The 144,179-nt window shown below is 38.5% G+C and overlaps 1 protein-coding gene across 3 annotated transcripts; it reads left to right on the forward strand.

Annotated features, from left to right (window-relative positions):
• The first annotated feature begins 36,311 nt into the window (after positions 1-36,311).
• On the forward strand, positions 36,312-40,181 carry LOC145034165 (MADS-box protein SOC1-like). 3 transcript variants are annotated; one of them, XM_078982532.1, is made up of 8 exons: positions 36,312-36,446; positions 37,563-37,752; positions 38,545-38,626; positions 38,867-38,928; positions 39,150-39,249; positions 39,416-39,457; positions 39,595-39,636; positions 39,732-40,180. In XM_078982532.1, exons 2-8 carry the CDS (start codon positions 37,571-37,573, stop codon positions 39,876-39,878), a joined length of 657 nt encoding a protein of 218 aa, XP_078838658.1. In that variant the 5' UTR covers positions 36,312-36,446; positions 37,563-37,570; the 3' UTR covers positions 39,879-40,180. The 3 variants fall into 3 exon arrangements, with proteins under 3 accessions (XP_078838658.1, XP_078838659.1, XP_078838660.1); XM_078982533.1 differs by lacking the exon at positions 39,595-39,636 and having other exon boundaries at positions 39,685-39,785; XM_078982534.1 differs by lacking the exon at positions 36,312-36,446 and having other exon boundaries at positions 37,569-37,752; positions 39,732-40,181.
• The last annotated feature ends 103,998 nt before the right edge of the window (positions 40,182-144,179 follow it).

A 144,179-nucleotide genomic window follows, 5' to 3' on the forward strand; every position in this document is an offset into this window, starting at 1 on the left:
CCCTCAGATGCTCCGGACATGAACAAGTATAGAAGCATCCCTCAATATCGGCAATCCACCTCATTGCAGCAATCGGATCCTGAGTCCCGTCAAACTCTGGTGGCTTCGTGTTGCTAAACTCCCGGAACAGCAACGAGTCACCCCCCTGTGGCCTGGCAGCAGCCACAGCTGCGGTAGCTGCAGCAGCGGCAGCCTCAGACAACGCGGCATACCGCTCATCAAACGTCTCCATCAGCGTGGTCTTGATAGACCCAAACATTTCCGGAATCTCGGCCCGGATCGCTGCAGCTACCTCCTCATGGATCATCTGACGGAGCTCCTCGTCAGTCACCCCACTCATGCCAGGTCTGTGTCGTGGTCCAACCATGATGTCTCTGAAATACAACAAAAGAATATCAGAGACCCTATCGGGCAAAAATCGCACTCGATAACGCAGCCCTGCTCAGTTTTCGATACTCAGGGGTTTCCACTTGGCTGCCTACTGACCCGGTGTCCTTGGCAGTACGGGCCCAATACTGCCAGTTACACCGCGTCGGTATTCACCCAAGTCATCCTCCCCAACCTCGAATCCTGAGCACTCTATTCTTTTCATACTCTTGTTACTCACTCGCTCTCGAGCACCCCAAAGAAGCAAGTTTTTCCCTAGACTAAGGCATCACAAAATCAGGCCACTTTAGCCCTAATATGTATACCTAGTCTACTAGCATGCGTATCATATCATATCATATATCGTAACACATATAATAAGAGTATTTTGGGGATTTTACCGTTCGGGCGCTAGCTGACCGTACACACTTTTTCTTCTTCGGTTGTCTCACATTTCAAAATTTAAATTTTGATTATTTAAATTAAATTTTTTTGTAAAAACAATTTTCTCCAATCCCCGGTTTGAGTCCAGTTACACCCGAAGGTGTACCCGAATCCCTCAAACCAAGGCTCTGATACCAACTTGTAACGTCATGAAATTTCCAACCAAAAATTTTCATTTTTACAACCATTAAGACATGAGCAATTAATTTAGATTTCCAAAATAACGTTGTAGTCTCCAACGATTACATAACAAAAGATAAAATAGTTTTCCCCGAGTGTGTGTACGATCACGCTGGCGCCTTCCCACGGTCCTCACTTGCACCTGAAACACATAAGCAACAACTGTAAGCATAAAGCTTAGTGAGTTCCCAAAATACAACATACGCACATACGCCTTTCCAGGCCTTGACCTTCCGGTCCATGTATTTCAGGGGACTTCCGTCCCGACTGGGTAAACCTTCCGGTCCTACCCACATCAACCTTCACAGTCCATATGACCACGCCTTCCGGCCCATATCAAACATATCATACATGTCACATATAGCAAATAACTTAACACACATAAAGCATATATTCCGTATCATAATCGACCTTCCGGTCACATAGTCAAAACCCTTCCGGGTACAGTATAGTGAGAAGACTCACCTCGTATGCCTTGCTAAGCTGCTACCCGTAAATCCTGGAATCACTCGGGCTCGAACCCTCGAGCTGAAATCCTCCTACGATATATATATAAATCTATAAATATTACTTGTACCACTAAGGTGGACCATTCAACTCAAGTCAACACCGGTTGACCCGGTCAGCAGTCTTTAGCCAATTTGGACTAGACTCGGCGAGTGCACAATAGTGACTCGGCGAGTCTACGCGTTTTTACCAACTCTCAAGAATTTTCCCTTTGACTCGTCGAGTACTCCCCTGACTCGACGAGTTCCACCTGGGCCTGAATCGCAGGGTCACCGCGACTCAACTCGCCGAGTCTAAGGCCAACTCGGCGAGTCCCATCCTGACTCGGTCCACCTGTCAAAACCTTTCCAACTCTCTGCGACTCACTGAGTCGCTCACAACTTGGTCCAGTCTACACACAAGATGGTCTCAAGGACAATCTTCAAGTGACTCGTCGAGTCTGTTCTTCAGACTCGGCGAGTCCATGCCATGCACCAGCTAAAACTGGATCTTGCGGTCAGATCCGTTCCATAAATACATAGATCTGGCCTTCCCAAACTTATTTGTCACGTAAAGTCTCAGTCTTGGTTGCCATGCAATGCATACAAGGCTTATTTTGAAGAAACAACCTTCCATATGGCAAGTATAGCTTCTAACTCAAATGGATGGGCATAAAGCTTGTCATAAGGGGTCTCCTGGACCTGCTAAAGTCCAGATCTAGGTTCCATGTCTCCATGGGACCTCTCATACTTCTTATTCAAGCCAAGAAAGGCAAGAAGAAACCCTAGATTTGGCCCATCAACACAAAACACGAAGATTGGCTCAGAAAGTTACCTCAAGAAGACCCCCCTTGATGAAATGGCAACAGATCTAAGCTCCCCAACACTTCAAGCTTGCTCCTCTCCCTCCTTTCCTTGCACTAACACACAAAATGAAGAACAAGAGTCCTTCAAACACACACACAAGGGCTTACAGACGTATGGAGGCTCTTAGGGTTCAAGGTGGCCGCATATGAGGGCCATAAGGTCCTTTAAATAGAGCTTAGGGCCGGGGAATTAGGGTTTCATTAAACAGCACGGACTCGTCGAGTCCATCCCTTGGACTCGCCGAGTCCGGACGCAAACCCCCGCTAAAAACCGCGACCCGACTCGACGAGTTCAACCACCAACTCGCCGAGTCCCCTCACAGAATGCCAAGAATATAAGGAAATGGAGATACCTGGGGATCCGGGCTGTTACACTAAATCATAAAGGATTATCTTAAATTAAACAATTAATTTTATCCTAATCCCTTAAATCCCTCTAGATTTCGAAAATTGTGGGATGGGATAATTCAAAATCTTTAATTACCATATTTAAACATTAAAGGATAATTACAAGATATGGGATTATCCAAATCCCTAAAATTTAGGATCTTATCTTAGAGAGGAGGCTAATGTCGAAAATCCTAGGGTTTGCAAACCCTAGATTTCGAAATCTTGGGCAAAAAGGAAAGGGTTTGAAAACCCTTATCAAAAATTCGAAAACTAGGGTTCAAGAATCCTAATTTTGAAACCCTTACCTCATAGGGTTTATTGGCCATAAACCCTAAAGTGTCGAATTCATACAATTGTATAATTCTAATTGAAAACAATTTAACCATAAGCTCTGATAGACTGATACCACTGATGGTTTTATACCAACAATCCTATGTGTGCATGCAATCCTATATTTGGATCTATGTTTTCTCTATTAGATACACAACTTTATGAACACAAAAAGAACCCTACCATGCATCTAGGTATTTTGAAATTTATATATACTAGAAGGGATTACATACCTCTTGTTGTTATATTGTAATAACAACACAAATCTTTAGTCTCTTGTCTTGGAAAGCAAGTACCACAAGTGTAGTACCTCTAATGGCTCACAAACACCACAAGAAAATGGAGAGCCAAGAGACAAAGAGAGGGGAGTGGCAGAAAATCGGCTCTAAGCCTTCTTATGATCAAGTGGCCGATTTCCGTTAGCCAAGGGGTCTTTATATAGGGTAGAGAACTAGAGATTAGGGTTTCAGTCCTTATCCTTATCTAGTTGCTTGCCCACCAAGCAATCCATAAGATAAGTCTAGAACACTTATCCTTGGACGAATTCTAGGGCCTTATCCCCTTGAATTTGTCCATCCCTTCCATGGGGCATCCATTTCCCTAATTTGCAACTATCACATAATTACAATTCAGCCCCTGTAGTTTAATTAATCACATTTGATCACAAAATTAATTCGTAATTAATTATTGACAAATGTTAATTAAACAAATATGATTTCTCATTTAATATATTATTCCTATAATATATTAATAAATCATAATAACCTCTTTCTCTATTATTTCTCCAATCAAGTTGCTTTGGTGAAGGCAACCCAAAAGGACCATGCACAACCGGGTCAAGTACTTACCAAATATGGTTGACGGCTTAGACACTAATCCAACATTAACCCCCCCCCCTCCCCAACCATGTTTGAACTCTTGATTGGTCACCAAAAATGGTTCCCAAAGCCCTAATTCAAAGAAAAAAGGGATCTGGAACATGAATGAACAACGTATAAGCTTTATACCTCTAAGGAACTGTAGATGCTACTGAAACTCGAAATCTCCTGGTTTCCTCTTGGCTTCTCAAGCTTTTCCTTCTTTCTTGTGATCAAAAACTACCAAAATCACCAAAAAGGGCCTTAAATCTCACAAAATGATTAGGGTTTCAGTATAAGGTGATATGGGAGCATAAGGGATAATGGAGGTTGCATTAAGACATTGAAATTGGGTGCAATTCCTCAGATTTAGGGTTTTGTCCAAATAGTGCCTACTCGTCGATTCGGTTTGCCGACTCATCGAGTAGGTCACTAAACTCCCGTGTCCAAAGTCGATTCTACTCGACAAGGTTGACAATCAACTCGCCGAGTCCCAAGACAAAATGTTATAATTACTTGAATGAAAATGCGTACCAGGAACCAGGTGTTACACTGAGGGTTTGAGAAAAAATTACAACAAAACGCTTTTTCTAAAACGAGTAAGAGTTTTAAAGAGAAAACGAGACGAAGCAGTATGTAAAATTAGCCAAAGCCCGAACGGTTATTTCCCAAAATACCATTGCTTGTCTATATTATGAGATACTTACGAGATATTAGAGCTGCATACTAGAGGACAAGGTAGGTATTTAAGAAATTAGGGCTAGAATTGCCTGATTCTTGATCCCTTAGCCTAGGGGATGCTATTGATTAATATTATCTGCTATTTGCTTTGTATATGTGTTTAGTAGGAGTGCCTAGTAAGAATCTTAGACTGCTAAGGAGCATGTAGGGGTGGGTAATCGAGTGTGTATGTGTGTGTGTGTGTTTGAGCTAGTCTATGATGATTTTGTGTTTGCATATCAGAGGCACTATGGTGGTTACCCGCAACAACACTGGGGGTAGTGGTACCGATGACGAGGAAATCTGTAGGATCATTGCGGAGAAGGTAGCCACAACTATCAGGGAGGCCATACCATAGGTGTTTGGGTCTATTAAGACTATGCTTATTGAGACATTTGATGAGTGATATGCTACTATTACAGAGGCTACTACTGCCACAGCCACCGCGACCGTAGCTGCTGCGAGGCCACAGGGGGAGACTCGTTGTTTTTCTGAGAGTTTAGCAACACGAAACAACAAGAGTTTGATGGAACACAGGACCCGGTTTCTTCCATGAAATGGATCTCCGACATTGACAGGTGTTTCTATACGTGTTCATGCCCGAAGAATTTAAGAGTTGGGTTTGCGTTGAACCAGCTTCACTTGGGAGCGAAGGACTGGTGGAAGTTTGTGAGGACTGACTTTACTCCTACAGATCATGATTCAATGACTTGGGAAAGGTTCACCCAACTGTTTAGAGATGAGTATGTAACCCCAATGGAAAGGGAGCTTTTGGCCCCTGAATTTCTGTCTCTCAAGAAGAAGACAGAAACCGTGACAAAGGTTAAGAGAATGTTTCCTGAGAGGGTGTTGTTCTGCCATGAGCACATGTCTACTGAGTAGGAACATATGAGCCGATATTTGAGCATCTTAAGGAGAGATATTCAGGAGCTCGTGGCGAACTCGTCTTATCGAACATTGGCTGAGTTGTTTAACAATGCCAGGATGAGAGAGATTGAGTTGGAGATTCGGACCATAGAGGAGGGAGAGAAGCAGGGGAGGGATAGGACCAGTACAGTCACAGCCAGCGACGAAGCAGTCTACGCCCATTGATTTGAGAGTTGGAGGCCAGAAGGAACGTACTTATGGCAAGTGCGGCAAGAGTCATGAGGGGTCTTTCTGAGCGGGGATTTGTTATAAATGCAGCAAGGAGGGGCATATGGCGAGGGACTGTCCCAAGGGATTGTCAGTTTCCTTACACTGCAACCAGACAGGTCACCAGAAGGAAGAGTATCCTCAAATCACTCAGGGATCAACCCATGCTTCTGCTCCTACTGCTTTACGTGTTACTAATTGTCGGGTGAGGAAGGTTGAGCCTCCAAGAGCTCATGGGAGAGAATGCCAATAGAATATGGATTAGGTCCGTGCAGTGCCTGATGTTGTTGTTGTTACGTATCTCCATATCTCTATTATTTTGAGATTTTTTTTCTTATATTGTGTTGTATATAGGTACATTCGTTGTGAGTTTTGTGCCTGCTTTGGTGGTACTTGAATCGGATGCGAGTCGATATTTCGTGTCTTTATCCTTTAGTCGTCACATTATTATCAAATGTGAGCCGTTCACTCGACCACTAAGGGTTTTTATAGCCATCGAGCATGCAGTTTTTTTCACTGATGTATTCTTGTATTAGAGATTTTCGGAGTTGATTTTTTGATATATCTGGCGCTGATAGCGATGGGTGATGTTTGTGTCATAGTGGGCATGATCGATTGAGTCGGTTAGGAGATGTGATTAACTGTGAGCATCAGATGGTGACCATACGAGACCCTAGTAGGGGAGTACTTACTGTGTATTGCGATGGGACCAGATCAGAATCAACTTTCTACTCTGCTGCCAGGGTGTGGCAAAGCCTACAACAGGGGTGCATGGGCTTTTTATCATATGTGATGGATAAGAGAGTTTCCACTAAGAGGCCAAGTTCTACCTCTGATCTTCGGATAGTATGTGAGTTCCTGGACGTTTTCCCTGAGGAATTGTTGGGTGTGCCTCCTGAGAGGCAGGTGGAGTTCCAGATCGATTTGATTTTGGGTGTAGCACCTGTTGTCAAGGCACCTTATCTACTTACGCCACCCAAGATGCAGGAGTTATCCTTGAAGCTCCAGGAGCTGTTGGGGAAGGTTTTTATTAGACCAAGTAGCTCACCGTAGGAAGCACCGATACTTTTTTTCAAGAAAAAGGATGGTTCACACCGGATGTGCACTGACTACCGGGAGTTGAACAAGCTGACGGTCAAGAACCGTTATCCACTACCGAGGATCGACAATTTGTTCGATCAGTTACAGGTTGTGTCTTGGTTTTCCAAGATTGATTTAAGATATGGGTATCATCAGATGAGAGTTAGTGATGAGGATATCCAGAAGACGACCTTTAGGAATGGTTTTGGGAACTACGAGTTTGTGATGATTCCTTTCGAACTCACTAATGCACCAACATCATTCATGGACCTCATGAACCGGGTGTGCAGGCCCACACTGGATAGGTCAGTGATCGTGTTCATAAACGATATTTTGGTGTAGTCGAGGTCAAGGGAATGACACAAGGAGCATCTTTGGGAGATTTTTAGAGTATTAAGGATGGAGAGGCTTTATGCCAAATTCTCTAAATGTGATTTTTGGTTACGAGAGATCCAGTTCTTGGGACACCTCGTTAACCAGAATGGGATTTTGGTTTACCCGAAAAAGATTAGGGCAATCATGCGATGGGAGGTGACGAGATCCCCATCCGAGATCAGGAGTTTTTTGGGCCTGGCAGGCTACTATCGGAGGTTTATCTGAGATTTCTACAAAATTGACTTTCCACTCACCAGATTGACCAGGAAGGGTGTTACCTTTGTTTGGGGGTTATGAGCAGCAGGCTTCATTCGAGACTCTTTGCTAGAGATTGTGCGAAGCTCTATTTTTATCCCTTCCTGAGGGAGTGGAGGACTTCATAGTCTAGTGTGATGCAAATATATCAGGCATGGGTTCCATGTTGATACAGAGGGGATACATGATTTCATATGTGTCGAGGCAGATATTGTATGAAATATTGTATCACCATTGCAAGGATAATGTGGTAGTTGATGCCCTAAGTCGTAGAGTAGTGAGTGCTCCGATCCGAGATGTGTGCATGAGGATGATGGTGTTGACTCTAGTTTTATATACAATTCAAGAGACCCAGGTGGTGGTACTGAGACCAAAGAACCGTAAGAGAGAGTGGATGATCGGGCAGATTTCTAAGTTTAAGACAGATAGTCGGAGGCTTACGACCTTCCGCAGGTGGATATTGGTGTCATATACTGGTGGAGCTCGACGTATTTTGATTGAGAAGGCCCATAGGTCAAGATTCTCGATCCATCTGGGGGCCACCAAGATGTATTTGGACTTCAAAAGGGATTATTGGTGTCCCTGTATGAAGAGAGATGTGGAATGGGTAGTTGAGAGATACTTGACCTGTTGTCAAGTTAAAGCGGAGCACCAGTGTCCTCATGTCCTGTTCCAACCTCTAGATATTCCCATGTAGAAGTGGGAATAGATTCCATGGATTATATTTGTAACATCCCAAAAATACAGGCCAAAAATTTCATTTTTTTAATACGTCATTATAAAACCAACAGTGTAATAAAACATTGTAATACCATGTCATGTCAAAACCAAAGTAGAAATAATCAAACATGTTATCATAAAACAATATCAGAGTGTAATCCCAAAGATCTCATGTGCGGAAAACCATAGTGTGATGCGCTGCGATCAAGCCGGCTCCTTTCCTTTAAACACGAAGTACCTGAAACCAAAACTGAAAACCGTAAGCACGAAGCTTAGTGAGTTCCCCCATCATACCACATACCATACAATCATATAACATACATATACTGTCAGGCATATCTGGTTTCCCGACCTACCCCTTCGGTCCTCTCGACCGGATACTGCCTAGCATATCTGGGTGCTAGCCTCCCCTTCGGTCCTCTCGACCGGATACTGCCTAGCATGCCTGGGTGCTGGGCTCCCCTTCGGTCCTCTCGACCGGTAACCGGGGACTATTTCACCCCTAAGACTACCACATAAAAGCACAGCATAAACACATAAGTCATATATTGCCTAGCATATCTGGGTGCTGGCCTACCGCTTCGGTCATATCGACCGGTAAGTGGGGACTATTTCACCCCCTAGTACTACCACATAATATCATATCACATTTATCATAATCTGTCTAGCATAGTTGGGGTATTAATCTACCCCTTCGGCCCTATCGACCGGTAACCGGGGACTATTTCACCCCCTACTACCACTATCACATAAGATCATATCATGCTAGCACATAAACATAACAGGTAGTAGCAAACATAGACAATTATCACAAAGACAATCATCTAACAACAACTCTTACTGGTGGGTCGGCATTGTGGCCTTAGACCTACCGCTACTAGAAGGTAATTCACCTCACACTGCTGAAGTACCGTAGACACAATCCCACACTGCTGAAGTCCCGCAGGCTGAACCCCAACTATTGGTTGAAAGATTCCCGAACTGTCAACACCAAAATAACACCCAATTAATCATTGGGTCCCAACACATAACCATAATACATACTTGGATAATTATTACACTACCCCAGGCTTGGCTTATTTAAACCCAACAAGGCCCAATCCATAATCCCAAAGCCAACTAGGAAACAAAGCCCAACATATGGCCCAATTTTCTAAATTGGTCCCAAACCCTTACACGGTCTTACCATAAGGCCCAACCATTTAGTCCAGTCAAACATTCAACATTCTAATGGCCCAATATCACATAATCATAAAGGCCCAAACTATGGCCCATATATGGCCTAATTTTCCAAATTGGGCCCAACTCCTCATATGAGCCTTACCACAAAGCCCATTAATTATTCTAGTCCATTTGCTTGATCTTGGATGGCCCATTATAATCCAAGTGAAATTAGGGTTTCACATAAAATGATAATTAGGGTTAAGTTTCCTACTTAACCCATTAAGGACTTAATCCATTAAGGACTTAATCCATTAAGTCCAATATCGCTTAGATTAATCTTTACCAATGATTATTATTTAATATCTCAAGTTATTAAATAATTTCCGTGTGTCCCAATTAATTCCCCCAAATTAGGGTTTCATGGCATTAGGGTTTTCCAATCCAAATATTAGCCCATTATCAATTTGTTGGGCTTTTAGATCAATTAGAGCTTTATTGGGCCTAATAAGCCCACTAGAATATCATTAAGCCCATTAGGGTTTTATTAAGGTCCATTAAGGTTTTATTAAGCCCATTAAGTCTTATTGAGCCCATTAGGGCTTCCTTGGGCCCATTAGGGTTTCAAGCCCTCCAAACGAATCGAGACAATCGAGACAAGGCACAACGCCACCCAACATGGCGGCCGGTGGCGGCGGGAGACGGCAGCCACCACCCTAAGGTGGTGGTTTTCAATTTCTTTTCATTATACCATTCATGTTACAATTTACAATTCAAGATCCAAAATCACACACACACACACACTAAAGAAAATACACCCACCCATGGTGGTGGTGGTGGTGAGCTTTCCATGAATTTCCGATTACATAACCCACACATAACATGCCATAATAATGGAGACACACTCAAACATCCCCGTTTGCGAGATAAATCCAACCACACCTGGTGGCTCATGGTGGTGATAGCACGGATCTAGGATGGCGGCAGCAACCAAGCGGCGACACGACGGCTGACGGTTAACGGCGGTAGGCGGCAGCATAGAAAGAAAGGTGGCCATCAGGAGCTTGTTTCCGGTGACAACAAGCTAGTAGCCACACGAGTCCTGAAGCGGCATCACACTCCTACACGAGCTCACAGCCACCACCCATGGTAGCTGGTGGTGACGAGATAAAGCAATGACGACAGCCAGAGCAAGAAGAAGAAGAAGTCATGGAGGGATGATGACACTTCAACGAACCGAGGGAGAAAAAAGGGTGGAGTGAAGTACCAGTACAGTTTCAACACGCAACTCCCATGATCCCGCTCTCCCGCTCCTCCAGAATAACATGACAACGTATGGCTCTTTGTCTTCGCCGGTAACACAAGGGTTGGCGGTTTCCGGTTTCAACAATGGCGGCAAAAGGAGCATCCATGAACGGTGGTGGCTGCAGATGATATGAAAAGGAGACGTGACGGCTGGAGGGTTTTGTCTTAGGTTTAGGGTTTCATAACCCTTTATACCCGATACCTCTTAAACATTTTGCCATAATGACAGAATCGGCCCCTCCCCATAGAATCTTCTTTAAAATTGAGCCCCTATATCTTAATCATGACATTCAACCCCTCCACCTTATTTCCTTTAAATTAAATATAAATAATTACCATGGAGCCCCTGACTTCATAATTATTTATAAAATGAGTCCCAAACACACACTATTAACCCCCGACTTCTAGAAATGTGTCAATTAACTCCTCGAACCCACCACCATGCATATATAATTATTTATTTTAGGCCACCATTCGTTCATTAACTTATTTATTTAACTAATAAATAAACGGGTGCTACAACTCTCCCCCACTTAAATTAGATTTCGTCCTCGAAATCACTCCTTACTATTTCTTAGATGCCAAACCACTTCTAGTAACATGATTACCGTCTTGGGCTCACCCTAGCCTTCCTAGGGTAGCTGTGACCAATCTTCGTAAAGCCATAATATCCTCATATGTAATTGCACGCAACAGGATCACATCTACTTCATCTGAATCTACTCTCTCGAGATGGTCTGATTCCCCTAAAGACCACTCATACTGAATCATTATCATTGAATCCAGTCTGTTCATCCATCAACATGCTACTCAACTTATGACAGCTTTAGGTTCTCACTATAAAATAGGTTCACATACCCAATTATCCCTGCAGATCACTTATACTTGGCCAAGGCTCAGCTGATCCCGCTATGAGTGATAAATACTAACATTGCCCAAACGCAGAAACTGCTCGAACACTAAACTGTCTGAAGCAGTATGTTGCCACATGACTGCCTTCCAAAATCTACCGAGACCTCCCTGGTCTCAATTTGTTCACCAATCATCTGAAATACCGGATTCTGACCCGGCTGCGGATCGAAAGGACTCCTACTTAGTCGCCTCACACGACTTCTGAATGAAATCCTTCTCTGGAACTAGTTGCAACTAGTTATCATGCCACTGCGACTAACAACTTTCTGATCTAACTGATTGGATCCATACATCGAATCCTATCATCATCAAATCCAAGACTAAAAGTGATTGCTACCTGACCAATGGTAGCCTTATCTCACACATCCTGAAGCAGTCCATTGCTTCTCTGATCTCATAACTGTAGTGACGTCCCTACAGTCTCATTACTAGCTTAACCAAATCTAATCCGTTTGGGTAAATCTGAATTCTAATCAGTGGATTTCCATATCCTCACTGCTACACACGAACTGGTGAGTACTACTATTCCTTCGGCGTACTAAGAACGCACTCAAGCTATCTACTAACCTAGTGAATGCTACGGCTACACCCGTAGTCTTACAACACTTTCCAAACTATCTGATTGCTAGTGAATGCTACAGCTACCTCCGTAGTCTTACAACACTTTCCAAACTATCTGACTGCTAGTGAATGCTACGGTTACCCCCGTAGTCTTACAGCACTTTCCAAACTATATGACTGCTAGTGAATGCTACGGTTACCCCTGTAGTCTTACAACACTTTCCAAACTATCTGACTGCTAGTGAATGCTACGGCTACCCCCGTAGTCTTACAACACTTTCCATACTAGGTTGAACACGCACTCGACCTAACACACAACTGAACTTGAGTCCTAACCGGAACTCAAATCTGATTCCCGAAACCTGCTATCAAGTGACCCCATTGTATCAGTACCATACCCATGCCCGTGATCAAGGCTTCACAGTAAACCATGAAATGATCTACACCCTCCTGCAGGGTGAGAATCAGTGCCTCACACAACTGCTGTCTGAGAGTATTGAAGGCTACCTGCTATTTAGGCCCTCAACGAAAGGCCATCGATTTCTTGGTCAGTCGGGCCAAAAGAACCACAATCTCGGAGAAGTCACATGTAAATCTCCGGTAGTAACCTGCTAGACCCAGGAAACTCTGAATCTCAAATGGAGACCTCGGAATCTCCCACTGCATCACGGCCTCTATCTTGGCCAGATCAACTAAAATACCCTTCTGGTTGACAAGGTACCCAAGAGATTGCACCCCGCGCAACCATAACTCACATTTGGAGGACATTATAAAAAGTCCCTCCCCCACTTAGGTTCGACTAAGTCTTTACATCACATGAGAATTGAAGGATTCCCGATCCTTCTCGCTTTCTAATATCCCAATGATGAGAACCGGTGCCTGCGAATGCTTACGTTTAAGCGCCAATTAAACCTTGAGATCGCCCATCCTCAGAAGTCTCGATGAGTACCCTTGAAATCTGATCCAGTCTGACACCTCAATCCATTTAACATGCTATCAATTGAAGACCTTAATATTCACTCTAGCTGACGAATCCTCGTTCCCACTGCCAATCTTGCAGTACTACTGAACTCTAACCGAACACATCCCATGCGAAAATACAATTATCCTGAACATGCGATGACCAACCACTTATGCATCTAACACCCGCGACTGACACTACCCTTTTCATGTCACCAGCTCTGTCCTAGCAACGGTAGTGCCTTGAACTCCAAAGTTCATCCATAGACAGTTACTGACCATACCTAAACAATGATAGAACCCCTTAATGTTGACTTGACTGTAGAACTATTACTCTAACCCTGAGCGAGTATCCCCTAAATATCACTCCTGCATAGATCCCGACAAAGATCCAGAATGATAACGGTATGCGCAGAAGCCACTCCGCAAGATGCGCCCCTCTTTGGGTTCATCAAGGACTTTTGGGCATGCAGGATGGCATATATGATCCTTGGTAACCCAAACACTAGCAGAAAAACTGACCCGAGGTCTGACATATCCAAACTCACTCGCAATTCCAACGCGATACGCATTCCAAACATCCACCTAATATCATAGAAGATGACATACCCGCAACATCTGGAGGAATACTGACCCCCTTTCTGCTGACATGACCAATCCTGCTACCCTGTAGCAGCCTAAACCGTTGGAGTGACAAACTCCCTCATGTACTTTCTCGTACGCGCTGCACTGACTCAGGCCCTGCTAGCCTTTCACCCGATGATCAAAAGTCATGGGTCTCTTCCTGATACCCTCTACTATACGCACCTGGCATGCACCTCTCTTTCCAGGGTGCTCGCAGATCGATCCCGCATCTGCAACTCTTGGAAATCGTATCCTTCAGGGTCTGACACCCTGTCACGCTCACTAGCTCGCTTGCCAATGGCTAAGCTGTAACAACTGGAACATCCTTTGTGCCCAAACTGGGTCACAAACTCTTCCCTGAAGCTTCTTAGATTCTCCAAGACTCTCACTGATTCGAGTATGGATCCTGTGCTTTCAGTAGTACGGGCCCAATACTACCTTCCACACCTATCCATACTTTCCTCAGCAATCGTCCCGGATCCTCCAAATCACTTCCTCAACTGATACACCCAAGTCTAACTGAGCCTCACTACTAACTCACTGAAGTATATCCTAGGCTTCCCTAGGTTCCCGAACATACCCAGTCCTCAGCTGCCGAAAGATTTCCAGTAATGTCAACTAGCTACCTCATGAATATAGCCACATGCAGCTGAGATCAGATAATCCTTCAAGTAATAGACTCATCCCTATAACGGCTAGACTCAAATGAGAGCTGCGCAATAGGGTCAAATCTATCACTCTGAGATTATCCACTCTGTGCCACATGTGACTTAGCATATTCATTTAATAGCTGACTCACATTACTAAGAGTCCCACAAAACACAAAGCAAACAACATTCAGACAATGGAAAATCTAACCATCATATTCCAATCAAATCATTTTATCCTCTAATCAGGAATTTGTACATGCAATTAAAAGGCTCATACAATCAGGCATAACCTAAACAGGCTATCCTATCACTGACTGATCAGTACTAGCATGCATGTCTACAAGCACATATAATAGGCATATAAGGCATCCTCCTAGATCCTTATCCTTAATCTAGCATTCAATTCTCATAATCATATCGTAACATAACATATCATAGCATGTATGGGTATCTTGGGGAAAACTTACTTGAGCTGGCTGATTGCACGCATCACACACTTTGTTCTTCTCAAAGTTCCTTTCTCTTTTCAGATTCCTTTCACACTCCTTTTTATAATGTGGTTTGACTTTTGAAAATTTTCATACCAAGCCCTTAGTTTGTTTTCAGACACACCCGAAAGTACATCCGAATCCCTCAAACCAAGGCTCTGATACCAACTTGTAACATCCCAAAAATACAGGCCAAAAATTTCATTTTTTTTTTTAATACGTCATTATGAAACAAACAGTGTAATAAAACGTTGTAATATCATGTCATGTCAAAACCAAAGTAGAAATAATCAAACATGTTATCATAAAACAATATCAGAGTGTAATCCCAAAGATCTCATGTGCGGAAAACCATAGTTTGATGCGTTGCGATCAAGCCGGCTCCCTTCCTTTAAACACGAAGTACCTGAAACCAAAACTGAAAACCGTAAGCACGAAGCTTAGTGAGTTCCCCCATCATACCACATACCATACAATCATATAACATACATATACTGTCAGGCATATCTGGGTGGCCGACCTACCCCTTCGGTCCTCTCGACCGGATACTGCCTAGCATATCTGGGTGCTAGCCTCCCCTTCGGTCCTCTCGACCGGATACTGCCTAGCATGCCTGGGTGTTGGGCTCCCCTTCGGTCCTCTCGACCGGTAACCGGGGACTATTTCACCCCCTAACACTACCACATAAAAGCATAGCATAAACACATAAGTCATATATTGCCTAGCTTATCTAGGTGCTGGCCTACCTGTTCAATCATATCGACCGATAAGTGGGGACTATTTCACCCACTAGTACTACCACATAATATCATATCACATATATCATAATCTGTCTAGCATAGTTGGGGTACTAATCTACCCCTTCGGCCCTATATACAGGTAACCGGGGACTATTTCACCCCCTACTACCACTATCACATAAAATCATATCATGCTAGCACATAAACATAACAGGTAGTAGCAAACATAGACACTTATCACAAAGACAATCATCTATCAACAACTCCTACTGGTGGGCCGACATTGTGGCCTTAAACCCACCGCTACTAGAAGGTAACTCACCTCACACTGCTGAAGTCCCGTAGACACAATCTCACACTGCTGAAGTCACGCAGGCTGAACCCCAGCTATTGGTTGACAGATTCCCGAACTGTCAACACCAAAATAACACCCAATTAATAATTGGGTCCCAACACATAACCATAATACATACTTGGATAATTATTACATTACCCCAGGCTTGGCTTATTTAAACCCAAAAAGGCCCAATCCATAAGCCTAAAGCCAACTAGGAAACAAAGCCCAACATATGGCCCAATTTTCTAAATTGGGCCCAAACCCTTACAAGGTCTTACCATAAGGCCCAACCATTTAGTCCAGTCCAACATTCAACATTCTAATGGCCCAATATCATATAGTCATAAAGGCCCAAAATATGGCCCATATATGGCCCAATTTTCCAAGTTGCGCCCAACTCCTCATATGGGCCTTACCACAAAGCCCATTAATTATTCTAGTCCATTTGCTTGATCTTGGATGGCCCATTATAATCCAAGTGAAATTAGGGTTTCACATAAAATGATAATTAGGGTTAAGTTTCCTACTTAACCCATTAAGGACTTAATCCATTAAGGACTTAATCCATTAAGTCCAATATCGCTTAGATTAATCTTTACCAATGATTATTATTTAATATCCCAAGTTATTAAAAAAATTTCGTGTGTCCCGATTAATTCTCCCAAATTAGGGTTTCATGGCATTAGGGTTTTCCAATCCAAATATTAGCCCATCCATGAACGGTGGTGGCTGCAGATGATATGAAAAGGAAAGGTGACGGCTGGAGGGTTTTTGTCTTAGGCTTAGGGTTTCATAACCCTTTATACCCGATACCTCTTAAACATTTTGCCATAATGACATAATCGGCCCCTCCCCATAGAATCTTCTTTAAAAATCAGCCCCTATATCTTAATCATGACATATTCAACCCCTCCACCTCATTTCCTTTAAATTAAATCTAAATAATTACCTTGGAGCCCCTGACTTCATAATTATTTATAAAATGAGTCCCAAACACACACTATTAACCCCCGACTTCTAGAAATGTGGCAATTAACTCCTTGAACCCAACACCATGCATATATAATTATTTATTTTAGGCCACTGTTCGTTCATTAACTTATTTATTTAACTAATAAATAAACGGGTGTTACAATATTACCAAATTACCGAGTACCACAAGACCAAATTACCGAGTACCGCAAGAGGTGTCGATGCGATATGGGTGATTGTAGATCGACTGACGAAGAGTGCTCACTTTCTAGCTATAAGTTAAAGCTCTTTGCGGAGAAAATAGTCGGGATCTACATTCAAGAGGTGGTGGCACGACATGGGTTACTAACACCGATAGTTTCAGATCGCGATGTTCATTTTACTTCCAGGTTCTGGAAGAAATTTCATGAGGAGATGGCTACCCAATTGCATTTCGGTACCGTTTACCACCCACAGACACACGGGCAGAGCGAGCAGACGATTCTAACACTCAAGGACATGTTACGCACATGTGTTATGGAATTCAGTGGAAGTTGGGACACTTACTTGCCCTTCGCTGAGTTTTCATACAACAATAGCCATCACTCTAGTATCAGTATGCCTCCCTTTGAGCTTTTATATGGGAGGAGGTGTCGGAATCCCATCTGTTGGGGAGAGGTAGTGCAAACAGTGATGGGGGGCACTGATATAGTGCTCAAGAAGACAGAGCAGATCCAACAGATCAGACAGAGGTTACTGGTGGCCTAGAGTCTTCAGAAGAGTTACATAGACCGGCGGAGTTTAGAGCTAGAGTTTCAAGTCATATATTTTTTCCTCCTAAAGGTATTCCCGTGCAAAGGGGTGATCCGATTTACGAAGGAGAACAAACTAGGCCCTAGATACATCGGTCCTTTCAGAGTGATCGCTCGAGTGGGTAAGGTAGCTTATCGGTTAGAGTTGCCTGAAGAGTTGAGCCAGATTCATAACACCTTCCATGTGTCCCAACTGAGGAATTGTGTAGCCGATGAGACAATAATGGTCCCTTTAGAGTACATTCAGGTTGATGATCGCCTGAACTGCATTGAGAAGCCGATGGCTATCTTGGATAGAAAAGTGAAGGTCTTCAGGAATAAATAGATACCCTTGGTTTAGGTTCGGTAACCACATCGGAAAGGGTCCAAGTGGACTAGGGACTCGGAGTCTGAAATGCGGGAGCAGTACCCAAAGTTGTTTCCGGAGGATGATTTCGAGGGAAAATTCTGATTCTAGTGGGGTGAATGATAATGTGACAACCCGAAATTTCCATTCTGAATAAACCATATCAAGTCAATAGAAGTTAGAACAGTTACAGTGAACTTCCAGACTTTTGGGTATAAGTTGGACAGTCTTTAGGATTTACACTTAAAGAGATATCAGGAAAGTGGATGCACTAGGGTTTTGTGCAACACTATTATTCCAAAACTCTATGATATTAGAGTTCATTTCCGGAATAAAATATTTCCTGCCAAAAACCCCAGGACTATATATAGGATTCTGAACCATATTTATTCATTAGTTACATTTCCAACTAGAGAAAAGCCGAATTCTCTCTCACGGATCTTCGGTTTTTCATCCCAAATCGTGAGTACTTCCATCTAGTTGTATTATATAGCTTAGATTGTGCTTAATAACATCAAAATCGGATCAAAACCCTAACATTTGAGAGTTTACCGCCTTAGAACACTTGGAGAGTAAACTCTTTTATAAGGACGAAAGTGTGCCCAATGTGCCTCCAAACCTTGGAAATGAACCTTGAGACTACCAATAGCTTGTTTAGGCATCCAAAACATTAAGAATAAAAGGTTGAAAGTGAGTTCACGGCCAAGGATGTTCTTGGGCCGTGAACTCCATTTTAGGTTGCCAAAATGCCCTAAATACTTTCATTAAGCCAAGAGACAAACATAACACTTTACCTTGATGTGTCTAGGACCCAAAACAATCAAAATACCAACACCCATGAGTTTTTATGGCCACAAACACATGACCAAAGGGTCCATGGGTCGTAAACTTAAGTTAGGGGTGTTTTGACACCACAAACACTTCCAAAGGCTTAGGCTTGAATTTGGAATACTTACATATGACCTTTAGGGCCCTCATAAACATAAAAGGCCATGAGTTTATGGTAGTAAACTCATAAGGGCCGTGAACTCCTCAAAACTCCAAGGAAGCTGGTCTTTTTCATACTAGGTTAGAGTTAATGTCCCTAAATCATTCCCTAGCCTTCAAACTTGCATTCCCACATGAGTAGCCATGAGTTTACGACTGTAAACTCCCTTGTGCTGTGAACTAATGGCAGTAAACTCATGTGAGTGCCATTATACCTTCCTATGTTGAATCACATGTGATTCCAACACTTGGTCAAGGTGTTTCCTAGTCTCGGAAGGTGTTTCCTTTCATATAGATGTTATAAACACTATATTCATGTCAATATGTGTCCTTGTATGTTATTTAGGACTTATTGTGTCTCGGGACTTCATTCGTGGAACTTATCACCCCTACACGCATACCCGTTAGAACCACTCACAACAGGTGATTTCATACCCCTTAATCAATGTTTTAAATGATTTTAAATGCTTTATTGGGGGGAGGGGGGAATACAGGTAGAAAAACGCATGTTATTAAATTAATCATATGTATTTGTAACTGTGTTTCATTCAGCATATCTCACATACTACAATATGTGATGCATGAAATGGTTTTATATCCTAAATTACCTTGATAGCAAAAGTATTACCTTTGAAATGTTTATTAAAATGACATCAAGTCATTGTTAATTATTGTTCAAAACTCTTAGATGTCTTAAAAAAAACCATTTTTACCTTCTTGAACAAAACTATATCTATACACTTATGTTCTTATATATGTAATGATGTTATAGTTTTCATCCTTCATTCAGTTTCCCACACTCTTGTGTAGCAGAGGGTGTATAAACCTGTTTGGATAATCAATTACCTTCCAGTTAACTATTATAGGAATAGTTAGGAGATATATAACATTATTCCTATTACAGGGAATTACATCTGAGTCAGTTCATTCATAAGTCTATAATATAGTTTACATGTTACACGAATACACTTACATGAATACACTTACATAGATACGCTTACATGAATACGCTTACATGAATACGCTTACATGAGTATCATTACATATATACATTTTCCTGTATACATTTACATGGATACTTGCACCTCGATTCACTAGGATGATTTATTAGTACCTTTTGTGTAAATTCTCCTGCCTATCCCAGTTCAACGGGATATCTAGACGGGACTAACCATTCCGAAACCCACCTGTTAGCACCAGTGGTCGATGAACATCTATGGATGCCTACGGTTATTACTTATATTAGGGGTACCTTTACGGGACTAACCATTCCTTGGGCCTACTGTTCGCTACAAAGGTTGATGAACATCTATGGATGCCTACAGTTAATACTTATATTAGGAGTACCTTTACGAGACTAACCCTTTCTCCCACCTGTTGTAGCTACAGAGGAAAATTGAATAATCTACGGATGTTCAAGGGTTATACATTTCGCTTTTTGCGATGTCGTGTTGATCCTAATACACAAGGATAACAATTACATTAGTACATTTTCCTATTACTTTATTTTGTGATACATTCGCATAAACAATGAGTTACACTAAGTACTTTTAGTAATAGTCAAAAGAAAGGAAAAACTATCATTTTCATAGCAAAACATTTGGGTCTTGGTAGAAGACTACATTTCATACTAGTAGGAAATAAGGGATTTTCTAGGGTTTTCATACTTATATCAACTGTTTCATTCAAAGATTTACATACCATACATAATAGCTTTCCAAAACAAGACAATGAAATTTAAATACTTATGAATTCACCAGCTTTAGGCTGATACTTTCTTTCAAAATAACTTGTATTCTCAGGTCACCGGTTAGACAGGTACGATGGCCAGGTTTTGAGAAGACGGAGCACAGACAAGACTCGTCTTATTTTGATTATTCATTTTATTGTTGTACATTATAAAAGAACACACATGTATTAAAACTTTACTTTTAATGCAATGGATGATGTTGTTGCTTGTTTACTACTTTAACCAATTATGATACTTCACATGACGTCCTCCACCCCGGAACATTTCTGCCGTTCTTGATTTTGGGGTGTAACAGATTGGTATCAGAGCACTGTTTATAGTGAATTAAGTATATCAACCCATAAAAGATATACTAACTATAAATATTAAAACACTCTGTCTAAGAGTTATACTTCTAAATAATAAAATATTTAAGTAAGTATACGTACCTGCATTCATACTAAAATCAGTGTCACAATGACAAGAAAAAAACTATTACGATTGTTGAATATCACAAGTAAGCCTGGGGATATATGGTCAGTCTTGGGAATGGCATAGCCTGATCAACTATGCTAGTCCGAGGAGTGATTAGCATATGCCCAAGAATGGTTGTGATATGGCAACAAGTCAAAATACTTACCTACATTACCACAATGAGAACATTATAACAAAACCTAAGTTTAAAATACCATAGGGATGTTTTGTGTTATCATAATTACTTAGTTGAGAACTAAAAAGGTTCTTCATTACTAAGTTGATAGTTGCTAAGTGGATATACTAAGGCTATATGTAACTAGGATGTTATAGACTTAGAATCGGTGAAAATTTTTCTTTACCCGTATTCCTTGTGAATTTGGAGTTAAGGTTACTTATTCGAAGGCCTACCCTGTGTTAATTACATATAACTGCTATGCACTTTACAAATAGCGATATAACTAATGAATATTTTCTAATAATTATCTAGATAGTTCATCTAATAATTATTTTCTTACCCCAATTCTCGCGTAAATAACATGGTTGGACTCCATCCACACGATAACTCGTACTTTCCGAACGAGGTCATTGCTGGATGGTGTGGAGAAGAACCGGAGAATGATCATCCTATCCTTCTGAATAATCACCATGACGAAGACCTCTCGGACGGTGCTAACTCCGAACCCAAGGTTGAGAACCTGCCCCATGCAGCTCCCTTTCCGATTCCTAACCCTTGTCCGGCTTTTCATGGCCCAACACCTCCATGGGTCGAATGTTTGGAAGCATGGAGTGAAGCTCAATATCAACCTATGTCGTTTAATGGAGACCGAAGCTTCTACAATGTAAATGAAGGGATCACAGCAGATAGAGTTTTAACAATCTTGATCCGTAGAGTTGCCCAAAATGAAATTCAGGGCAGGACAGCTCTACGTCGTATCGCAGAAGTTGACACCAATGGAGGGATGCATATCCTTCGCACCAACAGCCTTGAACATGCTCGCGTGAGATCTAAGAGAGACCACGAAACCCTGCTGCAAGCACTAGCTGAATCACGAGCCGAAGTCATAGAACTTTGAGTACGCCAGAAGGTGTACGAAAGACACCTACTTGATGTGGAACGCCAACTGGCTGAACTGAGAGTTCACCAGAGCGATGACCGTCGCTAGTAGTAGATGCCTTACTTTATACTCATTGTTAGAAAGGAATCGTTTTTTTGTCTATGCCTGATGTGGCATTTTCTATGAAACTATCTTGTACTGTAAGTATTTTTGGTTAAGTCTTTATGCTGTCAAGAACTATCTTCTCTAGATATGATGTAAGACCTTTTTACAAGGTCATTTTCCGGAACTTGTACGTCATGAATATCAAAGATATTGACAGTCGGCTAACTTCTGTGTCATTCTTCGTTCAAATACTCTTATAATACTTTCATTAGAGTGTATTTGAAACATGCTCTAGTCAAGTCATTAGACTATAGCAATTTGACTCCGGAGACATCTCCAAGTCTCTTTTAATGTTTGGATCATGTTATTCACCAACCAACGATACCTCGGCTAGAACGACAAACATCTTGAGACCATTGTACGAACTTACTTCCAATCTTTGCTAGGACTGCATCATAGGGATGTAGGTCAAACCTTCGTGAACATACTTCCATTCTGTACTAGGACTGCATCATAGGGATGTAGGTCAAACCTTAGAGAACGTACTTATATACTTTACATGAACGATCGAACTACAGCTAGGTTCAACCATTCTCGCTCACAAATTCATTTTCTTTCTGTGTAACAGAATCATGTCGCCAAAGAAAAAAGATCCTCCCATCAACCAACCACCAACTCTTCATATTGATGTAGCTACCTTTCAAGCTACAGTCTCGGCTGCTGTGTCAGCTATTCTGACCCACCTTAACGCTAACAACGCAAATGTTGGCGGGATTGTTAACACAAATTCCAATCCGAGTAACAATCAAGCACCTCAACGAGCAGCAAACTACCACGACGCCCCGATTCCCAAGACCAAGTGTAACAAATGGAAGTCTTGGGTTAAATCTAAGGACAAATCGCTCCAAAGGGTGAACAGGAAACAACCACCACTAACAACTTTCACAGCCACGACATCAGTACCTCCTACTACCATCCCTTCGGGCATCCTAATTGTCCCTAACCCAGCCAGACAATATGCTGGAAATCTTCCAAAATGCATCAAATGCAGTTATCACCACCATGGACCTTGTCGGGAGATGCAATGCTCAAACTGTAACAGAAAGGGGCACACCATACGTTACTGCAAAAGCCTAACAAGGCCGATCAACCAAGTGCCCAGAACCGGTGTGAACCAAGCTTGCTATGGTTGTGGCAAGGTGGGCTACTACAAAAAGGAACTACCCTGAGGCAGAAAATGCTGGTACAGATGGAAGTATACTACCAACCACCGCTGCAGGAGAGGGTACTCCGAACCCACGTTAATGTAATTTAGGCGTTTTGTTGTAACAGACTTATGAACCATCCAAAACAAGTGCAACCAGAGCCTTATCTTTTGGCGAGATCCTGTCCATTAAGGGATGCTTGTGCTACGTATACTTGTCTTTTATAGTATACCTTTTCACAACAATAGTCTTGTAGTAAATCTTAAGTACAATAACTCTATTAATGGTTGCAGTGTGGTGTTTTGTCTGTAACGCCTTATGTTCAAATCTTATGTCTTTAGTTTCTATATGATTCCAACTTTATCATATGACTCAAATAAATTTGATCCTCGCATTACCAGCTTCATACGTACATCTCTTTCTTCGATATCGCTTTTCCAGCAAATCCGTCATATCAAAACACCGAAGTACTCATGCATAGAGTACCACATAGTTCTTTTCCTTTCCGAAGGAATCCCTGCAGTATCACTCGTGTAGTACGTCAAGTTCAATCCAAAGATTCATACGGTTGACCTATCACTAAAGAATGTATACATAAGGGTGATATATAATCAGTGTTCTAAATGTTTAGAATTGATGATTCCACTTTAACTTCTTTTCCCTCGATGGGATGTGAGCTTAAGGAAGAATCAGTTATTCGACTACCTTTTCAATCTTAAATGAATACGACTCTTATACACGAGGTTGTGATCGTTAAACCATGTATGAAATTTAATATGAACTTCAGGATGGAGACTGCCCAAGACCCCGAGTAATTACATTGGCATGTGAACAAACTTAGAACCCAGTATGACTCTTATAACCAGATCGCTTCACATTCTAAACACCTACGGAGATACAAGAACAGCCCGAACAACACAGCGAACTACTCAACAGTAAGATTGGAAGAACAGGCTTCTCACCCTTGAGAGCTCCGGTCTTATTCTTCCAGAAATCGAAGGATTTCATCATATGTACCTCAATGATCGGGGACTCCGTTATGATTTCCTTTAGAAATTGTTATCTCTACCTTGCATAGATGAGTTGATTTAGCAAACGCAGGGAAAGAATTACTTTCAGAAATGGACTTGAGATCTGAATGTCACCAGTTCGAGTGTTAGGGAAGGATGTACTGAAGACTACCCTCCGAACTCGATGCGGAAACTTCGAGTCCGTAGTGATACCCCTCGGATAGGACCAATATGCCCATAGTATTCATGAGCTAAATGAGTAGGGTACATCTTTCTTATTGGGATTGGTTCGTCATTCTCCTTGTAATGACTTACTTATCTACCCTCGTAGTAAGAAAGAACCCATAGAAACATTTCCTTTAGAGGAACTTTCGCGAAGTTCTCTAAACATGAGTTTTGAAATTGAAGAGTCAGATTTCTAAGACACACTGTTAGTGATTTGGGAAATTTTGAGTACTCTTTCAATTTGTCAAAACCATTGAGAATTTTTCAACACCAGAGATGCCGGGAGAAATTCGCCAAATTCTAGGTCGTGTAGACCTACTATCGTAGTCCATTCAGAACTCCTCACAAATTACAGAAAACCTTTTCAACTTTGACCCAACAAGGGGTGGCCCTTGATTGGGAAGTTAAGCGAGAGAAAGAACCTTTGGAATTCCAAGTGAGAGACCAAATTCTTTAGGAAGTCTCACTCTGGGAATGGCTTAACATGCTTCGTAAAGCGTGGAAAGCTAAATCCAATATAGTTAGCACCTCCGATATTCTCACCATAATCGGTCCTGTATCTCACAGACTAGACCTACTCCGCGAACTCAGTAACGTACATTTTACTCTTTGCATCTCGATTTTTAAATCGTATCTTTCCGTTAGGAATCTCGTAAGCAGCTCGACGAGATCGAGATTAACGATATCCTCGCCTTTGTAGCAGAACTGTAATGACCCTCAACCGAGAGGTCAAGCGATTGAAGCAACGCCATCGCCCGTTAGTGAAGGTTCGTTGGAATACCAACCGAGGACCCGGATTCACTTATGAGCACGAGAACCAATCGATTAGGAAGTTTCCACCTCATGACTCGATCACCTCTACCTACTTCATATCATAGATTCTAATTTCGGGATGAAATTCCCTCTAACGGGGGGATGATGTGACAACCTGAAATTTCCATTCTGAACAAACCATATCAAGTCAATAGAAGTTAGAACAGTTACAGTGAACTTCCAGACTTTTGGGTATAAGTTGGACAGTTTTCCGGATTTACACTTAAAGAGATATTAGGAGAGTGGATGCACTAGGGTTTTGTGCAACACTGTTATACCAAAACTCTATGATATTACAGTTCATTTCGGAAATAAAATATTTTTCTGCCAAAAATCCCAGGACTATATATAGGATTCTGAACCATATTTATTCATTAGTTACATTTCCAACTAAAGAAAAGTTGAATTCTCTCTCATGGATCTTCGGGTTTTCATCCCAAATCGTGAGTACTTCCATCTAGTTGTATTATATAGCTTAGATTATGCTTAATAACATTAAAATCGGATCAAAACCCCAAGATTTAAGAGTTTACAGCCCAAGACCACTTGGAGAGTAAACTCTTTTATAAGGGCCAAAGTGTGCCCAATGTACCTCCAAACCTTGGAAATGAACCTTGAGACTACCCATAGCTTGTTTAGACATCCAAAACATTAAGAATCAAAGGTTGAAAGTGAGTTCATGGCCAAGGATGTTCTTGGGCCGTGAATTCCATTTTAGGTTGCCAAAATGCCCTAAATGCCTTCATTAAGCCAAGAGACAAACATAACACTTTACCTTGACGTGTCTAGGTCCCAAAACAATCAAAATACCAACACCCATGAGTGTTTACGGCCGCAAACACATGACCAAAGGGTCCATGGGCCGTAAACTCAAGTTAGGGGTGTTTTGACGCCACAAACACTTCCTAAGGCTTAGTCTTGAATTTGGAATACTTCCTTATGACCTTTAGGACCCTCATAAACATAAAAGGCCATGAGTTTATGGTAGTAAACTCATAACGGCCGTGAACTCCTCAAAAACTCCAAGGAAGGTGGTCTTTTTCATACTAGGTTAGAATTAATGTCCCTAAATCATTCCCTAGCCTTCAAACTTGCATTCCCACATGAGTAGCCATGAGTTTACGGCCGTAAACTCCCTTGGGCCGTGAACTAATGGTAGTAAACTCATGTGAGTGCCTTTATACCTTCCTATGTTGAATCACATGTGATTCCAACACTTGGTCAAGGTGTTTCCTAGTCCCGGATGGTGTTTCCTTTCATATAGATGTTATAAACACTATATTTATGTCAATATGTGTCGTTATATGTCATTTAGGACTTATTGTGTCTCAGGACTTCATTCGTGGAACTTCTCATCCCTACACGCATACCTGTTAGAACCAATCACAACAGGTGAGTTCATACCCCTTAATCAATGTTTTAAATGATTTTAAATGTTTTAATGGGGGGGGGGGGGGGAATACAAGTAGAAAAACGCATGTTATTAAATCAATCATATGTATTTGTAACTGTGTTTTCATTCAGCATATCTCACATACTACAAAATGTGATGCATGAAATGGTTTTATATCCTAAAAATACCTTGATAGCAAAAATTATTACGTTTGAAATGTTTATTAAAATGACATCAAGTCATTGTTAATTATTGTTCAAAACTCTTAGATGTCTTACAAAACCATTTTTACCTTCTTGAACATAACTATATCTATACACTTATGTTCTTATATATGTATTGATGTTATATTTTTCATCCTTCATTCAGTTTCCCACACTCTTGTGTAGCAAGGGTGTATAAACCTGTTTGGACAATCAATTACCTTCCAGTTAACTATTATAGGGATACTTAGGAGATATATAACATTATTCCTATTACAAGGAATTACATCAGAGTTAGTTCATTCATGTATCTATCATATACTTTACATGTTACATGAATACGCTTAGATGAATATGGTTACATGAATACGCTTACATGAATACGATACATGAGTACCTTTACGTAGATACATTTTCCTGTATACATTTACATGGATACTTGTACCTCGATTCACTAGGATGATTTATTAGTACCATCTGTGTAAATTGTCCTGCCTATCCCAGTTCAACGGGATATCTAGACGGAACTAACCATTCCGAAACCCACCTGTTAGCACCAGTGGTCGATGAACATATATGGATGCCTACGGTTATTACTTATATTAGGGGTACCTTTACGGGACTAACCATTCCTTGGGTCTACTGTTCGCTATAGAGGCTGATGAGCATCTACGGATGCCTATGGTTAACACTTATATTAGGAGTACCTTTATGGGACTAACCCTTCCTCCCCCTACTGTAGCTACAGAGGAAAATTGAATAATCTACGGATGTTCAACGGTTATACATTTCGCTTTTCGCGATGTCGTGTTAATCATAATACATAAAGATAACAATTACATTAGTATATTTTCCTATTACTTTATTTTGTGGTACATTCGCATAAACAATGAGTTAGACTAAGTACTTTTAGTAATAGTCAAAAGAAAGGAAAAACTATCATTTTCATAGCAAAACATTTGGGTCTTGGTAGAAGACTACATTTCATACTAGTAGGAAATAAGGGATTTTCTAGGGTTTTCATACTTATATCAACTGTTTCATTCAAAGATTTACATAGCATACATAATAGCTTTCCAAAACAAGACAATGACATTTAAATACTTATGAATTCACCAGCTTTAGGCTGATACTCTCTTTCAAAATAACTTGTATTCTCAGGTCACCAGTTAGACAGGTACGATGGCCAGGTTTTGAGAAGACGGAGCACATACAAGACTCGTCTTATTTTGATTATTCATTTTATTGTTGTACATTATGAAATAACACACATGTATTAAAACTTTACTTTTAATGTAATGGATGATGCTGTTGCTTGTTTACTACTTTACACTGTTATGATACTTCATATGACGTCCTCCACCCCGGAACGTTTCCTCCGTTCTTGGTTTTGGGGTGTAAGAGATAACATCATGATTCCCAGTTATGATATTTAATTAATTTATATTCATGTTGTCAGATCAACTCGACGATTTGGAGGCCCCAACTTGCTGAGTAGATAGTTAAAATGGCCGCGTGACTTTCAAAGTCTACTCGACGCGTTGGAAGACCCTAACTCGACGATTAGGAGTTGAGTGTGAGAACCCTAATTTTTAGGGTCTTTACCCTATTTAAAGGATCTTAAGACTTCATTTCCGCCTCCTTTATCACCTTGACACCGCGAGAGAAACCCTAATCGAGCTATACACTACAAGAAAGTACAGCATTACCGACGACAGGCGTCGTCGCTAAAAGTGCAGTTTGTCGCCGCTAATACTATTAGCGGCGACGTGTCGTCGCTAAAACGTCGACGCTGATACTTTGTCGCTATTAATTAAGCTGTCGCCGCTAATGCGTGGGTGTCGTCGCTAAAGACTTGTCGCCGCTAATAAGGTCACGTCGCTGCTAAAGACTTGTCGCCGGTAATAACCTATTGTCGCCACTAAAGGCGTCGCCGGTATTGGTGTTTTTCTTTTATATATATATATATATATATATATATATATATATATATATATATATATATATATATATATATATATATATATATATATATATATATATATATATATATTTCACATTAAAATTAAAAAAAAAAAAAAAAAACTGGTATGATATTAATTAATCTAATCCTATATCATTCCATTCCAAAATATTAATACAATATCCGTTTAAAATTACTCGTCTGATTTAACATATAACAAAATATCGAAAATCCTAGTTTAAAATACTTGCACAAATAAAACATAAAAAAAATCCTACAACTATCTACTCGTCATCATCGCTCTCCTCGTTTCCTCCGGTTTCATTTCGTTGTGGCAATGAACGAAACCAATCTTCAAGTGCAGCACTACATGCCGGATCTTTTAACATTGTTTGAAGCATTTCCAACTACAAATAAAACAACATAGTCTTATAAGTTAAAATAGCATTATAACATTCTATATACAAAATATACATTCCACATATTGCGTATAAAACATTATAACATTGTACTATAACTAACAATTACTAAATTTTGAAACTATTACTAAACTAACAATTACCAAAACATGTTAAACAACTACCAAAATTAAATAGTCTTGTCACCTGTGATTGTGGTGGTGGCTGTGTCAGTGGTTGTTCTTGATTTTACATCGACACAACCGTAGAAGGTTTACGCCCGATGCCTCTGATATGGCCACGTCGAACACCTAATATTTTTTCAAAACAATTTTGTGTATCCTTTGGTGTTAGACCGCTGGCTTCAGAAGATGCTTGAGTTTGTTGACTGATCTCAAAGAGTAAAGCATTCTGTATTTTCAAAAAAGAAATAAATATAATAAAAATTAGATTACTAACTACCCTTTGACGATATAATCACTTATATGATAATAAAAATTAACCACTTACGTATTGTTGCTCGACTGCAGGACTACTAAACACCCCTTGGCGATCAGTATTGGCCTTACGAAATGCTTTGATTCGAGCGATGTCCTATTTAACATTAAAAATTAGATTAATTATAATTTAAATAAACAGTTAAATATATCATAGCTTACTTCTTTGAAACATGCATTGCTATACGAGCACGATCCCCCTCGGTTTACAACTTGTTGTTGTGCACGAACTCCTTTGTTTGACGCCGAACGCTTTAGAAATTCAGGAGTTTGAAAATGCTCGACTGCTTGTGCCCAATTTTCACGTGACATACCATCGGGGGGGTTGGCTAATGCCCTTGGGATATCTGTAAGCCCCCCGACATTCTCAAAATAAGTATGCGCTTTATTTTTTCGGCCTCTATAAATTCTTTGCAAGGTCGCGTCAATGCTCTGCAACAATTGAGCACGCTCGGGATCCAAGTTAACCTTGTCTAAATCAAACTTATTCTACAAATACAAAAAAGTCAGTTAGTTAAATACCAATTAGAACTAAACTTAAAATATTGTCCAAGTTACCTTTAAATGAACCACTGTGGCATTCCTTAAAGCGTGGGAAACATTATCCCAACCAGATACGTTCAAAGGGATGTTCATCCATATATACTTCCCAATCTCACGGGTAAACCAATTACCATGGTTCCCGACAGGGGAATATGTCAGCTCCCTATCGAAATCCAAATCTACAGGCTTTCCCTTGTTTGCCCTTATTATCTTTGATAGTTGAATGTTTTTTGCTAGGCCTCTTCTTTTTTTACGGAGCTCAGCTGAAAAATATAATTAAAAATATTAGTCACGGTAGCTTATAATAAATGGATAAAAACATCTAACAAATATATCATAATAAGACTTACCATCCTGTTCGTGTTGACCACGACCAAAGCCTACGGGAGGTGGTGGATCCTCGGCTCCATCACCTCCATGTCCTAAACCCATAACATCTGCCATCACGTACAAGAGTATCGCCCAACTAAACCCCATATACAGCCTGCAAAATTACAATATGAATAGAATTATAGCAACATATTTTTTTTTCATTTTTTTCAACATATCACATACATAAATACATTTTTTTTTTCATTTATTCCACATATTACAAACATAAATACACACGTTATATATACAAATACACATAATCTTGTTTTCTACACATACTCATTATAACATCATACTTTTTTTTTCTATTATAGCAACCTAACTTTTTTTGATTTTTTTCATACATACAAATTGCATATATAATTTCAAAACTCATACATTACATATATAAATACATTTTTTTTTCGATTTTTTCTACATATATACATACATAAATACGTACATTATATATACAAATACACATAAACATGTTTTCTACACATACTCATTACAACATCATACTTTTTTTTTCTATTATAGCAACATATTTTTTTCATTTTTTTCAACACATCACATACATAAATACATTTTTTTTTCATTTATTCCACATATTACAAACATAAATAAACACGTTATATATACAAATACACATAATCTTGTTTTCTACACATACTCATTATAACATCATACTTTGTTTTTTCTATTATAGTAACCTAATTTTTTTGATTTTTTTCATACATACAAATTGCATATATAATTTCAAAACTCATACATTACATATATAAATATATTTTTTTTCGATTTTTTCTACATATATACATACATAAATACATACATTATATATACATATACACATAAACATGTTGTCTACACATACTCATTATAACATCATACTTTTTTTTTCTATTATAGCAACCTAATTTTTTTTTTGATTTTTTGCATACATACTAATTACATATATAATTTCAAAACTCATACATTACATATATAAATACATTTTTTTTCGATTTTTTCTACATATATGCATACATAAATACATACATTATATATACAAATACACATAAAACATTTTCTACACATACTCATTATAGCATCATACTTTTTTTCTATTATAGCAACTTAATTTTTTTCATTTTTTTCATACATACAAATTACACATTCACATTCACAAATAAAACACATACAAATAACATACACATACAAAAAAAATACTAATGTAAAAACACACAAATGCATAATACACATATAAACACATTCTATTTATAAAATGAAAGATGAAAAGGAACCTGTGGTAGTCTAATTTCAAAATTTTCCGGCAGAAATTCCACAGTTCCGGCAACAACTCCGGTAACAACTCCAACAACAACACAACCTTAAATTAAAAGGTTAAACTAAGTAAATAAACATCAAAACATAAGAAGAATCGGAAATAGGGAAGAATTTTGACCTTAAATGGGTAAAAATTCCGGAATTGAGGTAGGATCGTCTCCTCTTGGTCGTCGGTAATGGAAGTCTAGGTCGCCGGTATTGGTAGCAACCGAGGTTTGGATGGCGGTGGTTTGTGCAATGGATGTTTGGACGGCGGCGATTGTGGTGTAAGAAAGACCGGCGAAGTCGATGGAGAGAATGAGAGAAAAGGCAGAAAGAATACGCAGGAAAGAGCGAACTGGAGGGGTTATCTGCGCGGACTTTTAGCGGCGACGCCTATTAGCGGCGACGTGTGTGTATTAGCGGCGACAAGTCTGGAGGGAAAAGTCAGCGCCTTTTTTCACGCCGTTACAACCGTTCGATTGAATACAGATCGAACGGATAGGGTTCATTTGACACGGATCGCTACTATTGACTATTAGCGGCGACAACTTTAGCGGCGACATTGGGCATCAGCGGCGACATGTAACGCGTCATTTACATGTCGCCGCTAATGCCTGATGTCGCTGCTAAAGCCGTCGCCGCTAATACTCACATTTCTTGTAGTGATATTCATTTGTGAGAGAGAGAAAGGCTAAGATTGTATGCTCTAGTGCATTTTTGGAAGGAGACTAAAGAGCCAAAGGCTTGGAACAAGAAAAGCACCTTGGATTCGGTGTTCTTTTAGTGCTAGCTACTATTTACAGGTAAAAAGTTATCACCTTGGTCACTGTTTGGTTAGATCTCTTCACTAGGAATTTTATGACCATTTCCATCTTTTCTTGGGTCCTTAAGTTGTTTGAGCTTGCCATAGAATTAAGATTTCAGATCTATATAATATGAGGTCCCTTGGGCCTAAAGATTCAAGCTTTATCAAGCTATTGGCCAACTTTCATGCATTAAACCCTCTTTAGAGCTTGTTTTGGCATTTTAAGCCCTAGATGCCATGCATGGATGTAAAGCTTGCAGATTTACATGATACTTCAGCCTTAGAAGGCTAGATCTAGAGTATGAGGCCTTAGTTCTACTTAAAAACATCTAAATAAGATAATAGACTAAAGGGAATCGACAAGTAGATGAGCCAACTCGATGAGTTGGCTAGGGTTTTCCCTAATAGCCTGGATGTGTTACAACTCAACGAGTTGATGAGACAACTCGATGAGTTGGGTTGGATTTTCCCGATAGTTCATAGAAAACAAAGGAACTTGATGAGTCGTATAGTGCACTCGACGAGTTGGGTCAACATGGAATGTTGACTAGAGTGTTGACTTATGTTAACTTTAAGGGTTTGGTCAAGACATGAATTATGAAGACCATGGAGGGGTAAAATGGTCTTTCACCCTTTCCATGAGATTAGAGAAGGGGTTGGCTTAACTTTTTAGGGTTGTGGTTATAAAGTGATAATTAGAGATGATTATGATTTGTAGGCGGAATCTAGACCGTTCGTAGAGTACGAGACCTACTTGCTTACTTATGAGGTGAGTCTTCTCACTATACTTACCTGAGTGGTAATATTATGTGATCGGAGGGTCTTACTTGAGTTATCGACCGGAGGGTATTATGTGTTTATACTGAGTTCTGTGATATTAAGCATTTTGTCTTTGTGATCTATGTTATATTTTATTTTGTGCCTTATTGAGTTAGAACTGGAGGATCCAAACCGAGTTATGAGACCGAAGGGTCTTCACTGAGATACAGGACCGAAAGATCCAACCCGAGTTGTGAGACCAGAGGGTCTTCACTCAGATACATGACCGAAGGGTCCATACTGAGCCGTGAGATCGGGGTCCTCACCAAGACGCATAACCGGAGGGTTAATGCCGAGCTATAGCCATTAGAGGCTCATTATTTATGTATATGGTATTTTTGATGAACTCACTAAGTTTTGTGCTTACGGTGTTGTATAAAATGTGTTTTAGGTACATTTTAGGATCGTGGGAAGGCGCTGGCTTGATTGTACACACCAGTTACATATTATGTTTTGAGGATTTTGGGATATTATCAAACATTTGTTGCATTGTGTTTTGACAACTTATACATTTTGTGGCTTTTGAGAAATATGACATTGGGTTTTATGTGATTTTAAAAATAAAAATCTTATTTGAAAATTTATAGTGTTACACTTATAGCCCAACGATTTTAAATTTTTAGGATAGTATTTTTAGGATAGTATTTTTGTGATTATTCATATTTTAAATTTTTTTACTTAGTTATTATTTTTTTATTGCATTGTGAATCTTTTGTTTAGTCTATTTTAAGGTTGTAAAACTCATTATTCAGTATCAGTTCGACTGACTGTCAAGTAACGAATACTCAGGAGTACTCAGATTCGGTAATTCGTATAGAAATATTTTAAGGATATTATACATGAAAAATCATAAGTTGATTAAAATATATAACAAAAGTAGATATATGTGAATATATAAAAGTTTAAAAGCACACAATGGTCTTAGTTTGTGAATAATCACAAAATTTAATCTATACGTACTAATAATCGCAAATGTATGTTTAATAATAAATCATTAAGTATATTATACATATTAATCATCGAGTTGACCGAATTTTACAATATTGATGTATTCAGTAATGACCGGTCGAGGAATACTCGGATTCTGCAAATCGCTTCGGTAAACGACTGAGTAAGGAGTACTTGAACGAATAATCGACCAACTTGACGAGTTTTATAACACTGGTCTAGTTCCAATGCCGTATCCTGGTGTTGGTTATTCAACTTACTTCTTAATGAAAACCATGTCACTTTTGAGTTGTTGCAGTTTTCATAGGAGTTTACGAATTTCAGTCTTTATTGTGAGTAATTTTGCTTCTCAAAAAAAACAAATTTTGCTAAGTTAACATGTGTGAAGCAATATATTAAAACCATAAAACCTAAACAATAAATTCGAACAATAAAAGCTAAATAAGCTAAATGTCAAATTTGAAGGCTACCTAAAACAACATAGTTTAGTTTGTATGGTACTAGGAAAAAGAACAGTGTTATTAGACGGGTGGGTTTAGGTTGCAGTTTTTTCCTTTTTTTTTTTTACAGAGTAAATTACAGAAATGGTCCCTGTACTTATTAAATACAATTTTTTCAACTGTAACTCACATCACGTCCTCCCTATTATTATTATTTTTTTATCACGTTTTCGTCCCTTCTAGTAATGGGTCTAATCCCATCTAAAATGACAAATCTTATCCAATACCAATTGCTGATTTTTATTTTATAAATCCCTTAATTCCCCATCCTCCATCGCCGATCTAAACGGTTCAATATATTGGCTATTCTCCATGGTAAGGTTAAATTTGTAGCACTGTAATTTTTTTCCCCCTCATGCATGTATTTGAACTTTGAACAATGTGTTAGCCAAATCTTTGTTTTCTCTGGAAAATGAAGAAAAAAAATATTGAATTTGTAGTTTATATAGCTCTAATGTTTTATACTAGATTAGTTGTTTCTTCTTAAAGAAACATGGAGATTTGAACTTGTATATGTTTGCTGCTTCGATCTATTGCCACCAGGGGAGGGGGGAAGTTGTCATAAATGTAGATGACGATTTCACAAAGTTTTGTTTATTGGACACGTGGTTTTTTGATGGGATCTTAATTTGACATGTGGTTTTTCGATGGGATCTTTCACTGTAAGAGGAAGATAAACAGTGGGCCCTTTTATAAAAAATAGGTAAGCAAGGCAGTTTGTTGTCAGTTTATATTTATTTAAAACCAGCGTAACGTTAATTTTATAGGATGACGGTTATTATTAAAAAATATGGATTTGATTTAAAAAAACATGATAGTCATACTTTTTACTATAGTACACCCATAATAGGGTACCGGCAGGCCAATCAATCGACTCAACCTACCTAAGTTATTAGCTATTCTTGGGGCTATATTGTGTTGTTTTTGACTATTTTTCACCCCCCTATCCCTTAGACTCTCCTACTTTTTATTATTTTATACACTTGATTCTTTCCTTTTATTCTCTCATTCATCATCCTACTTCCCAAAGAAAGAAAGAAAGTGTTTTATAGTCTCTCTTGTAAGTTTCCTTTTCCTTCATCATCATATATAAATGCGTCTATTTGGCTCTGTACCTTTTTGGATCTCTTTCTTCTTTCGTACTCAGAAATCCTATGGTTTGGTTAAAGAATCTATAAGGGTTTCAAGTTTGTGTTTGGTTGATGGATCTTAAATCATAATTTGCTTGAATGGGCAAATTAAGGAACAAAGATTCAAAAGATTCATTAGCTTTTGTGGTTTTCGTATGAAAAGGTCTTTTTTAGTTCAAGATTTAATCAGGGCTTGAGGTTTTTGCTTCTTTGATGTATATTTATAAGATAAAAATCTCACTTTTGAGATGGGTTTGAATACCATTTAAGCTACAAGCACGATGAATTGAAGAATTTTTTTTTTTTTTTAACGACAAGAAATTTTGATGAATTGAAGAATTGATTGGGTTTTCTGGTTCTTGGTAACTAGTCTGATAATAACATCAAGATTTCATTTTCTTCGATTTTAACAATGCTCTTGAAGATGCTCTCACTTCCGTACACTCTTCAAGCTCCAAATATGATATACGGTTTTGTCAACTTAACCGAGTAATTCATTAGGGGTTTGAGTTTATTGTTTGTTTGGTGGATCTTGATTGCTTACACTTTGTTGTCCATTTGAACTCTTCGAACTGGAAAAGGATAAAGATTCATAACATACGATTTACCATATAAAAATTACCTTTTTTCTTTATAAAAACGCTTATTTTAAACATCTTAGATCTTATACATCAAAGAGTTTATGCAAATTAATGCGCCCTTCACATAAAACATACAATTTCCTTTCTTCCGTATAATCAACCATGGAACGGAACCTGTCTCTAATTAAGAAAGTTTATGTATACCAACCAAATTACAAAGTTGATAACGGAATAAATTGACCTAAAAAATTTTGGTTGTTTGTTGAATCATGATCACATCAAGATTCCATTTTTATTGGATTTAGAGTGGAAAACACAACCTAATTATACCATAATTACCATCATGAGACATTTTAGCATCAACTGTTACACGACTTATAGCTTCTCTTCTTCTTTAACTTAAGATATACACAAAACTATGTTCATGTTTCTAGGGTTTGGTCACAAATTTCCTTTTTCTATTAGGTTTAAAGATGGTGAGAGGAAAGACTCAGATGAAGCGGATAGAGAATGCCACAAGCAGACAAGTCACTTTCTCCAAGAGAAGAAATGGTTTGTTGAAGAAAGCCTTTGAGCTTTCTGTACTTTGTGATGCTGAAGTTGCTCTCATCATCTTCTCCCCAAAAAGCAAACTCTATGAATTTGCAAGCTCAAGGTTTCATATATGTAGTTTTGTTCATTTTAATCCACTGGTTCTTTCATTAATTAACTTGATTTATTGCATGAATACAACAGTTAAACACACATATACCCAAAAAGTAAACTCTATGAATTTGCAAGCTCAATCAAGCTAGGTTTCATTTATATAGTTTTTATTGATTTTAAGTTATGGATTCTTTCTTTAATTAACTTTTTTTATTGCATCAATACAACAGTTACACACACATCTATCAATTTGCAAGCTCAATATGAGACTAATGAGATTTTGTGAGACAAATGGTATGTTTGTGGGCATATATTTTGAACTCAATATTAAAACTTTTATGACTTTATGTAAAATAATCAATATTAGCAATTGACAAGATACCGTGCATGCGACCGTATACAAAATGATGTGGGTGTGAATCCATTGCCTTATTTTTTTTGTAAGTCGTACAGATAAAATATTGATAAATAATCACAATAATGATTATAAAAAAAAAACAAATTAAATATTAACAAACCGTTTTATTGTTATTATTCATATCTTGTGGTTTAAAATACGTGTCCTTTGTATCTATTGACATAGCACAAACTTATATATATATATATATATATATATATATATATATATATATATATATATATATATATATATATATATATATATATATATATATATATATATATATATATATATATATACATATATTACATAAGATTAAAAAATGTATCCATCTAGTCTTCAAATGAAGAAAAGAGAATCGCTCTTAATTGCGTCCTTTTTTCCCATTTTAAATGTCATTAGCATGAAGGAGACTATTGAACGCTATAGAGATCATGTAAAAGATATGCCAACTCAGGATTCTATACGTGCAGAAGATGCCCAGGTTTGATATGTTATTCTATATTAAACGCTCTTGATTCTTCATTGAAGATCATGATATTTTGCTGTCAATCTTCTAAACCATCTTTATATATATGATCTTTGTAATTTGTCGAAGATCTTGATATTATATATCTTCCGTTTTTGTAAGAGAATTTGGATTTGTTCTTTGATCTTCACTGAAGACCGTGATGTGCTATTAATCTATTAACTTATATTTTGGGTGCATATAATTCCATGACAGCGTATGCGACAGTTAGCAGCAGGTATGGCAAAACAAATAGAGCTCTTAGAAGTTGCAAAAAGGTGAGTTTTTGTTTTATATCAGCTAATTCTGTAATTATCGAAGTCATATACAGTGAATATATTCGATCAAAAAACCGTATTTGAGAAGGCAAAGAGATGCATAAACGACATTAATACGTGGTTTATAATGGATTAACAATTTGAAGCTCTAGTTAAGGAGAAAAATTAACGGTTATGACGTCAAAATTAATTTGTTTTTTAATTGGATTTATATAATACAGGAAAATATTGGGAGAAGGTATAGGATCTATTACCATGGAAGAACTACTACAGATTGAACAACAGTTAGAAAGGAGTGCACGCATTATCAGAGCAAGAAAGGTTAACTTTTAATATAGAAAATCCATTCTTTTCCTTCGAAGTTTTTGACTGGTAACTTGGACATTTTCTTTTATATCTTCGGTTTTCATACTTTGATTATTTCTTCAAGATGTTCTTTTGTGGGGGGTTTTGGACTCGTTTAAACTATTTATTTGTGTACTTATAGATGCAAGTTTACAACGAACAAGTTGAGCAATTACAAGCAAAGGTAATACTAACACAAGTAAACTTTCAACCTTTCGCTTTCATTGTTAAGCTGGTTTGATAGGATTCTAACCTAGTATTTTTAGTGACAAATAATAAATTTTAATAACTATTGACAAATTTATTTATTTATTAATTTAGGAGAAACAATTGGCAACTGAAAATGCAATATTAAACGAGAAGGTAAATTTGTTTATCGTTCTAATTTCCAATTTTTTTTTTTACCATTAGATCCTGTGGTGGAGAGTGTAATATAACTCATTGCTATCGTGTTTTAGTGTCGACTTCAATCAATAGAGACAAAAGAAAGGGAGTCAATTTTTCTATTGTTGGAAGATGATCACGAAGGTCAAACATCAGATGTGGAAACAGAATTGTTTATTGGACAACCAAAAAAGAGAACCAAGAAAGATCGATCAAAGTAGTGTATGCCATGTCTAAGTTATGCTTGAATGTGAGGTAACTCTCGATAAATAAAATTTAAAAAGAATCATTCCATGATATGACACACATACCCCATTACATGGACTCAAAAGATTTGTATATAGGGATGGCACTTTCATAAGCATTATTCATCGGTAACATCTCATATACTATATATTCATTTTCATATATTTGAAGTGATAATATGCCAGAATTAAGGTAATGGAAAATCCGTTTATAATAATTCTTGTAAATATTGGACATTTTGGTGTTGTATAAATTTGCTACGAGTCAATTTAAGTTAATAAATTTGGGTTACAACTTGCATGGTTTGTTTGCAATCATGTGGGAGTGCATGATCCTTCAATCTACTCTATTGGATTGAAAGGGGTGTATTCGTGACCACATGATAGCATCATATGTTTAAGGGAAATTGAGTAAACTAACCCGTTTAAACGACTTTTTTTGATAAAAATATCCAATTACTTTTGTTTTGGTAAAGTAACCACATTATGTAGTTCCGACTGAATTGAGTAATCAAACAAAATCAAAGTATGAAAGAATTTAGAACAAGAGATCTAAATATAATATTTTTGACACGTTATATTGGTTGATCAGTTGAATACAAGAGGAAAGAGAATTGATTACAATCACGGAAATGTTCTTAATTTCTAAAGGTATCATTCCCATATTTATAGGGAAAACTAAAAGCACAAAAAGTATAAGAACATTCGACATCTAAACTTTGTTACAAAGTAGTCCTTAAAATAAAATACAAGCAAACATTCGACATTACAAACAACAAAGACGATTTCGACATCTCACAACCTTCGAATCCCCAAAATTCTTCCTTTTTTAGAAGTGTCGAATCTAAGTCATTAACATCTGGAATGCTTGATGCATCGAACTTCTAATCATTGGATATAAATTCATCATTATCTTCAAATCAGCCTTATCTTTGTCAATGTTTTGCTTACAGTTATTCGTACGAACCATCAATTTCATATAACGAGCTGTAGTATATCTTTCGACATCACAGGCTTGAAACAAATACTTCGTCTTTCATCCGCTCTTGCTTCTTCTAATAAATACTATTCCGAGTGCCTTTAGACAATTCTCTCCATCATCATAAGTTTGCAAATCAGCTTTACACTTCAAGATTGATTAATGTATAATTATCTCTTTGCCCATTGTCAAAGCTAATTCAACATGATCTATCAACGCTAAACAATCGAAATAATTGTCAATGAAAATCTTGATATGAGCAAGACCCAACAAATAATCTTCTTTGCTTGTCCCCTGGAGTTTTGTTTCATTGTTGACCTTAAGAATCTTTACGACTGTGATTAAGTCATTCAGATTCATGATAGGGAAGTCAGCAATAGTGAAGTTAAAAAATGAATTGTTTGCTCTCACCACTTGATATTGAAGATTTTGAAGTACACCCTCAAATAGAACATCGTTGGATATATTCAAAATTCGAACAATCTTCATAAGTAACCAAACTTCTTCTTCTTCTTTCCCAAGAACTGCATGAAAACGAACTTTTAACTTCTTGAACTCTTCCTTATCATCGAACTTATCAACAATCTGATATTGCGAAGTAACAAACATCATCTTATTGATGGAAAAGTCCAACTAGTTCATATATATGTTCTCAATAACATAACTCTTCTTTGGCTTCTTCTCAAAGTCATGCATCTCCCCATTTACTACCATAGCTTCAGTATTCTCATAGCTATGTAGTTTCCTTGGGTCACCTTTGTTCAGAGTTGGGCGATCATTTTGACCAAGTCTGAGATTACTTTGAATATGGCATTGCTTTTCCAAGTCATCTTCAATAGTTGCTTTTCTCTCTTCTTTCGATTGTTCAATGACAGCAAATTTTCCTTCGCTGTTATCTGCTTCAGTGGGAATTGGCTTCGAAGACGAACTTGATCCACCAATAAGAATCCCCTTTGTCAGAGGTTTTGTTGTTGTAGTTGTCGAAATGATTGGATCAGTCTTCTTTGGCAAATTAGTAGGAATTTGAGTTGTGAGAAGTTTTCCCATAATTTTCGCATCAACACTTACATCACCACTTGTCTTCCTAGATGCTCCTTCTCCTTTACTTACACCAACCATTTTTCTTTCTCCCCCATGCACCCCTGTAACAACAGGTCGGGCATCCATTGGTAGTAAGTTCAATCATTTAAAAAATGGAGCTAATTCATAATGATTGTTGACTCAAGCAAATGAAACTTCTGAGTTAAAAACTCATGAGTAAACAAAGATGAAGAACCAGACTTTAAAACAATTTCCTTCAATTCAACTAAAAGAGAGTCAATCTTCCCAAAATTCTTTAGATCTAACTTCCACCTTCTTATCTATCTTCGGAAGCATTGAATTATAATACTCATCAATTTTTGTGACAACACCAGCAACTGTATCGATCTTCGTGAGAAGAAAAGAATGAGTAGTTGTCAAGTGGGTGATCTCCTTTTCCATATCAGATCGTAACTCCTCAATATTTCGATTTACATCATCACAAACCGTCTTTACATCCTGAACAAATTAACCATCTCTTTGCTTGGCAATTGTTTTCAAATATTTCAATTTGTCCTTAAAGGTCACAGATTGAGCCTTGATCCTTAACTCATTTTTCTTGTCAGACTGATCAATTTTGTTTAGAAGAAGAAGCTCTTGAGCTTTCAACATGACATCCACTTCAATGCCAGAAACTGAATGTTTACCCCCTGCATCAGCTTGTAGTTGGAGTAAAGAGTTAAGCTTGCAGTTTAAAATATTGAACTTTTTCCCTGACATGAGCATGTTGTCAGGAATATTCTCTTCTTCATGATCAAATTCGATGTCACCAAAGGAGCCAACAAATCCACCATCATCAGTTTCATCGTCATGAACTGTTCTAGGTTCTTTGGTAGATTGTGATGGAAATTAAGATGTAATGGGTTATTGCATAATGGTATCGAAAGTAGGACAATGAGTAGAGGAAGCGATATAAGATGTATTCGGAACAATAAATTGTTGTAACGATACTGAATTATCAATCTTGGAAGTTTCAAAAGTGGATGATACAACAAGAGAAGGATTACATTGGGCTTCATTTTTCGAAACTCCATCACCCTTGTTGACATTTGCAGCCGTATCAGATACATTTGTAGTGATTCCTGAGGTTCGAACCTCCTCATGAAATGATTCGGTATTCGAAACATTAGGTGGTATGACTGTTGTCTGCTCAGGAGTAAAAATCTTTGGTTGTTCACTTTGATTGATGGTTGTGTCTATTGTAGAAGTTTTCATAGTGCCATCACGATTTCTAGTCTCCTCGAGATTTGACTTAACTGGAGAATCCCTCATAGGTGAAGAATGAACCAGTGTTGTATCTGCAAGTGGTGTATCAGGAACCACTTCCACGTCATTTGAATCTTCTTGCAATACCAATATCCTCAGTTTCCTTTGTTTCTTTGAGATCCTCTTCGCCATATCTTCTTCTCTCCTTTTCTTCGTTTGTGGAGAAATAGGGATATGTATTTCTTGAATGAGAACACCCTTTCGACCAATTTGTGGCTTTCTGACAAAGGAAGGTGAAAAACATCCAGACCTTTCAGGAGAACAGAAAGGTTTATGAGACATTTTCTTGAGTCGTTTGAGAACACCAGTCTTCGAAAGGTACCACATCCTTCAAAGGATTAACAGTTTCAGTAACAACTGGCTTTAAACTTTCTTCGAAGCTTTTACTTTAGTAGTTATTTTATTTGGAGATTTCGTCTCTTTTGCAACTAGACCCACTTTCAAAGAACTTGACTGAGTTTCCTTCTTAGATAATGTTCTCTTCTTTGAAGGACCTTCAGTTGTCTGTGTGAACATCACCCCAGTTTCAACATCCGGATTGATCGTCGTTATGTAATTCACCAAAACAGGATTCATAGGATCAACCTTTAGAAGCATTACACCTGGAATTCTAGCAACACTTGGAAAAAGTTCAGCATCATCTTCAATAGTTTTAGGAAACTGATACAAAGCAAACCCAATAGTTTTTTTTGTTTTCAGGGACTAGAATACCCTATTTATCATATACAAACTGATGAATAAGACTCTACTACCTAGCACACAAAATCCCAACCTTGGCATTTGTATTACCAATACTTTTAACAAATTCATCCCACAGTTGAGTATCATAATCAACTTGTAGATCATAATAAACACCAACTACCATTACATATACTTCCAACCTTGATTTATCTAATCCCACACTTCGACCTGTCAAGCATCAAAGATAGATTCCAAAGAGAAAACTCTAAATACACGACAACCCAGATTTCTTGAACTCACTAATCTTGGTGAGAGTAGGTTGATAACCCATCTCATTGAACGTATAAATCACTTGTTCATTCGTAACTTTGTAAAACGGTTCAGAATTAGGGATATTTAGAATTTGTGTGAATAACCTTTTGGACTGTCTAAACTTCTTGTCATTCATTAATTGGAAGGTAACAATGATCATGGATTTGTTGTATGTTGTAGTAGAACCAGCCAAAGATAACCAAGATAAGGGAAGAGCAAAAGAGTTGAACATAGCAGTAGACAACAAAGAACTTTATAGAGCCATGATAAGTATTTGTAATCCCTCTGGATAAACACTTTCATCACCTGAACTTGGAAATTTGTGCTTTGATTGTTCATTAATGGTTGAGACGAGACATCATATGTGGTTTGCGGTTGATGAGTAGCCATGATTAGGGTTTTCGAAGGAACATTGAAGAATAGAGAGAGTAAAATCACAAATCGTCTAAGAATCATTTTGTGAGTGTAAAGTTGGAATAAAATCCCCAATTCCCCTTTTATATATAGACACAATTTGAATACCAAACGGTTTTCTTTATTAGATTGCCACATTTCTCCTTGAAAATCGTACCGGTCGTCGGAAAGCATGCCATGTCAGGAAAAGTGAGGAGTACTTTTTCCTAGAAACACGCATAGTAATCAAACCGTCACATCAAACGTCGTTTCGATGGTATCAAGTGAATAAAAACCGTTAGAGAACTTCAAAATGGAGGTAGGGCTCTTTCACTCTTGGGTTTAAAAGTAAGGTCATGAACCATAAATTCAAAATCATCAACCTGAGTTTGTATTACTCAGAAACTCACGGATTTCGTGAGTTCAATGTGTACCAAAGAAAAAGATAAGAAGCAAATTAAGAAAATTTTGATTATGTGATGTCAAAAATATTTCGACACAAATGCAATTAGATCCCAGGAAAATATCGCTTTGTTATTAATTAAGAGAGATGACTAACAAATTGTGTGGTTTCCCGTGAATTACAATCGAATACTTATAGAGAAGTATCGAAGGGCCTCTTTTATCAAGTTTTGAAGGTGGGTTAAAATTTCGTTACAAAGCACATCTAAACATAAGAGTGACAAGTTTTAAACGAAATTACCTGTATGACCAGTGTAGTTAGTGACAAGTAGGCCTTAGAAAATTTTATTAAGTAACTAAGGTTGAGATTGACACTCATACGAAGATCATATTCTTCAAACCAAAATTAATCTTGAATCCTGTTGGGTAACAAATGTCGTGGTTTTTGAACATTTTATCAAGATCACTAAAAAAGAAAGAATATATTTTTGAGTATCGAAAATGGGTACTGAAACAAAAGGTTCATTAAAATCTAGAACAAAGTTCCCTATTAGTTCCTTATGTTTTGAAAGTTTGGGTTTTACTTCCATCACAGTCTCATGATGTTAGATCATAAACACATAGTTTTGATATTTCTAGATCCTGATTGGTTTATACCAAAAATCTCTTGGACATATGTCATTGTGTGTGATCGTGAAAGAACATTAGGATGAAAAAGGTTGGCTTAGAGATTCAAAAGTACCACTGATGTTCATTGACCAAGTTGAAACTCTAAACTCTATTGAGTAGAGTATGGTAGCTCAATGACTAATGGAAATATAGCCTAGTTAGGAAGAATCCTCAGACTGAGAGATTCCTTAAGGCTTCGAAACCCATTGAGTCATGGAGGCTTGGGTCAACATGCTGAAACATGCTTCTAGGAACATATTAACTGAGACATATTTTCAAAAATATACCTTTCCCTTAAGCATCAACCTGAGTTTGTATTACTCAGAAACTCACGGATTTCGTGAGTTCAATGTGTACCAAAGAAAAAGATAAGAAGCAAATTAAGAAAATTTTGATTATGTGATGTCAAAAATATTTCGACACAAATGCAATTAGATCCCAGGAAAATATCGCTTTGTTATTAATTAAGAGAGATGACTAACAAATTGTGTGGTTTCCCGTGAATTACAATCGAATACTTATAGAGAAGTATCGAAGGGCCTCTTTTATCAAGTTTTGAAGGTGGGTTAAAATTTCGTTACAAAGCACATCTAAACATAAGAGTGACAAGTTTTAAACGAAATTACCTGTATGACCAGTGTAGTTAGTGACAAGTAGGCCTTAGAAAATTTTATTAAGTAACTAAGGTTGAGATTGACACTCATACGAAGATCATATTCTTCAAACCAAAATTAATCTTGAATCCTGTTGGGTAACAAATGTCGTGGTTTTTGAACATTTTATCAAGATCACTAAAAAAGAAAGAATATATTTTTGAGTATCGAAAATGGGTACTGAAACAAAAGGTTCATTAAAATCTAGAACAAAGTTCCCTATTAGTTCCTTATGTTTTGAAAGTTTGGGTTTTACTTCCATCACAGTCTCATGATGTTAGATCATAAACACATAGTTTTGATATTTCTAGATCCTGATTGGTTTATACCAAAAATCTCTTGGACATATGTCATTGTGTGTGATCGTGAAAGAACATTAGGATGAAAAAGGTTGGCTTAGAGATTCAAAAGTACCACTGATGTTCATTGACCAAGTTGAAACTCTAAACTCTATTGAGTAGAGTATGGTAGCTCAATGACTAATGGAAATATAGCCTAGTTAGGAAGAATCCTCAGACTGAGAGATTCCTTAAGGCTTCGAAACCCATTGAGTCATGGAGGCTTGGGTCAACATGCTGAAACATGCTTCTAGGAACATATTAACTGAGACATATTTTCAAAAATAAAGACAATAATGAAAATCTTTTTTGTTGTTTTTGATTTTTGAAAACAAAATACAAAAATAAAAATCTTTTTGGTTGTTTTTGATTTTTGATAACGAAAATAATAGACAACAAAAGAATTGTACCTCACTAATGAAAATTTTGAAACATAGCAAAAGTAACGAAGATTTTTGTCAAACCAATGAGCATGATGTCGAAAGCGAAGCATTTCGAAGCATTCACTATGAACAGTAATCGTTAAATCATGAACAGTAACCGTTGAATCGGCATCCTTTCTGCACTTTGGCTTGTCACTCTCACGAAAGTTGTCCAGGAACAGAATTTGAATTCTTCATTCCTAAACCATTTAGAATTCTTACAAAATATTTTTCATCCCTAGGTTTTGTAAAGATATCAGGAAGTTGATCAGTGGTCTTTACAAAATGAACTTTTATGATTTTATTTTCAACGTGATCTTTTATAAAATGGTAACGAAAAGCAATGTGTTTTGTTTTCGAACGTTGCACAGGGTTATGGCAGATGTGAATGGCAGTGTTTGAATCACCGTACAATGGAATTTTCTTTATGTTGATTGCATAATAATGCAATTGACTTTGAATCAATATGATTTGAGAAATGCAAGCTACAACAACAACATATTTTGCTTCTATCGTGGAAATTGAAACACATGTTAGTTTCTTCAATTCCCAGCTCACAAGCTTCCCATCTAGTAATTGACATCAGCCACTTGTGATTTTCCGATCTAATTGACACGCACCCAGGTATGCATCAAAAAATGCTTGAATGAAAAACCCTGTTTTCGACGAATACCACAATCCTAACGAAATGGTGCCTTTGAGATAGCAAAAAATATTTTTCACTGTTGTAAGATGAGGTTCTCAAGGATTCGATTAGTACCTAGCATAATTGCACACAAAAAACATGATATCAGTGATGGGTTTTGGCCATATGAACATTCCTATGTGCACATGCAAACCTTAATGCTTCGAGCTAGGTTTCTCTAATTAAACATGCACTGAATCCAAGACTTCTAACGGCTAATAAGGTATAAGAACAATAAAATATCAGAGTTAGAAGTTTACCTTGAAACACTTGTTTGATCTTCTTGTTCTTGGATCTCTAGAGTCACAAATGTCACTCCTCTAATGGCTTACAAACACCAACTAGCAAGGAGGATGATTTGAGAAAGAGGAGAGAGGACAAAAAAATCGGCCAGGGTTCTTCCAAACACACACGTCCGATTTCTCCACCCCAAGATGTCTATTTATACTTATAAGGCTCCTAAGGTTTCACCCTTAAACCCTGATTGGATAACTTAAGCCCTAAGAAATCCCAATCCTTTCCATGATAAGCCTTGGATGATTTTATGGCTATCATTAGCCCTATAAATCGTCCACCACTTATCCTTAAAGGATATATAGCCCAAAGTGTAACTATCAAACAATTGACAGTTTATACCCTCTTATTTAATTAATCTCTTTAAGTCACGAAATTAATTCCTAATTAATTTATGACTTATATTAATCAAATAATAATATTATTACTCCTTATATTATTCTCATAATATATTAATAATATTTATTCTCTCATAATAAATCACCCTGTCAAGTTGCTATGGTGAAGGCAACCCAAAAGGACCATGCACAATCAGGTCAAATACTTGCCTAATATGGTTGCAGCCTTAGACATTATTCCAACAGTCTCCCACTTGGATAAGTCTAGTAACTATATGCACAAGTAGAATCCGGTTTGCAATCCTAGCTCTCAAAGACGTTGTCAAACTCTGATCTAATCAATCTTGTCCTTTAGATAAGGGATCATACAGTCCTCTGTTAGATATCATGCTGACAATTCTATGGAATAATTAGTCTAGCATTTGGTTTCTCAATCTCTGATTTATTTGACATAGAACTTAATTGAACATATCAATTCAGTTCTGACCGTGCCCGACACATCAGTCAAATCGAATCATCGAGCAGCCGAGATATCGCTTTTACCCTCTTAGGATAAAAGTTACAGATAAACTTCGACTTATATGCATTTACTTATTCATTAATCAACTATACACAACAATGCGTTTTATAACACCGAGTTACTGATGCATTTTCGCATTATCAATGTACAATCAATTAACAAATAACAAACCATATATCTAGGTTTTAAGACTATATGATATTATCGTCTTGCGATCACCTTTTATATCACATTCCATAAGGTGATTCCAGCAAGCGCGGGTTTGTTCCAATGCTCAAAACTAGTTCATAAGCACTCATGAACGTTGCAGCAATCTTTTGCTATGTCTAATACCATTTAGACAATCTACACACCAATTCATGACAATCTTCATTCATATCTATTTCCGACATATGAACGATTGTGGACAATTTCAATAATACAATTATTCGTAATAAACTCAATTATTCTAGAAGTCAAAACATGCAAAGTGAAACAATAGTTAAACAATTAACATAAGACAGTAACATTACTCATAAATAAAGCTCCTTTATTTAATCATCAAATGTTAATTACATTTATCTATTACACGTTTCTAACACTATCTAATCTATGCTAATATCATCCTTCAGCCCAATACTCCTAGCATGCTGCAAGTGCTTAACCCTACTCAGCCCCTTTGTAAGCGGATCTGCTGGGTTATCTGTCACACCCCCGAACCAGACGGCGGAAACGTTCGAGGGCTGTTGTGACTCAATTGAATACCATTACATTGAATATACATGAAACATAACATCATTCATCACCATGCATTGAGATAGTACAACTGGTAGAGTTTACACTTAGTACATTGTTTTAAACATTACATCCCCAAAAGTAAATTGTTCGATAATAGTTAAACAAACAACATGACGTCACTGAATACATTTTTCCCTTCGATTTACCTGTTACCTGAGAATACAAGCATTTTGAAAAACATCAACATATGAAATGTTGGTGAGTTCATAATTAATGTTTGAAATAAAACGTTTTGTATTGTTTTAAAAACCACCAGAAAATCCGATATTTTCTGAAAAGAGTATCGTATAAAAAGTGTGAAGATCCATAAGTACGCTTGTTTGTTTCTATAAATGTAAAAAAAGAATTTGTTGTACTTGTTATGCATCTCGTAGTTGTATGTATTGAAAAACCCTAGGAAAACCCGATGTTTTCCTAATACTTTGAATTACGCTTTTTGTGTGGTGTTGTATCGTTGCGACATGTGAAGTCAATGATTCCAGGTGACATTGAATTAAATGTGAATTGTGAATTGTTATAAACACGCGTTAATAGAAACGACTAATTTACAACCATACTAACGATCCCTTAGGCGTCTTCCGTACTATTCACTTAATCCAACCACTCTGACTTCTTGTAGCCCCACAACCGAGGAGAAAAGAGGGCATGAAGACCTCAATAATTCCATAAGTCATTCAAGACTATAGTGAATGTGAAGGGCCCTTGGCCAGACCCGCATTTTTGTGAATTCTCGACTTTACTAGCCATACCAAAGGACCCTTGGGGCCCAATAGCCTAAAATCCATTGAAAGTCCTTTTACACGGAGTTAGGTCGTGTAAGACCCAACAACCATGTAAGTAAGTTGTCTTCGGGCCTAAAGATTAGGTCATTGGGCTAGCAAGGCCCAACAAGCAACATTTGACACTTTTGGGCCCAAAGATGGTGTATCGATGTCTGTGTATTCCCACGTATGTATTGAAATCCCGAAATGTCCGCGTGTGTATTGAATATCATCGTGTTAGTAGTTTCAGATTCGTTATTGATTCGAGACCAAATCAATTTATTTAGTAACGATTTTTGGTGTTGATGGTGTATTAGGTTTTGTCGGTAGTCGCGGTACCAGTATTTTATCTCAACGGATCTATTGTTTAAACTTTGGAGTTTTTTTGTTTGCAGCCCCTTTCTTTTATGAGCTTACCCTTTTAACCCTTTGAATAAAAGAATTTCCAATTTAGTCCCTAGACCATTTTTCTTGACATTTTAATATCAAAACTTGTTGAAAATGGTAATTTTCAGCTCATATTTATTTGAAAACAGTTTTAGTCCCTCAAAATGAAGTTTTCTCGGTTGAATCCTCATTTTTTGCAACTTTTACACTTTTGGCCCAAAATAGAAAATTTTTGCATCTTTGGTCCCTTTTAAATATGAAAAGTGTTTTTAACCCTTGAAATGGACTTGGAGCACTAGTAGTCCCCTGTTTTACAGAAAATACGGTTTCAGCCCTTCAAATTTGAAAATCTCGCATATTGGGCTTTATTGGGCTGAAAATTCCATTTTTGGCCCATTATGCTTAATATTTTACATTTTAATCCCTCAAAAGAATATATTTCCAGAAAATACCTTATTGAAACTGTTTTGACATATTTCAAACATCAGAATTTGTATCTTGTCATTTTGGGCCCTTTAACTTTATATTTTTAATATTTTAAGCCCAAAAATGAGTTTTTAGCCCAAAGAAGTTAATATCAAACCACTTGGTTATTTTTCTAAAAATGATATGTATGTAGTAATATAATTTATGCTAGTATCATATAACTTGATGCAAATGTTGGTTTTAAGGACTTTTGACTAGATCCAACATCACAATCACATAAAAATACAAATATAAACATAGAAATCACACAAAGCATACATGTATACATAGATCTACACCTTTGCTTGTATTCCCCCCCCCCCCTATAAAAGTTGTAAAACCGAAAAATAGGGAGTATGAAGCTCACCTTTGGGTGTGGTTTTGGTTTTGGAGAAGAGATGGAAGAAAATGAGATGATTTTCGGTCCTAGCAACACTTTGATGAAGATCTCAAATTTGAGGTGATTCTAGGATGCAAGATCATGATTTCTTATGAGTTAAGAAGAGATGTTTGATAATTCAAGGAACCTATATCAAAGATTTAAGTATAAACTTACCTTAGATGATGATTCTTGTGATATATCTCCTTGAAATGCCCTTAAGTCTCGAAAATTTGATAAAGGAAGCTGAGAAAGTTCTTTGAGAGAGTTGGTTTAAGAAAATTGGATGAAGTGTGTATGTTTGGGAGGCTCTAGGCCGAATGAAAAAAGAGAGGGGGAAGAGATGAGCTTGCCTTGATATATGAAACTATGCATGGATATATGGGAGCTAATTCTTGGAGATATGTTGGATATTCATGAGGTGTCAACTTAAAAGTCAACTCCTTTAATTTCATTCCCTCTTTTTTTTTTTATCCCACTTGGGCCGAGAATTTGAGAAAAAGAAGTGAGTTTTGGGCCTTAAAGGCTTAAGCCCAATCTCTTGATTATGTTGAGTGATTTTTGGTCCAAATAACCATAAATATGATCCTTATGACCTATTAGGGCTACATTAGGTTAAATATGGCCCAAAAATGGTTCATATAATTGATTTATTTCATTCTAGGCCCAATATGGCCCAAAACATTGAAATAATTAGAAGTGGGTTCAATTAGAGCCCATTTAAGAGTTCTAAGCCCAAGATGGTCAAATTGGAAGCTTACTGGTCCATTGGGCCCAATAAGGAAGTCCTAGACCAAAATGGACCTAAACAAGAACTTCTAGGGTTTCCAATTGCTTGTTAACTATTTGTAATGCTTGTATGGTGTATTTGATTGCAATTTTGTTGTTATAGAGTAAGTATCATGCATGCTTTCATATCTTGGATTCATAATTCTTACTTGAGTGTTGTCATTACAAGGCACAAAATTTCTAGTTGTGACATTATCTTCTGATGATATCCTCTTCACTACGAGCTGTCCTTCTTCTACATGATGTCTGATGAAGTGATATTTTTTTAGTCGATATGCCCAGATCTACCATGATCCCTCGGTTCCTTGGTCAAGGCAACCGCTCCTTCATTATCACATAAAATCTCCATGGGCTCCTTTATGGCAGGTACGACTCCAAGATCACTAATGAAGTTCTTTAACCATATTGCCTCTTTCGACGCTTCGCTCGCTGCGATGTACTCTGATTCGCACGTTGAATCAGCTACGGTTTCCTGCTTGGAACCCTTCCAAGTTACTGCTCCTCCATTCAGGGTAAAGACCCAGCCCGACTGCGAACGGTAGTTGTCCCTGTCGGTTTGAAAGTTGGCGTCACTATACCCTCACACCTTCAAGTCATCACTCCCTCCAAGGACTAAAAACCATTCCTTCGTCCTCCGAAGGTACTTAAGGATATTCATCACCGCAATCCAATGAGCTCTGCCAGGGTTCCCTTGATATCTACTAACCATGCTCAATGCAAAGGCTACATCAGGGCGAGTACAAGTCATAGCGTACATGATTGAGCCAACTGCGGAAGCGTATGGAACTCGGCTCATTTCAGCTATCTCAGCTTCGGTACTCGGACTTTGAGTCTTACTCAACTTGGCATTACTTTGTATCGATAATTCTCCCTTCTTTGAGTTTTCCATACTAAAACGTTTTAGTACCTTGTCTAAGTAAGTGTTCTGACTAAGTCCTATTAGTCTCTTACTTCTTTCTCTTACTATCCTTATTCCCAAAATATAGGAAGCCTTTCCGAGGTCCTTCATAGCGAAGCACTTCCCGAGCCAGGACTTAACCTCCTGCAGAGTCGGGACGTCGTTTCCTATGAGTAATATGTCATCAACATATAGAACAAGGAAGTTTACTATACTCCCACTGGCTTTGACATATACACACGATTCATCTTCGCTTCATACAAATCCAAATTCTTTGACTTTCTCATCGAAGCAAAGATTCCATCTGCGAGACGTTTGCTTAAGTCCATAAATGGACTTCTCAAGCTTACACACTCTATTCGGATGCTTCGGATCCACAAACCCCTCTGGATGAGTGATGTAAACATCCTCAGCCAACATCCTGTTAAGGAAAGCGGTCTTGACATCCATTTGCCAAACTCATAATTATGAACTGCGACAATTGCTAGGATCACTCTAATAGACTTTATCTTCGTAACTGGTGAGAAGGTCTCATCATAGTCAACTCCGGGAGTTTGAGTACAGCCCTTCGCAACCAATCGCGCCTTATACGTGTGTACGTTTCCATCCACGTCGGTCTTCTTCTTGCAGATCCATTTGCACCCAACGGTCTTAAGTCCGGGTACATTATCAACCAAATTCCAAACTTGGTTATCATACATGGATTGGATCTCGCTGTCCATTGCCTCTTTCCATTTCGCAGACTCCGGGCCTGCCATGGCTTCCTTATAGCTATTAGGTTCATCAAGGTTTATTAGTGTACTATCGCTAATATAAGTGTCCCCTTCTGTAGTAATATGAAAACCATATAACTGGGGTTGAACTCTAACTCTTTCGGAATGTCTAAGAGGTGATGATATGTCAATCGGTTCAACCGGAGTTTCTTCCTCGGGTTGAGTGCCAGCGGTAGAGGTTCCTTCATCTATCGGCTCTTGAATCTCTTCAAGATCGACTTGCCTCCCACAGTCTCCTTGGCCTATGAGTTCTCGTTCTCGAAAAACTCTTCTCCTTGCAACAAAGACAACATTGTCCTTCGGTCTATAGAAGAGATATCCAAAGGATTTATGCGGGTAGCCGATGAAAATACATCGCTCACTACGAGTTTCGAGCTTGTCGTGAGTATCTCGTCTTATGAAAGCCTCACAACCCCAAACCTTGATATGTGCTAATGAAGGAGCTTTCCCCGTCCACATCTTGTGAGGTGTTTTGGCAACCTTCTTATTATGGACTCGGTTAAGGATATGGACGGCAGTCTCTAAGGAATATCCCCAAAAAGAGATAGATAGCGAAGCATGACTCATCATAGAGCAAAACATGTCCAACAAGGTTCGATTACGCCTTTCTGCCACACCATTCAACTGCGGTGTCCTAGGTGGCGTCAATTGTGAAACTATTCCACACTCCTTGACATAATCGTGGAATTCAAGACTTAGGTACTCTCCTCCTCGATCGGATCGAAGCATCTTGATTTTCCTGCCCAATTGATTCTCCACTTCATTCTTGAACTCTTTGAACTTTTCAAAAGTTTCTGACTTTTGCTTGATTAAGTAGATATACCCATATCTACTATAGTCATTGGTAAAAGTCACGTAGAAGCGGTATCCATCCTTCATGGTAGATCTAAACGGTCCACACACATCGGTATGTATGAGGTCCAATAGAGCCTCACCCCTTTCGCCCGTACCAACGAAGGGTGACTTAGTCATCTTTCCAAGTAAACAAGACTCGCATGTGTCATCTTCCCTAAGGTCGAATGACTCCAACACTCCATCCTTTTGGAGTTGGGCTATGTGTTTCTTGTTGACATGTCCAGGACGACAATGCCACAAGGATGCCTTATATATACTATTGGAAGAATCCATGCATAAAACATCATTTCCTAAGTTATCAACAATCATAACAGTTTCATAAATTCCATTACACGGTATTGCTTCAAAATAAAAGACACCATTTAGATAAGCCAAAATAGAACCATTCTCATTATTAAAAGAAAATCTAAAACCTTGTCTAAAAAAACAATGAAATGAAATGATGTTTCTAGCCATTTCTGGCGAATAGCAACAATTGTTAAAATCTAAACATAAACCATTCCTAAGCACTAAAGAATACACTCCAATCTTGGTCACAGACGATGATCTTTTGTTCCCCATGATTAGATTTATCTTTCCATGCTCCACATCCCTATTTCTTCTTAGTCCCTACACATCAGAACAAATGTGATAACCACAACCGGTATCAAGAACCCAAGAAATAGCATGAGATGAATCGTTAGATTTAATTGTGTATATACCTGCGAAAGATGGCTTGATCTTTCCTTCCTTGATAGCTTGTAGGTACTCTGGGCAGCTTCTCTTCTAATGCCCTATTTTGTGGCAATGGTGGCACTCTGCCTCCTTTGGGTTAGAAGTAGGCTTAGTGGGATCAACTTTTGTCCCACTAGAAGAAGAACCATCTCGGGACTTTCCCTTGCGGTGGCTCTTAGATGGAGCCTTCCTCTTCTTGCCTCTTCCTTGCCGAATGGCCAAAACAGGAGCAACGGGTGGATTGGGAGTAGGTGTAACGGACTTGTCCTTGAGATTGCTCTCAGTAACCCTAAGGAGACCTTGGAGCTTACTTAGGGTGACCTCTTCTTTGTTCATGTGGTAGGTCATCCTAAATTGGTTGTAACACGGAGACAATGAGTGAGGCACCATGTCGATTGCTAAGTCTTCCCCAAAGTCAACATTTCACTTGCGAAGATGATCGACATACCTTTGCATCTTTTGCAGGTGCACGGTTAGAGATTCTCCATGACCCATTTTAGCGGAAATCATGTTAGTGAAAATCTCATAACGCTCTTGTCTCGCGTTTTGGTGGTATCTCTCTAACAAGTGTTAGTGCATTTCATACGGATACATGTCCTCGTAGGACTTTTGGAATTCGGAGTTCATAGAGGCTATCATGATGCAATGAACCTTCGTTGCATCACGCTCACGAGTTTCAAAGGCGGTGATTTCAGCTAGAGTAGCAATTTCAGGATTGATCTTCTCGAGCTTCTCGTCGAGGACATACTCCTTGTCCTCGTAGTGAGAAATTATGCAAATGTATCTTATCCATTCGCTAAAGTTCGTCCCATCGAAAGTGACCTTTTGACAAAGGCTCATCAATGAGAACGCGCTAGCAGCAACGTTGTTCGTGTTCGACATCTACAAATAGAAAGGAAAAAGATAGATTAGAATATGAATCCCTAATTATCACCCAATAAGAAAAATTAGCGCTAGGATTCAACAACAATATTTACATATTAGAAAAGGGATGACGTGATCTAACATGCAAACAATTTGAAGGTAAGTGAATGACAATTCACTAATTCTCCACCATGAAAACATAACTTTAAGTTCTAAATGTATTGAGAATTCCTAGGTTTGGATGAGATTCATTGAACTTTTCAATGGCATGTTTAAATCTCGATATGCCCCTCTCGTTTGCGACTGGGATACCGAGGATCACAAAGTGGGTGTGAATTACCATGCAAATTCACATGGTGCCTTCATTGTAACGATCACCTATTCGATGTGCCGGTAAACCACACACGCTTCATCGAACTATGCTAAACAATGAATCACCCTTTGCCACCTTCGCTTAGAACAAATTAGTGTGCTGGTAAACTACACACGCTCCACTAACTTCTTAGCAAGGGTGCAAAGTGTAATTTCATGGGATTGCATCAATTCACTTTTCCTAAAGTAACTAAGATTGGGAAATTTTAAGAAAAACATGTAGTTACTTTGTATTTCATATTATACTTTTAATGAGAGGATGAGGTTACCCTATCCTACCCGTTCGGCTAACGACCCTCCACTGATCAAGTAAGCGTTAGGTGTGAGTGTACACCCATTAAGCGTCATTTTATAGGCCGCAACCTTATACCCACCTTATAGACCGGATTCGTGAATGAGGCCTACTAACGGTAAGACTTGCATTATAATTATACATATATATATATATATATATATATATATATATATATATATATATATATATATATATTAATCTTGTAATATTATATTAGTATGGGGTTGGATTTTAAACTAGTAAAATTCTAGGGTTTGAAATTTAAATTGTCTAAATTAAACTTTTAATCACAAAAGATAAATTTCAAAACTTGAGGGCAAGTTTTAAACTATTCAAAACATAGAGGATCAAACAACAAATAACAATTAATCACATAATTATCCATATTTGATTTATTTATGATTTCTTGCCAAATAATTTACCAATTTAAACAAAATAATTAATTAATTATCACATAAGGAAATTAAATATTTTATTAATTGATAAATATCTTTAATTAGATCAAGACTACAACCATATATATCAAAAAATCGGATTAGGGTTGATCTAATATGATAAAGGCAAGTTTCCATAAGATAAATATCAAAAAATCCCGATTTTTGCTCTTCCTGACGCTCGGACTCGCCGAGTGCCCAACTGGACTCGCCGAGTCAGGCCAACTCACCGAGTCCATGACTCAGAATCACAAAATTTGAATTTTGCAAGCAAGAAACAAACAATCATGCATCAATTTAATAGAAACCAATCTAGGCTCTGATACCACTGATGGGTTTTGGCTATATGAACATTCCTATGTGCACATGCAAACCCTAATGCTTGGATCTAGGTTTCTCTAATTAAACATGCATTGAATCCAAGACTTCTAATGGTTAATAAGGTATAAGAACAATACAAAATCATAGTTAGAAGTTTACCTTGAAACACTTGTTTGATCTTCTTGTTCTTGGAGCTCTAGAGTCACAGATGTCACTCCCCTAATGGCTTACAAACACCAACTAGCAAGGAGGATGATTTGAGAAAGTGGAGAGAGGAAAAAAATCGGCCAAGGTTCTTCCAAAGACACACGTCCGATTTCTCCACCCCAAGAGGTCTATTTATACTTGTAAGGCTCCTAGGGTTTCACCCTTAAACCCTAATTGGATAACTTAAGCCCTAAGCAATCCTAATCCTTTCCATGATAAGCCTTGGACGATTTTATGGCTATCCTTAGCCCTAGAAATCATCGACCCCTTATCTTTAAAGGATATATAGCCCAAAGTGTAACTATCAAACAATTGACAGTTTATACCCTCTTATTTAATTAATCTCTTTAAGTCACCAAATTAATTCCTAATTAATTTATGACTTATATTAATCAAATAATAATATTATTATTCCTTATATTATTCTCATAATATATTAATAATATTTATTCTCTCATAATAAATCACCCTGTCAAGTTGCTATGGTGAAGGCAACCCAAAAGGACCATGCACAATCGGGTCAAATACTTGCCTAATATTGTTGCAACCTTAGACACTATTCCAACAATCAAGTCTAATAGGTGTAAGGTATAGTTATGAACTTATCATGTTTCGATACAATATAATAACAACAGCTGGTTTTTCCAATGAAGGACTTAGTCTTGTGCCAACTGCCATCGGTACTCTCAAACTTTGTGCTATTCGTCATTCCAAACTTTTCAAGAAGATTTCGTGTATACTTCTCCTGATTGATAAAAATCCATTCTCTTCTTTGATGAATATTTAATCCAAGAAAATTGTTTATTTTCCCCATCATGCTCGTCTCAAACTAACTTTTCATCAAATTTTCGAATTCTCTTGACATAAAAGGGTCAGTAGAGCCAAAAATAATATCATCGACATAAATTTGAACAAGCATAAGATGATCCCCAACTTTCTATCGAAAGAGAGTGGGATCAATTGATCCTTTTTTAAATTCCGAAAGTTTTAACAAATGGGTAAGAGTTGCATACCAAACTCTTGGTGCTTGTTTTAACCCATAAACAACTTTCTCAAAGATATAAATTTGATAAGGGTATTTTTTGTTAGTAAAACATGGAGATTGTTCAACATACACCGTGTCTTCGAGTTCACCGTTGAGAAATGCACACTTGACATCCATTTGGTAGACATCAAAATCATTGTGTTCTGTATAAGCTGAAAATATTCGAATTGCCTCGAGTCTTGCAACAGGGGAGAAGGTTTCCTCATAGTCTATACCTTCTTGTAGTGAATAACCTTTAACTACAAGACTAGCTTTGTTTCGTACAACATTACCTTTTTTATCTGTTTTATTTTTAAAGATCCGCTTTAATCCTATCACTGACATGTTGTAACATCCCGAAATTCAGGTATACCTATTTAACCCTTCCTTCTTTCTAAGTTGTCATGTTTAGCCCTTAAAATAAGATTATGGCAAATAAGTATGCTGGGCGTATTGAAGAGTATGCTTCACGTACTCATGGGCATGTTTTGGACGCAGACTCCACCCGGTACGCTAGGCATACCTTAGGCTACGGTGGGCGTAGCGAGTCTAGACTCAAAAACCCTAATTGAGACTTGAGCCCTATATAAAGAAAGCCATTCCCTTATCCTCAACCACCATTTGAGAGAGTGAAACCCTAAGAGAGAGCCAAACTTCGTTCTAACATTGTGTGTGTGTGTCTGTGTTTTGAGCTTGAAGTTCCTTTGTGTGATTGTGAAGAAGAAGAGAGGACCTTTGTGGAAGCTTGTCTTGGAGTGCAAGCTTTGGATCTGAGCTTTGTAGAGTGGGAAACATCACTTGGAGGTAAAAAGCTCTGACTTTCCTCTTCATTTTGGATTTGTGAATCATGGGCCATTTGTAGGCTTTAAGTCCCAAAGGTGGAGACTTTATGAGCAAAAAGACTCTATGGACCTAGATCTGTCCCATTTTAGTGTTATATGTGTTTTAGATCCATAAAATTCCAATATTGGTCATCATTATGGAGTCATGCATGAGTTATGGTCTTAATTGGAAAAGGGGATAGGAAGTTGGAAGGAGTTATAACCTTTTCCACCATGTAAAGGCCTAAAGGTTTCGACTTTATGGTTTAAGAGGCAGTAGAGTGCCTAGATCTGTGATATGAATCGTTGTCTTAATCGATTCAAACCAAACCTTTCATGAATGGGAAACTCGTACTTACGCTGGGCGTAATCCCAGTATGCACCGCGTAGGGGGTCGAGTCACCCGATTCTGGTTAGCCAGAGTACACCCCACATACACGAGTTGGTACGCCCCGCGTACTGCTTGCTGTTGACATTTGTTGACTTTTAGGGTTTTGGTCAACATTTAGACTTTTGGGTCAAGGAGGGGTAAAATGGTCTTTTACCCTTATGTGGGATTGTAGATAGAGTAACCTAGCCTTTTTGGAGCCGATACTTATTTAAGGAAATTGTTTATGTGGTTAGGCGGAGGCTAGATCAGCATTTCGAGTGCGAGATTATCTGAGTTACCCGAGGTGAGTCTTCTCACTATACATTACCGAGAGTGGTAACTATTTATAGATCGGAGGGTCTTGTGTGCTATATGTATGTATGAGATTATGTGCATTGTAATATATGTATGCTATGTTTTGAAGAGACCGGACCAGAGGGTCTAACGATATAGACCGAACCGAAGGGTCCAACGATATAGACTGGAACGAAGGGTCCAACGATACAGACCGGACCAGAAGGTCCAAGGAGCTACGGGACTGAAGGGTCCCATTGAGACACATTGAACGAAGGGTCATACTGTAGCGTCGAGTGGTGTATGTGTTGCATGTGGTATTTTGGGGAACTAACTAAGCATTTATGCTTACCATTTTATGTGATGTATGTTTAAGGTACCAACGAGTATTGCGGGAAGGCACCGACATGAGTCGTACACACTGGGGGATTTTATGCATTGAGATCTTGGTATCTGTTTTTGTCGGTTGATATGTAAACATTGAATTTTGGTATTTCTTTATGAATGACTTATGTGTTTAAAATGAAAAATTGTTTTGAAAATTCACGTTGTTACAAGTTAGTATCAGAGCCTTGGTTTGAGGGATTCAGATGTACCTTCGGGCGTATCTGAACTCAAACTGAGGATTTGAGAAAATTTTCTCAATAAAACAATTTTTCTAAAATAGTAAAAGGTTTTGAAACAAGTAGAACAGAGCAGTGTGTACAATCAGCCAGCACTCGAATGGTGATTTCCTAAAATACCCTTACATTATGTGTTATGAGATATGATATGATATGTTATGCATGCTAGAATAGGCTAGGTATTCATATTAGGACTAAAGTGGCCTGATCTATGATGCCTTAGCCTAGGAGATTATTGCTACTAGGAGATACTTGAGAGTAAGTAAGTAGTAGTGAGGAGCTTATGAGAGGTCTGATGGAGAGTAGCCTATGCATAGCGAGATTATAGTACTTGTGATCTAGGATCCTAGGAGGAGGACTTGGGGTGAATACAGATTCGGTGTGGATGGTAGTATAGGGCCCGTACTACTAAAGACACCGGATCAGTGCACAGTCCATGTAAGAATCCTTAGGGTACTAAGGAGAAAGTAGGGTTGAGTTATCGAGTGTGAGTATACTCGAGCGATTCTATGATTTTTTTATGTTGTATTTCAGAGACATCATGGTTGCGACACGCCACATACCAGAGACCAGTGACGTGAGTGACGAGGAGCATCATCAGATGATCCACAATGAGGTAGCTGCGGCTATCTGTGCAGAGATACTAGAGATGTTTGGGTCTATCAAGACCACCCTAATTGAGACGTTTGATGAGAGATACACAATAGTTACTGAGGCAGCAGCTGCTGTAGCTACTGCAGCTATGGTTGTTGCCAGACCTCGGGGGGGGGGGGTGACTCGTTGTTGTACCGGGAGTTCAGCAACACGAAGGTATCGGAGTTTGATGGGACATAGGATCTGATTGCTGCGATGAGGTAGATTTCTGATATCGAGGGATGCTTCTATACCTGCTCGTGTCCGAACCATCTGAGGGTCCGGCTTGCACTGAACCAACTTCGCTAGGGGCGAAGGACTGGTGGAAGTTTGTGACGGCAGACATCACTATGGCAGAACTTATCGTGGTGACCTGGGAGAGGTTCACCGTGATGTTTCGAGATGAGTATGTCCCCCTGTGGAGAGGGAACGTTTAGCCCAGGAGTTCTTGTCCCTCAAGCAGGGAACTGAGTCTGTGACAACGATTACAAGGATGTTTCACGAGAGGGCATTGTTTTTCCCTGAGCACGTGTCTTCTAAGCAGGCATGTATGAGCCAGTACTTGAGCATTCTAAGGAGGGATATTTATGAGTTTGTGGCAAACTCGTCATCCCGGACATTTGTTGAGCTCCAGGAAAATACCCAGAAGAGGGAGATCAAGCTGGAGACGCTGGTTAGGGAGGAGCCTGAGTCTCAGAGGAGGGACAGAAGATTGGTGCAGGCTCAGCCGGCCACCAAGCGAGCAAAGCCTACTGATTCGAGATCTGGAGGTCTGAAGGGTTGCACTTGTGGGAAGTGCAGCAAGAGTCACGAGAGGGTGTGCAGAGTTGGGGTGTGTTACAAGTGTGGGAAGGAGGGGCATTATGCGAGGGATTGCCCCAAGGGATTCTCGGTTTGCTTTCATTGCAACCAGATTGGCCTTTGGAAGGGTGAGTGCCCACAGTTGCTGCAGGGATCGGCATAGGGATCTACACCTGCTGTCCGAGTTACTGAGATCCGGCCAGCAAAGGCCGATGCACCGAAGGCTCGCCGGAGAGCCTTCTAGTTGACAGTGGAGGAGGTCTGCTCAGCGCCTGACGTCATGGTTGGTATGTATTCTTTTATCTATTTATTTTGAGTTTGATATATTGTGCTTATATTATGGTATGTGTAGGTACTTTTCTTGTGAGTTCTGTACCTGCTTTGGTGTTATTTGACTCGGGTGCGAGTTGATCTTTCGTGTCTTTAACATTTATTCAGCACATCAGTATCTGCTGAGAGGCATTGAGTCGGCCTCCTTGGGTTTCCATAGCTGATGAGCGAGCGGTATATGCTCCTAAGGTGATTCGGGGATGTGTACTCGAGATCTTCAGTGTTGAGTTCCCGATACATCTGGTCCCGATTACGATGGGGGATGTCTGTGTCATCGTAGGCATGGACTGGTTGAGGAGATTCAGAGTGGTTATCGACTGCGAGCGACAACTGGTGACCATACGAGACCCTTGTGGGGGAGTACTTACGGTGTACGGCAAGGGTACCCGGTTTGGGTCAGCGTTTTGTTTGGCTGCTAGAGCGAGACATAGTCTACAACAGCGTTGTAGTGGTTTTGTGCCCTATGTGATAGACACGCGAGTGGCCACGGAGAGGCCGAGTTCGGTTGGTGACGTACCAATAGTGCGAGAGTTCCTGGACGTGTTCCTCAAGGAGTTGTCGGGTGTGCCTCCCGAGAGGTAGGTGGAGTTTTGTTTTGTATCGATTTAGTCCCAGGAGTGGCGCCACCAGAGATGTAGGAGTTATCCTCGCAGCTTCAGGAGCTGCTGGGAAACGGTTTATTAGACCGAGTAGCTCGCCGTGGGGAGAGCCAATCCTTTTTGTCAAGAAGGAGGATGGTTCACACCGGATGTGCATCGTTTACCACGAGTTTAACAAGTTAACTGTCAAGAACCGTTACCCCTTACCAAGGATCGATGATCTGTTTGATTAGTTGCAAGGAGCGTCTTGGTTCTCCAAGATTGATTTGAGGTCTGGATATCATTAGATGAGAGTGCGTGATGAGGATATCTGGAAGACGGCGTTCAGGACTCATTATGGGTATTACGAATTCGTGGTGATGCCTTTTGGGCTCACCAATGCACCGACATCATTCATGCATCTCATGAACAGGGTGTGCAGGCCGATGTTGGATCGTTCGTTGATCGTGTTCATCGATGATATATTGGTGTAAACGAGATCCAAAGAGCAGCATGAGGAGCATTTGAAGGGAGATCCTTGGAGTTCTGAGATCGGAGAGGCTTTACGCCAAATTCTCAAAGTGTGATTTCTGGTTATGAGAGGTCCAATTCTTAGGGCATCTTGTCAACCAGAATGGGATATTGGTCGACCCAACCAAGATTGAAGCTGTGATGAGTTGGGACGTGACGAGATCCCCCACCGAGATCAGGAGTTTTCTGGGGTTGGCCAGATATTGCCGAAGATTTATCAGGGATTTCTCCAAAATTGTTGTTACTCTCACCAGGTTTACTCGGAAGGGCGTGGCTTTTAGTTGGGGTCCTGAGTAGTAGGCCTCATTCGAGACACTTCACCAAAGATTATGCGAAGCCCCAGTGTTAGCCCTTCCGGAGGGGATGGAAGATTTTGTGGTGTATTGTGAAGCATCGATATTAGGGTTGGGTGCGGTGCTGATGCAGAGAGGTCACGTGATAGCATATGCATCGAGGTAGTTGAAGCCTCATGAGATGACGTATCCCACTAACGATATGGAGTTAGGAGTAGTGGTGTTCGCCCTCAAGATCTAGCGTCATTATTTTTATGGGGTTCGGTGTACCATATACACGGACCACTAGAGTTTAAAGTACTTGATGGATTAGCCCAACCTGAACATGCACCAGAGGATATGGTTGGATGTAATAATGGATTACGACTGCGAGATTCTGTACCATCCGGGAAGGCTAACGTTGTATATGATGCCCTGAGCCGGAGGGCAGAGAGTGGCCCGATACGAGACATTTGTACGAGGATGATGGTGATGACTTCAGTGTTGGATACCATTCGAGAGGTCCAAGCAGAGGTCGTGGGACCGAAGAACTGCAAGAGAGAGCGGGTGATCAGGCAGATATTTGAGTTCGTTACCGATAGCTAAGGGCATATGACCTTTTAGGGTCGGATTTGGGTGCCGTTTGGGAGCGGGGAACGTACCATTTTGATAGAGGAGGCGCATAGATAAAGGTTCTTGATCCATTCGGGGGCCACCAAGATGTATTTGGACCTGAAGAGAGACTATTGGTGGCCCTGTATGAAGAGGGATGTTGTGTGGTTCGTCGAGAGGTGCGTTACCTGTCGTAGAGTTAAGGCCGAGCACCAGTGTCTGTATGGGAAGTTGCAGCCACTTGAGGTTCCCCAGTGGAATTGGGAACAAATTTATATGAACTTTATTACCAAATTTCCATGGACTACGAGGGGTGTCGATGCAATTTGGGTTATCGTTGATCGGCTGATGAAGAGCGCTCACTTCCTTGCTATCACTGAGAGCTCTTCTATATAGAGACTAGCAGAGTTGTACGTGAAGGAGGCCGTATCGCGGCATGGAGTACCGATCTCAATTGTATCAGATCGTGATGTATGGTTCTGGAAGAAGTTCCATGAGGAGTTGAGTATGAGGATACATATTAGTACCTCTTACCACCCACAGATGGATGGATAGAGTGAGAGGACGATTCAGACGCTCGAGGACATGCTTCAAGCATGTGTGTTGGACTTTAGAGGAAGTTGGGACACGTATTTGTCATTGGTTGAGTTTTCCTATAAAACAGCTACCATTCAAGTACTGTTATGCCTCCCTTCGAGTTTTTTTATGGGAGGAGGTGTCAGACTCCCATATGTTGGGGAGAGGTAAGGAGGCGAGTGATGGGCAGCACTGTGATAGTGCTTCAGATGACAGAGCAGATACAGCAGGTCAGATAGAGGTCGTTGACAGCTCAGAGTTGCCAGAAGAGTTATGCGGATAGGCGATGATCCGAGCTCGAGTTCCAGGTGGGAGAGTTCATACTCCTGAAGGTATCTCCTTGGAAGGGAGTAATTCAGTTCCGGAAGAGGGGAAAGTTGGGGCCCCGGTACATTAGTCCTTTCAGGATAACCGCTAGGGTGGGCAAGGTAACATACCATTTGGAGATACCTACGGAGTTGAGCTAGATACATGATACCTTTCACATGTCTCAGTTGAGGAAGTGTATTGTCGATGAGATGGCTGTTGTACCACTAGAGGACATTCAGGTGGATGCGAGCCTGAATTATGTTGAGAGGCCAATCACGATTGTGGATCGAAAAATCAAGGTTTTGAGGAACAAGGAGGTGCCCCTGGTTCTGGTCCAGTGGCAACATTAGAGAGGCTCTGAGCTGACTTGCACTACTAGAAAACAACCTTTTAATGACACGCAAACAATGACACTCGCTAATAGAGGACACACATTTTTGTGTGCCCTAAAAATAATGTCACCTCTCTTAAATTTTAAAGGATTTAGGACATGCATTTTTGCGTGCCATAAAATTAGTGTCTAAAAAAACACGGAGGGCACCTATAATCAAATGTGTTTCGTCTAAGGCTATCACCTTATAAACTTTAATAGCACACATGTTTCCATCCCTTGGGAAAAATGATATCCCAAAAACTTAAAACCCCCACCTTCCTCTTTGTAATACCTAGGGTTTTTTTTGTCAAGAACTGCCCTGGCCTCCTTCCTCCACTGCACGTTCTCTCTTGAATTTCCCTTTCTCTCTTTCTCACTTCGAAAAAACCCTTTCGCTTCTTCTCAGTTCTCGATGTCGATAGCTTCTCCCACCCCCGACTTTTCTCTTGGCACCGACGCCTCCCACATCTGACCTCCTTCCAGCCTGCCTTACCATCCAGCGCTTTCCAGGGACACTAAGCCAGTGGATCCCTTCCTTTCCGATGCTTTCTAGCAACACCCAGCCGGTGGAGTGTCTGTAAGGTGTCTTCTATCACATTTGTATCGATCATTCTCTCATATCTCACCTCCTTCGTATCTGCCCCTAACCTACCACCACCGCCTCCAACACTCACCGTCTATTTTGGCCTCACACAGCGGCGGTGCACCGAACCTATTAACAAATGCTTCATCCACCACCACTATTCCAACCATACGAGAAAATATAAAGCAGATAGAAAGTTTTCAAATTCGAGAGTAATCATATCCGAAACATCGGAAGGGTTATTGTTTTCTATTGTGTCTCATGATTCATGCTCCCTTCTCCTCCTTTAATGATTGAGTAACAAGTCTTGGCAATCATATCGTGGATGTAATCAGAAAACGGTCAAAGTTTAAGTGATGTAATTAAAGGTCTGCAACAATGGTCTCTCTCTCTCTCTCTCTCTCTCCCTCTCTCTCTGTATCTGTATGTGTGTGTGTGTGTTTGTGTGTGTTATAGATTCCTCCTCCATTAGTTGATTTTGGTTTTATTTTGTTGAAGATGGGTTTTGATAAGTGTCGTGAAATATAAAGAGAAGGGGGATTTAGGGTTAAGATTTAATCCAACTTAATGATTGTGATGCATAATTTGAAGAGTATCTTTGGGCATACGTCCTTTCCATTCAGGGTAACACTTCACGATTCTCATTAAACTCAAATCACCTACACAACATAAACTTGTTCGTTTTCTTGTACTTTGACATTCTCCTACTATAAGGGGCTTATAAAATTCTTACTTTTTGTTTTCAGTGTAGAAGCTTTAGATATAGTGAACTTTGGTGCTAAGAACACCTTACCTATGAATTTTCAATAGAGGAAAATATATGAACCCAATGAACAGGTATCAATCTATCTATGTCAGTGGCATTTTTGTAAATAGTCAGCAGTTAATGTGAATGCCTTGTTTTCTTGATTTTTCTTACAAAATCAAAAAGAAACAAGGATATAAAGTATGATCATTAGGTAGTGCAATAGAAATGTAAAGCCTCTGATAAATTTCTTTATGACAAATACCCTCATTGTGTACAAGTGTCACAACCTTGCATATGTCCAGTTCTAGGGCTTCCATGTCTGCACAACCTGAAAAAAGAAAGGCAACAAGTAGGGGAAAATGCATGAAAAATAAGAGAAAGAAACATAGCAACCAATAAAGGTAAATAATGTATTTATTTGATAATACATTTGCTTAATCCATATATGTTGGGGAATGATTCTTGTCTTAACACATTGCCTCCACCTAAATGGAAACAAAACATTGATTCTCCTGTAGTTAAGGCTACCATTGATGATTTTAATAACAATATTTTACAAGAATTTGTTGTTAATCTATGGTATTCAGATATAAAACTTGATAAGGAAGCTCCACAACTCATAGATGTTATTATCATCGATATTTTTGCTGAAAATTCCACGAGAGTCAAGGACATAAACATTGTTGACATCCTGTAACATCCCCAAAATCACAGCCAGAAAAGACCGATTTTCATTTATGCTTTTAAAATAATTTCAGAGTAAATCCTTTTGATATGAAAGAGTTGCGGAATTTGTTCCGAAAAACAAAACGTGATAAAATAATATTTACCAAAGCATTTCATTAAGAAATGTATTTTCATTATATAATCAAAACTCGGGATGTCATATTCCGATACAGACCATAAAGCATAAACGATAACATTACAAGTCATTCAACAAATATATACATATACAGACTTCTAAAGAAAACAACTTGATGGGTTATCCATATTATGCCCTTGCGCCACTTCCTGTAATACAAATAAAACTGAGTGGGTCAGGCTTGGGAGCCTGGTGTGCATATAGGGTTTTCAACACACAATAAATAATTATATTTAATTCCACCAATCAACAATAACCTAATTACCCATTCCTGTTATTCTCACTTTACGTCCCTAAAACAACTAACACAAGGGACCTAGTCTTAGAATATTTCATCGGGGCGACAACACATGCATTCGAGGGTTTCCCGGAAATATATGTTAAATAAGGAAACCATGAGGGGGATGGAATGCAACGAATGAACACCCAAGTTCATTAACACCTACAGGTTATGAGCCTGCTAGCATTCCACTGGACTGTCTAGAAAAGTCCATGGTCGTTATCTAAATTCCGCTAGATGACTGGATCAAAACAACATCGAGGCCTCTCATCTGTTTATTACACACCAACTATCTACTCATGTTCTACCCAACATATTAGTAGATAAAACATACATTTTTATACATAGTTTCAAAACCTGTATAGCATGCTCAATCAATACATTTTCCACATAACAGATGAGGCACACACACATAACACGTATTTCATAGAGAAATAATCAGATCTATAGCATAGAAGAAAGTGAATATACATTCACACACATAACAAAAAAATATACACATAACACATATTTCGTATAAAACACTTCATAGTTATGCATTACAAGAAAGTAACTACACACTCACCTGATCAGAAGATGATCGGACAGCACTATGACTTGCAGAAGTAGTAATCCTCAGCAGATCTGGAAGATCTCTACAAAAATCGAACTTCTCGCGGGCAGAGCTTCGGCTCGGGAATTGCACTTCTCGGGATCTTTGGGGCTTCGAAACTTGCTTTAGGGCTCGAGAATATTACCGGGGCTTTGGGATACTTCTGGCACACAAATCGATGTAAAACAGGAGAGACAAGAGAGAAAAAGAGCAAATGAACCGGTTGCCCGCGCATCCTATTTATAGGAGGTTGAGCCTCGCACCTACGCTGGGCGTAAGCCTCCGAAATCGTCACTGCATGCGTCATCCGAAGAACTCGAGTGCGAAGGACGTCACGATTCGCTGTACGCTGGGTGTACATCGGATAGGCTCGGTGACACCCCTTCGGATAATACCGGATTTTAAAATTAAATTTTAATATTAATTATTTTATAAATTTTGAAAATTCATATCTTCTTCATACGAACTCCGTTTTCGACATTCTTTATATCCACGCGTAGGTGAGACTACGCTCTACATCTTTTGTTTAGACTCCATCGGCTAATTTTGATTAATTATTTTTAATAGGCCCGGACATGAAAACTTCATTATAAATTCATAACATCTTCGTTTGACGTCCGTTCTCGCCTAACTTTTCATCGCTTTGATACCAACAACGAGATCTTCAATTCTCATTTAGATTGCTTCGGGTAAAAACCACTCGATCTCAAATAGAGTATTTCGGGCTGCATACTGCTAAGTCGAAACTTCAATAAATCATAACTTCCTCATACGAAGTCAGATTTTGGCGTTCTTTTTATGCACGCTCTCGGTTTAACGAACTCTACGACTTTCGTTTAGATCACTAAGGCTAAATATCGCTCTAACATAAATTTCACTTTTTACGTTATTCAGCGTTGCCAGTTCTGTCGCGAAACTTCGATAGGTCATAACTTCTTCATTATAACTCGAATTTCGGCATTCTTTATATCTTCGGAATCCCTGTTTCGACCACTACATCTTTATGCAAAGATATTGGGATTATCCCACACTTCAAATTTGACACTTATTTTTATTCTTAATTAATCAAACCACATAATTATGCAATTACGCACAAAACACATAATACTCAAATAATACACTTCTATTATTTCAAAACGGGTTACAAAGGTTAACCTAGCCTATTATATCAACATTAATGACTGGCCCGGAAACACAGGAGTTACACATCCTAACAAGGTTTGTAGTTCTAGAATCCTTTCTTAGTAAGAAATTTGAAACATGAATCAATTGTGATGGTGATAAGTGATTGTTTCAGGTATGTAGTTCACCTTGTAAGGAAGCTCCACAATTGTGATGGTGATAATTAGTGATTATGACCAGCTTAAGAATATTTACGTTCATAAATATTTGCAATTATGGATCAACCTCTATTCTAGACACTCAGTGTATTCCTATATATTATATTCGACTTCACTTTCCATTGCAAATAAAACAGAAAGCTCACTGAACAACCAGTTCAAGACATAAAGCACCTGGTAATTTATTTTTTACATTTCTTGAAACTAATAAAGTTTCTTCATATATTTATTATTTCAGTTCTCAAAAGCTTTGAATCTTTTTGAAAGAGAGGATCCTACAATTTGTGTTGGATTAGACCCCGAGAGTGGTCAGGTATTTAGTATTCATATTTATTCATCAATCATCATAAAAATATTTATTTATTGAAACTAAATTTTGTGTTAAATTCAGACAATTATATCGGGAATGGGAGAGTTACATTTTGAAGTTTATGTGGAGGCGCATTAAGAGGGAATATAAGGTACCATTATTTTAATTTTAGATTTAGATAAAAAAATCACTTTCTTTGAAATGTCTCAACAATTGTTATTTTATTTGTCTAATTTACTTTCATGTTGCAACAGGTTGATGCAACTGTTGGAAAGCCTCGTGTGACTCGTCATATGAGCCTTTTGACTCGTCATATTCAATCCTTTGATATTTTATTAGTGCAGTGCTCGTATCTGGGAAGTTCTTAATTTACTAAATCATTTTCTTAATTTCAAGATTTCTTGAAATAAAATAATATTTTATTTTAATTTACTAAATCATTTTCTTAATTTCATGATTTCTTTTCTCTTTCCCAGTATTATTTTGAAGATAGGTATGATTTGGTGAAGTTAATTAAGCTGATTAAGAAAGTTGGACTCTATGCTCATCTCAAAGTTGGTCCTTATGCTTGTGCTGAATGGAATTTAAGGTAATTAATTTTTTTATTATTTTAGAAAAATAGTAAAATCTTTACTTGTAATTTTTAACAATTTCACAAATAAGTTACACTTCCTAATAGCTCTTATTATTTTATGCATTCAATATGTTCTTACTATATATAAACATTAAAGCTTTGTTGCTTTTTTCAAGTTTTTTGCAGATATACAAGTGTTGTATTTTTCATTTCAATTGTTAGTTGTTCTAGTAACGATGGAAACTACTAATAAAGGAAATGGAAGAAGCCGCATGAAATAGATTTTTTGTATGAAACACATACTATATTAGATGAATGCAAATTTATATATTGTAAGAAATAGAGTTGTATGACATTAAATTTTATGCAATGGATTGTATTTTTTTTGTATATCATATTTTATTTATATTATGAGACATTAAATGAAAATTTAATTTAAAAATTAATAAATATATAAATATATATTTTTTAAACATTTAAATTTACGATACGCAAAAATGTGTGTCATCTTCATTTATGACATGGCCTTTCTTGACAGGGGTCTTAATAATATGCATTGCGTGTCATAAATGTGCGTAAGTGCGCGTTGTCTATGGATGACACACAATAGCGTGTCATCTCTCGTTATGACAGGGCCATCCTTGACGCGCATTTGCGCTTCATCTGAGCGTTTTATGACACGCATTGTGCGTCATAAAAGGTTATTTTTCTAGTAGTGTTGGGAGCCGGAGTCGGTGATGCGAAAGCAACATCTGGGGTTGTTTGCGGCATGAGACTTCGAGGGAAAAGTCTGGTTCTAGTGGGGGAGAATTGTAACATCCTAAAATTCAGGTATGTCTATTTAACCCTTCCTCCTTTCTAAGTTGTCAAGTTTAGCCCTTAAAAGAAGATTATGACAGATGAATACGTTGGGCGTACTGAAGAGTACGCTGCGCATACTCATGGGCATGTTTTGGTCGCAGACTCCACCCGGTACGCTGGGCGTACCTTAGGCTATGGTGGGCGTAGCAGGTCTAGACTCAAACCCCTAAATGAGACTTGAGCCCTATATAAAGAAAGTTATGCCCTTATCCTCAGCCACCATTTGAGAGAGTGAAACCCTAAGAGAGAGCTAACCTTCGTTCTAGGCTTGTGTGTTTGTGTTTTGAGCTTCAAGTTCCTTTGTGTGTTTGTGAAGAAGAAGAGAGGACCTTTGTGGAAGCTTGTCTTGGAGTGCAAGCTTTGGATCTGAGCTTTGCAGAGGGGCAAACATCACTTGGAGGTAAAAAGCTCTGACTTTCCTCTTCAATTTGGATTTGAGAATCATGGGCCATTTGTAGGGTTTAAGTCCCAAAGGTGGAGACTTTATGAGCAAAGGGACTCCATGGACCTAGATTTGTCCCATTTCAGTGTTATATGTGTTTTAGATCCATAAAAATCCCATTACGAAGTCATGCATGAGTTATGGTCTTAATGAGAAAAGGGGATAATAAGTTGGAAGGAGTTATAACCTTTTCAGCCATGTAAAGGCCTAAAGGTTCCGACTTTATGGTTTAAGAGGCAGTAGAGTGCCTAGATCTGTGATATGAACCGTTGTCTTAATCGATTCAGAACAAAACTTTCGAGAATGGGAAACTGGGACTTATGTTGGGCGTAATCCCAGTATGCACCGCGTAGGGGGCCGAGTCCCCCGATTCTGGTTAGCCGAAGTATGCCCTGCGTAGTGCTTGCTGTTGACTTTTGTTGACTTTTAGGGGTTTGGTCAACATTTGGACTTTTGGGTCAAGGAGGGGTAAAATGTTCTTTTACCCTTCTGTGGGATTGTAAATAGACTAACCTAGACTTTGGTAGCCATTACTTATTTAAGGAAATTGTTTATGTGGTTAGGCAGAGGCTAGATCAGCATTTCGAGTGCGAGCTTATCCGTGTTACCCGAGGTGAGCCTTATCACTATACATTACCTAGAGTGGTAACTATGTGTAGACCGAAGGGTCTTGTGTGCTATGTGTATGTATGAGATTATGTGCATTGTAATATATGTATGCTATGTTTTGTACAGACCGGACTGGAGGGTCCAACGATATCGACCGGACCAAAGGGTCCAACGATATAGATAGGGCCGAAGGGTCCAACGATACAGACCGGACCAGAGGGTCCAACGAGCTACGGGACTGGAGGGTCCTACTGAGACACATCGACCAAAGGGTCATATTGTAGCCTCGAGTGGCGTATGTGTTGCATGTGGTATTTTGGGGAACTCACTAAGGATTTATGCTTATTGTGCTATGTGATATGTGTTTTGGTACCAGCGAGGAATGTGGAAAGGCATCGGCATGAGTCCTAGATAGTGGGGGATTTTATGTTTTGAGATCTTGGGATTTGGTTTTATCGCTTGATATGTAAACATCGAATTTTGGGATTTCTTTATGAATGAAGTTTGTGTTTAAAATGAAACTTTGGATTGAAAATTCACGTTGTTACACATGTCTTTTGGTTTAGGAACTAGACGCCCAACTTTATTTCTTGCAAATTTAACCAACTCAGATCGGATAGAAGTAATCCAATCAGCATTCCATTACAATCTTAACTGTTTTTGGGTCAATTTTCAAAATAAAAACATCGAACATACAAAATTCTTGGTGATTATTTAGTACCTCATTATTTGCATGAACACTCCAGCTTATGGATCACCATGAATTTTTTCATGTGGATGATTTCGAGTCCATCTATCCATCGGAGGACATGTTGGATCAAAATTTAACATTGCATCTTCAAATGTTTCATCATTCTCTGAACCTGCAATTGACACATTATCATTCGAATCATGAAAAATTTTGTGTTAATTGTTTGAAATATTTGCTTGATTATCATTTTCTCCCCCTCGACAAAATTAACTTCATGATGCTCCCATCAACATCACCATTTATTCTCCCATTCCCCCCTCGAAAGTATGCTCCCCCTCAACATGAGTAGTCGAAGTCAAGTGCTACCCCTCCACTTGATCAGTTTCTAAAACTGGCAGACTTTTGTTATAAACTGGAGAATTTGTTGTCGAGTGGTAGTCATCAATTTGTTGGATTAATGTCGAATATTCAGAATGTTTTGATGCTTCAGGAATTCGATTATCCTCAGCATGGATTTCGGCATCAATAGCCCTATCAGGATTACCAAAATTAAATCATAATCAAAATCTATAGCACTTTCAGATTCAAAATTTGATTCATTAATGATTGGCTTTTGTTCAAAATGTTTTTCATCACTTTTGACATAGTGATCATCGAATGTAAGATTAAATATTTCTTCGATCATCCTCGTTCACTTGTTGAGCACCCTGCATGTCATAAAATTATGATTATATCCTAAGAATACTCATTCATCAACCTTAGACTAAAATTTCGAAAGACTATCCTTAAGATTCATAATGAAGCACCTGCAACAAAAAACATAGAAAAATTTTACATTTGGTTTCCTATTATTAATGATTTAATAAGGGATGATATTGAATCTTGTATAAATAAAAGACCGATTTTGAGTAAAGTAAGCAGTCGATACAACTTCCGCCCAAAGATATTGTGGAAAATTTGCGTAATTCGACATTGTTGTTGCTGCTTCGCAGAGTGAACGATTTCTCCATTCAACAACACCATGTTGTTGAGGTGTGTAAGGAGAATAGAAGTTGTGCAAAATTCCTTTGTCGGAAAAATACGAATCAAGAACCTTGTTCTTGAACTTGGATACATTATCACTCTTGATTTTGCAAACCTTTTTCTTCAAACTTAATTCGAGATGTTTAATAAAGTAAATCATCACTTGGGCTGTTTTTGATTTCAAACATAGAATGTATACCCAAGTAAACCTGGAAAAATCTTCAATAATAACCAGAATGTACCTCTTTTTGTTGAGTGTTTCAACTGTCGAAGGACCACAAAGGTCAATATAAAGAAGTTCCAAACGTTCTACGATCATTGAATCTATCACAATCGGATGACCTTGTCTATGTTGTTTTCCTTGTTCGCAAGCTGCACAAAGAGAATCATTATCAAATTTTAACACAGGCAAACCTCAAACAAGACCTTTTACCACTAATTTGTTCATATTTTTAAATTTCAAATGTGACAATCTTCAATGCCACAGCCAGCTTATATCAGAGGAAGCCTTCGAAAGTAAACAAATAGCAGGAACACTAACAATGGGTTTGATGTCAAGTGTAAACATAACTCTTTGTTGCTTTGATTTAAGAAGAACTTCTTTTTTTCGATGTTGGATATGACTTCATTAAAAACAATTTAATTGCCAGTGCCCACAACAAGTTACGAAACATTAAATAAATTGTGTTGAAGACCTTCGATATAAGCAAATCTCTTAACTGTGAACTTCCCAATGGTCACCTTCCCATAACCTTTGACTAGACACTTGTTATCATTTCCAAAATTCACAACACCAGCATTTTCCAGACTTTGAAAATCTCTCAAGTTTTACCTTTTCCCAATCATGTGATGAGAGCAACCACAGTCAATATACCATTTGTCATCGTATTGCTTGTCATACAAAAACTGCAATCATTTAAATAATTAGGTCACAAGGTCGTTTGGGTCCTGGGTTATTAGAATAAAAAGCTTGATGTATCGAAAATCCAACTATCCAATTTTGAACTTTTGTTTTGACACTATCAATTAAGTCCACATCATTATTTAAGGTTATCAAAATGTAATCATTTGAATATTGAAAGTCAACACCAACTTGCACCTCATTCTTCTTGGGTTCTTTCTTACTGACTTTTTCAGTCGAAATTTCTCTCCATTTTTTATCAGAAGGATTTGATTCTTTTGAAGAAGAACTTTAATTTGATGATACTTCTCATATGCATCCTTAATCTATTAATGAGAGAATTTCCCAGATTGAAAATGTTTTCCCTTTCCTTCCAACCAATGATTGATACTTTGCACATCTGTTTTTCCTTTCACAAATGAAGGTTTTGCAGTTTATTTCGATGGTGGGTTTTGAAAATGAGGTTGATCAGGCTTGAAAGATTTATTTCTTCTCCCTTGAACTTTAAATTTCTCAAAGTGTCTTGTAGGCTTTCTTGTCGAAACATGAGGATAATAACGATTTTGAAATAAGCTTTGATAACCAACATTACTCTTTGGAAAAACTTTTTGTGAATTTGAAAACTAATTTTGATAAGGAACACGATGATAACTCTTTTGTTCATCTGATTGAAAATCACATCTCTGAAAATTATTTTGTGAAAACCTTTGATTGTTAGAATACTTAAAAAAACCTTTTTGTTGACTTTTCACAAAGATTTCATGATAATAAGTTTGAACATTAGACTTTTGGTTTGATTTCAAAACATGTTCCTTGTCTTTAGAAAAATCATTTTGAGATTTTGAAGGTTTTGACATTGTTTTCTTCTCACCAAAAAATGGACTTTATGATTTGCTCTTAACAAATTTAGACTGTTTCTTTTCAGACTGTTTTGAAGAAAAATTCCGTTGTATATTTTTTGACACATAAGTATTCCAATAAGCCTTATTTCGTGCCTTATTCACTAAAATCCCATTTTCTTGTGAAATCTTTTGAATATTTTCTTTTTGACTTTGAACTTTTCCAATTGGTTTTTCAGAAACTTTAACGTTTGTTTGTTTTTCAACCTTTGGCGTTTCAGTTTTAACCACCCAAGTTCAACTTGGCTTTTGTTTTTGAAAAGTGTATGAGTTTTTTGTAAGATTGTTCTCAATGGTTCTTTGATTTGAGAAAAATCCTTCCTTCAAAGCTTTCTTAATGTCCTCTTCAACCAATTTGTTTATCTCTAGTTTCATACTTTTGTCATTACCCTTTGTAACAAAAACTTGGTTTGGAAAGACAACACTATCACTACACTTGAAGTTTGGATACACCACAAAATTAGGTTGAAGATAATGAGAACCTTTTTTTTTTCATGATTTTGTCAAATTTCTTTGTTTCTTCATACACCTAATCTTCAACAATTTCCTGGAATTTTTTCTTCTTTCGAAATATTTGGATCAATTGTTTCCTTCAAAACATTGTCATCATCATCACTGTTAGTCAAACTGTCTTCGACAGTTACATGGTCAGGGTTAAAAACCTTCAAAGTAGAGGGTTAGTCTTTGTCAACTTTAATATTTGAATAATGACATTTTTATTTACCCCTAGCTAATAATTTGACATTAATGGCAGATAACTGAGAACAATCAACAACTTCCTCTGCTTCAATTTCACTGATATTGTTGTCTTCGGTATTAGCAAAGTTGTTATGAGAGTCAGAAGTCGAATTCTCAGTCTTTGTCAAAATATTTATTTGTTTATTTGTAGTCAAAGTATTATTAACTATATTAACAAGATCATTAGCATCTAGATGTTCATCGATTTTCACTATTCCATAGGAAGTTGCATCTACTTTTTCCCTTTCGAAAGATAAGAATGGTAGAAGCTTCCTATGTTTTTCTTTAGTTATGTCACTAGAGTGATGCAATTCAGTCAAATTACAATAGAGTCTTTTAGCAGAATTACAATAAATATTCCTTTGTTTTAACAAAATCCTATTATCTGTATTTAAACTATCTCTATCAATCATGATGTTTGTTATTTTCAACTCTAGAAGATCTATTTTAGCCTTCTTCGCCTCCAACATCCTTTGGGTTTCTAGTTATTTAGTAGTAGATTTTTTAGCCTCACTGCTAGCAGAGATCACTAGATTATTAACATGAATAATAGCATCATCAAACTTAGTTACAACATAATTATAAGCACTTGAAGGATATTACAGGATTGAGGTAGAGAACGTACCTTCAAAGTCATTGGTGCTTTCTCTGCTGATGTCGAAACAAAGCAACGACCAATGATCTTCTTTCCTTCATCCTCCTCATACTCTAGAAACATGGCTCCATGTGTTGGATTTCTCATTTCTTCATCATCCGAGCCCGAAGACCATACATGGTATGTCCCATCATTTTCATATTCTCTTCTTGCTACTAGTGACATCCCCTTTGACTTAGCCCTCACTTCTTCTAGCCTTTCGGAATAGCATGTCTCGTCCTTAATCCTTTCGGAAAATCTTTAAATCCAAATCACCTAAAAACCAATGAGCATGTGGTATACTGATTGGAATGTAAAGCTAAAAAAAAGGTTAGAAATAATTAAATAGTATATAAATACTCACATAATGTAATCTAAACAAAATTATATTGTATCAAAGTCTGTCTAAGCTGGGTAAATGAATATGTTTGCCATGTTACTCCAGCCAAATGTATTAGTGTTGACAAATGACGACACAACTGTCCTTCGAGCATCATCTACTCTACATTGTACCAACAATAAGATACATATCATGATGTGCTGTCAATTAATTAATTATTTATTTTTTGGAGTAAAGGAAGTATTATTATTAGAAGCGTATTATGTTGTAAGCAAATAATTATATTACTTACATCACATGACAACATCCTCCATAACTATCGACATATAATCGTGATCTTAGCAAAACCAGTCAAATAATTGTGAATAAACAACAGTAAGCCATCCCGTTATTTATAAACAGTGTGTACGATAGGATCGAAGAGATTGTCCAATGGTGTTGGCTGTTTCCGTGCAACACCCTTCTTCTTCATTTGTTTCCATGACGACTTAGACCATACGGACATAACTTTCTGGTGCTTAGAACACGTAAGAGGTGTTAGTGATAGTCTTTTGTATTGATCCCACATAATCTCTTTTACATCCGACGAGTGAATACCAAAGAAGGCTGCTTAGGATCATCATTCAACGACAGTTCAAGATCATCATTTAATGGCTGTTCGAGGATGTGGAAGACATAATCATGTTCTCATAACTCATTTTCATTGTAGTATCCATGTATGGTACAATAATGTATACTTATGAACGATGTAAAAACATAACGACTATAAACTATGAAATAACTAAAAATATACCTTCATCCCTTTCCAGGTACCAACATCGTCTCTAGGAGTCTTATTGATAAGGTTTAAAACCATGGCTAAAGTATCCTTATGCTTTGATAAACGCTCTTCCTGAGACTGCAACTTCTCGCAACATTCACAAACCTTATTTTTCAATTGATCGACCTCTTTTTGCAAGTCACAAATAATTTGGTCCTTGTCAGTTGATGGGATAGCGACCGACACTGGTAGTGGTGGTGGGTAAGATGGATCATCTATCCGTTCCTTCTTTTCTCGAGGCTTATGGGTGGGGGAGGTTTTGTGTGATGGTGTTAAGGAAGGTGTCATGTGAACTTCAATGTCAGGCGAATCAGGGTGATCAATCCACACCGAGCTAAAAATCCACCAACTTCTATACGAGTCTATTACCCTACTAACGAAATTATAAAATTACAAATAAACATACATAATAAAATAAATGAATAGTAACATAATAAAGTATGAATACGTCGTCGTTTTGTAAAAATTGGTTGTAGTGAGTCTTATGTAACGGACTTAGCTTTGACCAAGCAATAGCCCAAGAGATCACATTTAGTTGTCGGGTACTAAAAAAAATTCCTCACCGAAAAAGTCTCAAGAATCCATATCTGAATATTAGCAAACAAATAAAAAAAATTAGAATGTTTGCAAACAAAAATAAACAATAAATTTTTCATTGTATACTTACCATAAAAGCATATAAAAACCCCTGTAGGGTATAGGTCAATTTTTGAGGTTTGTTCTCTTTCGGTTTTTCTAGATGTATAGGCTTGTCAACCTTATTGAATACAATATATAGTTGTTTGTACAATTGATCTTAAATTATCCTCTCACATGAATATCTTCCATATAAAAAAAATAATGTACAATTAAATTTATAAAAAGTATTAGTAACTAGAGGTAATGTAATTAATCAGTAGTTATAAAATAAATGACATTATACATGTTGAATTCATCAAGGTTGAATTGCAAAGTAAAATACTTTTCTATGAAAGGATATTTAGCCAACCGCCCACTAAAACACTTCTCTAATAGGTATAGAAGACATACACAAACTTCATCCGCGTTCAATAACTCATTAAGTGAATGTTGGCCTCAAGTGATGCCATGATTTTTAACCCTTTTTGAAAATTTTATGAGAAGAAGTTTAGTGGATGAAGGAAGTCTTAGTCTAAAATATGTTCATCAATATCTAGAAAATTTGACTTTTAAGCTCAAAGAGGTTTGTGTCTGAAAAAGAAAAATTAAGGAAAACGCTTCAACTATAGATGTGATGATCACTTTTCTTGGGACTGCAAGGTTAAAAAGAATAACCCTAACGAATAATCTTATAAAAAAAAGTAAAAGACGTTGATGGTTTCCCTAAAAAGGCAAAACTTGGAATCCAAAGTCCTGATCTCTGAGGGACATGAATAGGTTAAAGAAGATGAGTCCTCAAATGTTTAAGGATAGAAGGATGTCTCTTTGATGGCATTCAATGACGAGTCTTTCACTAATGAAGATGTAATTTCCCAAATGTCATGGTAAAATGTTTGATTTGTTAAAAGAGAAACATAATCCATATTCACAAAAGTCAAACACCATAAAACAATTGTTTCATGAAATGGAATTAATCAGAGTGTAGAAACAAAACAACTTTCAAAATCATGAAATCTCCAGGATAGTGTATAAAGATACAATGCATGCATACAAGGCGTTCAACACAATGTTCGACCGCCACCATGGCATTCAATATAAAAGTGGACCACCTTCCTTTGACCTACATCATAAAGTTGGATCTCCATCTTTATAAAAATGTTCGACCGCCACCAAGCCTCTACGTCACACTCTGCTAAGCAAAAACACAGGACGCGACAGCACAAAGGGTCTCATAGCAAAAGTTAAAAGACAACACCAACCATCGTATTAAAAAGAATTACAATGTAAAATGGATTTGAACAACTTTTTAAAATAAATTACAATGTATTTGAAAGAAAACGTATGAAAAAGCTCCTACAAGTGTTGTGTTTCTACGTGCCACTTATTAGATGATTCCTGAAAAAGCATGCAAAATGATGTCAAATATAGAAAGCGTTGGTGAGTTCACAAATTAAAAATAATATTAGTTTCATGAATCGAAATCAAAGTTTTGATAAAAGTTTTTGTAAATAAAAATATATTGCAAAAATGAGTAAATAAGTTTTCATAAACAAATTTCGTTTTCATCATGAGAGATAAAATATGTTGCCCAAACAAGATGCAACGTTCATATTCTCAGGGAAATAAAGTTCGTTACTAAAACGAGTACACAAGTTTCATTACTATAATGAGCAATCAAGTTCATTGCTACAAGGAGCAAATAATTTCATGGCTACAAGGAGCAAACAAGTTCGTTGCTAAGTCAATTCAATAAGTCTTCAGGAATAAAAGTCCGTTGTTATAATGAGAAATGTGTAGCAACCCAATACAATCAAAGTGTCCCATCAAATCAGAGTGTCCCATCAAATCAAGTATCGGAGAGTGCATGCCACGCCATCAAGCCTTGCCCTTTCCCTTAGGCTCAGATGTACCTAAAACAATCAACAAACTATAAGCTAATTGTTAGTGAGTTCCCCATAACATACCACACATAAACACATAATCAATACTTTCCATAAAATCATATAAGCCGTCACACCCCGCTAAAGCGGAAATATGTGGTGTGGTAGTACAAAGAGTTTCATAGCAAAAGTTAAAAGACAATACTAACCATAGTATCAAAAATCATTAAAAATTTACAATGAGTTTGAACAAAATTTTAAAAGAAATTACAATGTATTTAAAAGTCAACACATGCAAATGCTCCTACAAGTGTTGTGTCTCTATGTGACTCCTACTAGATGATTCCTAAAAAATAATGTAAAACAAGCGATAATAATAAAAATAGGTGGTGAGTTCACATGCTTAGAAAAATATTGGTTTCATGAATCGTAATCAAAGTTTTGATAGAAGTTTCAATAAATAAAAGTATATTGCTAAAATGAGTAAATAAGTTTGCATAAATAAAGTTTGTTGTCATCGTGAGAAATAAAGTACATTGCCAAAAGTACATGTAAAGTTCATATTCTCATGGGAAATACAAGTTTCATTGCTAAAATAAGTATAAAAGTTTCGTTGTTAAAATAAGTATACAAGTTTCATTGATAAAATAAGTATACAAGTTTTATTACTAAAATAAGTATACAAGTGTTGTTGCTAACATGATTATACAAGTTTTATTGCTAAAATAAATATAAAAGTTTTGTTGCTAAAATAAGTATATAAGTTTCATTGCTAAAATAAATATACAAGTGTTGTTGCTAAGATGATTATACATGTTTCCTATGTGTATCAAGATTCCATTCATGAGTTCACAACCCAAGCCTAATGACCAAATCATGCCTTATTGACTACTATGTGTATCACAAACACATAGAATAAAATGGTAAAATGCACTCAGGCGAATCATGCGAGCGAGGAATTGTCTACCTCCTGGTGTGACAATCGTTAAAATTCAAGTCGGTTCTAGATTTGAATAAACTTAGTTGCACATAAAGGTACGAAACATACTAGATTTAGTAACTAGAATTTAATATATAACCTATTAGAAACTTTGAAACAATTACAAACAATGGATAATATGCTTGGATTTCACATTGGTATGTAAATTCTACTACTACGTAACTGTAGAGGCTATCCATATTTGGGTCAGTCTTTGACTCGAACAACATTTAATGAATCATTTACACACATCATGCACTTGAACTAGAAGTAGAAATTAGGTCAAAGTCTCATAGAAACTTAAGTCAAAGCTGAAGACTAGGACTAGTCTACTTGATTCCTCAATTTCGCTTGAATCTCGGAATCACTACATAGAATGCCAATAAACCGATAGAATAAATGACAAACATTATTTATAACTATAAAAGAGTTATAATACAATAAGATAAATTGAAGTCTCAAATATTCTATTAATTTTGATATCCAAAGATTTATTAAATCTCAAAACCCTAAAAGCCCTAAAACCTAAATCTTATAAAGTTTAACATAAAAAATTCTATAAAAATAGTTATGAGACTTATAATATTATCTTAAAATGATTAAGTTCAATGAAATATAATCAAGGAAAATAAAAAATTAAGTCATTAACATTTACCCTTAATTTATAAGTCAAAAATCAATATTTTATGAGTAAAAAGTATATTAAGGTGCACATTTTATAAAAGAGTTTGATATTTTTTAAAAGATTTGAATTTTATAAAAATAGAAGATAGGGAAGCCCTTTCTTATCCCCCAAAACCAGCCACCCTCTTCCTAAGACACTCCTCTCTTCCTAAAGCACATAATCACTTATTTCTCTCTCACACTCCACTTTCTCTCTCATTTCTCTCTACCTTCACCACTCCATTCTCTTCCTCTCTCGATACCCACGAAATTTTCTAGAAAATAAGTCCAAGAACACACCTCAAACTCAAAATCTTCATCATCTAGTGGTGTTCATTAAGGTAGAACACGATTTCCTTTCATTTTCCTTCAGAATTTTGTTATTTTTCTTACACTTTGTTTTTCTTCTACTCCATTCTATTGCAAAATCATGAACACTTGCACCTATTCATGGTTTTATGATGATGGTGGTAGGATTTCATCCAAAAAGAATATGTATGTTGTAGATGGTGAAGTCCCATGACCTAAACGTAAGTCAAAATCAAGGAAATGCATTTGTCTACATGTTTTGAAACTCATGAATGGTCTTCAAACAAACATGAATGTGATGATCTTCAAGCTTAGATGGTAGATCATCAAAGTATGTTGTTAAAAGCTTTCAAATATGTTAATGATGGATTTATTTCCAAATAAATATCTAAAACTCATTTTCTGACCAAATACTATTTTTCCCTGATTCCCATCAATAAAATAAGATGCTCTATAAATTTCCAGAAGATAATTCATTGATCTCGAATTACTATAATTAATGCAAGAAAATAGGGAAATAAATCATATAGAACTGTTTCCAAGGTCTATAAATGCTAGTCAAGATTTTGGATGACCCCTATGCTAAATAATGACATCTCATTAAGTTTCATTGATTTTTGATACTGTTTACTATGATTTTTAAATTTCTTTTTGTTTAGTCCAAATAACTCCTAAAACCACTTTAGAAAATCTGAAAATGATACCTAACAGTTTTTGCAGCTTCCCCCGTATGTTAAAGGCTCGGAAAAATATTTTCAGAATTTTCCATATTGCATTCCTATTTTTCCTTGATTTTTGTATTTATAATGACCTAAAAATAGAATAAGTAGTTCTGCTCATCCAAAATTTATGAAAACTTACCAGAACACCTTGTAGTACATGAGGATATTACATAAAATTTTTGATGATTTTTCTCTTCAATATACTATTTTTTGTCTATTTTCCCAAGATTAAATACATTAAACCCAATTTTTATTAGAATAAATACACAAAATTCATAAAATTGGGTTAAACAATTTAGAAATTCATTTTTATATTTTCCCCAACTTAATAATGTTTAATAACAGTGTTACAAAGATGTTGGGCAATTTTGAAAACTATTTTCTAATTATTTCAAATTTTATTAAAATAAATGCTAAAAAATCATAAAATTGGGTTAAATAGTTTGGAAATCCTTTTTTATATTTTTTTGCCAACTTAATAATGTTTAATACCAGTAATACAAAAATTTTGGGCAATTTTTGAAAGTGTTTTCTATTTATTTCAGTTTTTATTAGAGTAAATCCTTAAAAATCATAAAATTTAGTTAAATAGTTTGGAAATCTATTTTTATATTTTTCCCAGCTTAAGTATGTGTAACGGCAGTATTATAAAAAGTTTAGGGAATTTTCTTAACTCATTTCTATTTTTTCATGAATTTTTAACAATTTAGAGATTTAAATATATGAAAAATGGTTACGAATATCTATAATCCATGAAAATTTATTTGGAAGTCTTTTAATATAGTTAGAACCAAAATCTGAAGATTGATAATTTTTATTAACTGTATAGTATTTTTCATGATTTTATGGTTATTCAAGAAACTAAAATGGAGAAAAATAGTTAGACAAATAAAAATCTAAAGAAAACTTATCTTGAGGTCTTTGACTTCAATTAAAAATGAAATGCAAAGTTTGGGAAATTTTAGAAGTAAATTGATTTAGTTTTTGAATATTTAATCATTAGAACACCTCTTAAAATGTTAAATATGAACATTTCAATAGTGAGAAATTACACTTAAATTGTTATATAACAATTGATTTGTTGAAATTTAATTTTCACAAAAAAAAATGTTTGTAACTTATCAATATTAAATTTTGACACAATAATGACATAATTCTATTGTAGTAGTAAGTATATACTAGTATTAGATTTCGATTAGAAACTCACTAGGAAATACCATTATTGTAGGAATCGGTAGTGGTATACGTAGAACGTAGTCAAGGCACCATTTGCATCATCTCAATGAATTGTGAGTATTCACGAACTCCTCTATTTTCGGTTTTTATGTTTTGGGGTGGAAAAGTATATCCGAAAAATTATTTATTTGTTCGTTGTATTTAAATTGATTTGTATCAAACATGATTGCTATTTTATTGCAATATTTCTCTATGTATGTCTATGCAACACGGAACATGAAAATTTATCATCTTAAGTTCCTTCCCTTATACTTTATTCCAACCATTAACTCCTTGAGCCAATGGTCATTGTGGATAGCGCTATTAGGAATTGATAACTCCTCACTCGCCCGATTGCTGTAGTGCATGATACCATATAATCTATGGAACAATAAGCATAGATTTTGATAGGGTATTAGTCATAGGCTTGGTTGGGAACTCATTGTTTGCTCATACACATACAAACTCACTTGTTAATTATAGCAACGAACTTTGTTTCTCATTATAGCAATGAACTTTGTATCTCATTATAACAACAAACTTTTATTACTGGAAACTTATTTACTTAAGTTAACAATGAGCTTGTTTGCTCCTTGTAGCAACAAGCTTGTTTACTCGTTTTGGTAACGAACTTTATTTCTCATGAGAATATGAACATTGCATCTCATTTGGGCAGTATATTTTATTTCTCATGATGACAATGAAATTTGATTATACAAATGTATTTACTCATTTTAGCAAAATATTTTTATCTATGGAAACTTTTATCAAAACTTTTAGTTCGATTCTTGAAGACAATATTACTTTTAATTAGTGAGTACTCACCAACTATTTTTATAGTTGACGTTCGTTTTACATGCTTTTCCAGGAATCATCGAGTATGTGGCACTTAGGGACACTTCACTTTTAGGAGCATTCACATGTGTTGTATTTCAATTTACATTGTAATTTATTTTAAAAAGTTGTTCAAATCCATTGTAAATTTGTAATGATTTTTAATACTATGGTTAGTGTTATCTTTTAACTTTTGTTATGAAACCTTTTATACTGCCACACCACGTGTTTCCGCTTTAGTGGGGTGTGACACCTGGCAACATTATCCATAATGACCGTGGGCTCAAAAGAGTTAATGAGTTGTGTCAAAAGATTACAGGGACTTAACCGCGATACAGTCCTCGTGAATTAACGTAACATACACATACATTCAAAATATAACAACCAAGTTTATAAGAGTTAAGATAGATACAACAAACATAAACAATTTAGGACATGCTTTTCCACCCCAAAACATAAAAACTGAAAATAAGGGGAGGTGTGAATACTCACAATGCTTTGAGATAATGCAAATGGTGCCTTGAACTACGCTCCACTCGTACCACTATCGATTCCTACAATGATGTTATATACTAATGAGTCTCCAACTGAAATATAATACCAGTATACTTACTACTACAATAGACTTATGCAAATAATGTGTCAAAATTTTGACATTGATAAGTTATAAGTACTTTTCTGTGAGAATTAAATTTCCATGAACCAGTTGTTATATAACAATTTAAGTGGAAAATTCACATTACTGAAATCTTAGTATTTAACATTTTAAGAGGTGTTCTAATGATTAAATATTCAAAAACTAAATCAATTTAGTTCTAAAATTTCACAAACCTTTTATTTTAGTTTCAATTGAAGTCAAAGATGTTAAGATAAAATTTCTTGAATTTTTAATTTGTCTAACTGTTTTTCACCATTTTACTACCTGGAATAATCATAAAATCACGGAAAATTAGTAAACTATCATGAAAATTTCATAAAAGTTTTGTGTAATAGTTTCGCAGTGTACATAATCTGGAAAAAAATTTTGAAAGTTATTTTCGGATAGTAAATCCTTATTTTTAGAATTTAAGAGTGTTTAATACTAAGAAAATAGAAATAAATAGTAAACAGTTTAGCAAATTCTCCAAACTTTGTGTACTATTGATATGTAACGTATATAATCTGGGACAAATAATAAAATGTATTTTCAAATAGTTTAACATAAATTTTTTGATTTTTGAGTATTTCTTATAGAAAAAATTAAAATAAATAGGATACAGTTTAGAAAATTCTCCAAACTTTTAGTTCCAATGGTAATTAATAAATATAAGCTCGGAAAAATATCAAAGTTGGTTTTTAAACATTTTAACTATTTTCCTTTGTTTTATTTATTTAAATAATCATTAATTCGTGAAAATTTATTAAATAGAAGGTAAAATTCACTAAAATTTTTATTTATGATTTTGCATGTAGCATATGATATGATGATGAAGTTTCATAATTTTTGAATAAGCGTAGCTGTATTTCATTAATTTAATCTCTTAAACATTCATTAAATCGGTAAACATAAGAAATTGTCTTGGAACAAAATCTGGAAAATATTTCAAGGAGTTTCTATGATATCTAGAAGCTGCAAAAATTATGAAATATGGCTTTGGATATTCATAACTGTATTTTTCTATTTATTTCTCTTCAAAAAAAAATAATATAATTCTATGGAAAACAACCTTAGAAATGCATGCAACTTAATGACACGTCTTTACTCCGTGCATAGGTGATATCCGAGTTTTACCAGACTTTATTAACCAACAAAAGTATTTTATATGAATTATTGCTCTATTTTCTTGCAAAAATAATAATAAATCAAGAAGAATGATTTCTTTTCTGAAAATTTCCAGATCATCTTGAACTGTTGTCTAGACTCTAGGAAAAATTGGATTTGAGCAGAAAAGAAGGTTTAGATATTTATTTGTGAATAAATATTTTATGACATATTTGAAAGCTTTTTAACAACATACATTGATCATCAAGCATCTAATCTTGAAGATCATCACATGGATGTTGGTTTTTGGGTGAGATACTATCGTTGTCTTTATAAAAATCGTGGTTATGAACATATGACTCATAATGCATCCATAGAATGGTGTAGAAGTAGAAAATTATACATGAAATGGTGAAATTATGAGTGGAAACGAAGGGATAATGCTTGTTTTTGTGATTACCTTAAGAAGAACACTTGAAGAAGGCGCTTTTTGGTGTCTTGATACTCATTTTTCTGGAAAAAATTCAGGAGTTTGGGGGGAGGATGAGAGAAAATGGATGGTGGAGTGTGAGAGAGAGTGAAGAGAGGGAAGGTGGAGTGAAAAAATGATAAAATGATTTAATTTTTTTTTTTGGGAAGAGTGGGAGGAGAGAGAGGTTTGAATTTTAGGGGATATAATGCCATCCCCCTCCCCTCTCCCTCTCTTTCTCTCTCTCTCTCTCTCTCTCTCTCTCTCTCTCTCTTATTTTTATAAAATTCCATCTTTTATAAACATATCTAAGTTCTTTTTATAAATTATGCATCATAACCTAGTTTTTAGTCATAAAATCTTGATTTTTGGCTTATAAATGAAGGCTAAATGTTGATGTTTTAATTTTTGTTTTCCTTGATTATATTTTCATGAATTTAATTATTTTAAATTGATATTGTAAGTTTCATAAAAAATTTATGAAGTTTTAGGTGTTAAGTTTATAAATTTGAGATTTTAGGGCTTTTAGGGTTTTTCGGATTTTGGTAAACTTTAGATATCAAGATACATTGAATTTTGGAGACATCAAATTACTTTTGAGTCTTATAAATCTTTTATAGTTATAAATAATGTTTTTAATTCCTTTTTGTCAGTTTATTGACATTTCTATATAGTGGTTCCAAGATTCAAGTGAAATTGAGGAATAAAGTATACTAGTCCTAGTTTTCAACTTTGACTTAAAATAGTATGAGACTCTAATGTAATTTCTACATCTAGATCAAGTGCATTATGTATGTATATGATTCATGAAAAGGTGTTCAAGTCAAGGAATGATCCAAATTTGAATAGACGTTACAGTTAAAGTAACTATAAAAGTCACGTATCAATGTGAAATCTAAGTACACTATCCATCGTTTCTAATTGTTTCCATGTTTCTAGTAGGTTATGACATAGCTCCTAGTTACAAAGTCTAGTATATGTTGTGACTATATGTGTAACTAAGTTTAATCAAATCTAGAACTGTTTCAAATTTTGACGGTTGTCACAGTATCCCCCGGTTGAAAGAATTTCATCCCAAAATTCAATTCTTGATGTCTTTTATTAGAAATTAGCCGAACACAATTGTATATTTAGAGAGGTGGTGAATTGAAGAGCTCTTTGATTAATTTAGGTTAATTTCTCAAGGGAAGAGCCGAACTTTTTTGCTATAATCAAATTAGTGTTTCCGTAATTTGTCACACCTGGAAACCGACGGCGGAAACGTTCCGGGGCGGAGGACGTCATGCGTAGAATCACAACCAATGTACATAGCAAGCATAGTAAACACAACCATTAAATTACATAAAAATATTTAAATTTTTTTAAAGCAAAATAATACATGTTTTATATATACATTAGTTTGAACAAAAGTAAAGATGAGATTTCTATACGCTCCGTCATCTCCAAAAGAACGAGGGATACCTGTCTAACGAGAACTTGAGAATACAAGCAGTTTTAAAATATCAACATAAAGCTGGTGAGTTCATAAGCGGTTTGTTTCTGGTAAAAGAATAAGTTTGCTTTGGTTTTATGAAAATTTGATTCCCAAAAAAATCCCATATTTTCTTATAAAATTAGTTTGGTTATTCATTTGTTAAACAACTTGTTCATGAAAAGTAAAGTTATCCCACGAAAAACCCTTATTTTCCTTAAAAGTTGGTGGTTGATTATCGATCCGGAATGAAGTGTACAAGTATCTACCATACTTGTATTGTTAAGTGAAGTTTCCCTGAAAGCTTGGTTATCCTTGAAAAGTACATTAGTTTTAACACGTATATAAAACTAATAAGTAGGTAGTGAACTAAATCCTAAGGGTATTACTGATACCCTCTAGTAATCAAATCAGTTATTACTTTGAGGTTAGTTCGCTAAGTTCATTATTACTAAATGTAAATCTCCATTATCTAAGTTACGAGTTCCATAACCACACGATAAACCGGATATGGCATGTAACGGGGCCAATATCATTTATGACTTTTGTCATCCATAGACCTGTCGGTCCCACTGTAGCTAGCAGCAAGATGCGGGGTAGTCAGCCCCATATAGATCTATACACACAAGTCATGTTCTCCCTACAGGAGATTTTGGTTACAGGGTCGGTCCTCCACTCGCGTATCTTCGTGGAGTGTTACCAAGGATGTGTCTCCAATCTTAAGAATAACGAATTTACAAGTAATAATATGGAAAATCCTATTTTATGAATGGCATGAAATCCTTTGTGAAATATAAAATATAACATTTTATAATGAGTTTCACAATTAGTTTGAAAACTAACTCTACAAGTTAAACGGTTGGTAATATAGTTTTCTATGTTAAAAGCATACTGAACATGTAACCTTTCATATGAAATAATAAGTTTGAGTACAAGATTCCCTTGTACTTTTGCTTGTATTCCCCCTGAAAACATTAAAAACACAGAAAACAATGTAGGGGTATGAACTCACCAGACGAGAATGTGTCAGGTAGGATGCTAAGTGTCAATTTAGGGCTTGAACACGAGCGAGGATCTTATGTAACATGAATTCATACATAATTGTATTTAATTAGACATCGAACCACTAAGTAAGTAAGATAATACACTCTGATGCATGAAAACACTTTAATTTAAGTGTTAGAAGTGATACGGGTTGCATCTAAGGAGTGTAGGGCCTTGATAAGGAGTTTGCTCTCCAAGTGTAAACCCTTAGGGGAGATTACGGCCCAAAGACCATATCCCCCATGAGTTTACGGCCGTAAACTCATGGGTGAGGTGTTTTTGGATTCTTAAAGGTCTTATAGCACTTGGGGAAGTAAGCTAGGTTCAATTCTAGGGCATAGGAAGTTACTAGGGCTTCAAATGGACCCTTTAGGGGATTTCATGGCTGTAAAAATAGAGTTTACGATTGTAAAATCATACTTGCTCTTTCATTTCATGCTTTAATGGTTCTAGGTTAAGCATACAAGTTTCTAGTCATTTATACAAGCCATAAAGGGAAGTTAGGGAACCATTTGACCTCCGTAAGGGAGTTTACAGCCAAAGGACCATTTCCTTGGGGGTTTACGGCCGTAAACTCTATAAGGTCTTCGTTTCTTTGATGTTTAACGTCCCTACTTCGATGGTGGTTGATTATATGTTGAGTTCTAGGCATAAGGAAGGAAGAAAGGGAAACTTTGCACCCTTTAAGGGAGTTTACGACCCAAAAACATTCATAGGCCATAAAATCATGTTTACTCCCATTAAACATGGTTTTGGGGTCCTAAGTTCATGTATGCTAGTTTCTAAGTCATAGGCAAGCATTAGAAGGGTTTTGGAGGGGTTTTGGGGCTTCAAAACCCACTGATGGGTGTTTACGGTTTTTATGGGTGTTCCTCAGCCGTTAACACATGATTTTGAGGCTTTTGGATGATTCAACCACGAATTTGTATGCATACTAAGCTAAACAACAAGTTAGGAAGGATTACTTACGATTTTGGAGCTTGAAAGGGGCGTTTTTCAATCAAAAATCGAGTTGTAGAGAGAGTTTTAACAGTGGGAAAAGAGCTCAATTGAAGGCAACTCAACCCTTATATAGGGTTTGAGTTTGCGGCCATGTGGGGATCCACCCGATCCCGACATTAAATGGAGTTTATGGTCGTACCCGATTAAATGTCGTAACCCGACTTGGTCGTAAGCTAAAAACTTTTTAAAGGGATATCGAGGATGTTTCACATGTTTCTAATTCGTTTAGACACTTATGAAGTCAATATAAAAGTCTCAATTTAATTTGCCTATTTCAAAATATTAACGGAAAAATTTAATAGAAACGAGTTTTATTAACGGAAATGGGTTACAGTGACGAAATAAATTTTAGGTTGTCACATCATCCCCCGTTAGAGGGAATTTCATCCCGCAATGTAGAATTAACATACAAATCATGGATTTGGAAAGAGATTCGGACATTTCTGCTTCATCGTGTCTTCGTGCTCCCAAGTGAATTCGGGTCCCCACTTGATATTCCAGCGAACCTTCACTATCACGATGCAACTTTATTTCATACGTTTCATCTCTCGATCCATGATTTCGATTGGTTCTTCAACAAAGTTCAGATTTTCATTGATCTCGATCTCATCAAGAGGGATCACAAGGGTTTCATTGGATTGGCACTTCTTAAGATTAGAGACGTGGAATACAGGATGGATGTTACTAAGCTCTTGGGGTAATCGAAGTTTATAAGCTACGGAACCGATCCTAGCGAGGATCTCAAAAGGCCCTATGTACCTTGGGTTCTGTTTCCCGCTCTTCCCATAGCGTATCATGACTTTCCAAGGCGAGACCTTCAACAGGACACGATCTCCAACCTAGAATTTCAAAGGTTTTCATCGTTTATCGACATAGCTCTTTTGTCTATCTCGTGAAGCTTTCAGTCGTTCTCGGATTTGTATGATCTTTTCGGTGGTTTCACGGATGATTTCAAGATCACTGAGAGTACTGTCGGGGACTCGTCCCTTGGCTAGCTGCATGTCCCCTACCTCGGCGCAGCACATAGGGGATCTAAACTTGCGACCGTAGAGGGCTTCCGACGAGGTAGCCTTGATATTGGTGTGGTAGCTGTTGTTTTAAGAGAATTCAACCAATGGTAAATGAGTGTCCCACGACTTTCCGAAATCTATGACACGTGCTCTCAATATGTCTTCTAAGGTCTGGATAGTTCTCTCACTCTGCCCGTCTATCAGAGGATGGTAAGCCGTGCTCACTCTGCCCATCTGTCTGAGGATGGAAATCTATGACACGTGCTCACGTCTCTCTTGAGGTAAACCTGCTATCTCGATAGGAGTTAATGGACACAGGTACACCATGCAGTTGGACTATCTCTTGAATGTAGATTCGCGTGACTCTTTCCATCTTGAATGATTCTTTAATCGGTAGTAAGTGAGCGGATTTCATCAGTCGATCGACAATTACCCAAATGGTATCGTACCCACTCGGAGATTTGGATAATTTGGTAATGAAATCCATAGTAATCATCTCCTATTTCCACTCAGGTATCTTGGGCTGCTGGAGCAGACCTGAGGGCTTCTGATACTCGACCTTTACTTTGGCGCAAGTCAGACACTTTCCCACGAAGGTAGCGATTTCGGCTTTCATGTTTGGCCACCAGTATAGTTTGTTAAGATCCAGGTACATCTTATATGAACCTGGGTGAACGGAGTATCTGGTCCTGTGAGCTTTGTTCATGACAACCTCTCTAAAACCTCCAAACTTTGGGGTCTAGATTCGGTCCATGAAACAATAGACTATATCACCTCTGATCTTAAGATTCTTATCCATTACCCTCAAGGCTTCATTCAACATGTTCTCTGGTTTTAGGGATTCAAACTAGGCTTCTCGGATTTGTGCTAGTAAGTGGGAATGGATGGTCATTGTCAGTGTTCCCGCCTTGTTGCTTGAGCATTCCTTCCGGCTAAGGGCATCTGCTACCACATTGGCCTTGCCGGGATGGTAGCGGATTTCGCACTCATAGTCACTGAGCAACTCTATCCATCGTCGTTGCCTCATGTTTAAGTCTTTCTGATCGAAGATGTGTTGTAGGCTTTTATGGACGGTGAAGATCGTGCACTTAGTTCCATAGAGATAATGTCTCCAAATCTTTAGTGCGAAGACCACTTCTCCTAACTCCAGGTCGTGATTTGTGTAGTTAACTTTGTGTGCCTTCAGCTGTCTCGAGGCATAAGCAATAACTTTTCCTCTCTGCATAAGCACACAACCTAAGCCCTGATTGGACGCATCGCAATAGATAATGAAATCCCCTGTCCCTTCGGTCAGGGACAGGATAGGTGCGCTGCACAAGGCTCGCTTTAACGTTTGGAATGCAGTGTCTTGCTTTTGACTCCAACAAAAGGGTACACCTTTCTGTGTCAGAGTGATTAAGGGTTTGGCGATTCTGGAAAAATTGTAAATGAATCTACGATAATAGCCGTCGAGACCTAAGAATTGACGGATTTCTGGGGGTGTCTTCGGTGCCGACCAATTCTCTATTGCCTTGATTTTGAAAGGGTCCACGTGTATACCCTCCTCGCTTACCACGTGACCAAGGAAAGTTACCTTCTGAATCCAGAATTCGCACTTCGAGAATTTCGTGTACAACTTTTCCGATCTAAGAGTTTCCAAAACTAATCTCAAGTGCTGTTTGTGATCATCTTCTCTTATGGAATAGACAAGTATGTCGTTAATGAACACGATGACAAACTTGTCCAAAAAGGGGCGACACACCCGGTTCAGCACGTCCGTGAACACTGCGGGTGCGTTGGTTAGACCGAAGGGCATCAATACAAACTCCTAGTGTCCATATTGAGTCCTGAATGCTATTTTGGAAACATCACTCTCATGAACTCGTAGCTCATGGTACCCTGATCTAAGGTCAATTGTTGAGAAGTAACTGGCTCCCCGAAGTTGATCGAAGAGGTCATCTATTTGAGGAAGAGGATAACGATTTTTGACGGTCAGGTTGTTCAGTTCACGGTAGTCTATACACATCCGAAAGGATCCATATTTCTTCACAAATAGTACCGCGGCTCCTAAGGGTGAGGAACTCGGTTTGATGAACCCTTTGTTGAGTAGCTCATTAAGCTGACTGATAACTCCTGCATTTCTGCTGGCGCTAAGCGATATAGAGACTTGGCTACACGGTTTGCTCCGAGAATTAGATCGATGCGAAACTCGACTTGGCGTTCGGGGGGAATTCCTGGGAGCTCTTCGGGAAAGACATCAGGAAAGTTGCAGACTTTGGAGATGCTCTCGAGGTCTTTAACTTCCGGTTTCTCATCGATTACATGAGCTAGGAATGCATGACACTCCTTTCGCATATGTTTTTGAGCTTTGATGCATGAAATGATGTGAAGATTTGAACTAAGTTTATCTTCGTAGATCATGAGAATCTGGCCAGAGGGAAGATTGAGATAGATAGTTTTTTCGTAACAAAGGATATCAACATGATTGGGACTTAACCAATCCATGCCAATGATAACATCAAAGCTCTTTATGGAAACTAACATTAGGTCGATGGGAAAGGAATGATCGTTGAGGGTAAGGGTGCAACCTATGAATATGTCGATAGCGTTCTCTTTCTCACCGTTAGCCATCTCGATGGTAAATGTTTCGGTTAATGGTTGAGGACTATGTTTAAAAAAAATGTTTGAATGAATGGATAACAAAACTTCTTTCAGCACTAGAATCGAAAAGAATGTAAGCATAAGAATTGTCGAAAAGGAACGTACCCGTGGCAACGGTGGGATCGGCGACTGCCTCATCTCACCCCATAGTTAGAACTCTCCAGGTGTTGCCAGTTGTTGCTGCCTTAGGGCAGTTTCTCTTGTAATGACCGACCTTGCCGCAACCATAGCAGGCCTGACCGACACTTGCTCCAGAAGCTTGATTGATTGGTTTGGCTGGTGTCTTGCAAAATCGAATCGTATGCCCCTTTTTACCATAGTTGGAGCATGACAGTTCACGACATGGGCCAGGGTTATGGTGGTAGTTACACTTCTCGCATCGAGGAAGGGTACCAGCATACCTACTAGTAGGTGCTTGAGCTGTAGGAGCGAAGGAAAAACTAGCAACTGGGGTAGTAGCAGCGTGGACTACCACAGTTTGCTGCTTCTTTGAGGGCTCTTGCGAAGACTGACCCCTCTTCTGCTTCCAAAATTTTCTTTTCTCACCACTCCTTTTTGCCGGTTCAGGAGCGGTGGCCACTTCATCGAGATCGTCTCCATAATCGATCAGAGTTTGTGCCAGGCATTTAGCACTATCAAAGGTGTTTGGCTTCGCAGCCAAAACATTTCCCTTGGTTTCCTGGGTCAGCCCCTAGATAAATCTTTCAATCTTTTTGCTCTCCGAGGTGACCATTCCCGGACAGAGGAGTGCTAAGTCTTCAAACATGGAAGTGTAAGTGGTGATATCGGAACCCTTCATCTTTAGGTTCCAGAGTTCGTGCTCCAATTTATGCATTTCTCCCTGCGGGAAGTACTCAGCAAGTAGAAGCTCCTTCAATGTCTCCCAACCCATATCATGGTAGGGTTATGGATTTAACAACCATTCTACCAAGTCAAGGCTTTATCGGTGAAAGTGCAGGCGACGAACTTCACCTTGTCAGCTTCCGAACAAGAACAAATTTCGAAAATAGAGTCGATCTTCTCAAACCATCGAGTCAGAGCAATAACACCTCCAGTGCCATTGAATGGTGTGGGTTTCGCATTCATGAAATCTTTGTAGGAACATTCCTTCCGGTGTCCCTGACCACCTTCCTGGTTTTGGTGCTGAGTACCACCTCCTGGCCCGCCGGAACCACTTAGGTTCATTTGTGACATTGAAGCAGCCACATCAGCAGTAACAGCTGCTTGGAACATGGCGGGTCAAACGGAGGACGTGGTGGAGGAGGATTGTTGTTCCTTGAGCTGGGTCTTCTCCTTGGAGGCATCTTGATCTAAAATGATTAGGAAGAGAGGATGGTAAGTCCTCTAGATAGAATCAAGAGATATGGAACAAGAGATATGTGATTATGACAGACAGAGTGTTCTACTATGCGATAATATATAGGAAAGCTACCAAAGCAAGGGAAGTTATCACTAAAGGAAATGAGTAGCAACACTTGAATGAGGATTTCTATAACGAAGTTGACTCTATAAAATACTCCTATAGTATTTTATGTTTTGTTGCGACAACGATTCATTGTTTGGATATTTGGTAAGTTTTAGGTCTGCTGCACACCACAGTCACTCCCAAGCACATGTTGGCCGTGTCTCAAATGAATATAGTTGATCACGCTATATTGACCCTAGACACGACTACATAACTGCCCAGGTTGAACCGCAGTGTAGAACACCCAGTTACTTATGTTTTGTTCTACTTACAGTTACGGTTTCTGGCGTTTAGGTATTCTTTTATACTTTTTGAAATATACTTATATTTTAAAGTATACTTTTAGTTCAGAGCACTTCGTCCCCTTAATGTTTATGGTTATATACCATGTAGGGTTCGGTATACTTAGTTCACTATAAAAAAGGGCTCTGATACAAATCTGTCACACCCCGAAACTGACGGCGGAAACGTTCCGAGGCGGAGGACGTCATGCGTAGTATCACAACCAATGTACATAGCAAGCATAGTAAACACAACCATTACATTACATAGAAATATTTAAATTTTTTTGAATGCAAAATAATACATGTTTTATATATACATCAGTTTGAAAAAAAGTAAAGATGAGACTTCTATACGCTTTGTCTTCTCCAAAAGAATGTGAGATACCTATCTAACAAGAACCTGAGAGTACAAGCAGTTTTAAAATATCATCATAAAGCTGGTGAGTTCATAAGCGTTTTGTTTATGGTAAAAGAATAAGTTTCCTTTGGTTTTATTAAAGTTGTTTCCCAAGAAAATCCCATATTTTTTTATAAAAGTAGTTTGGTTATTCATTTGTTAAACAACCTATTCATGAAAAGTAAAGTTATGCCAGGAAAAACCCTTATTTATCGATCCTGAATGAAGTGTACAAGTATCTACCATACTTGTATTGTTAAGTGAAGTTTCCCTGAAAGCTTGGTTATCCTTGAAAAGTACATTAGTTTTAACACGTATATAAAACTAATAAGAAGGTAGTGAACTAAATCCCAAGGGTATTACTGATACCCTCTAGTACTCAAAACAGTCATTACATTGAGGTTAGTTCACTAGTTTCATTAATACTAAAAGTAAATCTCCATTATCTAAGTAGCGAGTTCCATAACCATACGATAAACCGGATATGGCTTGTAACGGGGCCAGTATCATATATGACTTTTGTCACCCGTAGACCTATTGGTCCCACTGTGTGTAACACCGTGATTTTCAAGGCAAAATTTTCATTTAATTAATCAAATTAATATTAAATCGCTTGTTTAAAATCTCATACACATTGAATTACAAAAACATAGTTCCATTTTCACTTAGTAGAAAACCAGGATCCTCCAGAATACAACTCCTCCTTTGGTGTGTACAATCGAGCCGGTGCCATCCCGCATTACTGAAAGTACCTGAAACAATATACATAAAACACTGTAAGCACGAAGCTTAGTGAGTTCCCCAATATACACCTTACGCATATACGCCTTTCCAGGCCCTGACCTTCCGGTCCACTGCACAATGCCTTCCGGCCCATGAGATAATCGCCTTCCGGCCCATAACGTGTTGGCTTCCGGCCCTTAGTACATTGCCTTCCGGCCCATAACATATTGCCTTCCGGCCCATAACATATTGCCTTCCGGCCCGTATCATATTGCCTTCCGGCCCAAAAACATATACGACACATAATACATTTACTCTATCACATAAAGCACATATATCATATATCACACCTGACCTTTCTGTCACATAACACTTTGCCTTCCGGCCCATATAAACATGCATATCACGCGTAGCAACTAACTTTCCATTTATAGCATATATACATAACACATAACATATTCGACCTTCCGGTCACACAATCAAACCCTTCCGGGTACAGTATAGTGAGAAGACTCACCTCGTGGATGCTGGAAGTTAGCAACTCCTGAAATCACTTGCACCTGATCCGCCGAGCTACAAGCTCCCTATAACAATATATCTCTTATTAATACTTTTATCTTCCACGTTAACTGACCCTAAGAAATCACACACAGGTCAACTCTGGTCAACGGTCATCTTGACTGGACTCGGCGAGTGCCCTGGCGACTCGGCGAGTCTAGTCGTCCTCACAAATTCCTGGATGTTCCCTTTCTACTCGTCGAGTATCTCTCTTGACTCGACGAGTTCCTCGTGGAAGAATTGCGGGGCCACCCCGACTCTACTCGCCGAGTCTGAAGAACAACTCGACGAGTTCCAGCTATTCTTCAAGCTACTCGCCGAGTCTGCTCATCGGACTCGGCGAGTCCATGCCATGCAGTCGATCAAACTGCTTCCTGAGATACGTATTTTTCCGAATACACAAACATGGGACCTTCTGGACCTCTAAGGGTCCTAATACAGGGTTATATTCGTTTGGGTAACAAGGTAATAATCCATCTAATCATCAAATGGGTTCCATAAACCCTAAATCCATATACACATCAATCACAGAAGAATGTAATCCGAGCTATTACCTGAATGATGTACCTTCTGTGTCCCCAAACTTCAGAACTCGAATTCCTTGTAGTTCCTTTAGCCAAAACCCTTCTCCTCCTTGCACAACAATTCCTTCAAGGTCACCAATGGCCTTCAAGCTTGCTCTAGATGCCACAGCCGCTTAGGGTTCTCCTCAATCGACCAAAAGACGAGCAATGACGGCATAAGATCCCTTATATACGACCCAAAACTGAACGGCTAGGGTTTCCGCTGAACAGCGTCGACTCGCCGAGTCCATATCTGAACTCGTCGAGTCCAGTCGTGAACCCACGACCAAGTCTGCGACCCTACTCAGCGAGTCTGGCTCCAACTCGCCGAGTCTCCCCTTTAAAACACCCCAAAATGCAGTTTAACAATACTAGAGATTTTGGGCTGTTACAATTCTCCCCCACTAGAATCAGACTTCGCCCTCGAAGTCTCACTCTGAAAATAGTTCTGGATGCTGCTCCCGTATCTCACCTTTCGGCTTCCCTAGACACTTCCGATCTCTTCCGAGGTTGCCACTGAATCAATACCAGAGGTACCTCCTTGTTCCTCAGAACCTTGATCTTCCGATCCCTGATGACCACTGGCCTCTCGGCATAACACATGCTCGCATCCACCTAATTGTTCTCCAGTGGAACCACTGCTGACTCATCTGCTATACACCTCTTCAATTGCGACACATAAAAAGTGTCATGGATCCATCCCAATTCCGTTGGCAGCTCCAAACGGTAGGCCACCCGTCCTACCCTCGCATTCTCACGAAAAGGCCCAACATATCGGGGCCCCAACTTGCCCCTCGTCCTGAACCGAATCACCCCTTCCCAAGGAGAGACCGTTAGGAGTACGAAGTCGCCGACCTGCAACACATGCTCGTAACGGCGTCTGTCTGCATAACCTTCCTGTCAACTCTAGACGATCATTACCCTCTGATTAACCTGCTGCATCTGCTCTGTCGACTAAAGCACGATCTCTGTACTGTCCACCGCTCCCTGCAACCGAGAATTACCCAAGATGCAACTCTACTCTAAATCTCAATGATCATTCGACCCATAAGGGTTATGAAACCCTGAGTCACCGGGTCCCCGATCCAAAGCCCACTTTATCCATTTCGGAATGACTGAGAGACCCATTCTCACTCTTAGAGCAACTCTCACGAGTTCTCCGCTTGCAATCATACACACATGCTGCACTAGCCCCCAACATACCTTCCTCTTCCTTTACTTAGGGAAATCCGCTTGACGACCATGTCACGACTCCATGTATCGCACATGCTCTGGATCTGCTCGCAAAGACTCTCGGGTCCATACGTTACCTTTCCTCAGCAAATGAGGATCCGACACCACCTCCTATGCAACAGCTCAAAGGGCGGCATACTAATGCACCAATGATGGTTGTTGATATGGGACAACTCAACCAAGGATCAACACGTACCGCGGCTTCCTCCGAAATCTAATGCACATGCCCGAATCATGACTTCGAGCGTCTGGATCGTTTACTCTCTCTAAAGTGTCCTCAGATGTCATCATGGTAAGCTCATTTCCATATTCCTCTTCAAGACTGGGTACCAGATTAACTTTTGGCTCCACGTCTGAGCCCCCAACGGTCACCCATATCACGATCCAAATATCCCACTAACTTTCTCCCCGTGACCACTATCCCGACCCAGTGACACGTAAGTCACAAAATCCTCTTTTCCTCATGCGAGAAAATACAATCCAACCGAGGATCGTCTCAACTCTAATCTTTGGTTTTTGCTGCGCGTATTCCTTGCGTATCTCACCGCATCTCCTGACAGAGACGGAGACCCCCGTCTCGCCCCCGACCCAATATCCAGGCTCCAAGACTCAATACTAGGCTACTCAAACCCAAAACTCTTCCACATCATACACTTCTCGAAAAACATTCCAACATCGAAAATTCTCTTGCCATCTAGTGAGTACTGCGACTCCACGCAGTATCACAACACCCTCTAAATAGTGAGTACTGCGACTCGAATATCCACCCCAGACTCTGGAGACAATCAACATAACAACTGCCCATCTCTGCGAATATCCACTCTCTCAAATAATCTCCCTGAATACCCATACTCGAAGGGCTCCCACTAGATCCACAGATACTTGATATGCCACACGTCGATTCAATTCAGGGTTCACGAGTAACTCCGAAATAGAGATATCATACCCGAATAGCCCAGAATACTGCCACAACCACTGATCTCCTGCCCCAAGTATCATGTAGATACAATAATACATCTCCTCGGAATCCCATAAATAGATCTACATTTTCCCACATTACAACTCCGACGCATATAATTTCCCGATTGGAATACGAGAAGACGCTGACGCTACGAAATATGCTGGAAATTCTCCGAAACCCTTCTTCCGGCGCTCAAAATCCAACAAGGATGCGCATACCGACCCAAACATTCTCTATCTACTTGTAACGACACTAGACACCTGCCATGGATACATTCGTTCTCCTCCTCGAGTACTTCCCGCATTAACTCACTCTGACCCTCTTCCTCAATCACCGACACCTCTGATCTCATGATTTCTTATAGCATATCTGTATACTTCACTTATAACCACTCTTGAAAAATCCTTACTTTTTTTTTTTTTTTTTTTTTTTTTTTTTTTACATACTGTACCCGGTTCTCCCCCACTAGGGTTCGAACCATCACCAATTAGCACACACCCAACCCACAACTATTTTTCACCAGTGAAATCGCACCTGCTCCAGGAAAGCGCTACGCAACACCCGGTAATTCCCCCTTAAGGAAATCAATCAAACCTCTATACTCTGAACCTCTGATTAACTCTCCAAGAACTTCTCATCACAGTCGCCTCTAATCGATCCAAATCCCATGCCAATCTAGCACTAAGCATCTAAATTGTTCAATAACATCCCTGGCTCATATACTACACCGCCAAATCATCGTTCCTCTCACCTCGACTCATCAACCAATGTACCAACACCGGAATTGTCCCAAGGACAAGGACCCACTCCCAACATAGACGAAAACTCTCTGCACTGCAAAGCTCGACTGAACTCCCCGCTGCTACCATAATAACACAACCTACTATTCCCAATTAGGTGTGGTGTGGTTCTCGACTACCTCAGTCCCCAACTGACTGTCTGATCTCGATAAGTCACTGCCTCGTGGCACACCTGCTACCTGATACTCTGAGGGAAATCATTATCGATAACTACCTGCAGGGTGTACTCCCAAATCCGAAACTAAAACATCAGACCCCTCGTGTCGTGCTCACGAACATAAATGGCACCACCCACCTAGAAGGTGACCTCTCCCCTATCGCCTGATTGCTCGACCCAACCGAAATTTTCCTCTGTCTTTAACTCCTTACCCAAAATACTCTGATAGACACTCGCCTTTCCCTTCGAGGAACACCTCTCCATACTCAATCATGGTCTACAGGCCTAAAACCCATAGCGTCCGATCTCTACCTCATCGATCATGACCCGATAGTAAGATAGTCACAAGCATCATCCGCTACGAACCCTGGTACTCATCCCATGACGTCCCTTCTCAATCTGTTCCGGTGTATGGTACCCGAACCATGACATCACTCCTCAATCTACTCCGATGTATGATACTCGAACCATAACATCTATCCTCAAGCTGTTCCGATGTATGGTACCCTGACCATAACATCACTCCGCACTCCGTTCCGATGTGTGGTACTCGAACCATAGCATCTATCCTCAATCTGTTCCGATGTATGATACTCGAACCATAACATCTATCCTCAAGCTGTTCCGATGTATGGTACCCTGACCATAACATCACTCTGCACTCCGCTCCGATGTATGGTACTCGAACCACCGCATCTATCCTCAATCTGTTCCGATGTATGGTACCCTGACCATAACATCACTCCGCACTCCGCTCCGATGTATGGTACTCGAACCACAACATCTATCCTCAACCTGTTCCGATGTATGGTACCCTGACCATAACATCACTCCGCATTCCGCTCCTTAGGACCTTCAGAATGCTCCTTGTATCAAGTATGGGTCCTCTGCTTTCAGTAGTACGGGCCCATACTACCTTCCACATCTACCCATACTTTCCACACGGACCATCCCAGAGTTCCTAAGTAGCTGATCGAACTCCTCTTTTACCAATCCATCGTGCGTACTCGCTCCCCAGGAAAATCCTCTACTCTACCAGCGCACTCATCTGGCTAGGTTTACTCCCTAGTCCCTTCCGCCGTCCTCCTACTTCTTTGCTATCAGCTGCTGAAGAGCTCCTAATGATGCCAACCGTCTACCTCCTGAGTATCGTCATACTCACGTAGTAGCTGACTCCCATCATCGAGAATTCCACAAAGCACAAAGCAAGCAGCATTCGAGCATCGAAGAATACATAGGGATCCCTATCTGTGATAGCTCCACCTTCTTGGCTCATCCTCGGAAGTACCACTGAACTCTATAGCTCTACCCCTCGTGCGTCCTAACTGGATATTCTCGCTCATCACATATTCAAAAGCATAACGCACATATGACAACAAATCCTAGGCTAAGGCATCACAAATCAGGCCATTCTAGTCCTAAAATATGAAATACCTAGCCTGTCTCTAGCATGCAATAATATCTCATAAAGTGCATTATAGATATTTCATAACACAAAAGTAAGGGTATTTTGGGAAATCACCGTTTGGCTCTGGCTGATTGTACACACTGCTCTTTCTTGCTTTCTCTTTGAACTCTTATCCACTTTTAGAAAACTATTTATTTGAAAACTTTTTCTTATTTCCTCAGTTTGAGTCCAGATTTACCCGAAGGCGCATCCGAATCCCTCAAACCAAGGCTCTGATACCAATTTGTAACACCGTGATTTTCAAGGAAAAATTTTCATTTAATTAATCAAATTAATATTAAATCGCTTGTTTAAAATCTCATACACATTGAATTACAAAAACATAGTTCCATTTTCACTTAGTAGAAAACCAGGATCCTCCAGAATACAACTCCTCCTTTGGTGTGTACAATCGAGCCGGTGCCATCCCGCGTTACTGAAAGTACCTGAAACAATATACATAAAACACTGTAAGCACGAAGCTTAGTGAGTTCCCCAATATACACCTTACGCATATACGCCTTTCCAGGCCCTGACCTTCCGGTCCACTGCACAATGCCTTCCGGCCCATGAGATAATCGCCTTCCGGCCCATAACGTGTTGCCTTCCGGCCCTTAGTACATTGCCTTCCGGCCCATAACATATTGCCTTCCGGCCCATATCATATTGCCTTCCGGCCCAAAAACATATACGGCACATAATACATTTACTCTAACACATAAAGCACATATATCATATATCATACCTGACCTTTCTGTCACATAACACTTTGCCTTCCGGCCCATATAAACATGCATATCACGCGTAGCAACTAACTTTCCATTTATAGCATATATACATAACACATAACATATTCGACCTTCCGGTCACACAATCAAACCCTTCCGGGTACAGTATAGTGAGAAGACTCACCTCGTGGATGCTGGAAGTTAGCAACTCCTGAAATCACTTGCACTTGATCCGCCGAGCTACAAGCTCCCTATAACAATATATCTCTTATTAATACTTTTATCTTCCACATTAACTGACCCTAAGAAATCACACACAGGTCAACTCTGGTCAACGGTCATCTCGACTGGACTCGGCGAGTGCCCTGGAGACTCGGCGAGTCTAGTCGTCCTCACAAATTCCTGGATGTTCCCTTTCTACTCGTCGAGTATCTCTCTTGACTCAACGAGTTCCTCGTGGAAGAATCGCGGGGCCACCCCGACTCCACTCGCCGAGTCTGAAGAACAACTCGACGAGTTCCAGCTATTCTTCAAGCTACTCGCCGAGTCTGCTCATCGGACTCGGCGAGTCCATGCCATGCAGTCGATCAAACTGCTTCCTGAGATACGTATTTTTCCGAATACACAAACATGGGACCTTCTGGACCTCTAAGGGTCCTAATACAGGGTTATATTCGTTTGGGTAACAAGGTAATAATCCATCTAATCATCAAATGGGTTCCATAAACCCTAAATCCATATACACATCAATCACAGAAGAATGTAATCCGAGCTATTACCTGAATGATGTACCTTCTGTGTCCCCAAACTCCAGAACTCGAATTCCTTGCAGTTCCTTTAGCCAAAACCCTTCTCCTCCTTGCACAACAATTCCTTCAAGGTCACCAATGGCCTTCAAGCTTGCTCTAGATGCCACAGCCGCTTAGGGTTCTCCTCAATCGACCAAAAGACGAGCAACGACGGCATAAGATCCCTTATATACGTCCCAAAACTGAACGGCTAGGGTTTCCGCTGAACAGCGTCGACTCGCCGAGTCCATATCTGAACTCGTCGAGTCCAGTCGCAAACCCGCGACCAAGTCTGCGACCCTACTCGGCGAGTCTGGCTCCAACTCGCCGAGTCTCCCCTTTAAAACACCCCAAAATGCAGTTTAACAATACTAGAGATTTTGGGCTGTTACACTGTGTGACAACCCAAGTTGCCCCGTTACATTTCTCCGTTACCGTTAACGAAATATTCCACTGTTCAAAAGTTCCGTTAATGAGAAGTCTTCAAGTTTAATAAACATTTCAATTGTGTATGTTTATATGCCGTTAAGTTGTGATAAAAGGAAATAAAATACATAGCACATATTTCCATTTACTTGGAAAATATTAGTTTATTATTACGACCATTAAATCGGGTGCGACCAAAAGCCCCGTTTAACGGCAGTATCGGGTAGATTGCCACTGTGTCCCAACTCAAAACCCTATATAAGGGTGAGTGGATTCTATTGGAGACTTTTTACACTCTCTCTCTATACTCTCTCTCTAGACCCGTTTTCGCCCCGAAACCGCAACCAAACGCTTCCAAATAGTAAGTCCGCTTACCCTAGCTTATTCTAAACATATTGAATTGAGTTTATAGCCCAAAAATCGGACTTAGAAGCAATGAAAAAGGAGTTTACGGCCTAAGAACCTCCTTAGGCCGTAAACACCCAAAATGAGGCCAAAATGACCCAAACTTGTCCCTATAGGCTTGGAAATAAATTCAGGGGATTGCCTAGGAGTGTTTATACATCAAAACACAATGATTTAGGGGACAAAAGAGAGTTTACAGCCCAAGCACAAGCTTAGGCCGTAAACACCTCAAAATCATGTTAAAAGGCCCCAAAAACACTCCCAAACCACTCTTAGGCTTCATACATAATTTAGGGACTTGGTATTTTGGGTTTAGATCACTAAAACACATCAAAATGAAGGATAAAAATGAGTTTACGGACCAAGCACATGCTTAGGCCGTAAACTCCCCAAACATGCCCAAAATGCTGGTTTTTGTCCCCCAAATGGCCTTAGACTATTTCTATAAAATGCTAGAAAGGATTTAAGGACTTAAACACAAGGAAAATGAGGGATTTCTTGGATTTTACGACCCAAGCATTTATCTAGGCCATAAACTCCCCAAAACCCCCTCAAATGTTGATTTTAATCACCCAAAATAGCATCACACTTCATTAGAAATCACTAGAAAGGCATTAGGGGATTGAAACATCACCAAACTCAATGATTTAGAGTTTACGGCCTTAAACTCCTTTAGGAGTTGTTCTTAGGCCGTAAACTCCATTATAAGGCCCTTAGGAACCTCAAATCCACTCATGCCCTTTAGGAAAAATGCTTAGAATAATTCAATGAACAAGCTAGAAGCATCAAACACCCAAGAATAAGACCTTGGGAGTTTACGGCCGTAAACTCCCTTAGGTTGGGCCGTAAACTCCTTGTTTGGTCCATGTTGGTGTTTTAAATCCATTTACACACTTGATATGTGAGTATAGCAAAGTCCCACAACTGATAAGAGACCCTTAGCACCCGTAAACGCTACCCGGGACCCCAAACACTCAACCAAAAGTGTTTTTCCACTCCTTTGAGTGTGTATAATTGTTTAATTAGTATATTATATGCTAATTGTATGTGAACATATGTTATCATATGTTAAAATAGGTCCTTGTGTGTGTTCAAGTCCTTGCGTGACCCCGAACGCCCAATCGACACTTTCGTCGGACCTACTTACACCAAGTGAGTTCATACCCCTGAATGAACCTTTTAAATGCTTTTAAATGTTTTATAGGGGGGGGGGGAATACAAGTTAAACATGCCAGTTATCATGTCAATCGCATATGATTGATAATCCGCGTGCACAAGATTTTACCACTTTTACACTGTTTTACCGAGTGGGACACTAAAATGACTTTTACCTGTTTCATAACGTTTACTTATACTGATTTATTCAAATTCATCCTAAATTGGTTTATGAAAGATCCTCTAAGGTTTTAAACGTATTTTACAAAGGAATACAATTTGTGATTTTCTCTGTACATAAAGGCTTTTCATTAAAGATTTCCCTTTTTGACTTATACTTTTACTTGTTAAACGTTGCTGCTTCACTTATACTTATTTTATACTCTGACTCGGTAACACTTTCACTTATACCTATAGTCGCTTATACTTGATGACGCTTATAGGTATTCACGCTCTTACTGAGTGATACGATTTCTCCTTCACTTATACTGGATAACGACTTTACTCCACTTATACTTGATAGACGTTCATACATCACTTATTGTCGTCTCGGCTTCGTGATACACTTATACTTGGTATGCTTATACTTCATGGTTCGATTATCCCACACTGTACACGTATACTTCACGACTCGGATGTTCCACTGTACTCTTATACTTCACGACTCGGATGTTCCACTGTACTCTTATACTTCACGACTCGGATGTTCCACTGTACTCTTATACTTCACGACTCGGATGTTCCACTGTACTCTTATACTTCACGACTCAGATGTTCCACTGTACACTTATACTTCACTGTATGATACACACTCAAGCATAGTTAGATGTATGTTTATGCTTGTATAGATGCATATAAATAATGATTGAAGGACTTAGGAAGGCTTGTCCGCCCTATTTCCTTTTCTTCGTTGAGATGTGGTCTGGTGGGATCGGATGTCCATCTGAAGGTCGTTCGATTCATTAGTTATGTATTATGTATACGAGCATAGACATACGAGTTTTCTTCAGTCAATTCAGTTAAGAGTCTATACCTCTAGTCTACACGTACATAAGAAACCCACTCCCTCGTAGTAACACACTATCCTCTATTTGGGATGCATCTTCGGGACGCGGCCTTCTCCGTCGTCTAGTTGGTAACCAGAGTCTCCTGTAGGGAGAGCGGACATTGTGTGTATAGGCCTATACGGGATTGACAACCCCGCACCCTGATTGCTAGCTACAGTCCACGGCCTACCAAGCCAAGGGGTGACAAATGTCACATTATATAGATTCTTGTAGAGCGTCTAGAACTCTAGTCAGTACGGTTACGAGTATCCTGGGTTGCCTTATAATTCATGGTTTTAAGGTAACAGTATTTCGTCAGCGATTTACACTGTATGCTGATGTCACCTTTTTCAGAGTCACACTGTTTTGACCTTGCTAGATGTATCTTTCATTTGATACCGTCTGGGGTCTGTTATCTCTGTTTGACCTTACAAGATGTATCTTTCGTTTGATACCGTCTGGGGTCTGTTATCTCTGTTTGACCTTACGAGATGTACCTTTCATTTGGTATCGTCTGTGGTCTGTCTTCACTGTTTTGACCTTGCGAGATATACCTTTCACTTGGTATCGTCTGCGGTGTGTCTTCACTGTTTTGACCTTGCGAGATGTACCCTTCATTTGGTATCGTCTGCGGTCTGTCTTCATCGTTATGACCTTGCAAGATGTACCTTCCATTTGGTATCGCCTTCGGTCTGCGTTCACTATTTTAGATCTTACCAGTTGTACCTTTCATTTGGTACCTTCGGGGGTCTGTTTCTCCATTTGTTAGACTAAACCAGGAGTGTCGTTAGTTCGATACTTTCCTGGAGTCTATGACTCTTTTGCCTTAGTCAACAGTCCTCACTGCTGAGGCATATGTTATTCCCTGATGCCTATGCTTTCTTTAATAATCAAATTCAGTATTTTGATATTATTAGCAATTAAGGGAAACTTCTTCTTACCACATTACACTGACCAGTCTTGGTAGAAGGCTGCTTTTATTAAAGAAAATATAGGATTTTCTGGAAGGAACTCTAATACACTGAAATCTCTTAAACTATCACTTTATTAAGTTATTTGAATGAAATGTTACTAAATGCTTATGAACTCACCAGCATTTGTAAAAATGTTGATACTCGCTTTTCAAATAACTTGTATTCTCAGGTTAGCATTAGACAGGTACATCCCCGGAGCTGTTGATGAAGATAGCTTATTACCACGCTGTATTTATTCCATTACTTGTATTACTTTAAATTGTTGTAATGTAACCTTGTAAAACTATTACTATTAATGCAATGTTTTGTTGTACTTTGATTACTATAATGCATGTGTTGTGATACTTGACATGACGTCATCCACCCCAGAACGTTTCCGCCCTTCCGGTTTTGGGGTGTGACACACTGTAGCTAGCAACAAGGTGCGGGGTAGTCAGCCCCGTATAGACCTATACACCCAAGTCACGTTCTCCCTCCAGGAGATTCTGCTTATAGGGTCGATCATCCACTCATGTATCTTTGTGGAGTGTTACCGAGGACGAGTCTCCAATCTTAAGAATAACGAATTTACAAGTAATAACATGGAAAATCCTATTTTGTGAATGGCATGAAATCCTTTGTGAAATATAAAATATAACATTTTATAATGAGTTTCACAATTAGTTTGAAACCTAATTCCACAAGTTAAACGGTTGGTAATACGGTTTTTTTTGTTAAAAGCATACTGAACATGTAACATTTCATATGAAATAATAAGTTCGAGTACAAGATTCCCTTGTACTTTTTCTTGTATTCCCCCTGAAAACATGAAAAACACGGAAAACGGTGTAGGGGTATGAACTCACCAGATGAGAATATGCCGGGTAGGATGCTAAGTGTCAATTTAAGGCTTGAACATGAGCAAGGATCCTATGTAACATGAATTGATACATAATTGCATCTAATTAGATATCGAACCACTAATTAAGTAAGATAATACACTCCAATACGCGAAAACACTTTAATTCAAGTGTTAGAAGTGATAGGGGTTGCATATAAGGAGTATAGGGCATTGATAAGGAGTTTACTCTCCAAGTGTAAACCCTTAGGGGATATTACGGCCCAAATACCATATCCCCCATGAGTTTATGGCCATAAACTCACGGGTGAGGTGTTTTTGGTTACTTAAAGATCTTATATCACTTGTGGAAGTAAGCTTGGTTCAATTCTAGTGCATAGGAAGTGACTAGGGATTCAAATGGACCCTTTAGGGGATTTCATGGCTATAAACATAGAGTTTATGGCCATAAAATCATACTTTCCCCTTCATTTCATGCTTTGATGGTTCTAGGTTAAGCATACATGTTTCTAGTCATTTATACAACCCATATAGGGAAGTTAGGGTACCATTTGACCTCCTTAAGGGAGTTTACGGCCAAAGGACCATTTCCTTGGGGGTTTACAGCCATAAACTCTATAAGGTCTTGGTTTCTTTGATGTTTAAGGTCCCTACTTCGATGGTGGTTGATTCTATGTAGAGTTCTAGGCATAAGGAAGGAAGAAAGGGCAACTTTGCACCCTTTAAGGGAGTTTACGGCCCATGAACATTCATAGGCCGTAAACTCTCATTCATAGGCCGTAAACTCATGTTTACTCCCATTAATACATGATTTAGGCGTCCTAAGTTCATGTATGATAGTTTCTAAGTCATAGGCAAGCGTTAGATGGGTTTTGGAGGGGTTTTGGGACTTCAAAACCCACTTATGGGTGTTTAAGGTTTTGAGGGGTGTTCCTCAGTTGTAAAGACATGATTTTGAGGCTTTTGGATGATTCAACCACGAATTTGTATGCATACCAAGCTAAACAACAAGTTAGGAAGGATTACTTACGATTTTCGTGCTTGAAAGGGGCGTTTTTCGATCAAAAATCGAGTTTTAGAGAGAGAGAGAGAGAGAGAGTAGAGAGAAAGAGTTTAAAGAGTGGCAAAAGAGATAAATTGAAGGCAAATCAACCCTTATATAGGGTTTGAGTTTGCAGCCAGGTGGGGATCCACCCGATCCCGACGTTAAACGGAGTTTATGGTCGTACCCGATTAAATGTTGTAGCCCGACTTGGTCTTAAACTAAAAACTTTTTAAAGGGATATCGAGGGTGTTTCACGTGTTTCTAATTCGTTTGGACACTTATGAAGTCAATATAAAAGTCTCAATTTAATTTACCTTATTCAAAATGTTAACGGAAAAATTTAATAGAAACGAGCTTTATTAACGGAAATGGGTTACAGTGACGGAATAAATCACAGGTTGTCACGTAATTCGAGTTCTACAGTCTAGATTGTGGGAAATTAGGAGCATGAAAATCACGATCCAACCATGGATACCTAGTGGAAAAAGATTATCTAGTTAGATATCATTTAATTGAAGAGCGTAACAACATTTTTTAAGCACCAACTACATTGTGCGTTCAGTCTGCATCGATTGTTAAGTTGTGTTTTAATCTACACTAAGTGTAAATTTGCCATCTAATTAAGAAGAGATTACGAACAATTTGTTCAGTTCTAGGTTAGCTACTAAATCTGGAAATGATATATTTCGAAATAAGAAAGGGTATCATGAATGAAAGAGAAGCGATTGAGGTTAAGTTCTAAAAGATACGTACTGAGGGTAAGCAACGAAGTTTTGGTACATCTCAAACGTAAATGCTATTTAAGTTCCGTCGACAAAAAAAAAATTACGAAACAATCGACAATTTCGAAGGTATAATTTCTACTACGGGTACTCTTACTATAATAGAACCATAATTGAAGAATATAGTTAGAGAGTCATTTTTTCTATTGAAGGCGGTGAAACTTTATGATATTTTAAATCACACTATTTAGATAGCATTTTGAGTGTTTATAAACAATAAGTAATCTCAATATTAGCAAATGTGTAATAATACCAAGAAAATGAAGATACATGTGTGGCGATCAAACAAAGTAGTAAAATAATATAAAGATTAATTAAGGTTAAAGGTTTAAATCGATATGAAAGGAATTTATATATAAATATATGTATTAAAATTTTTGAGAAATTATCCAATTGTTTAGGTTAGGACAAATTTAAGTTTGAATATTTATGAAAACAAGTTCGAGAGTTTAGGAACTCACTGGAAATTGAAAAGTAGAATGTTATTTTAAAAAAGTTGAAAAAATGTTGATCATTGAAAGTATTGCATTCTTTATTTAGTGATTGTCACAAAAACAATCATTTGAAGGATGGATAATCCTAACTTTCAAAACTTTTTATATCTTTAAAGAAAAGAAGAAGCATAACAAAATGTATTTTTCACATATATTTTATGGATTTAGAAAAATGATAAGAACAAGGGTATTCATCTTGTGTAATAAATGAAAGGGAAATACAATGAACATTGCACTTTAAATCAAGTTTTTGAATTTAGAATGAAAGAGGAAATGTAAATAAAGATTACTTGTTTACAGTAGATTTTAAAATAAAAAAAAAAAAATTTATATGATAAAAGGCGTAGTTGAATATATCAAGGTTGACTAAATAAAAATTATGCCTCACGACTATACATGTATTAATCGCTTAAAACGAAAGGGTAGACTTCTAGTTTGTATGTGTACGAACAAGGTACCAAGAAGAAGGAAAATACACAGAAACAAAGTTAGACAATGTATTATGTTATTATTATGGTTGTGCGAGATCAAAAATCATAATAAGAGCACGAAATCAAGTGTGGGAAAAGAAAAGGAAAGTAGCAGCGACAATGATAGATATTGTTAAAATTATAGGAACAATACTTATATGTAGACTTAACACCAGGTTGATATATATTTCAAACTTCAATATTTGATGTCTATTGATGACTAAATAGACACGTGGAAGTTTTAAAGTGTTTCCTAAAAATTCATGAGTTATCTATTAAGTTAGACTCCATTTGTGGAAAAAAAAAGCACTATAATTAGTAATTGAAATTTTGATAGTTTTGTCCTGTTAGACTGGATTCCAAGAATGGTAAAATGAATAAGGTAAAGACTCAACTTATTTAGAAGAAGAATTGTACATTGTTGAAAATGTGTCACTGGAGGTTTAAAAGTGAACACTTAGTTTTGCAATGCTTTAAATTTTATAAGCTTTACAGATTATAAAACTAATTTGAAAAAAAAAAATAATAAAAAAATGAGGTATGTATTGAGATGTAGGCATTAGAGATGTCTTATAAACAAATTTGAAGTAGAAAGTTGCAGAAATATCATATTGGATTTCAAGAAAACACATTTAAGTACATTACAATGCCTAAATGAGAAAGTGTCAAAAGAGTCAAAACAATAGTGGTTTAAAAGATTCAATGAAGTTTTTACACATAATATGAACTTCAATGTCATAAATTTAAGTTTTAGAGCATAATGTTAAAAAACTTTTATAAAAGAATATGCTATTAAGTTTTTCGAAAATGTACCAAAGTGGTAAGCAAGGTCTAAAATGATGTATATGCCCATAAAAGCAGATATATCCATTGAAATGGATTTGAAATGAATTTGAAATTGCAATGTTAAAACCAACATTGTTTAAATTGAGTTTTAGATAAAATTGTTATGTTAAAGCAAGTTGTCAAAAGTAAAGTTGGTTGTTTTTTGTGACAAATATGGCTTACATTGTTAGGAAAGGTCTAGTAAGTTGTATGAAGTGGTTATAAAGTAATTTTATCGATGATAAATAAAACCGATGAAGCGAAATGACTTTTCGACAGAAGATGAAGATGTAAAGAATAAGTGGATTAGTGTAGTTGGTCGTACATAAATACTAAGGCGACAACCGATGTCTTTTCCCTAAGATAAAGGATAAGCAAAATTGTTTGTAAAATGTTTTATTGTGTCAGTGCAGTTTCAAGGACTTTTATAGAGGTTAAAGGTTAAGTTATAGGTTTAGCGTCTGGCTCACAGTGTAAGAGGATGTAATCCTTTATAATGATAGGAATGACAGTAATTTGATAAGGCTTAAATGAATGTATGAAACTAAGAAGTTTCGAAGGAGGATTCAAAATTTTTAGGAAGGATTCGTAACAAAATGGAGTGCGATGTTTGATCGGGCATAAAAAGTGTAAGGTTGGGTGTGAAACATGTTAGTAATTTTGAAAGTGTAAGATGATGGTATGCTTGAGATAATCACTAGCGTATATGGGGGTCTCAAATTAAGACTTGTAAGTTTTTCCATAAGCGGGTATAGTTTGTGTTTTAATACAAGGTAATGATGATAGGGTAAGAACTACCTAAAGAAAAGGTTTTGTTCAAAGGGATATTCTATGTTAGGTTTTTAGCTATAACATCCCAAAAATACGGTCCAAAATTTTCGTTTTTAAATCATTAATAAAACCATAAATATCATCATCATATAAAAATCATAAATCATGTATCTCAAAAATATGTGTCAATGTATCAAAATCACATGTCAAAACATCAGAGTGAAACATCCTAGGCTAAAAAGTTGTGGAGTGTGCCATGCAGTCATTCCGAGCTCTTCCCCTTGCTAGTGGAAGCCCTTGAAACCAAAAATGAAAACTGTAAGAACATTGCTTAGTGAGCCCCCCCCCCCCCCCCCCCAAACTACCACATACCATATAAATAAACACCTAATAGCATATACGGGGCCTTGCCCACTGTATCAGGCCACGCCCAGCATCAGACTGAAGTCCAGCATTGGGTCCCGCACAGTATCAGACCGAAGTCTGGTATACATATAACTTGGCAATAATCATATAACACATAAACATATAACATAAACATATAAAGCTTCATCAGGCTTTCGACGACATCAGACCGAAGTCTGGAACACATAACACATAACATATAAGCTAAACCTTCATCGGGCTTTCCCCGACATCAGACTAAAATTTGGAACAAATAAACAAGTATATGCAAGAATCACGAAGACATAAAGCATACAAACATTCCTCGGGCTGTCCCCAACATCGTACCTAAGTTCGGAACATATAAGCTACATCGGTCTAACCCTGACATTAGACCTAATTCTGGCATATAATAACATACATAAATGAGCCGCCATTGGTGCCTTCGGCCTATTCCTACTAGACGAAAACTCACCTCTCAAACTGGTTGTTGATATCTCAAGTGAGGAATCTCCGATGGCTGCTCCAACAACTACCAAGCTATAAAATCACAAGGAACACTTAGTCAAAACCAAAAATCCTTCTAAGTGTAAAATGACCATTTTACCCTGGTCAAAGTTAATGCTCTGGTCAAAGTCAAAGTCAAGGTCAACTTCCAGTTGACCCAACTATTCGAGTCACCTCTTAACTCATCGAGTTCCTAGGCTATTCAGACTCATGATAAACCGAGTCAACTCGTCAAGTATCTTCACATACTTGCCGAGTTCAACTTGGTAAGGAATCGGGACAAATCAGCTCAACTTGTCAAGTCCCCTTCTGGACACGTCGAATCCCCTTGTCCGATTGGCTATCTTGATGGATTCAGCTCCTTCGCTTCAGATCCATGCTTCATTCTTCACATATTCTTTGTAAATCTCCTTTTGAAGGTAGAGTTTCCAACTTTACCCGTTAATCGCCCTTCTTAATGGGTATAGCTCAAACCCTAACTCCTCGGGACCTAAAAACTGGTCCTTAAGTCATTCATGCACCAAACTAACATTAAAAACCATATATCTAACCTCTCTCATCACTTGGACACATAAAGTTCCCACCTTTATCTTCATGCATGACCTTTTTGGGATAAAAAGGCCATAATAACATTTTTAAGCTTGCATGTGGCTTCCATGATCATAAAATTTGCACATTTATGCCATGGAACTCCTTCTAGACCCCATATCTGAAATGTAAACCATTTGGGACGTCTAAATCCCAAGGACCAAGGTTCTTGAACCAAAACCCTCATAGAAATAGACAAAAGTAGATCTAATGAATAAATGATCAAGTTAGAGACTTGATTACTAGAAAGTGATCAGGATGGAAGGAAATCCCTTGATCTACAACCTTCCCCTTGAACCTTCTACCTCCTCCTTCTTCTTCTAGCTTCAAGAACACAACAAATCACTCAGCGATGGCTCACATACTCACAAAATGCTCTAGGGTTTCATGGATTAGGGTTTAGAACTTGGATGCTGGAAATGAGGCCAAAAGGTAAGGATTAAGATGCTTCAATAGGGTGCAAAACCCTAAAATTAGGGTTTCATCTTGGCAGTCCTACTCGTTGAGTCAGGATTTTCCAACTCGTCGAGTAGACTTCAAACCCCGCATCACTTTCTATCTTTACTCGACGATTTTGGGGCTACAAACTCACCAATTTTCCTTGATAAAATGAATAAATAAATATTTAGATATGTATCAGGGATCTATGCATTACAATTTTCCCCCACTTGTCTTAGACTTCCTCCTCGAGGTCTGCTGTCTCGAATAACTCTGGGTAGTGCTCACTCATTTCCTCCTCGGGCTCCCAATTCCAATCAGAGCCCTTGCGGTGCTGCAACTTCATCTTTACTAGCTCAACCCTCTTGTTCCTCGGCCCCTTCGTCTTCCTATCGAGAATAGCTATTGGTCTCGTGACGTAATTCAGGCTGTCATCAACCTGAATGTCCTCTAGAGGCACAACCGCTGAGTCATCCACTAAGCACTTTTATAACTGGTACACATGGAAAGTGTTGTGTCTCTGACTGAGCTCTAATGAAAGATCCAATACGTATGCCACCTTCCCCCCCACCCCCCAGGGCTATGACTCTAAAAGGTCTAATATACTTAGGGCCCAGCTTGCCCCCGCTTCCAAAACCGGATGACACCTTTCCAAGGTGACACCTTCAAGAGGACCAAGTCACCCGTCTAAAACTCCAAATATGGACACCACTTGTCTCTGTAGCTCCTCTGCTGACTCTGAGCAGTCTGGAGCCTGCTCCAGAGCTACTGGATCTGCTTTATGGTCTTGAGTACTACCTCAGTAGTCCCCATGACCCTCTGACCAACCTCACCCAGATAGATTGGGGTCCTACATTTTCTCCCATAGAGCATCTCAAAGGGAGGTCGGTTTATGATGGTGTGGTAGCTGTTGTTATACGAAAATTCTGCTAACGGAAGATAAGTATCCTAATTGGCACAAAAATCCAAAACACATGCACAACGCATGTCCTTGAGATTCTGAATCATCCTCTCGCTCTGTCTAACTGTATGGAGATGGAAAGTGGTGCTGAAGTGGAGAGGAGTACCCATCTCATCATGGAACCGCTTCTAGAATCTGGAAGTGAATCAAACATCTCGGTTTGACACCACCGAGACAGGCACTCCATGTCGTGCCACTACCTCTCGCACATAAATCTCAGCCAGCTTGTCGGCCGATATGCTCTCCTAGATCGGAATAAAACGAGGACTCTTGTTCAACCGATCCATGATGACCCATATCGAATCAAGTCCCCATGCTGTCCTAGGAAGCTTAGTAATGAAATCCATGGTAGTATCCTCCCTCTTCCACACAGGATATCTAATTTTTGTGTCTTTCCTTGAGGGCTTTGGTTCTCTGCCTTAACTTTCCTACAGGTCAGACATCTCTCAACATACCAAGCTACATCCCACTTCATGCAGGACCACTAGTAATCATAACGAAGATCTCTATACATCTTCGTTACCCCAGGATGGATGGTGAACTTGGACTTGTGGGCCTCATCCATCATAATCTGTCGCACTACACCCGACTATGATATTCAGACCTTCCCATGCATGGACATTAGCCCACGGTTGTTGTAATTAAAGGAGGCCACCTGGCCTATGATCTGATCGCACTTTCGGTCCTGCTCCTTTAGGCCCGCAACCTACGCCTCTCAGATCTGCTCCAGCAATGGAGTAATCACTATCATCCTTAGATAGATGTCTCAAATATAGGCCACTACTGCCTTCTGACTTAGGGATTCGGCAACCATGTTAGCCTTGTACGGGTGGTAAAGGATTTCACAATCGTAGTCCTACACCACATCTAACCACCGACGCTGCCTCATGTTCATATTCGGCTGATCCATGAGGTATCTCAGACTCTTGTGGCCCATGTAAATGGTACGACAGACCCCATAGAGTTAATGACATCAAATCTTGAAGGCGAACACCACAACCCCCAGCTCTAAATCATGCGTTGGATGGTTAGGCTCGTGAGGCTTCAACTGCCTCGAAGCATAAGCTATCATGTTACCGTGCAGCATCAAAACCACACACATGTTCGTGATAGAAGCATCACACTAAACCACGAAGTCATCGACTCCCTCTGATAAAGTCAGGATCGGTGCCTCGCATAACCGTTGTCTGAGTGTCTTAAAGTTTTCCTACTCCTCAATCCCTCAACAAAAGGTCACTGACTTCTTGGTCAGTCAGGTGAAAGGAAGTGCACTCTTGGGGAAGTCATCAATAAATCTCTGGTTATAACCCGCTAGACCCAGGAAACTCCGAATCTCAGTTGGAGACCTCAGAATCTCCCACTGCATTACGACCTTTATCTTGGTCGGATCGACCAGAATACCCTTCTAGTTGACAAGGTGCCCAAGAAATTTCACCTCGCGCAACTAGAACTCACACTTGGAGAACTTTGTGAAAAGTCTCTCCCTCATCAACGTCTCCAGGACCTCCATTAGGTGCTCCTCATGCTGCTCCTGAGTCTTGGAATAGAACAAGGTATCATTAATGAAGACTATCACAGAATGATCCAACATTGGTCTGCAAGCCTGGTTCATGAGGTCCATGTACTCGAATGCAGCATTGGTGAGCCTAAACAACATCAACACAAACTCATAGTGACCATAGCGACTCCTAAAAGTCATCTTCTGCACATCCTCATCCCTGACTCACATCTGGTAATAACCCGACCGTAAATCAATCTTGGAGAACCAATATTTACCTTATAGCTAGTGTAACAAATCATCAATCCTCGGGAAAAGATAACGGTTCTTCACCGTTACATTATTCAGCTCCCAGTAATCTATACACATGTGATGTGACCCGTCCTTCTTCTTCAAAAACAGGATTGGGGCTCCCCATACCGACCTACTCAGCTTGATAAATTCCTTATCTAGTAGCTCTTGCAGCTGCATAGAAAACTCATGCATCGCAGGAGGAGCCAACAGATATGGTGCCTTGGCTATTGGAGCTGCACCTAGGACTAGGTCAATCCTAGACTTAACCTGCCTCTCCGGAGGTACCCTAGGTAAATCCTTCGGGAATAAGTCTGGGTACTCTCACACTACTGGTACATCATTACTTGTTGCCTTACCCTTATCCCGGCTATCCATGGCATAAGCGACGTAACTCGCGCAATCATGCTGTAGATAGCGTCTCGCCCTCGCAGCTGAACATAGCATCAATCCACCATGCGGCCTCTTGCCCTGAATCAGTAACCCTCCCCCACTAGGATTATGAACCCTTACTAGTTGCAGCTCACAATCAATCACTACCCCATTGGGCCTCAACCAATCCATACCAACGATGACCTTGTTCCCTCGCAGGGGAATAGGAACCAAATCTACCGAAACAACTCGGCAAATAACTGTACAGTACATCCCCTATGAACCCTCGCAACCCTAACGGTCTTGTCATCTGCTATCTCCACATCAAGTGGGCAATCTAGCTCTCCCAGAGCTCCTACGAGTCGCTTGCTGAGTGCGAGTGACATAGAAGACCAGGTAGCCCCCGAATCAAACAATACCATGGCAGATATACCGTTCACTAAATAGATAAGGGAAAGATACATACCTATCACCAAGTTGGGAGCTGCTCGTGCCTCCTCGGTTGTCAACTGGAAGGCCTTACTGTTCGCCACAGGTGCGTCACCCCGGACCTGATAGCCATCTATAATCCTTAATGCAGTAGGGGCGAGTGCTGCCACCTGCCTTACTGCTGCTAAACTCGGGCACTGGTACCACTTGTGTCCCCTCTGATTGCACTGAAAGTAAATCAGATCTGATACTATCGTGGTGGTAGTAGTGTTGGATTAATGTCTAAGTCCATAACTATAATTGGTAAGACTTGACCCGACTCGGCATGGTCCATTTGGGTTGCATGGCATCATGCACTTGGATAGATTATAATGAGAGAAATAAGACACTTATGGTTATTAATATATTATAAGTTCTAGTATATTAATAATAAGAATAATAAGATTATTTAATTAGTATTGATCAAGAATTAATCTAGGATTAATTAAGTGATCAAAAGAAGACTAATTAAATATATGGGTTGATTGTGTAAATCATCCATACTTGTATAGTGGGCTAATGCTCCATGGATTATCTAGTTGGGCCAAAACCCATATGATGCTCCATGGATGCTCCATGGTGTATTTGAACCCATGGATCCAAGGAAATGGAAAGTCATGACAATTAGGGTTCACCTTAATTGTAACACTATATAAAGATCTTATTCTTGACAAAATCGGCCACTAGTGAGAGAAAAAGAAAGGGCTAGCCGATTTTCATGAAGTGTAGAATTCTCTCAAGTTATTCCAAGTGCTTATGGTGTTGTGTGAACCATTTGAGGTGTCACACTTGGGGCACTAGGCACTCAAGCTTCATGAAGACAAGCACTATCAAAGAGGTATGTACTCTATCTTGTTATATTGATAGTTTTGTATGCTAGATTAGGATAATACCTTGGATGTTCATATTTGCATGTATAATAGAGAAAACATAGATCCAAGGTATCTAGGGTTGCATGTACACTTAGGAGTGTTAGAATGCTCATAACCCAACAAGTAGTTGTACAATCCCTGCTCACATATCTAGTTCTGCCACACTTGAAGCAACTTGAACTCCCTAAGGTGCATGGCCCCTCGTGCAGCTTGCCGAATTTGCTATAACGATTGAGGCTCTGCTGGCTCCTAGGTCCATGGTCTGATACCTTAGGCTTCTTGCCTGAACTCCCTATCTAAACCCCCTCAGGCTTCCTCTTCCTCTAACTCTCTCTCTCTCTCTCTCTCTCTCTCTCTCTCTCTCTCTCTCTCTTTCTCTCTCTCCCTAGAAATGATGTCCTCTAGCATCTTGCAGCTGGAGTGGCTCATAAACTGGCGAATATCACTCAGCAACATCTCATGGTATCGGGCCTTTTTCATCTCCTCGTTCGTCAAATACTATGAAACGAGAATGGCCCTCTCCCTGAACATCGTGGTGATTTCAGTCATACTCTTCTTCGTCTGCTGCAGATCCTGGAACTCCCTAGCAAGATGTTGTACCTCTATCACAGGAGAAAACTTGTCTTCAACATGGCTGTTAACTCACTCCAAGTCATCACATTAAGAGCTGGATCATCACCAATGGCACGTCTGACTTCCTCCCACCAGTCACGTGCCCTGCCCTTCAGAAGACAAGATGCAAGGCAAACCTTCTCCCTCTCGGCACACCTGCTAGTCAGAATGCGTTGGCGACATCCACCAAGCATCTAATTCTCAAAATAGTGTACCGTGCCCCATGTTATTCAGGAGCTCCACAAGCTCTAAAATCTCTAAAAGTCATTATGCGCGACCTTATCATGGCCTCCACCTCGATGCGGAAACCACTCAATATCTCATCCAAAAGCTCTAAAATACCTTCCTTGATCGTGCCAAAGATCACATGAGTCTGATCCAGGATATTGCACGTTATCTTAAAGGAGATGAACTACCTAGTCTGGTCATCTAGCAGCCCGACTCCTGAGCCTGAGCCTGATCCCTTATCGGTGCCTAAACTACCGACTGGTCTAATGCGTAAAACCACCATTCTGAAAAATACATCATAACAAACATCAGAATACTAATCAATTCAAGTTCCTTGGATTCATTTCAGCCTTCCTAGAATCGAGTATGGATCCTCTGCTTTTAGTAGTATGGGCCCATACTACCATCCACATCTATCCATACTTTCCTCAAGAACTGCCTTAACCTCACCAAGTCCCTTCTAGTACCAATGTTTCATGCGATACTCTCATCCTAGGCTTTCCCTAGGTTAATCACCGTCCCACACTCCACCATCAGCTGCATAAGAATACCCTAATATCTCCCCCTAACTAGTTCACAAATACCATTACATATCACTAAGACTAGAGAATTCTTCGAATGAGAGATGGTACCCTACAACGGTTGGACTCAAACAAGAACTTCGAAATAGAGCTAGATCTAACCTTCTAAAATTATTTAGTACTCACAATATGTAACTTAACATATTCATTTACTGCTTCGTAATAGAGCTAGATCTAACCTTCTGAAATTATTTAGTACTCACAATATGTAACTTAACATATTCATTTACTGCTTCGTAAAAGATTACTAGCACTCCTAAAATCACAAAGCAAGCAACATTCGAGCATCGAGTAAACATAATCAAGCGTATACTAATCAGGCCATCATACTGACTAATATGTACTAGCATGCAATTCATAAAGCTGATACACATATAACATGCACATAAGGCATCCTTCGTAGATCCTTATCCAGAATCTAGCATGAAGTTCTCATAAACATATCATAACATAAACTTGTATGGGTAATTTGGGAGTGCTTACTTGAGCCCGGTTGATTGTTTGCACCACACCATTTTCTCTTTTTCAAAGTTCTTTTTCTTTTCAAAATTCTTTTCTATTTTCAAAGTTTCTCTTTATAAAAACAACTTTCTTTTTGAAAATCTGCATACCATGTCCTCAATTTGAGTTCCGACACTGTTGGGTCTAAATTTATGGTTAGTACTTTACTTTTCTAGGCATATATAGTTTTCGGTCTAGGGCCGAAAACAGTCTTGGTTTTTTTTTGTAGTTTGGACCGAAATCAGATTTCGGTCAGGCCTTTGGATTTTGGGCTTAGGTTTTGTCCATATGTATAAGTTTTATCCATATGTATAAGTAGTGAAGAAGAGTGTGTTTTTAGAGAGAGAAACTAGAGAGAACGTGTGTGTGTGTGTGGATCTTTTGTACTTGATCATTATTGAATATTATTGTGTGCATTGAAGATTCATCTTGTTCTTCTTCTCCATTCTATATTGCATCATCCTCATGCACATGTATCGGATCGGAGCACTCACTGCTCTGCGACTCAGGGCATCGGCTACCATATTAGCCTTGCCTGAGTGATACAAAATCTCAAAGTGATAGTCTTTCACTACAACCAACCATCTCCTCTGTCTCATATTCAGGTTGGGCTGATCCGTAAAGTACTTTAGGTTCTTATGGTCTGTGTATATGGTACATCGGACACCATAAAGGTAGTGGCGCCAAATCTTGACGGTGAACACCACCGCCCCCAACTCCAAATCGTGGGTGGGATACCTCGTCTCGTGAGGAATAAACTGCCTCGATTCAAAAGCTATCACGAGTCCCCAATGCATCAACACAAATCCTATTCCTGATATAGATACATCACAGTAAACTACGAAGTCCTCTACTCTCTCGAGAAGGGCTAACACCAGAGCTTCGCACAATCTCTGGTGAAGAGTCTCGAATGAGGCCTGCTACTCGGGCCCCCAAGCAAAAGTAACACCCTTCCTGGTCAATCTGGTAAGAGGAACGATAATCTTGGAGAAATCCATTATAAATCTCTGGTAGTAGCCTGCCAGGCCAAGAAGAATCATGATCTCGAATGGGAACCTCGACACCTCGCATCGCATAACTGCCTCAATCTTGGTCGGATCAACGAAAATCCCATTCTGGTTAACGAGGTGTCCTAAGAATTGGACCTCTTGTAACTAGAAATCACACTTGTAGACTTTAGTGTAAAGCCTCTCTTTCCTCAATAATCCATGAATCTCCCGAAGATGCTCATCGTGCTGCTCTCTGGACCTCAAGTATACCAAAATGTCATCGATCAACATAATCACCGACCGGTCCAACATGGGCCTGCACACCCGGTTCATGAGATTCATGAACATTGCTAGTGTGTTGGTGAGTCTGAAAGGCATCACCACAAACTCATAGTGCCCATAACGAGTCCTAAAGGCCATCTTTTGGATACCCTCCTCGCAAACTATCATCTGATGATACCTAGATCTAAAATCAGTATTGGAAAACCAAGACTCCCCGTACAACTGATCGAATAAATCGTCAATCCTCGGTAGTGGACAACAGTTCTTGACCATCAGCATGCTCAACTCCCGGTAGTCGATGCACATCTGGTGTGAATCATCCTTTTTCTTGACAAAAAGGATCGACACTCCCCACGGTGAGCTACTCAGTCTATTAAAACCCTTCCCCAGCAGCCCCTACAACTACGAGGATAACTCCTGTATCTCGGGCGACGCAAGGCGATAAGGTGCCTTAGCAATAGGTGCCACACTTGTAATCAAATCAATTCGGAACTCCACCTGTCTCTTGGGAGGCACACCCGGTAACACCTCAGGGAAAACATCCGTGAACTCACACACAACTGGAACATCAAAGATAGAAATTAGGCTCTCCGTGGCAACTCTCGTATCCATCACATATGCTAAAAATCTCATACATCAATGTTGTAAACTCTGCCTCGCCCTGGTGGCAGAACAGAAAGCTAATTCAAATCAAGTCGCCTCGCCAAACACAATAATCACTCCTATACTAGGGTCTCGTATGGTTACCACCTGACATTCACAGCCAATCACAACTCCAAATTGGCTCAATCAATCCATGTCCACTATGACATACTCGGCACCAGATCTATTGGAAACTCAACATCGAAAATCTCCAATACACATCCTCAGAATACATCGGTCGAAAAAACTGCATGCTCGTTGGCTATAGAAACCCTCAGTGGTTGACTCAACGCCTTGATTTTGACACTAATGTGGTGACTAAAGGATAAAGACACAAAAGATTGACTCGCACCCGAGTCAAATAACACCAAATAATACACAGAACTCACAAGAAAACTACTTGTATACAGCACAATATAAGCATAAAAAAATCTCAAAATAACATAAATAAGGGGATACATATTAGCAACAACATCAGGCACTGCACGAACCTACTCCACATTCAACCGAAATGCTCTCGCACGAGCTCTCAGAGGCTTCTCGTTGCCCGATCGACCATCAGTAACACGTAAAGCAGTAGGAGCAGCAGCCTGGGCTAATCCTTGAGTGAGCTGGGGGCACTGAGCCTTTCGATGGCCCGTCTGGTTGCAGTGAAAGCAAATCGATGATCGCTTGGGTCAGTCCCTTGCCATATTCCCCTCCTTTCAACATTTTTAGCAAATCCCCGCACGATAAGACCCCTCAGGGATCTTGCCAAACTTGCTACAAGTGTGGCCCTTTTGTCTTGTAGCTCTCGAATCAGCGGGATTAGCTTGCTTTGTCACCGGCTGCAACTATACTTGTCTCCTATCTCTCCCTTGCTGCTCTCCCTCCTCTAGGGGTGCAAACGAGCCAAGCTACTCGCGAGCTACTCGAGATCAGATCGTTAAAAGCTTGAATCGAAATTGATTTTAAACGAGCCCGAGCTGAGCTAGAGCTTAATATTAAGCTCTTTTATTAAACGATATCGAGCTCAAGCCTATGTCATTAAGCTTGATTTGGCTCGTGAGCCTAAATGGACATTTATATAATATAATTTAATATTGTTTATATATATTAAAATAAAAACATATTAAGGAAATTATGGATTTAGGGTATTAGTAAATGAGCTTCTTATCGAGCTTGAGCCGAGCTTAAGCTTATTTAGACACGTCATATAAATAATGAGTCGAGCTCGATCCCGAGCTGAGCTTGTATAATTCTTTACGAGCTCGAGCCGAGCTTAGTACAAGGAAGCTCGAATTGAGCCGAGCTCGAGCTCAATCCTCATATAACTCAAATGAGCACAAGCTAATCCTGGCTAGGCTCGAGCTCGGCCCAGCTCCTTTTCACCCCTACCCTCCTCCCTAATCTGAATCTCCAACTCAATCTCTCTCTTCCTGGCATTTGTGTGCAACTCTGCCAATGTTGGATAAGACGAGGTCGCAACGAACTACCAAATCCCTCTCCTCAACATGATTTAATACCGACTCATATGTGCCTGCTTAGTGGACATGCACTTAGGGCAGAACAACACCCTCTCATGAAACATCCTCGTAATCTCTGTCACTGCCTTTGTCTTCTATTTGAGAGACAAAAACTCTTGTGCCAAATGTTCCCTCTCCACCTTGGGAACATACTCATCTCAAAATAACTTGGTGAACCTCTACCAAGTCACTGCAGCATGATCTGCAGGGGTAAAAAAAACTAGTCACAAACTTCCACCAGTCCTTCGCTCCGAAGCAAAGCTGGTTCGTCCCGAACTGGATTCTCAGATGCTCTGGACAAGAATACGTATAAAAACACCCCTCAATGTCATAGATCCATCTCATGGTAGCGATCAGATTCTGCATCCCGGTAAAACTTGGTGGCTTCGTGTTGCTGAACTCACGGAATAACAACGAGTCACCTCCCTGTGGTCTGGCTGCAACTATGGCCGCGGTGGCAGTAGTAATACCAACCTCCGTAATAGTAGCATATCCCCCAAACCAGAACGGCGGAATCGTTCGAGGGTGGATGACTTCATGTAGTATCGTAACAATTGAATACATAGTAAATAAAGCAATAAAACCATCACATATATAATTTAAAAGTTTACATTGTTGAAAGGTACTTGTTTTAAAATAAATCACAACATGATGTTTAAAATAAAATTAAATTAACGCCACAACGTCCCTTCTTCAAAAGCTACAGTTTACCTGTATTACTGAATCCCTGAAAAATACAAGTGGTTTTGAAAGAGTAGGTTAGGATTTAAGCTGGTGAGTTCATAAGTATTTAGTGACAATGTTTATATGAAAAAGAATGAAAATGTTTTGTTCACGTTAAATGTTCCAAGAAAATCCCATTTTTTCTACATAGTAGATGATTGTTTGATTTGTTCCAAAACTGTTATACAATAGTGCTTTTCATGCCTAAAATAGTAGTTTTATGTGCAAATCGTTAAGGAGTTTAAAAAACCCCATAAATCAATTTGTTTTTAATACTCCATGTGAGTCTTATAACCATGCTATTTGACCAGGATGCCTATATCAATGTTCTTCAGGCGTTGGAAAGTTATGACATTTGTCACCCCAGGCCTGCCGGCCTAGCTGTAGCTAACAGCTTAGGTGTGGGATTGTCAATCCCGTATAGATCTATACACAAGTAAGGGATTTTGGTATATAATATAGGACTTAAAATGCATAATTAAAAGTACGTGAAATGTCTCACAAAATTTAGTATAAAACAGATTTACAAATGAAAATGTCCATTTGTTCTTGTATATGAAAATATCTTCTTTGATGTAGTGTACCTAGTATGTAAATGTTCATGATTCCCTTGTAAACTATACCTATTATAGTTTTCAAAGTGTGTTTCGTTCATCTAGTAAACCCTAGTGTAATGCTCACTCATTATGTAAAGTATAACACGTAAAGTGACTTAACTATTCACATATATCTAACGTAAAATGGAGCATTTGATTTGTCCATATATATATATATATATATATATATATATATATATATATATATATATCGGGAAAATCGCAGACATCTTGAATGTCTTTGATGCTCTTTGTTTCTTTTTCCTTATCTACTACATGGGCTAAGAAGGCATAGTACTCCTTACATAGGTATTTCTAGGCTTTGACGCAAGAGATGATTTGTAAGTTGGTACCGGGTTTGTCCCCATAAATGACAAGAGTTTTGCCGCTTGGCAGGTTTAGGCGAACGGCCCTTTCATGACAAATAATATCAGCATGGTGTAGGCTTAACCAATCCATACCGATGATGACATCAAAGCTCTTTATAGTGATCCACATTAGATCGATTTGAAATGAATGTTCGTTTAGAGTTAGTGTGCAGCCTGTGTACATATCGTTCGTGCTTTCTGTTCTACCGTTTTCCATGTCTACTGTGAATATCTTATTGAGTGTTTCAGGGTTCTGTTTTAGTATATGCTTGAGTTTATGACTCACGAAACTCCTCTCCGCACAACAATCAAATAGTATGCAAGCATAAGCATTATTGAGGAGAAACATACCCGTAACCACCGTGGGATCAGCTATTGCTTCGTTCTGCCCTATTACCAGTAGTCTTCCTATGCTGCCAGAATTCCTTGCCTTAGGGCAGTCTCTTTTGTAGTGTCCAGCCTCACCGCATCCATAACATGCTTGGCCTACGCCGGCTCCTTGGACTTGGGTGATCGGTTGTGCTGGTGCTCTACAGAAACGGGCAGTGTACCCCTTCTTGTTGAAGTTGTTGCAATGCATCTCCCGATAATTTCTGTTGTGATGGAAATTGCATTTGCTGCATTTCGGTAGGTTTCTAGCATATGGCTTTGCTGGTGTAGTGGTAATTGGTGCAGCAGTGGGGGCTGTATCGGTATGGACTGCCACGATCTGTTGTTTCTTGGAAGGTTCCTGTGAAGGTTGACGCTTCCTTTTGTTCCAGAACCTCTTGTTGTTGTTGTTGTTGTTGGTATTGTCGTTGTTGTTTTTGCTCCCTCTGGGTTGCTTTGGTGCGGTAGTTGCGAAGTTTTGGCAGACCCCATGGTCTACGAGAGCTTGTGCCAACTGTTTGGCGCTATCGAGGGTGATTGGCTTGAAAGCTAGAACACTCCCTCGAATCTGGGGTGACAGTCCCCAGATGTACCTTTTGATCTTCTTGCTCTCTGGAGCAACTATTCTTGGGCAAAGGATTGCCAAATCACTAAACCTGTTGGTATAGGTCGTGATATCTGAGCCTATCATGGTAAGGCCCCACAGTTCCTGTTCGGGCTTTTGCAATTCTCCTCGTGGACAGTACTCCTGCAGTAAGATTTGTTTTAGGTTCTCCCAGCCCATATAGTTAGCCACTACTAGCGTTAGTGACTTAACATGGGCATTCCACCATGTCAGAGGTCTTTCAGAGAAAGTACAGGTAGCGAACTTCACTTTGTTCCCTTCCGGACAAGAACATATTTCAAAAACCGCTTCAGTTTTCTCTATCCACTGGGATAGAGACATTATTCCTCCGGCCCCATTAAAAGTAATGGGTTTTCTATTCATGAAATCTTTGTATGATCAATCCCCTGGGCGACCTTGACGTTGGCCATTTGTAGAACTATTTACTCACCCACCAGAACCGTTGTTGCTTATTTAAACCATTGCCGCTGTTACTGCAGCTGTTACCGCAACTATCAATGTGGCATTTTCCGTTGTGGGAGGGGGTGATGGTGGAGGTGGTGCGTTGTTGAAACGGCGTGTAGATCTACGGAGCGGCATTGTGCTGGTAAAGAAATAGAATGAAGAACATAAGTTTTTAGTGTGTAAATAAATTTGTCATTTTTATCAATTTATAAATTCGACTAAACTACCCATGGTTTAGAGTTTGACTCATAATAAAAGTTTGCACAGTTATAGATAGCTTATGAATCTGAGCGGTAGTCAAAGAATTTATATACAACTAAATTTCTTTATATATATATATATATATATATATATATATATATATATATATATATATATATATATATATATATATATATATATATATATATATTAAACACATGCCGACTTACATTTGGAGTTAGGAAAAGTAAGACTTTTACCCGAGTTACATTTGCAGGATGGGTGTCATCCTGCAACCTATCCAATCGACGGATTTCGGAAGTGTGAACTTGCACTTCCACGTTGACTTCGCGAAGTCGATTTGCTTGGACCCGGATTAATAGGATTGGTTGGCCAGTTTGCCCACCATGACCGGGAGTGCTCGGTCGGCTGAACCTCCGTCCCTGATGTTGTAGAAGTTCCAAAACATACCGTAGGGATAACGTATCCCTTGTTGTTGGCTCCAATGGTGGAGGTGACTTCCCCAAACGGGAGTCGGTCCCTGAAAGTTCCTCCTAATGGATGGAGGGTCGACCACTTCTGGTTCTGAGTCCGTACCAGAGTCATCCCATTCATTTAACTCGATGGGTTCTTCATCCTCTTCGGGATCCTCGTCTACCCATCCTCCATTGCCCTGCTTCGGGTAGTAGGGGTCCCCTGGTGGGTGGAATCCAGCCATTTTGACTATACGAGAATAGGGTTATAAGAATTGAACAAAATTTGAAAACATGTAACACTAAACATGTCGATTAAACTATTTGTATGCACAAAATACTCTTATAGTATTTAAATTTTTATGTTTGATATTAGTTTCTATTTTGGTAAGTTTTGACTTGTTTCTCACTACGACCATTCCATGACATGCGTTAGTCCAATCTCAGATAAATATAGTTGATCAAGCTATATTCGTCCCAAATTCGATTACATATATCGAGAACTAATCGTAGTGTTCAACTCATCTTAATACTTCTTGTATAGTTCTAACCATGAAAATATATCTTTGTATGCATGTATTTTGTACTTTTACGACCCAAAATAATCTATTTAAATGAAATGAGGTTTTAGGTGTAAAAACGTTTTGTCAAAGACTTTGAGTCCCTAAGCATTTATAGTTTGTATATCTTATGTGGTTCGATATACTTAGTTCACTATAAATAATGCTCTGATACCAATCTGTCACACCCCAAACCAGAATGGCAGAATCGTTCGAGGGTGGATGACTTCATGTAGTATCGTAACAATTTAATTGTTGAAAGTTTACATTGTTGAAAGGTACTTGTATCAAAAGAAATTACAACATGATGTTTAAAATGAAATTAAAATAACGCTGCAGCGTCCCTTCTTCAAAAGCTGCAGTTTACTTGTATTACTGAATCCCTGAGAAATAAAAGTGGTTTTGAAAGAGTAGGTCAACATTTAAGCTGGTGAGTTCGTAAGTATTTAGTGACAATGTTTATATGAAAAAGAATGAAAATGTTTTGTTCACGTTAAATGTTTCAAGAAAATCCCATATTTTCTACATAGTAGATGATTGTTTGATTTGATCCAAAATTGTTATGCAATAGTGCTTTTAATGCCTAAAATAGTAGTTTTATGTGCAAATCATTAAGGCATTTGAAAAAACCCATAAATAAATTTGTTTTTAATACTCCATGTGAGTCTTATAACCATGTTATTTGACCAGGATGCCTATATCAACGTTCTTCAGGCGTTGGAAAGTTATGACGTTTGTCACCCCAGGCCTGTCGGCCTAGCTGTAGCTAACAACTTAGGTGTGAGATTGTCAATCCCGTATAGATCTATACACAAGTATCATGCTCCCCATATAAGGATTATGGTATATAATATAGGACTTAAAATGCATAATTAAAAGTACGTGAAATGTCTCACAAAATTTAGTATAAAACAGATTTACGTATGAAAATGTCCATTTGTTCTTGTATATGAAAATATCTTCTTTGATGTAGTGTACCTAGTATGTAAATGTTCATGATTCCCTTGTAAACTATACCTATTATAGTTTTTCAAAGTGTGTTTCGTTCATCTAGTAAACCCTAGTGTAATGCTCACTCATTATGTAAAGTATAACACGTAAAGTGACTTAACTATTCACATATATCTAACGTAAAATGGAGCATTTGATTTGAATGTGTGTATATATATATATATATATATATATATATATATATATATATATATATATATATATATATATATATGTTTAATTTCCCCAAGACAACGTGTCATTGAAAGTATATATTTCATACGAGAATACTCATGTAGTAGTTTATGAATCACATATAATTACTTAGATAAAAAGTTTATATGGTGAATCATTAAGTTACACACGATAATAACCGCGTGTTTTACTTGCATATTCCCCCCTTAATCTTGTATAAAAAGCATTTATAAAACATTTAAAAACATAGTTTATAGGGGTATGAAGTCACTTGAAAGACCGAAGAAAGCGAGATGAAAACCGTGCAGAACTTTGAATCGAGAAAGCGGATTTTCTTGGGATTCTCGGGAATCTCGGGAGCACAAAAAACCTTCGGGACTTGAGTATGGACACCGGGGCTTTGGGATATCACGTGCACAGAAAACGAGGCAAAAATGCAAGAAAGATGAGAGAAAATGTGTAAATTCCCCAGAACCCTCGCATCCCTTTTATAGGGGCTGGGAACCACCTCGGTATGCTGGGCATACGCGTGCGTCATGCATGACCGCATCCTCGACTGCCTCGGAGCTCGAATGGGACGGGGCATTGCCTTGCATAGGGGGCGACGTGGATGATCCGAGGCCTAGTCCTCGCGTACGTTGGGCGTATGCTGTTACGTCGGGCGTAATTTGGATTGGGCCGGTGACTCCCCCTTCGAATAATACAGAATTTTGTTTTAAATTTATATTTTTATTATTCAGTAAATTTCAAAATTTCATATCTTCTGCATACGAACTCCGTTTTTGACGTTCTTTATGTCCACGCGTAGGTGAGACTACGCTCTACAAGTTTCGTTTAGACTCCGCTGGCAAATTTTGAAATATTTTTTATTATTTATTTTTAAAAGGTCGGGGTAAGAAAAGTTCATTAGAAATACCATTGTTGATGTCTGTTTTTTCATAACTCCTTTATTATTTATTTTTAGACTCCTTTTATTATTTATTTTTAAAAGGTCGGGGTAAGAAAACTTTCGTTTAGACTCCGCTGGCAACTTTCATAACTCCTTTATCCGATGTCTGTTTTTTCCAGACTTTTTATTGTTCAAATACCATTGCTGAGACCTTTGATTCTCATTTAGGCCATTCCGGCCTAAAGTCGCTCGATCTCTGTTTCGAGTTTTTAGTTGTCTACCGATATACCGAACTTGGAAAAATCATAACTTCCTCATACGAAGTCAGATTTGGAAGTTCTTTTTATGTACGCTCACGGTTTAGTGATATCTAACATACTAGGTAACTGAAATAGATACTTTTGTACATTTTTTTTAAAGTTAATTTCATTATTTTCAAAAGTGGTTATAATACTTGACTTTTTAAGTCGTTACATAGAACCGAAATATCGGGTTGTCATAGAATGTCTCAATCAACATGGTCTAAATAGACCCGAACATCTCTGGTATTGCCTCTCTAATAACTGTGGTCACTTCCTCATGAATGATCATGTGGATCTCCTCGTCATTTGTACCACTGCCCCAGGGTTGTTGCGGGTAATCACCATAGTATCTTTGAAAGCAAACTCAAAATCATCAGTGACTAGCTCAATACACACACACACACTGGATTACCCACCCAAACACGCTCCTTATCATCCTAAGTTTCTTAATTTTTTCGCATACAGATCCGGTGTTTTCAATAGTATGGTCCCAATACTACCTTCCATACCAACATCTCTGGTATGGCCTCTTTGATAACTGTGGCCACTTTCTCATGAATGATCCTACAGATCTCCTCGTCACTAGTACCACTGCCCCTGGGGTTGTTGCGGGTAATCACCATAGTATCTATGAAAACAAAACTCAAAATCATCAGAGACTAGCTCAATACACACACACACTTGACTACCCGCCCCAACATGCTCCTTAGCATCCTAAGATTCTTAATTTGGTCGCATACAAATCCGATGTTTTCAATAGTATGGTCCCAATACTACCTTCCATAACAACCTGTAGTCGTCCCATGTCCTCCTCCTAGGATCCTAATTCACAATACTCTATCCTTCATGGATATCAACTACTCTCTCGGTAGATTCCACAATGATCATCTAGGTATCTCTCCTAGACTACTCAAAACTCTCTCTAAAAGATTGATGCTATGTTTCTCACTACTCATTACATGCAAAGAGCAAATAGCAAATAACATCAATCAATAGCATACCCTAGGCTAAGGCATCTCATAATATGAACAAGTAATGGTATTTTTGGAAATCACCATTCGGGCTCTGGTTGATTGTACATAATGCTCCGTCTTGTTTTCTCTTTAGAACTCTTACTCATTTTAGAAAAATCATTTCTTTTTAGAAAAAATTTCTCAAATCCTCAGTTTGAGTCCAAACATACCCGAGAATACATCTGAATCCCTCAAACCGAGGCTCTGATACCAACTTGTAACACTCGGATTTTCAAACAAAATTTCATTTTTAATCACATAAAATCAGTATCACATTTTCTCAAAACCACAATATATCAATTGTCAAAAACACAATTCAACATAACAACTGAAAATATCCCAGAATCCTCAACATAGTCTCAAATATGTGTGTACAATCAAGTAGGTCCTTTACCTCGATCCAGAGAAGTACCTAAAACACATAGCACATAACATAGTAAGCACAATGCTTAGTGAATTCCCTAAAATACCACATACACAAATAGTAAGCCTTTCATGGCTATAGCTCGGCATGGACCCTCCGGTCATGCATCTCGGTAAAAACCCCCTGGCTTCACGGCTCGGTGTGGACCCTCCGGTCTCACAGCTCGGGTTGGACCCTCCAGACCTATACCTCAGTGAAGACCCTCCGATCTCACAACTCGGTTTGGACCCTCCGGTCCTACTCGGTAAAGCACAAAATAATATCTCATAGGACCCTCCGGTCAATAACTCAAATAAGACCCTCCGATCACATAGTATTACCGCTCAGATAATTATAGTGAGAAGCCTCACCTCGTAAGTAAGCAAGTAGATCTTGTAACCCACGAACAATCTAGACTTTGTCTATATAATATAATTATCTCTAATTTGCAATTTATAATAACCACTCCGAGATGCTAAGCTAACTCCTCCACCCAATCTCAAAAAGGGTGAAAATACAATTTTACCCCACCATGGTCTCCAAGATGTACAGTTGACCAAACCCTAAGAGTCAACATAAGTCATCAGTCCATGTTGACTAAACTCGTCGAGAGCATCTACTCGACTTATCTAGTTCCTTCGTTTTATCTATAGTGTCAGGAAAATCCAACTCAACTCATCGAGTTGTCTCATCAACTTGTCGGGTTGTAGCGCCTCCAGTCTATCGGGGGAAACCCTAGCTGTCACACCCCGCTAAAGCGGAAACGCAAGGTATGACAGCGATAACGGTTTCATTGCAAAAGATAAAGATACATCACCATAGCAGTATTTAAAAGTTTACAACCCATAGCTTCAAAAGAAAAAAATACAAGTTTTTCAAAATAACATTGTTCAAAATATAGCTTCATAATAGCTTCAACACGATGCAGCATGCTCTATGATGATGAATCTTTACATCCACTTACTAATTATTTCCTGAAAAAGCATGTAAAACGAGCGTCAACTATGAAAATAGTTGGTGAGTATCACAAGTTTATAAAATCGAGCGTACAATAAGGCTTTTCGTAAATACAAGTACATTGCTTCAATGATAAACAAGTTGATTGCTATTAATGAATACAAGTTTATTGCTATAACGAGAAACGCGTTTGTATGTGTATGAGCAAACAATGAGTCTCAACCAAACCTATGACTGAAGCCCTATCGAGATCTATGCTTATCGTTCCATAGATGAATATGGTATCATGCACTCCAGCGATTCGGGCGAGTGAGGAGTTGTCAATTCCTAATAGCGCTATCCATAACGACCATTGGCTCAAAGAGTTAATGGTTAGAGATAAGGGAAGGGCCTTTGTACGATAAGTTCTCATGTTCCGTGTTGCATAGACATACATAAAGAAACATAGCAATACAATAGCAATCATGTTTGATACAATTCAATTTAAGTACAACATGCAAACAATAGTTTTTCTGGACATGCTTTTCCACCCCAAAACATAAAACTGAAAATAGGGGAGTGCGTGAATACTCACGATGTTTTGTGTAGACACAAGCGGTACTTCGGGATGCACCAACGTCTTACTACCGGGATCCTACGACACCAAACACACGCACTAGTGAGTTTCCATGTCGATATCTAATGCTAATATACTAAACTCTACATATAGGGAAATGCCAATTTATGTTTTAGTATTGGATTTATATCATTTTGTTACACTTTTTCTGATGTATTGAAATTTTACAAGTCGTGCGATTAATTACAACCTTGGAAGGTTAATTTTCCAAATTTTAAGTCTCAATAACAACATAAATTCACGAAAAATAGCATTCGAGGGATAAAAATTCTCAAACTTTTTATTTAACTGTTAATACACAATACTAAGCTGGGAAAATTATAAAAATGGATTTCCAAGCTGTTTAATTATATTTTAAAATTTTTGAGCATTTATTTCAATAAAAATTGAAATAAATAGTAAACAGTTTCCAAAATTACCCAAACTTTTTATTTAATTGTTATTATACATAAATAGGCTGGGAAAAATATAAAATATATTTTTCAGTGGTTATTTGTATTTTTCCTTGTTTTATTCCTTTAAATAGTCATTAATTAAAGAAATATTATTAAACAGTTAAAATAAATTACCATAAATTTTTGTAACATCATTTACAGTATAAATATCTTGGGAAAAATATCAAAAGTGGTTTTCATAATGTATAAACTGGTTTTGGGTATTTATGTATATTTAAGTGAATTTTAGTGCAATTAACTTTAGAAAATAAGGGAAAAATAGTTTACAGTGGAGAAAAATATTCAAAATTTTTATGTAACCTCCTACTATATAATATGATATCCTGGCAAATTTTCATGAATTTTGGATAATCAGAACTATTTTTCCCATTTTTAAGCCATTATAATTACCAAAAATTGGGAAAAATAGCTAGACATGATGAAAAATCTTGAAATTATTTTCTTGAGTCACCCATCACAAGTAAGGTATGCGAAAATTGTTAGATACAATTTTCACATCCTAAAAAGTGGTTTTGTAATTTATCATGTCCTAAATAAAAGAAAATTAGAAATCATATGAAACAGTAACAAAAATTGCTGAAATTTGGTGAGGGGTCATTATTCCCCATAAGTATCATCCATGAATTTATTTAGGATTTATTGACCTCTGGAAGTATTTTATATGATTTATGCCCTTGGTTTTAGCAATAATTCTAATAAATCAAATAAATAACAAAAGCTCTTGAAATTTTCCAGATTATCTCATGCATGCAAGGGCTTTCAAAAGTAAAAATGTTAAGAATGTATTCAGAAGAGAAATGAGGGTAATGATTCCAAACAATTTAAGAAAAGTTGCATGCAATAATGCATGAAGTGTAGATGTGGCTGAGGTTCATGAATTTTTGTAGCCCATTCAGTGAGGTTTTAAGCCACGAAATTTCAACCATAACTCACTAGATATGTTAAGTTTCTAAGGTATTTTTCCTAAGATTTATGGTTGGGTTTAAGACCATTGTTTAAGCAAGATAAAAATAGTGATCACAGAAAAAGAGCTGTATGCGCAACCTTTTTGTAAAATCTGCCAAAAATCGGATATTTAATATTTTACAGTAAGACCAGTTGGGTTTGAAAGTTAACTCGTGGAACTAACCAATACAAAAAGAATATCATGATTTGGTTAAACAATGACTGAGTTATGACTGTTCAAAGTCGAACAAAATAATCTGGCAGATTGCATGTTTGCTTGTGTGCATTTTTAGGGTATTTCAATAAGAACATCATGCATGTCCTTGGTAAGGCCCGATTTCTAACACATGCATGGAATGAATGAGCATCCAAGATGTACTAGAAATGGTTTAATGCTTTCGTTCATGCATGAACACACAAGAAATGGAGAAGAACATGAAATATTATGTTTTGATGTCACATGATCATATGTGCTTCTTTTCCACTCCTTGCATGGGTTTGATCCCGGATTTTCACCATCTTTAACACATGCATTGTGTTATGGTGAGAATCTACAAACCACAAGGGGAGAATAAAGATTTCTAGCCATGGAAAGGCATAGAATCCGAAAAGTAGAGAAGACTAAGAAGAAAAAGAGGTTTAACCATGAAACTATGGAAGAAGATGTTGTTGTTTACCTTGGTTTTGATCTTGAGAGAAGTAAGAACACTTCAAGGGATTCAAAATCTGGAAATTTTGCAGAGGATTGAGAGGATTTTCGTGAGTTTAGAGAGAAGGAAGAAGAGAGTGAAGTGAGAGAGTGAAGTGGAAGAGGTGGAGTAAGGGTTTAGGCTTGATGATTGTGTTTTGGGGAAGAGAGAGGGCATGGGGAGAGGTGATGGCCGGTTTTTGCATGCCTTTTGGCCTCCTCTCTCCTAAATTTTAAACTTTATAAACTTCCCTCCCATATTTTATATAAAAACATTCATTTTTATAAAATGTTTATTAAGCAATTTGATTTATTTAAAAATCTTGTTTTCAACAAATAATTTATGATTAATACTTGTAATTTATATTTCTAGTTCATTGGTATAATCCATAATTTGATTAATATAATTTGATACTAGGAAGTTTATAGCCAAATTTTATAAAGTTTTTAAGCTTTATATTTTATAACTTTGGATTTTTGGCTCTTTAGGGTTTTTGGAACATTGTTTGGTATTCAACAACATGTTGAAGTATAATTAGAGTGTTTTAATTTATTTTTAGAGTTTTATACCCTATTTCAATTATAACAAAGTTTGAAGCTTATTCTAATTATAGTATTGGCATTTCCTATTGTAGCTAAGCAACTTACTAGAATTGTAAGTATCAAGTATATTAGTCCTAGACCTTAGTTGGATCCTAGTTTATGCAAGATTTTTGACCTAATTTATACTACTAGGTCATGGCATGTTGTGCATGAATGGTTATTATAAAGATGCATGAGTCCAAGAATGACCTGAATTGACAGTTGTCACAGTATCCCCCACTTAAAAAGAATTTCGTCCCGAAATTCATTCTATATCATCGCTTGTCATCGCATGGGAATAGTTGCGGATACTTTTCCTTTATGTAATCCTCGCGCTCCCAGGTGTACTCCGGCCCGCGTTTTGAGTTCCATCGAACTTTCACAATCGGGATCTTACTCCGCTTAAGTTGTTTTACCTCCCTGTCAAGGATTTCTATCGGTTCCTCAACGAAGCTCAGCTTATCATTGATCTTAATTTCCTCCAGGGGTACTATTAATGTTTCGTCGGCTAGACATTTCTTAAGGTTGGAGACGTGGAATGTGTCGTGAATGGCGCTTAACTCTTGGGGCAATTGGAGTTTATACGCTACCGGACCAATCCTTTCAAGGATTTCAAAGGGTCCAACATATCTCGGGCTTAGTTTTCCTTTCTTACCAAAACGCACAAGCCCTTTCCAAGGCGACACTTTTAAAAGTACCTTGTCTCCTACTTGGAATTCTAATGGTTTTCGACGATTATCCGCATAACTTTTCTGACGATCTCTAGCAGCTTTAAGCTTATCTTTGATGATAGTAATCTTGTCAGATGTTTCCTGGATAAGTTCGACTCTAGTCAACTGTCTGTCACCGATTTCTGTCCAGCATAAGGGCGAACGACACTTGCGTCCATACAATGCTTCATATGGAGCACATTGGATACTCGTGTGGTAACTGTTATTGTAGGAAAACTCAATTAGGGGCAAATGAGTATCCCAATTTCCTTTGAACTCAATGACACACGCTCGTAGCATGTCTTCCAATGTTTGTATTGTTCTCTCTGTTTGCCCATCTGTCTGAGGGTGGTAAGCTGTGCTCAAATCTATCTTGGTTCCTAGTGCCCTCTGTAACATCCACCAAAATCGAGATGTAAAACGACTATCTCTATCAGAAATGATAGATAGGGGTACACCATGCAGAGAAACAATTTTGTCGATGTAGATTTGGGCCAATTTTTCCATCTTGAAATCTTCTCGAATAGGGAGAAAGTGAGCGGATTTCGTCAGTCGATCCACTATGACCCAAATTGAGTCGTGACCTCTAGCAGTTCTAGGGAGTTTGGTAACGAAATCCATAGATATTTGCTCCCATTTCCATTGGGGAATTTCAGGTTGTTGCAACAACCCGGAAGGTTTCTGATGTTCAGCTTTGACTATTGAGCATGTCAAACACTTCCCGACGTACAAGGCAATATCCTTTTTCATTCCAGGCCACCAATAGTACTCTTTAAGATCCTTGTACATCTTATCTGCTCCAGGGTGGATGGAGTATTTAGATCGATGAGACTCTTCTAATACCATGTCTCTCAGGTTGTTAACCCTTGGAATCCAGACCCTGTCTTTAAAATAACGAACTCCATCAGGTTTGGTTTCAAATCTTTCTTCCAAACCATGTAAAGTTTCGCCTGGAAGATTTTCCTTGCATAACGCTTTCTCCTGGGCATTAATGATTTGAGATTTCAAGCTTGTCTGAATTACCATTCCCAAAGCTCTCACACGGGAAGGTTTCACTCTTACTTTCCTACTAAGAGCGTCGGCTACTACGTTAGCCTTTCCTGGGTGGTATCGTATCTCACAATCATAATCACTAAACAACTCTACCCATCTTCTCTGCCGCATGTTTAACATTTTCTGATCCAGGATATGCTGAAGGCTTTTGTGATCGGTATAAATGGTGCATTTGGTTCCGTACAAATAATGCCTCCATATCTTAAGGGCGAAAACTATTGCTCCTAGTTCTAGATCATGGGTGGTATAATTCTTCTCGTGCGGTTTGAGTTGTCTGGAAGCATATGCAATGACCCTATCTTTTTGCATTAGCACACATCCTAATCCTTGATGAGACGCATCACAATACACCACAAAGTTCTCTGATCCTTCTGGTAAAGCCAGAATTGGTGCATTGCACAGCTTGTTTTTCAGGATTTGAAACGCCTCTTCGTGTTTCTCTTCCCAGAGAAATTTTCTATCCTTTTGGGTCAAAGATGTTAATGGTTGAGCAATCCTAGAGAAATTCTCAATGAAGCGTCTGTAGTACCCAGCTAATCCTAGGAATTGTCGTATTTCTGTCGGGGTTTTGGGGGCCTCCCATTTCTTGATTGCCTCTATCTTAGCTGGATCTACATGGATTCCTCTTTCACCGATCACATGACCAAGAAAATGTACTTCCCGAATCCAAAATTCACACTTAGTGAACTTGGCATACAATTTTTGTTCCTTCAACAGCTCCAACACTAGCTTTAGATGTCTATTGTGATCTTCTTTGGTCCGCGAGTAAACAAGTATGTCATCGATAAAGACAATTATAAACCTGTCTAGGTATGGTCTACAAACCCTATTCATCAAATCCATGAATACAGCGGGTGCGTTCGTTAGTCCAAAAGGCATGACTAAGAATTCATAATGTCCATAACGGGTTCTAAACGTTGTCTTGTGAATGTCCTCTTCGTGAATTCTTAGCTGATGATACCCTGACCGAAGGTCGATTTTTGAGAAGTAGGAAGCGCCCTGCAACTGATCGAACAAGTCATCTATTCTAGGGAGGGGATATCGATTCTTGATTGTCAACTTGTTCAATTCTCTGTAATCAATGCACATTCGGAACGAACCATCTTTCTTTTTGACGAATAACACTGGGGCTCCCCAAGGTGAAGAACTTGGTCGAATAAACCCTTTGTCTAGAAGTTCTTGAAGTTGTCCGGATAGTTCTTGCATCTCGGATGGTGCAAGGCGATATGGTGCTTTTGCTACCGGTGCCGCTCCGGGAACTAAGTCTATCCGAAATTCGACCTGTCTATAAGGGGGTAGACCGGGCAATTCCTCCGGAAATACTTCGGGATAGTTTTGAACCACTGGAATCTCCTTGAGTTGCTTAGCTTCAGGTTCTCTTTCTAGCACATGGGCCATGCATGCAATACAATTCTTCTTCAGGTACTTGTGAACCTTCACGCTTGATACTATGTTTAAACTTCTTCCTGGCTTCTCACCGTGTATGATAAGGGTTTCTCCATTAGGGAGAGGCACTCTGATGACTTTCTCATAACAACCAATGTCTGCTCTATTTTTGGATAACCAATCCATCCCTACTATCACATCAAAACTACCTAGCTCTATAGGAATTAGGTCAATGCTAAAGAGTTTATCAGCTAAATTCAGAGTACAACCAGGAATTATATCACTAGCCCTAATTTCATACCCATCAGCAAGTTCAATAGCATATGCAATCCTCATCTTTACCGATTTCAAGCCAATTAACGGTCTAAATGCTAAAGAAACAAAACTCCTATCTGCTCCCGCATCGAATATTACTGATGCAAAGTGGTTGTTCAGGAGGAACGTACCTGTTATCACTTCAGGGTTCTGACGAGCTTCTTCTGCACCAATCACAAAGGCTACACCTCTTGGTTGTCTAACTTGATTTCCTTGAAAGTTTTGCCTGGCTTGGCCTTGTCCATGGTTACCAGGTCCATTGTTCAGTTTAGGACATGCTCTACGGAGATGATCAATACTCCCGCACTCGTAACATGTCCTTTTTCCCTCCTTATTCACCTTACAATACTTCGAGTAATGGCCTGTTTGCTTACAGTTTTGGCACACCGGGCAAGCTCCCTTGTGATGGAAGTTACACTTATTGCACTTCGGAAGCGGCCCTGAGTACTGCTTTCGCTCCTGCACTTCTTGTCCTTGAGTTTTCACTGGTTCTTGCTCCTGGGCTCTTACCATAAAGTTTCTTGAGACTTTCTGCTCCCTCCCTGACTTGCCTCCATACTTCTTCTCTCCCTGATCTGCTGGCTTCCTCTTGCTACTAGAGCTTTCCATTGTCGATGCTCCCATCCTTATCACATCACAATCAATAATAGCCAACCAAACATATAATATGCTGTCATCGCATGACCTGCCTCTCGTCTAGCAGCACTAGCAGTGTCAGCAGTCTCCATCGAATGCTGATACAGGATTTCCATTCCTGCCAAGACTTCATCCAAAACTTCTCGATGCCCAGCTATCGCAGCGAGACTGTGACGTAGGCCTGCTGCTATCGACTGCAATCTCCGGGACTCCTCCGGGGTCATACCTGGCTGTCGGACAGGTATCCCTATGACTTGCTGAGGTGAGGATGCTCTTGGTCCTGCATCGCTGGGTCCTACCCCGCTAGGTCTTGCCGTGCCATGTCCTGCTGTGCTGGCGGGTATCCTTCCTGGAATGGGGACACTCTTCCTCGCTGTCCTCCGAATGCGAAGTCCATAGAGCGGTGGCTGTGGCA

The sequence above is a fragment of the Lactuca saligna genome, chromosome 3, assembly GCF_052625555.1.
Source record: "Lactuca saligna cultivar CGN05327 chromosome 3, ASM5262555v1, whole genome shotgun sequence".
Taxonomy (NCBI): domain Eukaryota; kingdom Viridiplantae; phylum Streptophyta; class Magnoliopsida; order Asterales; family Asteraceae; genus Lactuca; species Lactuca saligna.

Excerpts from the sequence above, each read along its gene's own strand:
- LOC145034165 (XM_078982532.1), top strand. The coding sequence starts at position 37,571 with ATGGTGAGAGGAAAGACTCAGATGAAGCGGATAGAGAATGCCACAAGC. Across the intron at positions 38,627-38,866 it reads TACGTGCAGAAGATGCCCAG|CGTATGCGACAGTTAGCAGC; the intron begins GTTTGATATGTT and ends ATTCCATGACAG. Across the intron at positions 39,250-39,415 it reads GCATTATCAGAGCAAGAAAG|ATGCAAGTTTACAACGAACA; the intron begins GTTAACTTTTAA and ends GTGTACTTATAG.